This window comes from Pezoporus flaviventris, unplaced genomic scaffold (genome assembly GCF_033815535.1).
Source record: "Pezoporus flaviventris isolate CSIRO_AGI_PZ_B2104156 unplaced genomic scaffold, CSIRO_AGI_Pfla_v1 ptg000015l, whole genome shotgun sequence".
NCBI lineage: Eukaryota > Metazoa > Chordata > Aves > Psittaciformes > Psittacidae > Pezoporus > Pezoporus flaviventris.
This window is the reverse complement of record NW_026892563.1, coordinates 2,721,867-2,866,045: the sequence shown is the minus strand read 5'-3', so window position 1 is coordinate 2,866,045 and position 144,179 is coordinate 2,721,867. Positions and strand designations below refer to the sequence as shown.

Genomic DNA, 144,179 nt, shown 5'->3' with positions numbered 1-144,179 from the left:
ACTCTTTCCAGAAGATGAAACATACTTTTCAAGTGGTTTATTTGTGCAGGAAAGTTGTAATGTGCTTCATGTGAGTAGCTTCTAAAGCAATGCATATTTAAATGCATTCCCTCAGTTAATACTGAGCAAAGGGGTCTGGGAGCCACATGATCTTCTAATAAAATGGCATTTTCAATCAAACTATCACTCTGCTCTTTCAGACCAATAGTATGTATTTGAAAAGACCTGAGCTGTGACCAGGAATCTTTCCTAGTAAGCCCTAGTTTACTTTCCTTTCAGTACTACCTGCAACAGGCATTTTTAAGGATATTTTCAGAAATATTTTTTTCTGTTTGTGTACTGTTTCTGTCAGTGTCAGCTTTTTTATGTTCTTACAAACTGACATGGATTTAAGTTAAGTTTTGTCTTAAGTTAAGAAAAACATTTTCTGGTAATTTTTTGAGCTGTCATCCACTGACTGAGGTAAATTCTCACACAATCATTCTATACTCGCTATCCTCCCAAATACTGACATCACAGTTTAACAACATGTTTATAAGCAAACAACATTATTTCTGCCCTTTTAAAGTAGTAAATTTGTCAGTGACCTTCTCCAAATGAAGGCTTGTCTTCAAGGCAGAAAGAAAAAGACATCAGCGCTGCAGTAAGAAAACACTGGGGCTTCAATTTACAGCCCATGTAGTCACTGAAACTCAGTCACTGTTGCTGAGCAAAAAGCAGTGATTAAGTCCCTCTGGGAACTGGCTACCAGACTCCTGTGCAAAGTTAGTGGCACCACTTAAGTGTCTTCCATGCTCTACTTAATGTTGCCAAACATTAAAGAAAGTATTGAAAGAGGGAGAAATGACCAATACCCTCGTTAATGTCGGGAGCCAGCCTACTCCCCACCATCAGTGCTCCAGCAGAACTTCTGCCTGGGGACAGGTTTCACTCCACACGCAGCACAAAACATTAGTTTACACTTACTGTAGGAAGTTTTCTGTACACCAGATTACAAAAGAAGATTGCAGCAGTATAAACCCTGTGCTAAACATTATAAAAAGACCCCTCAGGAAATCTGGCAGCCCCGGCTCCTGCTTCCTAAAAGGGATGAGTAAGCAAACAGCCGTGGTAGGATGGAAAGCTTTATTCCAGGCAGCAGAGATATAAGTGCCCCATGGGATGGCTGAGCACTGACAACTCCCAGCAGCTGCCTCAGGGCCACAGGAGGGAGCACAGGGGTCCAGGCAGCACGGGGAAAGGCCATGGGCCAGTGCCATGGAGGGTGGCCAAGGACCACCGTCACTGAGGTCATGGGTGGAGGAGCAGACGCCAACATCTGGAGAAGACAAGACTTGAAGCCCCTGGGGGTGTCCCAGAGAAAGGGTGTGAAGGGATGTGCAGGCATCAACAGAATCTCCCTCCAATTTTTTTCTCTGTGCACTCAAATATCAACCTTAATACATAGCAAAGAAACACAATTAGGAGAATCTATTTAACCTACCTCTCACTGCTGTTTTGTTGTCATTGGTTTGGGTTTGTTTTTTTCCAGAAAGATGCTTTCACAACAAGAAAATTGAAACTCCAGAGTGAAAATTGCAAGAAATGTTACTGAAGCCAGATGAAATGTTTGAGTTCAGTTCAATTACCCAGATATCTATAACCTCTACTCATTTTACTGAATGGATTAGGAGGTCCACAGAGTGTGTGCAAGTTTCAGCGAGTCAGAAGATAATTGGAATACTGAAGGGCTTCGGACATCTTCAGTTACCAGCATAGGCATCTCATATCCTCTGTTGTTCTGCTACAAAATATAATATCTTGCATAAAAAAAACAGCAAGCTTTCAACTTTAATCTCCAGGTTGTTCAGATAATCCAGAAAATTACTGAGTGTGACAGAGTGCCTACTCGAATGAAATACTAATTGCATTTATGTTCACTGATGCTTGTTATTGAAAACATTTTCTGAAAAAGCAAGCTGCTGTCTGTTACTGGTTCATGACCAGCTTAAAGAACAGCAGTCTTAAAAAATTTTTCTGTCTGTCTCTTACAGCTATTGTGAGGGAAACTAAGTTTGACAAACAGAAAAGTGGAAGGGGCATGCCACTAAGAGAAAGTGAAGAGATTAAAAAGTGTGATCATTTCTTTCTTAGTATTAATTTTGAGCAAGAAGAAGTACTCTACTGCAGTGGCTGGTAATTACTGTTAATAACAACAGTGGTTTAAAAACAAACAAACAAACCCCCCAAAAAAAGAACTAATCCACAACAACAAAAAAAAGTCCAGAAAATAAATGTTTTGCAATAAACCAAGGGAGGATGGAAATAACCAAGCCAAAATCATATCTTGCTGTAATATTTGCATTGCAATGTCATATTTTCAACATTACAGTGAAGGAACGAGGTTTCACCCTGGCCCAACCAAGTTCTTTTGGGGCTTCCTTCCCCCTCCTCCACCACTATACCCAAGAGTGACACCCTCTGATCCACCCACTTGGAGCTGGAAAAACAGAGCATTACACCTATTTACCAGATGTGTCATCTCCAGCGTGTCCAAATGGACTCAGCCCTGCTGTGAGCAAGGCTTCTGGAGTCTGTGCTCAGTACGATACTGCAGTGACTATAAGGAAGCCTCTTCACAACATATGACGTATGTGTCCCTGGCAACATACTGCAAAAAGATTGAAATAATAAACCCTCTTCACTTAGCTACTCAACTCCAGATTTTCTTTTAATTCTCACTAACTGGGTATTTATAATTACGTTTGAAGATATACATCAGAAGTCTGGAAGAGACAGACTATGCCATTTTCAAGGCAGGCTGAATATCATTTATTCATCTCAGGATTTCTTTGTTCCCACCTGGATATCATCTGTAGTAAGAACCTGAGTTAATGCATGTGATGAAGTTAATTTGTGTTTATCAACACTGTAGGTTACACAGCATATTTTACCACTATTCTTCATGAAACACTGAGCAATTGCATTAGACTTGTTGCCAGATTTCTGGATACCTAGTAAGAGCTCCAGGAAGAGTTAATTCTATAGTTTCACAATAATCCACCAAGACCATGACCTCTTAGATACCCGAGAGGGTATCTAAAAGGTCACACTTGTCAATTAATATCTATCTGTAAAAGTAGTATTAATATAGTATAAGTAGAAATCTCCATTTTTTTAATTTATATGTGATACTGTTCCAGTGAAAACAAAGCAAAACAAAACATAAAAAAAAGAAACCAAGCAGAAAAAAAACCCACACAAAATACCAATCCTTTACCCTAATGTCATGTTTAAAATAACAGAAAATGTCATCATTACTTTTTAGCTCTCTTCTCTTTCCTGGACCCCTCTGCTCGTAGATACTAATATAGAAAAAGATATTCCTTTCTTTAACACTTTCTGTTTGTTTTGTGGATTTTGGAGGTATCTCAGGAGTGTCATGCTGTTTCCTCAAACTTTCCCCCTCATTTTTACATCTTTCATAACAGATAATATGATAGTTCCATAAGGGGAATCTACCTAGTAGATTTTGCATGTACAGGAGACTTTTCATCACAAAGCCCAAATATTTCAAGCAGTTGCAACACCTGCAAGTCAGCCACTGACCTGGATTTAACAGTAGCATGTATTATCACTAAAATGTTTGCCTTAAGATACATCATATGTACAGCCTAAGCAAAACAATTAGTTCCAGATGCGTCATGTTTTGCTCTGATGTCTTCCACACTCAATTTACAGACATGTGACTTCTAACTCCTAAATTGTGCTGAACTCCTCAATGAGCTTTGTTCACTAAGAAAGGGAAGTCTTGCAGTTTCAACAGACTATATGCAGAACTAGTTATTTGGTTCCCTGTGATGATTGCTTATCAGAACTCCTAAACTTTTTTTTTTCTCTCCTCTCTTTTTCTATATTACTTTTTAAAAGTTGCCTGAAGATGTACTCCCGGTGTGTTGAAGGAGTTTCTTTCTGACATAAGAACAAAAGAAGAATTATCCCCCTTACTGTGGAAGAAGGTTCACCAAGTGATTCAATAAATGGAAAGAGGCAGGAAATGAAGGTGCTATCAAGTCAATACGCATGTACCAGAGAATGAGTGGGCATTACTCACATAGGTATGAATAACACGTTTTGATGTCTGTGCCATTTCGCATTAGGCCAGGATGTTTCACATACACTTATGATTATGGAAATAGAAACAGATTGTGAGTCAGAGAAGAAGTTGAGTCAGAATGAATATGTGAAGTGAGTAGAAAGGAATGATCACAGTCGTTAACTTTGCCTGTGAAAGGTGGTAAGGCAAGACCAGTCAAAGAACCAAAGGGGCATCCAAAAGGAAACTGAATAAAATTTCCAGGATGTGTTGACAGCTAAAATGGCAGGTAATTCTATTATCCATAGCAGGTACACCTGCATGTTACAGAAGCTTGAATGACAGTTTATGTAAATCTTTTGGGCACTTTTTTGTTGATATCATTTCCATCTGCCCTTGTGTTCATTAACCTAAGACATGTTGGTACCTTGACTAAACAAGGTAAAACATAAATGCTCCCCAATGACAGTGTAGAAAGTGAATAGGAATGCTCTCACAGACTGTGTATATGAAAGAGACATAGATATTTGACGTCCTGATATCTGATTTATTTCACAGAGCTTGAAAAAGCTAGAATGCTGAAGTTGTAAATGGAGGAGGGGAAATGTGACAGAGAAACTTTCTGTAGGAAAATGAGACCAAGGGAAATCAGATTTTTCAAAGCTAAATACAAACAGGGAACAATACTCCTAGTTTAACTTGACTCTGTTGAACAGAGAAAAAGTTAAAGGAGCAAAGGACTAATGGTAGGTCATGATCATGGAGAGAGGTGGTGATTATCTCCTGTGGGTCAAAAAGTAAAAAAAGGTAATCATAATCATGACTGTTACTACTTTATAGCAGCAGATATTGTGGCTTTTTTGATATTTTCATCATTACAAAGAGGAAAACACCCTAAATCTTGAACAGAAAGCCTACGTTCAGCCAGGCTTTGCTGACCCAGGAAAGATGATGAACTGGATTTTTTATTACTTTTTGAACCTGACTCATCAAAGGAATGTATTTTTCAGTTTACTAGTGAAGTCACTGCCAGCACTTACCTACGCGTTATTCCATAGTTATGACAATACAGAATAAGGTCTTGACCTTACAGACATGTATATCTCTAAGCATAATAGTCCTGTTGCTATCTCTGGACAAATTATATGTTTAGCATGTGGTGTAGTTGTCCTGGGCTCAGCAATAGCAGTCATTTTTCTCCTTCTTAGTAGCTGCTGCAGTGCTGTGGTTTTGACTTTCAGCCTGGGAACAGCGCTGATAACAGCGATGTTTTTAGTTACTGCTCAGTAATGTTTACTCTGACCAAGGACTTTGTGAGTCTCATGCTCTGCCAGGGAGGAGGGGAAGCTGGGAGGAAGCAGAGGTCAGGACACCTGACCCGAACTAGCCAAAGAGTCATTCCATACCACAGCACATCATGCCCAATATATAAACTGGGGGCAGTTACCCAGAAGGGTTACATCACTGCTCGGGTCAGGCTGAGTATCGGTCGGCAGGCGGGTGATGAGCGGTTGTATTCTCTTCCCTTGTTATTTCCCTTATCATTATTATTATTGGTGGTAGCAGTAGTGGTTTGTGTTATACCTTAGTTACTGGACTGTTCTTATCTCAACCTGTGGGAGTTACATTCTTTCGATTCTCCTCCCCATCCCTCAGGGAGCAGGGGGAGAAAGGGGGAGAGTGAATGAGCTGCTGCGTGGTTCTGGATTGCCGGCTGAGCTTAAACCACAACAGCTCTTTTTGGCACCCAGCATGGGGCACGAAGGGTTGAGATAACGACAAATCTGACCAGAACTAATCGTATTTGTGATAAGCATTTATTATTTCAGATTAATAGTCACTCATCACAATGTTGATTTATTGGCTCTCAAAGTTGTTGCTCTTGATCTCACAGTTTCAGCATTTTGTACCTTACTTACAGCCAGTATTTGCTGTGTTAGTGTTTATCAGGTGAGGGGCTTGGGCTAAGGTTCTTGGTTCATTGAATTTTATGGTAATGACTTGTAATACAATAGAATCATTGATCACAAAACTGTTCTGGCTTATGTTCCGAGTGTGGTCACCACCTCTATACTTTGGGAGGTATATAATAGAAGTGTTTATCAATTACACACCTTTTTTCTCCTTCTTGGGTGGTCAGCCTGTGAAGGAGACATATCTCCATACTGACTCATGGATGTTGGCAAATGCCCTGTGGGGGTGGTTGCAGCAATGGAAGCAGAGCAACTGGCAATGCAGAGGTAAACCCATCTGGGCTGCTGCACTGTGGAAAGATATCGCTGCCCGGGTGCAGAACCTGGTGGTGAAGGTACGCCATGTAGATGCCCATGTACCCTAGAGTCGGGCCACTGAGGAGCACCAGAACAACCAACAAGTGGATAAAGTGGCTAAGATTGAAGTGGCTCAGATGGACTTAGATTGGCAATGTAAGGGTGAATTATTTTTGGCCCAGTGGGCCCATGACACTTCAGACCATCAGGGCAGAGATGCAACATATAGATGGGCCTGTGATCGAGGGGTGGACTTAACAATGGACACTATTGCCTAGGTTTTCACGAGTGTGAAACACGTGCTGCAATTAAGCAAGCCAAATGGTTAAAGCCTCTTTGGTATGGAGGACTGGCTGAAGTACAAGCATGGGGAGGCCTGGCAGATTGACTATAACACACTCCCACCAACCCACCAAGGCAAGCACCACGTGCTTACCATGGTGGAATCAACCACCGGGTGGCTGGAAACATACGCTGTGCCCCATGCCGCTGCCCAGAACACTGTCCTGGGCCTTGAGAAACAGATTTTGTGGTGACACGGCACCCCAGGGATAGCTGAGTCAGACAATGGGACTCATTCCAGAACAGTCTTATAGACATTTGGGCCAAAGAGCATGGCATTGAGTGGGTATATCACATCCCCTACCATGCACCAGCCTCTGGGAAAAACGAACGGTACAATGGGCTGTTAAAAACTACACTGAGAGCAATGGGTGGTGGGAACTTTCAAGCATTAGAATACACACTTACCAAAGGCTACATGACTGGTCAACACCAGAGGATCTGCCAACAGGGCTGGCCCAGCCCAGTCAGACCTTTTACATATTGTAAAGGGGGACAAAGTTCCCGTGGTGCATATGAAAAATTTGCTGGGGAAGACAGTCTGGGTTATTCCTGCTTCAGGTAAAGGCAAACCCACTTGTGGGATTGCTTTTGGTCAGAGACCCAGATATAGTTGGTGGGTAATGCGGGAAGATGGGGAAGTCCGACGTATACCTCAAGGGGATTTGATTTTAGGGGAAAACAGCCAATGAACTCAATTGTATGCTGTTGCCTGCTGTGTAGTACTTTTATAGCCCACCAACTAGATGCCTTTAGGTCACCAGTGACTGGCCCTGGCTCCCCTCTGACCATCATCCCAACAGAGAATGAATTTTGAGGAAACCAGATGAGTTCTGCAGCAAAGGAACGATCAGCATCAGCAGGCAACGATCCGACACTGCACACAGCCTCTCCTGCCCCAAAAGACTGTTACAAGAGATGGAGCCCAACATCATGGACTGAATGGACTGAGCACCTTTATAGGGATTGCTCCATGCGCTAATGAATGATTGATCTCTCTCTGTCTGTGTGTGCATGTGGATGTGTGTGTGTATATATATATATGTATATGTAAGAGCGATGGTATATTGAAAATGTGGGACCTGAGCATGATGTGAATAGTATGGAATAAGGGGGGGATACTGTCCTTGGGTTCAGCAGTAGCAGTCATTTTTCTCCTTCTTAGTAGCTGGTGCAGTGCTGTGTTTTTGACTTTCAGCCTGGGAGCAGCGCTGATAACACCAATGTTTTTAGCTGTTGCTCAGTAATATTTACTCTGACCAAGGACTTTCTGAGACTCATGCTCTGCCACGGAGGAGGGGAAGCTGGGAGGAAGCAGAGACAGGACACCTGACCCAAGCTGACCAAAGAGGTATTCCATACCACAGCACGTCATGCCCATTATATAAACTGGGGGCAGTTACCCGGAAGGGTTTGATCACTGCTCAGTCAGGCTGGGTATTGGTTGGCGGGTGATGAGCGGTTGTATTCTCTCCCCTTGTTATTTCCCCTATCTTTATCATTATTGGTGGTAGCAGCAGTGATTTGTGTTATACCTGAGTTACTGGACTGTTCTTATCTCAACCCATGGGAGTTACATTCTTTCAATTCTCCCTGCCATCCCTCAGGGAGCAGAGGGAGGAAGGGGGGGAGTGAGCGAGTGGTTGCTTGGTTTCTGGGTTGCTGGCTGGGCTTAAACCACAACAGTAGTATTGCAAATTTTGAAGACTATGCACAAATCTACAGCATTTTTTTATTTTAGCAACTCAGGAACGTTTAGGAGTTAATTTTAAACAGAATTATACAAAAAGCACACTAGAAGCTAAAAGGCTGTGATTGTCATCAAAATTATAATCAGAAATTATCTTTTGACATCAGAGACCTGTCTACTTCGATTGATGCATATTGAAAGCCTTGCTGACAGCACCAACAGAAAAGCCATGGACCACATCTACAGAAACTCACTGTATGATCTTAGAGCAGCTACTTCAATTGGTTTATTGAAGGTGAGAATGGCAGTGTGTAGACAAATTCAAACACTCTCCAGTCAAGATACAGCAGTTTCAGATTGGGAATCCTGCGATTTCTACCACAGGAAATCCAGTAGCCACCTCAATCCAGGGAGGCTGGCAGAGGTCTGCTCCACAAGTGTTTTGGGTCTAGCGGCTCTGCCCTACCGCACATATACTGCTCTGCACAGTAATCAGCACCAGCTGGCTCCCGCAAGAGGCCCTCCAATGGCTCACCAGCCAAAACCAACAACAATAATCAAACTATATTAGAATTTTTCCAAATGCCAGCCCATGCCTCGGTTTATGGCATTTGCCATAGCATATGAAGCTCCATATGTTGTGTTTTGCAATGTCAACTTTGAATTCGTCACTTCTTCCAGCACCAAGTCTCTTTTCTTCTGTGTTTTGGATTTTGTATTATCAACCACATCTGAGATTTTCTCCGTCTGTTGCCTCACTTTTGATCATTGCTGTGCAACATGAACCTTTGCTCAACTCAATCCAGGGCTTTAAACATCTACTCTGAGATCCTTGGAAATATACAATGACCATCACCAGTAAGTCTTACTCTGGACAGGTACATTTTTTTGGATGGCAATTTCTAACATTTATACCTGTCAGCAGTTCCCTGTCAGGTGCTTTGTCACATGCTGAACAAATTTTTCATTAGAGAAGTTTTCTATCATCTGGTGTAAACACAATTTGGAGCTCCCAACCCAGCTACAAGATTGGCTTATCAGCTGCAAATCAGTCATTCCTGGAATCAATAGAAACACCAAAAATACCATGACCACCTATCATCAGGAACAATGCTACTTATTAATTTCTGATATCCCTTCTGGCCTGTTTCTCCATTCAGATTGCTTTCTTTTCCCTTTTTTTATTCCCAAGTATTCTTCAGAGAATCTAAGCAACCAGAGTTTTACTTCCGCCATTTGTTTTTCTCTTTTTAATAGCACAGCCACCTGTGGTATGACAACTAAGCTAATACCATATGACTTTTCTAAGAGCATCTTCAAGGTAACTCATGCAAAAACTTGCTCTAAAACAGGTGTTTTCAGCTTCATAAATTTGGGGGGGTGGTCTCTCTTGATTTTACAAAATCTACTCACAAAATTATCTTTTCAAACTTATGTGAGTCTTTGTCATATTCTAAAATCCAAGAGGTAAAAAGCCATTGAACAGAAAACGAAGGTTTTCTTTTAAAAAAAAAAAAAAAGGGGGGGGGGGGGCCAAAAAAATGAAGGCTGTTATGTGCATTTTTATAAAGCAAAATGCAAAGTCTAAAATTAAGTTTAACTAAAGAACCTCCAAAAATTATTTACAAGTGGGATGCTCTTTTGTCTTCAGCATCCCTAAGTCTTTGTGAAACTATCAGCTAATTCTGCATACGGGTTGTTGTAAATAAAGTATCACACGAATGCTTTTCTTCCTGTAGCAGAACCAAGTGATTAATGCAATTCTGCTGTGCTCTTCGCCCTTCACTTTAATGAGTCACACAGGCTGGATAATGGTGGCCCCGCATCCTTTTCAGTTAGAGTTCATTTGAATACTTGCTAATTTTTCAGGGCCACTATAATCAGGATGTTATGTATTAAAGGAGGCATGCAAGATTACAGCTTTTGACACTCTCCCATCTTAAAAATAAATTTAGCAATTATGATAAGATTAAATCATCTCCTGTTTTTCTGAGAAACAGGGAAAAGCTTTGCTTTTTTAAAAAAGAAGAAAAATTAACTTATCTCAGAGATACTCTATTAGGAATTTCATGCCTGAGTAACCAACACAAGGATTTCTCATTCAAATGCTACCTTCTCAGCCCATAAGCCAAATGCCTGGATCTTTGTCTTGGGCAAGAAGAGGCATGCACTCTCAAGCTGGCAACCTCTCATTGTATCCTGAGTGCGAAAGCAGCTCCCCCTGTCTTTCCACACTTACAATGAAGAGCTGATGCATACAACAGCATGTGTCACCCTTTCCCTGTGCTCTGCCTGTAGCTATTTGGAAGGGCATTTTTGACTTCTGGGAACAGTGCTGATAACACCGATGTTTTTACTTGCTGCTCAATAATGTTTACTCTGACCAAGGACTTTCTGAGTCTTATGCTCTGCCAGGGAGGAGGAGAAGCTGGGAGGAAGCAGAGACAGGACACCTGACCCAAACTGAGCAGAAAAGTATTCCACAGCACGTCATGCCCAGGGTAGTTACCCAAAAGGGCTAGATCACTGCTCAGGTCAGGCTGGGTATCGGTTGACAGGTGGTGAGCGGTTGTATTCTCTCCCCTTGTTATCTCCCTTTATCATTATTATCATTGGTGGTAGCAGCAGTGGTTTGTGTTATACCTTAGTTACTGGGCTGCTCTTATCTCAACCCGTGGGAGTTAACATTCTTTCAATTCTCCTCCCCATCCCTCCAGGAGAGGGGAGGGAGGAAGATGGGGAGAGGGGAGAAGTGAGAGAGCGGCTGCGTGGTTCTGAGTTACTAGCTGGGCTTAAACCACGACAGGACCAAACAAAGTCTTTCTATGACTTTGGTTTCCGTGGTTGCCAAGGCTGGTACTCATCTCACCAAATGCAGATGTCTACATCTGCACAGCCCTGTGTGCTTCAAGAGCACAATCTCTTTCACTCTGCAATGTGAATCACCTCTATTGCTTCAAAGGGTCCTTGGTAAGATGTATTTGTCTGAACTGCAGATATCTAATGTTTGACTCTTATTCAGATTGTCCTCTCCTTCTTACTTAGGGTTTCCACATGGTCCTCCATCCAGAAGTTAGGCTGCTTAGTTGTCCAGATCAGTTAAAGTCAGTAGTAGCACAGCCATCCACAGAGGAACTTAACAAGTTACCCAAATATACTTCAAGCAGAGCACTGGTAGGAATTTGAAACTGGTTTTCTGATACAAATACTTGAGATTATCAGATGTCAGAGATCTTACTTGTCAGGAAACTTTTCATAGAATAAAACAAGATTTACTTCTTGCAGTACTTTTCCATTGAGAAAGAAACATGTTTGTTTTTTCCCGGCTGCTGAAATGTTTATACCCCTGCAGAATACGCTTCTGAAATCTATTGCTATTGTTTATTGAGAGAAATATAGAATTAATGTTTGTGAAGACACTGTAGAGATTTGTAAAAAGACCATTATCTCGTTTTCTCTGTCATGTGTGTCAGATTTTAGAAACACGCTCAGACCATGAGCTGACTACGCAGTTTTGACTGTGCGTTCAGCTGGTTAGAACAATTCTCAGCAGAGATATTTTTTCAGTACACAGGTGAGGAGATTTTGGCGAACATGTGACCTAGCTGCAAAGGTGGTCAACACAGATACACATTGAGTAACTGGGACTCAGTGGGCTCGTTCAGGGGTTTTGAGCAACAAGCAAGCAAAAACCTGAATATATGCCTATAAAAACTGCAGAAGACTGTATGGGTTGTTTAATAGAAAGTGCCTACCCTGCCTATTTATGGCTTCCTTTTATAGACTCACAGAATCATAGAATCATTTAGGCAGGAAGACCTTTAAGATCAAGTCCGACCATAAACCTAACACTGCCGAAATGGAAAGTTACCCAAAACAATTAAATTTGCAAACAGTTTGAGCTCCTGTAATATTTGCTGAGATACTAAAGTAGTCCTGGAAAAGCTTTTTAGTTTTTTTTCTTTTAAGATTAGGGTTCTAAAATGTGTATGCACGTCTAGCTAAAATGTGAAACTGCTAAAATTCACCAGGAGACAGGCATGGGTGGTTTTAATGAATGCTATCAGAGATACATACACACACACACAAAAAGAGAGGATATGACTACATGCTGTAATAAAGCATAACACATTAATCCAAATTAACATAAGCAGTGCTAGCTCTACCCCCGGTAACACAGAGCTGTGCTTGGGCTAATCAGCCTTATGGAAGGTAGAGACAGAGTATGTATTGGCATGAGCTACCATCTCTACATGACACTGTGCTGCACAATTTGGATGTAGCTGTTTACTTCTGTGTGAGCCAGGTTTCTCACCTTGACCCTCAGCCACGCAGTGAGGACATGGTGCAACCTGCCTGCTTCTCCAGTTCCAGTAGCAGAGACATGTGCGCTGAGCAGAGCCCTCTCAGACCACTGTGGTGTCACTATCGTCCAGGTGCTTCAGCATGTTATTGCTTTAACTCTTGCCTTTGCCACTGGAAACCTTCAGGTGATTAGATAACATGTATCTGGGGCCAGAATTCCCACAAAGAACTGGCCCATTAGAAAAACAGTAGTTGCAAATGCAAGATGCACATCATCTCTCCCCATACACACACATAAATTAGACAAAGTGCTTCTGAAGCTGTTGTACACCGCTTTGCATTTTCGAATAACTTTTTAGGGCTTTTATAATTTGGAAACAGAAATCACATTTCATAAAATAAATCTCCCACAAAGCACATTTTTTACAAGTAGTTCACACTACTCCTAAAACCCCTTTCTCTAGTTTTAGATCATGGCTTTGCCTTCCTGTCCAAGTGTAGCTATTCCAATTATGGAATATATTCCGATTATGCCTACTGGAAGTGGTGGACAAATGTCTACATCTGACAGTCTTAGGAAGAATTCAACCTTGTAATTAACTGCTTTCACAACTAATGGAGAAGAGGTAATATCAGCCTCCACAGATTACATTCAGTGGAGTCATCATAGTCCAGACTGTGTCCAACAATCAAGTTGGGCCTCATGAAAAACTTAATAGAAAGGTAGTGAAATACCAGGCCATGCTGCCCAAAGAGGTGGTGATATCTCTGGCCTTCTGGAATAAGATGGACAAAACCATAACAAAGCTGATCTGGCACTAGCAGCACTCTTGCTCTGAGCAGGAGGCTGGACTAGGTGGCTGCAAGAGCTTCTTTCCATCCAACATTTCTGTGGCTCTACAATTCTTCTCCCCTTGTTTATTTTTCTGTCTGGGAAGCTAAACTGCTAGGTCAAAATCTAGCCTTGAAAGTGCCTGAGAAGTTCTGTCAAAAAGTCATCAGGCCAGATCTATCAGTTCTGCAGACAGCATAACTGACAGCAGACAGTTATGCTGTCATTGACTGCTCTGGCAGAAGAGGGAAAGGTAATTTCTCCACCAAAGTATTCACCTGCCTAGCATTAACTTGCATGTTACACATTTGTACAGACAGCAAGAACTGTGCTTTATTAAGTAGCAAACAGACTGTTCAGCACCTGGCTGACAACCCCAATACGTTCTGGCTTTCTCAGGTCCATTTATTCTCAGGATTCAGCTGTGGGTGAATTGTTGCTGTGTAGTGGAGAGAGGTTTTTTACCAAGGCCTGTAGTGACAGGACAAGGTGTAATGGTTTTAAACTGAAAGAGGGGAGATTTAGATTAGAAATAAGGAAGAAATTTTTTACAATGAGGGTGGTAAAATACTGGCACAGGTTGCCCAAGGAAGCTGTGGATGCCCCATCCCTGGCACTGCTCAAGACCAGGCTGGATGAGGCTTTGGGAAACCTGGTCTAGTGGAAGGTGATCCTGTCCATGGCAGGGGGGCTGGAACTAGATGATCTTTAAGGTCCCTTCTAACCCAAACCATTCCATGATTCTATGATTCTGATTTCACAATTGAGATCACAGCCTGTTAATAAGGAAGCTATGTTTTTCCATTGAACATGTTTACAGCATAGGAATAAATGAAAGTTAAATAAACAAAACAATTACCTTCTTGCTTTGATCAAGAAAAAAAATAATTCCATCTACCATGACAGAAATAAAAATCTTGAGCAATAAAAAGGAAAAGATCATCTTTTTTTCTTTCAAATGACATTGAGCTCTAAAGGCAGCAGTTACCACTAAAGATTCTCTCCTTAAAAAGATCCTTTGTATGACTCCAAACTTTCAGCTCAATAAACACCATTTTGAATATTTTTTTCTAGAAAAACAAAATGTATTTTGAAGTGATAATTTTTTCACTTTGAAAAATATTTTCTCTAAAAATAACTCCAAACAGCAATCCACTGAAATCTGTATCAATTTAAGAAATACATTTCACTAGCACACTCTTCTTTCTAGAGGCAGCTGTTCAGCAAATTATTTTGAACAGCTTTCATGGAATCTAGATGGGGAGTTATGAGGAAATATGTCTCATCTTTATGCTGCAATCAGAACAGTCTAATTGTTAGAAAGCTTTAGCTACAACATGTATGTCACCTCCATCAGGAGACAGAAGTTGAGGTATTCTACTCTTCCTGTTCTGTGTGGTCACTAGAAAACATAAAAGTGGCCAAATTCCAGCAGTGGAGACACATCTTGTGCAACATGCTAATATGCACAGAGCTCTTCTTCAAATGTATCCAGAAGCTACACCCTAATATTCAAAATTAGACAAATATATTGCTATTAAATGCAGTAGTAACCACTTGCAAGAGTAAATCTGCTTCTTTAATGCTCATCTTCCCCTTTTGTGTCAGTACAGGAGAGTAAGAGTGCAGCACACGCCTCCTCAACAAGAGGAATCTTTTAAAATAAGGTCACCAAGACTTTTATAGGGCTATAATTAAAAAAAAATTTAAAAGAATATTTATGTTGCACCTTCTGTTCATGATCTGCACACAAATCAAAATGCAACATAAGCAGGAAGATTTACCACAGTCTTTTCCACCTCAGTAAAAGATGTCTGTCTCTCTTACTTCCTAGTCGTTGCCATTTCAGCAGAGTGCCTTTATGGGATAATCAAAAGAAAACATCCCGGAAATTTCTGACATAACTTCACTTTTTTTTTTTTCCCTCCATCTCAAACAAGGGCCAGATGCACACTGAGACTGAGCCATAGTGAGGAGCTTTTGGGTTATTTAATCACAGTTTTTCATTAATGTGAGAAAGCTTAAGTAATCCTAAATAGTGGTAGCAGTTGACAAATTACAAGAGCACTCCATGCCCACAGAAAAGCTAATGCTGCAAGGAAAGCACACCAATAAACACTAGTCTGTAACCAGCTACATTTCAAAGAAATATTTTTTCCAAGTGCCTTTGCGCATGTGGGATTACTGTCGTCTTTGAAGTTATTTTAAAGAGCTGGCTAGAGGCGAATTAGATAAGAAGGTGACTGTGCAATTAAATTAATACTTTGGAAAGCTCATATGGTTATAAGGTCCAAATACTTCCCCTGATAAAATGGTGCCAATACTTTAAAGGGGTGTACTGACTTATTTTTTACCTAAAAACTTCATTGCTGACAGATCTGGTAGGGGCATGATTCAATGCTTAGCACTGGTAAGATGATTCACCCAGGTTTCTGAACCATGATGAAGGCCCCAGTGAAGACTCTAGCACTGTGAATCAACTTCCACAGGACTCAGCCATGCTCGCAGTACAGCTTGGAAAGCCTTGCTGAGATGAGGCTTAGTGCTCTTTTTGCAGCCCAGCCCACTGAAACAGGGACCCAAAACATCTGCTTGAGGTAGTGCCAGACCTGTCGAGTCCCACACATGATCACAAGACTCATTTCTGTACTCCACACCCACCAGCCAGTGCCTCTGAGCAGCTGTGCCTGATGCCTGGCTTCCCTCTCAGGGGGGCTGCACCAGGGACAGCAGCTGGGGACAAGCACCACTCAGAGACAGATGCTTTACCAACAGCCCACAGCACACGGTTTCTCCATGCCACCCCTTCATCACATTGTCTGGCACGCTCATTGCAAGCCTTCATCACCTGAATAAATGCCTGCCCCATCACTGAGCCCAGTGCAGGATTCCAGCACAGGACCTTGCTAACTCCAGACATCTGTTGTGAGGGACTGCTAGATACTGTCTCTGCATTCCCTTTTAGGTTATGTGGGTTTACTGCCAATCACTCTTGCTGACAAAGAAATCAATTCACTCCACAGAGCCAAGTGGTTTTGTAAAGTATGTTCTGAATCATATCAACCAGATGCCTTCATAAAGTTGCATTTGTGACCAAGACTTGATAAAAGAAAGGGAGTTGCAAACTGAAGTGTATCTTCATCTTTAAACCTCTTGAAAAGTCAGCTAACTATACGGAGCAATGGTAGGCAACTGAAGAGGGGGTGTTATTTCAGCTTGTGCATGGAAGACTTCATTTCAGTGAAAAAAGTCCAGTGAAAGTAGTCTCTTTTCTTAAGGAAAACAAAAAAGTATCATCTGTTTTTGCAAAAAGGAAGTCAAAGCTTCATGCAGACTTCTTTCAAACAACCTTTGGGAGCTAAGCCCCACTTGAGCAGCAAGTGTTCAAAGTGATTCACTGTGATTCACTCCAAGAGAAGTTAGATACCTGTGTTCTTTTGAAAACCCAATTATGAGATAGTTTGCCTCTTCAGATGCCTGAATGTTCTTAGAAATCTTCTCTGGTTTGCCTGTCATGTGCACACAGTTAAGGTGAGGCATTATCCCATTTTCTAGACCTCAAAATGGAGTTGCACAGAAGTTGAATCATTTACCCAAAGAAGCATAAAAGTAACAGTCCCACTGGAACAGAGCAAAGAGCCACTCAAGCCAGGAGTCTGTCCCAAAGAGTTTCAGCAATGGAGACTTAGGACAAGGCTGCAAATAGCATCTTGAGTTGTATTTTCCATTTTACCTTCACAGCTCCAACTGTTAATATAGGGACTTTTTGATACCGAGTCCATCCAGCAGACCATGTTCAACAGCCATCAACAGAGAAGTGAGCTATTGGCTGAGAACAGATAAAATCCAAATTTTTAGCCTACTGAAGGATCCTTGACAGAAGCCTGGAATCAGGTTCACCGTAAGACTGAAATCTGCTGAAGATGAAATCATTAAAAAATTGTTCCCTGAGGATCCAGAGACAGAACTTGGCCTGCTTCAGGGACATGGGGTTTTCACACGGACTCTCTCACCAAATTCGAATTTTCCATCTGGAACCTGGACATACCAAGGTGAACAGAAGCGTTACAAAACCTCACAGAGCCAGCTGTGCAGTCAAGTTCGATATCTATGAGAAAGAGCAGTGTGAATTACTTACCACCATCATTACTTTCAGCACAGTTGATAAGAGGAATCACTGAGAGTTTTCAAGAGCACTTCAAGGTTTGCTTTGCTGCAGTATCTGTTGCAAAGTACCACATTTTCCATTGTAATGTACTGCTTTAGAATGAATCCCAACAAGGCAGAAATTTCTTAAGCTGTTGTGGTATTACAATTTTAATAATGTTTTTTCCTTGTTGGTTACAAATTTTGCTGGTACTCCATGCAATCAAGGCAAAGGAGTCGCCACAAGCAACGTCAGCCAACAACTAACTGAAAGAATCAATAAATGCACCTACCAGGCATCTCTCACTCATCACGTAGGCTTTCATTTACCTAAAACACCCACTAGTGATTAACAGTACTTCACTTGCCAACTAAAAAGAAAAAGCACACTTCTGGGAAATTGTCTTTATTACATCTTATAGGACATTTATGACAAAGGGAGGGGTAGATTTTGCAACTCATTCCAAGAAAACCAGTGCTTCAATCAAAGCAAAAAGTCAGGAAAGTGCAGGATGAGAAACAGAGGATAAGCAGGAATGACACTGCAGCAGCACAGCTTCTTGGAAGTTGAACAAGGTTACAGGAGCATCTTTTGTTTAGCAAGTCAGTGCTGCAAAGTGCTAAGCATCTCCATTCCTGCTGGACTTAATGGACACCCAAAAATTGTGAAGCAGGAGAAATATTTCTAAGCTAAAAACTCTTTTACTCAGCTCTTTCTTTTTGCTGAAGCAAAAAAAATCACAGAGTTCAAAATCAGAGAAAAGCTGATCCAACAGCTTATGCAAGTGAGTTTCTTGCCAAAAGGAGTGCTGGAACAAATGAATAACTTAAGGAAAAACGGGAATATAGTGGTAACATCTAAAATTATTTAATGACATGTCTGAGCCCATTAAAAATATCCTATTTTTCACTAGACTAGAGAACTGACACATGTATTTAGATTTCAAAATAAAAAGCAAAACCTAAATGTTATCTTGGCAACTATTAAGCAGTTACATTTATCCAAAATAAAATAAAATAAAATAAAATATTAAAAGTCAGGTTTATATAGCACAATATGTTATCATGTAAAGATGCCCAGTCTAGCCCTTAACCCTGGATGCTGCAGAAGGGTATTGTCAAGAGAGCAAGGATTCTTCATGCAAATATAACCTGCTGCTTCATAGGAAGGGTAGTGAACCTAGGTAGGGTCATGCTGTGATGGCCAGAACCCTTCTGGGATCAGAATTAGCTTGCAAACGACTGGTGTGAATATTTCTGGATGGCACTGAAGAAGGCTACATTCACCTAGACATTTTGTCTAAGCCTCTTTCTGGTTTATAGAGGTTTTTGAGCAGTCCTCTAGACATTGTGCTTGGGTTTCCCTCATTTCCATTATATTTCCTCTATACACATTATTCATCACTGAAGGGGGACAAGCTCATCAAATGCAACTGATGTCTGCCCAAGCTAAAGAATTTTCCAAAATAAAGCAAATAGAAAAAGTATCAAGTGAATGTATTTAGGCTTTTGTGACAATGGGTGTCTGCAGCCCCTGTGGGAGTAGTAGCCAGGAAGCCAATTCCATTTTGGCTATGCAGACCTTCACCTTAACAGATGTCCTTTCACCTCCATCTTCAATGTAAATGCCCAAGGGCTGATAGCACAAACCTTAAAACAGAGACTCACTAAGTGAACTGGCTCCTTCATAAAAACATAACCATCTGAGGCAGCACAACAGGAGGATATTGATTTGACCAATCACTCTGCAGCTCTCTTTGGCAATGAAGCTACCTGGCTGGAGTCTCCATCCCTTGGGGAGCAAGAGCAGGGTGTCATGTGCCAGTCACATTGCATTAAGATCTTCTGGAAGACACTTGGGAGCAAAAGAAGAGTTTGACAGAGAAAAGACTGTTGAAATGGAGGGACAATCCGAGAGGTAGATGAGGAAGAACAAAAGGTACAAACAAAAAGGTACAAACAAAACGGTTCAAAAGCTTTTGTTGTACCTTTACAACAAAAAGGCAAATTTGACATGCATGTGCACACTTCTTTTAATACAATTTCTATAATTTCTGTGAAAGCCATAATTTTTCAATGCACTCCATAACTGGTCTTTGTATAGAGATTTACCCTTTCTTGCTCTTTCTCCAGTTAGGTGTTGCCTTGGTTATCTTCTGAGATCCTAACAAGAAAAAAAGACTGTTTCTATAATCTCATCTCTTTCTCTATTATGCCTCCTCTTGCCTCAGCCCCAAAACTAAAGACCTGAGATATCTTCATTAGAAGCTGGAAGAGGAGTAAAGATCATGGTAAGACTGAAGGCTAATGCTTCTGATGAGACCAACGTATTTCCCATCCGGATGGTCTTAAGGTCTTCTGAAAGCCACCATGCAGATGCAGAAAACTTCACCAAAAGCCTCCCCATGCAGTAGCCCTTTTCCCAGCTGTAACCACAGGTAAACAGCTGACATCTACCCACAAATTTTTCCTAGATATTCTTCAAGATAGTTGAAAAACAGAGAAAAATTATTTAGATAGATTTGATTTCTATACTAAAGCAAAAAAATTTATTTATCTAGAGGTACAGGACTCACCTTATTCACTCTGACTTAAAGCCACCTTGTTCACTGTCTCCAAAGCATAAGGATATATTATTACCTTTTGGAAGTGTTGTAGCATTGCGTCACAGGCATATCTCCAGCTTTGCCCTTTCCTCAGTTTTCACAATTACCCTCATTCATAACTGGCAATACTGTGAGGGTGGTGAGGCACTGGCACAGGTTGCCCAGAGAAGCTGTGCCCCATGCTTGGCAGTGTTCAAGACCAGGTTGGATGGGGCTTTGAGCAACCCGGTCTAGTGGAAGGTGTCCCTGCCCATGGCAGGGGGTTTGGAACTAAACAGTCTTCAAGGTCCCTTCCAACCCAAACCAGTCTGTGATTCTATGAATACTAGTTAGTTTCCCCTTCGTAAGTGGCAGTAGTATAATTGCTGTGGGCTAGCTGGGGAGGGAAGGAAACAAAAAAAGCCGTTCTGGAAAGAATAGCCCAAGTGGCCAACAACATTGAGAGTCACAGACCACAGACATGACAGAAAGGTAGGCATATCATGCTTTGGCCAAAAAACAGTGGTTTTTCATGAATTGTGGAAAACAGCTGACATATTATATGATAGGGAGTAATAAATACTTATGTGCCAAAAGTGTTTGTGCTTCAAGTCACGCTTCCTTTTGTTCAAGTTGCTTCTGTTTGTAGCAGTGTGCAGACTGCTACAGACTACTTGAATGTTTTCTTCTTGCATCTTTCTATTTCAACAAGATCATTTCAACAAGGCATTTCCACTGTCAGCAAAAGCAAACCGTTCCTGTTTGTATCAGGCAAACCAGATGGAGAAAACAAATCATGAATTTATGATTTAGAAAATGTGGTTTTATGACAGGACTTTGTAACCCCCTACACTTAATTTAATTTTTATGACATTTATGTGCAGATAGGAAAATAAAATTAGAAAAAGGAGATTCCTCACAGCAGTACCATGATGTCCCCAGTCCTCAGGCTGCAATTACAGATCCTCCTCTGCCAGTAGCAGCCCCAGGTAAAGCTATTCCTCCCTTCCCATACTCTCAGCACCCTGATGCTGATGCCTGTAAGGGATTATGGCTGTCTGGTGGGAAAACAGGGACAGGGGTGGTCATTTGGGGACAGCAGCACCATTACTGAGCTGAACCGCAAGAGGTGAGTGCCTGGCCACAGCCTTGGCCAACAGGGACCAGTCTAGTCCAGAAATCCCATCTCTTATTTGGTTCAGGGTGGTATCCAACAGCACATGACCCTTCCTTACCCAGGCTCCTCTGCCAGCCTCGATGGAGGAGAAACACATATTAGCCTGATAAAAACATGCCTGACTTTCCAGCATTTGGGAATGCTTAGGAAGGGAGCCAGGATTTTCTCCCTCCTGTGCACTGGCTGTATTTAGTGCTTCACAAGGATACACCCACAGTGTCCTGCACATGAGCATTGCACCTTCTTGCTAGCAGGGGCCTGGGAGAAAGCATTTGGGGTGACTACCAAGTGGCCTGGGCAGTGGAAGGAGTCCAGTTAGCCTACAACAGCTCCACAGGCATGTGGTCACTGCCTTGAAAATAGCCTCGGAATTTGCCCATCTTAGAGTTGCAAGACTTCCCAACAGGAAGGGGAGGAGAGGCCTGACCAGAAATATTGCTTGTCATGCTTTAACAAGGCTGAGAGCCTCTCCATCTCCGTTGAGTAATTCCTGTAGCAAAAGAAAGCGTGTGCTCCCTCTCTCTCTGCTCCCACAACTCCTCTAATAGCTTCACAGAGCAGATTATTTGTCTGTCTCCAAGTGCTCTGGATAGCCCTTCTGGGTTTTATGGACCCCTGTGCATCACAGATATTAATCACCTGACTCATTGCTAATGCTGACAGAGAGACAAGGTTATGAAAGTATGCATGCTTTGGAAACTGGATCTGATTACTGGTTTTGCTTGTGAAACTGCCCAGATTGTGGCAACAGTGACAAGCTCTAAGAGGGCAATTTATTTTTTTGTAGTCAGATGAAGCGGCTGCTGCTTTTAGTTAATTGCCAACTCTATTTTTCAGTACTAAACAGAAAACAAATTCTATTCTATTCCCCATAATGAGCCAATTCCAATTAGGGTAATTACCATGGGATAATTGTAGACTACCTATGGTTAATTAGGGCTCCACTGTGTGTTTACAACACTCCAGGGGTGTAAATATTTTATGATAACCACAACTTCATACATTGTTACCACTTTATTTAATATATTACATCATTGTTATCGGGAGGGTGGGAGAGAAAAGAGACAAAACCTTGACACATAATCCCAAATCCGCAAGGAGCTCTTTCTCCAGTAGCAAACCACCCTCCCTGATAATGTCATTATGCTGAAAGATTCCCTTTTTTTTAGGTCATCTTAAGTTCACTGACCAGGAGAAACAAGTGCACCATCATCAGTGGCATCAGTGCACAAGGGCACCATGCTGGTGAAACAGGAGACACCCACATCCTCACTCCAATGAAGAACTCTCTTCATGAAACACAATCTTATCAGGATGAAATGGAGAATGAATGATAAATATCTGAAAGAATGAAGGAGGAATGATAAATATGCGTAAGTTTTACTTGCTATGATATGGTGCCAGCTGGTCTCCTTGGAAATGTATTTTTCATTTAGTCATTATTTCATCGAAAATTTGACATCATGAGCAGGAAGCAAAAGGGAGCATTTCATTTCTGGAGAAACACACAGGAAACTCCACCTGCAACTGCAACAGAGAACAGGAATATAAAACCCACAGAAACCCCTTAGCTACTAACTGGCCCCTCAAAAATTTGTCCTATGTGCAGAAATTAGCATTTAATAGAAAATATTCCTTAAAGCATGTCCATGTGTGGAGTGCGAGTAAATGATATGGTTTGCCAGTTGTGCACTGTAACTCTTAATCTGTTAAAGCCTTTCCTTAAACATACAGAAGTTCATAATCCCTATCCCAGATAACAGGGAGAAAATGTACAAATCAGTTCCTCCCTCTTCACTATACAAGAAAATACCTATGCCTAATATGGTTTTGATGTGGGTGTTCATTGTAGTTTCCAGCTTTCTCAGTACCTCATGACAAAACAATCTCATTCATCTTTACAGAAAAAGTTTAGCTAAAATCTTGCTATATAACCTTTCTCACAGAACAGATCTAATCACAGAAGTCCAGTTAATAACTGTCATTGCCAGTCTCCTTCAAGATAACCTCCCATTCAAGAGACAACCATAACAAACGGTGATTTTGTTCTCCATTTAAATTCCTCTGTTCTCTGAATAATGATACAACTAATTTGGAAATACCCTACTCAAATACCTCTGGCATCCTTCAGAAGAGAAAGCTGGGTTTGCAGCACAACTGGTGAAAGCTTCTTAGTACCCCATGCCAATATTAACAGGCATTTTTGCTGCTGATTGTCTCCCATTAACTTCCATCCAGGACGATATATCAGACACGTATTATTATATATTCCTGAGTATAACTCAGCAGTTAGATGAAATGATTAGGATTATAGACATCCATGACAATGGTAATGTTTTATTCACGCCATGCTTCTAACCACCAGACTGTACAAATGGAGGAACTAAGTGCGCTTTATCCGCCCCATTTTCTGCGGAAGCAGGAGAAGAGTGAGAGTGTTGTCAGCAATTTGTATCTCCTCTGGAGACAGCCATAGTACTCTTCTTGACCCATAAGCACATTAGTGACTCCAGACCCCCTATCCAGATATTGTCTCTGGGTGTACCCCAAACATGAATCACTGTTGGTGACAAAAACACAAGTCTTTGTGCAGTCCCTGGCTTGTTACCACCCTCTTATCCCTCGTGAAGAACTATTTCAGATTTATTTCACAATCACTAAATATAGTATAATTATGCTTATAAATTTGACGGTGAAGAAACCTTCAAAAGCACGGAATATTTTAAAGTGATGCTCTACTGGCAGCCTGAGCCTGCATGCAGCCTGAAGCAGCACTATTGCCAGCTTTGTGGTGCCCCATTCATCTTAGAAACACCAAATGATGACAATTTATATGAAAACTTTCTGTTACCTCCTAGTTGTTTACATTAATGAACTTCGAACTGATTTGGGGTTTTGCTCATTTTCAAAAGACCTTCCATATCAAATGTTTTAGATGCTTTCTAGACAGCTTCCAAAAACTTCAATCCACCTTTGGCAACTTTATCGACTGTCTTCAAGAGAATTTAAAAGACACTAAAGATTGGAATTGTGGGACAGCATTAAAAAACCTTAAGTCATGTACTGTGTTCTATTTTGAAATTACTGTATGTATTCAGATTCAAACATGACAAAGTATCTACTGTGCAAGTTATAGCATTCCTCTGTTTTGTATTTAATTACAAAAAAAAATTAGTTTCAGAAAAGCAGTTAATGTTGCTTCCAGATTTCCATTGCTCTCAATCCAGAGATCTCACAGGTAATTACAATCTCATTTGCTTCCAGGACTTGACAGAAGGCCAACTGCAACTCTGGCATTCTTGGCTATTACATATTAGCAAGAGGCAGGGGCAAAGAAATTGCAGTCATTTGAGTAGCTTTACCAAAGGTGGACAGGAGAGGAGTTAACCACGGTGTAAACGGCTGTCCTTTGTGAAAAAAAAACCATACTGCAGGAGAGGTGTGCTGCAGAAAGGCAGAGGTCAGACAGAGGAGATCATGGCTGAAGCATTACAGAGACGGGCTGGTGAGAGGGAGCCCCAGAGACCAGATCCCTGCAATCACTCCTCACCTTCCCTGAGCATCACTAAACCTGTTGTGTTACTGGGAACATGCTGGTCTTCTGCAACATCCAGCAGCTCAGGAAACAGCTGGCCAATTTCTTTTTGTTTCCTTGTAGGCTCATGCCTGCCTTACACAAAATGTGAATCTAAACTTCAGCATCTGAAGGTATTTTAATAGATTGGCATTTCTTGGCTTCAGACCTCAGCAACGGAGTTAAATGTGTTCCCTTTTCAATGCCAAAGAAAATGAACAATTGCATTAAACACAGCCCCATCTGGAATAAGATTAACTAAAGTTACCTGACAGTCATGGTTTCTATATCCTCTCCTCATTAAAACTTCAACATTAGTTGTTTGCCACAAGTAAAAGTCTTATGTAAATACACAAGTGATAAGTGATTTAGTTCAAAGCTAAAACTCACAATTCTTACAAGAAAGCCGAAAGCTCATGAAGATAATATCCACCTGATCTAATCACATTTCCCTTTCTTGAACTCATCCTACTCTTTAGTAGCTTAAATCACCTCTAAAGGAGAAAAATAATCAATGCACACACAGCTTTGAGGAAAGCAGAATTATTTTTAGATTGCCCTTTATGCCTAAAGCTCTGAGAAAAGCACACCATAAATGTGGCATCACACAGATCTGCTTCAGCGAATTTATCAGCTGTTCATTTCTGAAAGAGCAGGAATAATCGTAATCAATTAAATTTCTGAATAATATACTTCCTTTAAAAATTATTTTATGGCTATGCCACAGATAAAGGGCAGTAAATAGTTGAGAAGTTAGTTATAATCTCAAGGGGATAACTGCAGTACGCAGCCAATCCTCTTTAAAAAAGTCAGGAGGAGGTAGATAATGCCATATGGACACATTTTTGAAGGACTTTAAAAAATACAGAAAAAAATCCCAGGAAGGAGGAAGGAAATCTTTATCCATAGCAAAGAAATGCTACACAAGAGATTCGGAAAACAATTCACTATCATTACTAAGAAGCTATCAGATCATAAGCCCAGGCAAATTCTTCTATAAAAGTGGGTCACAGGTGAACAGATCACACTTATATGGGATATATGAAGGAGCAAGGGAGACAAGTAGAGAAAAATATGAGGCTGATACTGTTTTATTTCATTGCTGTGCTCAGAGCAATACTAGAATATAAATGCAGAGGGCAATATGACTTTAAGGTAGCTTCAACTTCTATTTTAAAGGTCACTTTGAAAAGAACAGAAAACGACAGACCCAAAGGAAACAGAAAATCAGCCAAATGCAAGCCCTGTGTTCTGTGCTCTCCCGATCCACATGAGCAAAGCCGGTGTCTGTACCAATCTATAAGCGCTCCCCACCATGCACTGTTTCACAAAACACACCCTGATCAGCCTGCAGTTCCTCTGGATGTGCCCAGGCGCAGGCAGGTCTTAATGAGAAATTTCCATTTCATATCTGACTCTCTCTGGCACCATTTTCAGCCACCTTTGACAGCCATGGTCTGGAGGCATTAAACCTCTTTCAATCTCTTCTCTTAAGGGGAACCAAGTCCATAAAATACACCTTTCTCCCACGTAAAGAGCTGTGAGAGAATAGTACTGAGCATAGCAGGGCAAGGCAATTACAGATAAAGTTGCAAATATGGCCTGTAGTGGACTTCATATACAAGCTGTGCTGACCCATTTTAATGAAAATGGGAGATAGCTAATGGATTACATAATCTCCATACCTCCTACTGCCTGCATGGCTTAACTTGCCAAGTACTCATAGCTGTTGAGCTACTGTTTTCAGAAGGATGGGTGTGGGTGAATTTTATACTCCTTCATGCCGAGTGAAACATTTTCTTTGCTCTCCCCTTCAAGTCATACTGTGCTCTGGCTAAACTGTCAGATGGAGTCAATACTTTTTGCCTTCTGAGGATCTTCCAGTTTCCTTCTCTTTCTAAATTTTGTGAATGCTTTGTTGCATTTCAGAGCAGATGCCAGCATGGACCTCTACAAGCATCACTTCATTATTTCTCAATTACACAAACCATATTTCTGAAATTGCTTGGTTAACTTTATTAGATCCATGATTTTTTTAAAGGGTTTTCAACTATATCCCCTACTGTCTTAGGTATCCAGCCTTTTAATAGAAAGCAAATTTATACAATTAATTTCACGACAGGCTAAAGCAGCAGTTGTATTTATGAAAAGACCGAAAAGAATGGGGTGGGTTTGTCTATACAGTAACATAGCTTCAACAGAGAAATGTGAGACATCAACATGTCAAACTGTGACCACAGTAGGCATTGCAATCATTCTTTTATTCTAAGAAAGAGAAACAACTTTTTAAGAAAGTTGAAAAGAAGATCAGTTTAGTTCCTTGGTATTTTGATGACTGTTCCATGAAGTCCAAAAACAGAAAAAAAAATTGGGCATGTGAACACTAGTATAAGTCAAATCAAAGAAGTATGTTCATGTAGTGTAAACAGCTAGTGGAGAGGAAAGGTTTTTCTAAGGCAGAGACTCAAGGAGATGCAATTTCCATGAACTGGGATCACATAAAGGAGCTGCAGTAAAGCCACAGCAAACTATGTGATGAATCACCTCAGTTAGACAGACCTTATAAAAGGGGAGAACAAAATAAATGCAATGCCTCTCCTATCATACTGATGACTATCGGTGCAGCAGTAAACAATACACCTTAAAAGCTGAAGGTGAAATTATTTCAAATCTGTTACGGATGTAGCAAAATATGAGGTTTGTTTATTATTTGCCACTGATGTACTTTCTTGAGCTAAAGCTCTCATTTTGCTAGTCATGATGGAATATGTCACCATGAACTAAAACCTGCAGAAAAAAGACCTAAATAACAACCAGGCAGATTATAAAGAGAGTGCATGATCCACTTGTACAAAGCAAAATAGCAAAAGGAGTGATTTGTACTTGATCCTTGCCGATGATACATCCTATGGAAAACAATTATTATAGTTTAATATAACTATAGGTCATACAGATGTGTTTATGAAGCCATTTAATTCCAAAAGTGGAGAATATCATATAGCTACAGATGCTAATCTGCATCATGACAAATGTGTGAACTATTTTCATTCTATTATACAGCATGATGCAGTCAGGAAACATCATACCCTGAGCTGTGCTTCAAGATGATGGAGTCATGTAAAGCTATCTGATAAAAACGTGATGCTCGGCACTTAGCTAGATGCACTGCACCTTCAGAGAAGAATCTTTCCAGACATTTAAGAATCTTTGACCTAGAATATGACAACTGGGTCTTTTCTCCGTACATATCATGTGTATTTTCACTTGTGCATCATGTCAGCTTCATAGTCTTGTGCCATTTTCCTTTCTTTGAGAAATTCTGCCCTGAAGTTCCTTTCATATGTCATCAATATCAGCTTTCATTACACAATAACAACATCTCAGTCAATCCCTTGACCATTTTTTATTACTCGCTACTAACAATGCAGTGCTGGAAACCATAAACTATACGGGCAGTGATTTGGGAAATCTACCTATGTCCAGATAAAATTATACTATTGTTAGCTTTAAAGCTGAAGTATTGTGGACAATAGCTGGCTGAATATATATCTATTTTTTTAGGTCTGTGGATTTTAGTGCATTTTGTGGGGTGTGGAAACATCCTGTGAGAGGGTTTAAGTGAAGCCACCAAAACCAATTTTCTCCTTCAGACAAAAAAAAAAAAAAATCTAAAAAAGAGGAAGAAAATCAGTACCCAAAGAAAAAATAACAAGCATTGGAAAGGGAGATTCATAAAACTGCATTAAAATCTTGTACTATCTATATATTCTACAGCATTGGGGACTGTCTACTCTAAAGAATTTATTAGCATATTGAGAATCCTCTTACCAAATTTACAGCTTCTAATGAAATCAGACAATATTTTCTTTGTAAAAGTGATTACTTTCTACTGTCTATGCACAGGTATGTAGCTATCACATTTTTATAGACCATTCAGTACTATATATGGCCAACTCAATTCATATAATTTCCAATAACTTGTCCATAAATAAGGCAAATGATAAAAGTAAGAGGGAAATCCTGTTTCCATTGAAGTCAATGAATACTTTGCTATTGCTTCCAGCACAGGTGGTATTTCCCCATAAAAGAGAACTCAGTTTGACTACTTGGCAGAGTCACACAATAGTATCAGTATCTTTGCCTGTAGTTTTAAGGGGAAGAGAGATCTTCTTCCAGTTATTTTAAAATTTGAACTCAATATGATGACATTATGAAAGTTCTAGGTATTTTCCAAGTAGCTGGGATATTTTAAAGAGGAAAGAGAACAGTGAAGAAGCCAACTAAGATATATTACACAATCTTGTTCCACTGAATTTTGTCTTTGATAATCCAATGATATACATCTACTGTCAATGCCATAAAAAGATTTCAACACTACCAATTTGTGACAAATCCCCTATTGGGGTGTTATTTTTATTGCCAACACACCCAGCTGACCCATCAGCTGACAGCTAACAGCTGACAAATTCAGGTTTCATCAAATGAAGTGATAGAAGGCAAATCATGGGATTAGTTTTAAACGATTCCCCTGGTGTTCCTATATATCTCAGTATTTGTCAAGTGTATATTTGTGCTGCTGAGGATGAGCCACTTAAATCAAATTCACCTTCCTCTGTTTTTTTCTGTATTCCTTCAAGGACAAGTGCAGACCTTGCTTTGATATGAAATATGTAAGAAAAACTCTCTGGTCTCAGTAGTGGGGAGCATGAGATTGATAGAAAGGAGTGAGCTCAACCACCTGAGCTCTAGTGCAATGCCCAAGAAGGTCAGTAATGAACTGGACAGTCTAGCTGCAGGTAATGTGATATGGTCTTCAATTACGCTCTGTTTCACCTTTTCTGTAGCTTCTAACTCCTTTGCCAAGCAGCAAGCTGAACTGGAAGACACAATTAGATTAGATGCAAGCTGATTTTGTCAATAGTCATACAGGTGAAATTGCTGTAGCAACAGTGCAGTTTAAGATGTCCCACTGAGCCCTGCCAGCAAAAGCCAGAATAAAAATTGAGACTCTTATCTCCCAGCACTGAAAGGCATCAGTCATGTAAGTGCCTGATGTGTGTTAGCTAAAGGGGTAAAATGTCTGAGAGTGCAAAACCTGGAAGTAGTAAAACAGAAAAACATACGCTGTGTTACTCTCCAGGTAGCAACAGCAACTCTAGAGGTCTCGTCAAACTATCCTGTAAAATGGCATTGAATTTTTGGTACCTTGTTGCACAGATTAGCAAAAGTAATATGGTGAAAGACAGACATGTAGACAGTCTGACAAAGACAGGAAAAATAGGCAATAAGGATAAACTTGTGGAGAGCATGGAGAGGAAAAGATTTGCACTCCAGAGACAGAGCATAGGTATGCTGAATGGTAGAGCAATGAGCTTAAAATGCTAGTTCTGTAACATGGAAAAGAATATTCAGGTTTAAAATAAGTCTGGCTTCCAACATTTTTCAAAACTTATTAAACAAGACATATTATGGCAACCCTGAAAAAATACTTTCATTAACATGCAGGTAAAAATGATGACCCAACAGGATCAGTCATTGATAATTCATCCAGTTTTGTTACATATCCCTGAAGTAGCATTTAACATCCCTTACATGTTCCAGAACTCTGACATCATGTGATAAATACTACTAGAAACAAAATGAATGGATCAATTAGCCATCCATAGCTCCTTATTATCTGTGTGCATTTTCAGCTTTTTATAACAACATGAAAGCCATAAAACTGACAAAGCCCATTCCGTAGATATTTATGGGTAGATGGCCCATCAAGAGAAAGAACTGTTCCCTGCCTTCTAGGATAATACGGCTTATGTTTAGCAAATCCTACATTTTACACTTTTCAATATTCATAAAAATACTATGCATCATCAACAGCAGGGACTTTTTTAAAAACTGTAATGGCTTTATAAATAGAGGATATATTTTTCTATATCTTAAATACATGAATGTGTGTGTATATATATATACCCCTGTATAAATCTTATTCTGTTTCTTCATAAGAAAGGAACCATTTACATTGTCTGAGGCAGAATTCAGCCATGTTAGACTATTTCTGTGCTTCCTGTAAATTTTTTTTCTTAATGGTTAAATAAAGAAATTATACTTTAATCTGACTGAGTCAGTATTTAAACAACACTTCACTGTGAACAGTTGATTTGTTCTCTTTTCTTTACTGTTGTTAATTTGATTTATTAGAGACTGGGGAAATGTGCCAGAGGGAGAGTTAGGCAAGAGTAATTGTGTGTTGATCCCAACCAGGCTGCACTAATTCTGGGTTCTTCACTCAAAGTTGCTGATGCCTGATAACCAGCAAGCAAAAGGTAAGATCTTTCATCTGTATTCTACAATTTGACTGACTTTCATAAAAATTAATAGAGGATTCAAGTAAGGAAAATTAGCTGTTAAAACACAGAAGGAAAGGGGCTGAGTAGGCAAGTCTCTTTCAGATAGACATTGGTACAATCCTCAGTGGTTACTAACTCAGTCTACAGCAAGAAAAGTAGTTTCTTGGCTAGGAAGAATACTCCTTTTGACATTTTTCTTGCATTTATAGGATCAAAACACAGCCCAAGCATTCAGCCAAACAGTTTTAGTTTGGTCTATTATGTCTCTCAATTCAATCAAGAATCTATGATTAGTATAACTCCTCAGTTAGATTCTCCTGTATATTATTCACAAGGCACTGGGGAGAAGAGTTGAAGAGCCAAGAGGAAAAATGACTGAAAGCCCTGAATTAATATTAATAAAATGTAAAACTATAGCAGCATCTGCCTCCTCTGTCTCTCATTTTTCTGTTAGAGATGTACCTGAGCAGTCCCAAGGGCTTAAATAGGTGGAGTTGGCTCCTGTGGCTTCCCTGACAGCTGATTATTTTGCAGTCATTGCAGCATCTGATGTTTTTAAAACTGGCAGGTTGTGTTAAGAAACAGATGGGTATTTTATGCCTCCAGTTTGCTTTCACTAGAGTGCAACTCACTCTATTATTTTCCAAACTGGAAATGATGATTGACTATGGCCAAGGAAAGAGAGGATTTGGGAGAATCTCAGAAGTGCAATGGGTTCAGCAGCAAAAAGCAATGAGCAACTTTAAAAGCTAATAGGCAGAAATGACCATGGAATATCAGTTGCACGATTGTTATCTATTAGAGGAACCCCGATAAGGAAAACTGCTTAGAAAGCACTTTGAAATCTTCCACTGGTAGCACAAACTGTTATTACTACTATAATTTCCCTCCCTCCTGCAAGTTGGATGGCTTAGTCACCAAAAGTCAAAATGACTCACTGAATGGGCATGTGTTTGTGCCTGATCATAGCAGGCACAAAGAAACCTGCACAGAGAAACCTCAGAAGATCCCTGGTTTTAGCAGGGAAACTGAGGAAGGAATTCATCTGCTGGTGCTGCTGTGCTTGCAGCCCCCCTCACAGACCCCTGGAGCAAAGTGCGGAGGCTCAAAAACTGCTCTGGCAAAGCTTTGTGGTTTTGTTTCCATCATTGCATGTCCCTGAGGGCTGAACCAAAGTACCCAAAAGAGAGGAAACCCAGAGTGGGGCCTCTCGCAGGACAAGCCCTCAGCACTCATGCCAAGCTGAGCCACTCAGACCCAGATGGTCTCATTTTGATTACAGGCATTGGACTCAGCGTGGAGAACCCTCAGAGGATGGCTCAGCCAGCCTGTGACAAATGCTAGAAATAGGCTTAAATAATTCTTTCCCTGTCTCTCCCAGCCCTCTCATTGTCATTTTTTCCCTGTGTAACAGGCACCCTGCACTGGTGTCCATGTACAGCCATCCCTATGCCACCTTGGGTGCAATCCTTATTCAAGGGCAGCACTGTTCCCACTGGGAAAAGCAGGTTGGGATATGCTAGCTTAAGGCCAGGTACAGGTGACCTGAAGGAATTAATTGGCTAGGAGATATCTTGGGAAAAAATGAGGGACCTCGTGCTGAGAGGTAACTCAGGTCCAACATCTGTACTCAGGAGGGCAAACAAATGAGACTTTCTTTGGCACTGGCAAGTGTACCCCTTGGCAGTTGTTAGAGCTGGCCAAACACTCTGTGTGAATGCAGTAATAAAATATGCTCTGGTATTCCTAGCAAGATGTCAGCAAGTTATTGTTCTTTAAATGCTGCAATAACATTCATGTATGAGGAGCCCCACACTGAATGGAGGTTTCACCCTTGGCCTAACTTATCCTTGCTCTGAGTTCCCTGATAAAAGAGGATATACAGCAGGCATTAATTGATCCTGGTATTTCCAAGTGCTTTGGACACGAACGCAATTGCTTTCTTTGACAGGAGGAGGAGTGTGACTTACGTAAGAAGAAGGAAAGGACATACCCTCTTGCAAACTAATAAGTACATTGTGTGCCAAGACAAAGGCTGCAGGAAGAGGAGGCAGCAGTCATAGTTGGGATGTCCAAACAATGTCCTTGGCCATGCTTCTAACGTGCCCTTGACCATGCTTTCAAATGCACATGTAAACTGAACACAGCTGAATAAATCTGCGGCTGCAAGGCTGAGTGAAGCACGATGCTGGAGGAGCAGAGTGCAGCCCTGACAGGGCTGTGCAGAGGGCACCCTGGTAGGGTAGATTGGAGGAGTCTGTGCCCTGGCTGTGGACTGTCTGGGTGTCTGGGTGTGTGGAACACATGGGAGTTCAAGCCCACCTTCAGCAGTGCATAGGGTGTGCTTGCTCACAAGTGAGCTCTGCTTCCATCCCCACAAGCAGATAGAGACTGGGAGGGAAAGGGAATATTGAAGATCCTCTGCAGGAGAAGGAAGGGAGGATGCACAGTCCCTTTGGGTGAAAATGGGCTTTTCTGCGGGATTCTCACATCTTCTTGTAGATTCCTAAAAGTGACCATCATCTGCACTTTTTTGCATGACAGCATTAATCTCAACAACAGAATAAGCAGAAGACACCTTACTTTGCATTTTTCAAAGTAGGAATGACATGCCAAGAATATGCACGTGAATAACTATTCGAGAAAATACAGGAAGCTTTGCCAAATGCTGCACATCAGGAAGCACTTTAATCCACATGAACATAAAGCATTGCATTCATCAGTGCTTTCATGATAACAGGCTTTCCTATGCTTGAACAGCTAAAATATATTGTTACATCTACAAAAGGTTTGGTGACAGCTCTTTTGCACTGTATTTCCTACACTCCATCTGACAGATCATTTCCCACAAAGGTGCTTCAGCTGATCCAGGCATTTATACATACATATGAGATGATAATAATTCAGTATTGCAAACTGAAATTTTGCCTTCCATGATTACCTGTATCATTTGAAAATTTAAAGAGTTTGTAAATTGCACTGCGTTGTGGTTCTTCAGACCCAAAGCTGATGTAAATCTTCATTAACTTCCCTTTAAATAACAGAATATAAAACTGCCACCTAGAAGCAATACCTGTCTTTTTCCTCACTTGACCATCTAGCTTTTGAAAGAAAATACAATTAACTAGCAATTGAAATATTAAAGCATTAAAAAACAAGAAATGAAAGAAGGATATGAAAAAAAATCCTTGCAGATACTTCTCAAAAGCAGATGCATATTTAGCATCCTGTGTGGGGCAATGTGTTTTGAATAAAGTTTGCAACGTAATTTACTTCTAGGTCACATCTGTACCGACCAAAATGGTTAACCAAAAAGTCTTCCTAATCTAAAAAGCCATGTGTGCAGGACATCGATGTTCTCATGAAGAAGAGAGGACATCCTGAGTAAGAGCTCATAAAGATGACTACCAGACAGAAACCTTTCCCAGGTTTGGTTGTTCCGAGGCTTCACAAGCAGAGAAGTAGGGAACAACAGCAGCTGTGAACACTGTCCTGTTTCCACCAAGCCCAGGAAATGGTTGCAGCACGGTGGGTTCACATGTGGTGTCACTGGCCGTGCAGGGCATCTGATATCCAGATGGGATGAGCACATTTTGATTACCAGAGGCAGGGAGGGACAGTATGTCACTGTGGGGACCCCATAAAGTATGTTTAAAGTACGTTTCTGGCAAATGCCATCACCACCATTGCCAGCGTGGTGATACCTCCAGAAGAGGCTTGGGAGACCTTCCTTGGTGAAGAGGAGCCTTTCAAGAGACCTGTGGTGGGTCTGATGAGACCCAAGAGAAGCAGTTCTCCATTTGTCACCCTTCCAAAACTTCCCTACCATAGGAATTAGGGGAAAACAGTTTAAAAATGTTCATTACACACCATCAGAAGGTTGCATAGGCATTTCTACACTGGTACAGGAAGGGTGAATATAAACAACAGTGATTTTATTTTTTTCCACTTTCAGCCTTTACCATCATAATGAAACTACAAAAAGTACCTCTTCTATTGAACAGCTTCTTACGTAGGATGATTTAGTGTTATTGCATGAGGCACCTGGAGATAGTAATTAGAGCCCAAAGGCAGATATACTCTTGTATACCCTGTTCAAGGTCATAATTAACTAAATTAACCAAATCCTGATTTGGCAGAAAGGGGGGGGAAGCTTTTCATGACACTTTTGTGACTTTATAGTGAGGGTGGCACCATCCCCAGCTGTGGTTTATTGGCTCCACTGTCAGACATGGTGGGGGGCGAGGAAGGACTGCCAGCAGTGAATGATGGGAAGCTTGATTCCTGTCACTTGCCAAATTTCCCAAGTCTGAATGCAGGGCTGTCTGCACAGGGGCACCCATCCAGGGCTACAAAGGCATGCAGAGGAAGAAAGGCAGAGTGGGATAGCAGCAGCACTTAGTACAATGAGAAGCAAAGTGTCCCATCTCCCTAGGGTGCCGGCAGGGGGGATAGTTCTGCTGAAGGCAAGGGGCTGGGATATGCTTCCCCCCTGGCTTGGGGAGGGGGGCACAACTGTCCCTCGTGGGCAGCTCCACGCTGCCCCTTCTCCCCCTGCTCTGGGGAGGGCTTCACTGGGTAGTAGCACTTCACTAGAAAATGACACTTTTCTACTGGGTTTGTTCTGCTGAAGAGGAAGAGAGTGTGTGTGGTCTCCTGGCTTACGAAACGCTCAGCGTTTTATTGCTCCTTAGCTTTAGCGTAACTGAATTGCAGCAGTTTGTCTGCTGGCTGGGCCAAGCGTGCCTCAACTTGCAAAAAGGAAATTAATACTGAGGGTCTTGAGCTAAGACCATTTCTTAGAGTAAAACTGAAGCATTTTGACACATTTAGCTAATTTTTGCTATAATCTGCAGTGGAAAAGAACTCCCTCATGTTAACCCATGAGCAGCTAATATCCACTACCACTGCTATTTCTTCCTCCTCAGAAAGGACTGAATCCTCTCTCACTGAAATTTTGCCACTGGCACCAGGAGAGCCACATAAGAGGCCAGGAATCCCTGAGGATTTCAGCACACGTTTATTCACACGCATCATACGCAGTTGAGACATCGACTTTCCCTAATGGGGACAAGCCCTCAGCTAAGCTGAAGCATTCATGTGCAGTAGGTCTGCAGGGAACACAAACAGCTTTGCTTCTATAAGCCACTGCAGCTGGACTGCCTGAGCTGTGCTGAGCATTAATCGGCTTTATTTAATTTACTTCTTTATTTTAGGAAGGGCTAATAAAATTCACATAAAAACTATAGCAGCAAGCTATCTTCACCAGGCAAATCCATTAAGCATTCAGAGGGGTTTAAAGGTATGAAACTAACATCACTGACAGAATATAACCCAAAGAGCAGGATGCATTTTCATCTTTAATGTATTGATTGTGGCTGTTACTGTTCTTAGAGAAACAATCAGATGCCAGTAAAAAGCCACACTACATTACAGTTTTACAAGTGAACTATCAAAATGATCCTAAAAAAAAAGAACTTATCATTTACCAATAAAACACCAATACTTCAAAGTAATAAAAGAAATAATAAGCAACTTACAAATCTAAACCTACCCATTTCAGGGAACCACATTTGAACAGCAAGGGAAAGGTCATGCAGTTATACGCAATCTGTTCCTTGTGGAAATTTATACTAGCTGGAGAAGAAACTACAATCATACCTCACTACGTGGGATGCGGAAAGACTCTTCAGCTGCTCCATGAAGGGTGAATAAGCTTGTGTTTTCCGTAAACCTTTGAGGTCCACCTTAAGTACAGTGCTATCATGAATGTATATTCTCTGTGAAGTATGTCTTTGTCTATCTTATGGCTCCTGAGGGTTTCTGATGCAAGTCAGAAGCTCATGCTGCCAGTGCTTTTCTGAGAAAGTTAGAGCTTGGATCCTGAGGCCAGCCCACTGAGACAGTGAGCTCCTGCACGCAGAGGGGCCTATCTCCTGACAAGTAGTTTAATGCCACCATTACAGGTTGGAGTTTCCTAAAGGAAAGGAAAGGAAGCTTTATCCAACAAATTACAATCTGCTAACCAATCAGAGAGGTCTTTCAGCCAGACAAGTGTCACACAAACTCTTTGCAGTGGGGTTAATAGGTTAATGGTAAGATCCCTGCAGCATTCAGGCTACAATTGACTACTAGGAAGAAATATTGAATACTTGGAGGGAAGTAATTATTTCAGTTAATCGACAGAGATGTCATCATGGTAGGTTATGGTCTGCCTGAAGCTGCAAAATGTCTTCCAAATATCTGCTCCTTGCCACTTTGAAATTCCTTCTGAGTCAATCCATGCTAGTGTTTTGACATCTGGCTCCACTAAACAGATCTCTGGGTGCAAGCATGTGCTGGCTGATTTGGCTTTACTGCCTCCAGAAAGAGAGAACAAACCAAATTGACTGGCTTTACTCTGGACTTGCCTCTTTGCAGGTGTCAATAGAAAGGGCTGCTCTGGAAGAGCCAAAGGTTGATGTCTTTATTGCAAACCTGCAGACAACATTCCTGGAGGCAGAGTGCTGCAATGAGACCTGTTTCTAGCCTGCCTCAGTCTGCTCACCAACAGATTTTCCTATTGCATCTACAGTCCCCTAAGTCAGGTCTTGGCCAGTAACAGTGAGTGCATCATTCAACTACTCCAACAACACCCCAAGAGCTGAATACCAAACTCTCATAGCTTTATCAATACAGCTCTTTCAGTTTTCCTTTCCTCCATGACAATGAGGTATTCAGGCTTTACCTGGAAATAGTTGCCTTTAACGCTCAAGGTTGCCTTTGATACCAATCTTTGTGCTAATGGCTCTTTCTACCACTTCCTTAATTCAGATGGGAAATTACTCATGCATATCATGATCAGCTCCTAGAGACCTATTCAGATACAGGTGAAGTATTCATGGCTTATCTTGGGTTGAGGGGTTATCTCAACTTAAGTTGAGACGTAAGTCTGATTCTGCATGCTACTAATTACATTTTAGTTGTACATACTCTTACTATGTATCATTAAACAACCTCTTATCATTACTTTGGCTTTTCATAGAGATTACACATGACACAGACATTACAGGTGATAGACATTGTCAAACAGCTTTTAGTCCAAGCAGCTTCCACTCCACCCTACCAAAGCACAGGACACTAGGTTGTCATGCTGACTGCTTCAGAGATGAGATGATACCTGTGAGAGCCACAAGTCTGACGTCTCCAAACACTGATCTTCTGCTTCGATGACTGCTCTGCAGTTGCCGAGACTGGTGATGCCTGACCAAATTCAAAACAGAGAGGAATTAAGTTTTCTCCTTTGCTTAAAAGTTACAAGAAAACTTAGCTTGTAACAGATTTTCTGCATAATCAAATGCTAATCATAAATAGAAGCCTGCGTACATAAGCCTAATTATTCTACAGGGATATTTCTCCAAGATTATGAAGTGCAAAAAGCAGTCATGCTGCCTGGCTCCAATTCTAAGCTAAACTACTCCAGCAAATACTGCTTCATGATCCTGAATCTGCTAACATATTTATATTGTTTACTGTGCTATTTCCTGTGTCTTTTCCTGCGTCTTTTCTAATCAAGCTGAGAAAACTGACACACACAGACCTGGAAAAAGACTTTTAGATTTTACCTTTAAAATGTCAGGATACTGAGACAATAAAGAAGAGTTGAAGTGTGTGAGACATTTTGTCTCACAAAGTTTATCTCTGAAAGTTTGGGTTCCTGAAATTAAACTGTTTGGGGCTGCTGGGAAGACACGAGGGTTTGTGAAACCTGATGGTGACCATATATTTTGTTATCTCAATCCAAAACTAAACTTTTGCTTTACTTGGCATTTATTTTTATCATTCTCATTTCCTTTTCTATGTATAAGGTGTAGCTTGTCCCTAGGGGTTCATACTTTCAAAAAGCTGTCATATATAGCCTAGGAGCTCTGACAAGGGAAGCTACATTGATTTGATGTGTATTCAGGAGGCAAATACATAAGAAGAAGAAGTATTTGGCTCCTGAATACCCCAGCTTTTCAAGTATTGCATGATGTGGTCTTCCCACTTGGCAGGCCCTACTGGCAGGCAGAGTGGATGGGTCACTTGCATGACATAGTCATAAGCCAGAACTGTTAGGCAGAAGTGCAGTACTTTGAGCAGCAAAGCCACAAAAAAAAAGATAAACTCCCCAAAGAAAAAGGAACAAACACAATTTATTTGTCTGCAACTTCACCTACTAGTAACTATGCAGTGCTATCACATAAGACTGCTTCCCATTTTAAAACTTATTACATAACTTTCACAGTCTGCAAACTTTTCAGCACTTCAGACAGAACCTGGGCTGTGTCATCTTCATTTTGAACATCTTCAGAAGCTGGCTGAGTCACTGAGATGGCAATCTAAAAGGAAACTGCTGTTAAAAGATGTGCAGATACGACGCTAAGGGACACGGTTTAGTGGTTGAGACTTAGCTGTGCTACATTTATGGTTATCTTAAAGGTCTTTTCCAACCTAAAAAATACTATGATTCTTTGAGCCACTGCATCCTGTACAAGTGTTTATGTAACTTCTTGAGGGATCTCAGACAGAAAGATGATATTGCAGATATAAAAAAAGAACAAACAGGGAGCCTCTCTACAGTACTTCAAGCACATGCAAAGAATGGAAGGATTGTTAAAGCCCACATCAAGAAAATTCTGGCATTATGGTGAAAAATAAAATAAACAGAGATAAAATCTAGAAGACAGAGCAAGAAAGGAAAAAAAAACAAAAAAGAAAAAAAAAACCAAACCCACAAACCTGCTTGCACACATTAAAAAAAGAAAAAGGAGAAAAAAAAGCAGGCACTTGAGATCAACATTCTAATCAAACCTGTCTGAAGATCATGACATTTGCTGCCTGCTGGCACTGGCCCTTTTATGAACAATCAATTGCGAAAGTTGAGATTTATTTTAAAAATCAGCTGCAAACTTTATTTTTTTTTTTCCCCCATTCTGCTTTCCTCATGGAAACGTTTGTTTTCCAACATGATACTGACACAGGTAAACTGAAAGACTCCCTTACACAGTGACTCATTTTGATATGTATTAATTACTCTAAAACTATTCTCTTGTCAGCTCAAGAGTAGTGTGTGCAGGTTAAAAAATTAAATTCATTCATGAAATGTCCCTGTCACTCACTGACTGTGAGTCTCTCAAAGACATTACCTGTGAAAACAAAATAATGTAGAGCTGTGCCAAGTTACTGTTTATTTCCATGGCAGCTATGTGCCAAAAAAAACAAAAAAGGTATGTATTGTCAACGTGAAACACTTCTCTTCTGAAAAAGTTAGAGTCATCATAAAGGGACAATGGAAGCAACAACACTGCTTGATAACATAGCCAAAGTCTCCTAATGCGACAACTCTGACTTCATAGAATCCCTGTATTGATCATAAAATTAGTCATTCAGAACTGGACCAAAGCCATCCGGAAAAGCACCTGATTGTGAACAACAGCAAATATAAGAAAGGTTACAAAAGCAGGACAAGATACTCTCCCAGAATACTCTTCCACCCCAGGAGCTGCACTAGACAATCATTTCCTCAGCCGGAGGTGCATCTGTAATCTCAGCATTAAATAGGCTTTGGTGTTTTGTTGGTTGTAGGATGTTTAGGATTTATTTATTTATTTAATTAATTATTTCCATTAATTTGTCTAATCACTTTTTCAATCAATGTAAATTTTTAGTACCTAGAATATCCCCAGGCCTGGGTCCTACAACTGAGCAGCTGCCTGGTGATTTCCTTGGATGCACCCTCTTGTTTTAGAACAAAATCCTTCATTATTGATCTCCATTCCTTACATTATTTTATAGCTCTCTTTCATATCTCTGAGTCAATTTTTTTCATCACTAAAGTCCTTGTATGTTTTATTTTTTTTGTACTGAGCCTATTTCATACATATGATTGTCCTTGTCACTCTACTATATTCCTTTTTTTGGTCTTATTTTATATGTATGTGTAGTGATATGAGGGCTAAAAATGTTCACAGTATTCAAGATATTGTAGCCTAATATTACTCTATGGATTGTTTTCCTTTATTTCCCTATTAATTTGCTTCATGTTGACTGCCATTCAGCACCATGCTGACATTTCTACAGAACTTGCTTTTACAACTTCAGAATCTTTGTAGTAGATAATAGCTTTTTCAGAGTCTGCAATTGCATATATTAATTAGGATTTCTCTTATGAACTCTTCATATTTTCATATATTCTCTTCCCCCACCCTGTCATGTTACTCAGTATCACAAGACATTATAGCAACTCTTCATACTTTGCTAGCTTCTGCTTTTTACACCAGGAAGAGTTCACAACAGGAACTGGACTTTCACTTCATTTTCCATCCCTTTTCCATTCATTTGTGAATGTAATGAAGAGCAGGGCTCCTCAGATAAGTCCCTGTGGGACTGCAGTGGTAAGTTCCCTCTGCTGAGAAAAGTTACCTACTTATTCTTTTAATCGGTTGCATATCCAAGTCAGCACTGTCCATCTTATCTCAATGTTAATTTCTTTAAGAACTTTTGGTGAATGATCTTGTCAAGTGCCTTTCAGGAATCCAGGGAGACCATATCAACTATATCTCCCGTATCAAAGTGCTCGTTTACTCCTTCAGAGAAATCTGATTAATTTATGAGGAATTAATTCCCTTCACAAAATCATGAATAATCTTGCCCAATGTATCATTTCTGCCTACATATCCGGTACTTCTGCTATTTTATGAATGACCAAAACCAGTCTGTAATCTTCTAAAATCCCTGCAACTCCTTTCAACAAAGGGCATCATCATTTGCTGTATTTCCATTCCTCTGGTATCCAGGTTATTGGTTGTAGGTGAGAGATAAGTGGCTGAGTACTACAATTAGCAGGTTTTTTTCACATTTGCGTCTCTTTAGAGCTCTCAGGTGAAAAACATGGTCGTGCTGGTAACAATATGTTAACTCTCCATGCAGTGGCCGCTTAGGGCAATCTGTCTTTTCATGCGCTTGCTATTGCCAAGGCTTAGACCTCCAAAACAGCTTAGGTTTAGGACATTCTGAAGACATTCTTCATTCCTATGAAAGTAATTGAAATGAGAGTTGTGAAAAGGTCAGGGGAGTAAAAAAAAAAAAAATTACAACATGTCACTGGAAGACCACATCAGAATGCTCCTCTCAAAGGCTGGACATTTTAAACCTCCTTATTTAGCTTCCCATGACATTCCTTGAAAAGCTTTGTGGAACAGCAGAAGAGAAAAACATGAACAACAGCTTCTTTTCCCGTTCAGTTGTGTTTCTTTTTCTGTCTACACTCTCTTGGTTCAAAAGGAATGAACAAACAAATGTTCATGGTGCATAGGCATGTGTTTTCCTAAGTAGGATGAGCCCTCATGAAATAAATTTTCTGTAACAAAGGCTTTTAGATACTGGGACATTTTATATATTGCTCACATAGAATTTACTAATGAGTAGTTACTGATGTAGTTAGGCAGTTGTGGACCCAATTATCCAATTACTGCAACTGCCTGCACAAACAGTGTAATTGTACAGTGAACATGCTCACGTACTTGGCATTCATGCTTTTGTAATCCTGACATTACCCTTTCAGTGCTATGCCAGAGTAGAGATGGTTCAACTTGTTTATTATCATCTCTGTCCTTAGGGAAGTTTCAGCACATGTTTTGGGGAGAACACATTCTGTTTTTTCACAGAAGGCAGTCAACGGTGGAGCTATCACAAGATATCTGGCAAGCAAGAACACTAATTCTCTCAAATTCAGATAACGCTGAAGTTAAATTTGTTGGCTTCTCTGAGCTTCCTATTCTCAAAGTTCTCTTTTGTGATAAGATAATTCTACTCCTTGTAGATGGTAAGTCATAGCAGCCTCATTATCCAGAAATTTGCATACAACAGAAATAAATCCACAGTGAAAACTGAGTTTTCTCCATGGCCTAAGAGGAATAATAAAGCTTAGTGCATTCCACAAAATACAAACCCAACTCTAACTCAACAAATTTCAGTATTCTTCATGTTATTCCTCTTGACCCTTGGGTTTAGTGTGAGAAGACAGAGGTACATCTGTGAAGTCTGTGCCCATGCAACAGCAGTATAAAGAATTAAGCAAACTTTTCTCTAAGACCCAAGTTCATGTGCAAAACTAAATAATAAGAGCAAATTGTATGGGCAGTTGCAAATAAATTGGATCAAAATTCCATGCCAAGAGGACTGGGATACATATTCTTCCACAAACTGAAGCAATGCATTTCCCTTCACACTTATATTTCTGACTGTGAATTGCTGTGTAGGAAGTCTAATGGCTTGGGACAATTACTGAATAAAATGACACTGCAGGAAAAGAGAGATTCTTCGTGGGTTGTAGCAAAGGTAAAATCACAGATTGTTCTAAATTGCTTGCATAGAACATATCTTGTAAGTATAAAATCTCTGAGGGTTTTTTGCCTTGATACAGCTATATTCTTACAGTGTTAATCTTTTTTTCCTGTAAATCTCCTGGATTCTCACAGTGCATAGCTCTCTTCCATTTGTCCCTTATCCTAAAAAGTAGTTGATCAGACTCCAGGACCATGTTTATCTTGCTGGAGGCTCTTAGAACCAGCTGCCAAAGCCACAGTCAGTTCCTAGCACACATGTGTGTAGCTTGTCAGCATGCACATGTAACAGCATATGTCTTCCAGAAGACAATGATACTAATCTTAACTTAGAATCAGGTTTTGGTTGGTAGAATAACACATGGAGAACCAGATTACACCATAACCAAATACTACGATATTCCAATAAATGGTTGAACTTCAGGCCTTTTTTGGGTTTTGTAGACTATTAGCACAGCAGCTGCTTGTAATATAAGCTCCAGTTTATCTACACCCTCCCAATACTTAGAGGTTTGGATACTCCTTTTAAATTTAGTCCCATCTCTATTTTTAAAATCTCATTTATTGAATAAGTGCAGCTCTAGGTTTTGAATGGATGGATTAGATTAAAGTGTTGGGCATAAGACACAAAAATCTCATTCAATTATACAACTTCCCCTGCACATCAGTGTTTTCAACACTGTCATATTTAGAATCTGTTTAGCTGCAATATTATTAGAAACAGTAGTTAAGCATTACTTATGAAAGAAAAGCAAAATAATGTTACCAATTTGTGAGCCAGAAATGTCTACCTCCTACTGAATGAGAACTGTCAAATAATTAAGAGCCCTTTGAAATCTATAAAAAGACTCATGTAGCTAAGTATGTTCAACAAACCTTTGTAATTCCCAACAAATTCAAAAAGCAAACTCAATAAACAACAAATTGCTAAGTACAGGTCAGAGATGGGAATATTTAATTCCAGGAACAATTACCAGGGTTGAGAAACTTTGCATTTGGGTCAAGACACATTGTTAAGGATAAGCTTTATTCCCTTGAACTCCCAAACACGCTGCCTCCCCCTGAGAGGCTGCAAGAGCCCCAGAAGGGAACCGCAAAGGCTTTTCTCACAAGTGTCTTTAGGAAGAGAAAGTGTTATCAGGTCTGACAAGGCTGAACTAGGTTATTGGGAAACTGAGACAACCATCTGCTGGAAGGGAAGTTCAAACCCAATGCAGTGAGGTCTTCTGAAACTGGGAAGTGGAAAAGGAGCAACAACGAACTGTTGAAGCTTGAGCCACGGGTAATAGCACTGCCTCACAATAAACAGGGAGCTTATTAGAAGTTAATGTCTTGGAAAGAAACAAGACAAGAGAAGCTTTCTCCTTCCTGAAGCATAGGTGTCTCTAGCTGGATTTGGACATATGGATGTGCTCTCTGCCTGTGCATAATTTTTACTGTTAATTTTGAAATTTAAGTCAATGCACAACTCTTGAGCAGCAGAAGAGGTCAGATTTTTTTTACTTGCTTTTGAATTACAAAGTTCTAGACTATGGAAGTGTTAGCCTCTTTAATACTGGGTATCCCTTTCTTTAGAGAAAGGAAATGGAGTTGGAAGCTCACAAGAGAGGTAATTTTGAAACTCACTGTCTCCACACTAAATCTATTAAACTATTGCAGGAAGAGAGACAAGACTGTAGCGACCTCTCTCCTTTTTGGATAGCACTCTGTGATGTGCAAGCCAGAGAATATGGGCAAGAGAAGAAATGGGAGATGGGAAGAAAATGTTGAACAGATTTTGAAAATAATCCAAGTATTGTCTTAAATGACGGTAATCCTTGACGATGAAAGCAGAAGCTGCAAGTGATGGGACTTTCGGGTAGAGAATTCTTTTTACTAATCGGAAAGAGAAATTCTGTGCAAGCAAGCTAAAGGCGAATAATAGTATTAGTCATTCATCATGCTCTGAGATTAACTCTTTTCAAAACACTGATTACAGCTCTAAGTACAGCCCAAAACTGGAATTTATAAATCAGACGAGAAAGTGGCATTTTAACAGTTCACTTTCAGATCTTAGCCATTGTCTTTCTACATAACAAAAAGCTTCTTTTACAAGCTCATGAAATTCCATTCTATATGGTTATTCATGTTATATAGTGAATTTTTGTCATAAAACATACTAGGCTTCAGACAGTTTGAGAGCTTACTGCCTAGGACTGAAAGCTCTGCAGTGTATGGCAGCCCAGCATTCAGCCCTGACTACTGCACACCTCTGTGAAATTTCTCTGGCTTTTAAATCTCATCAGGCACATAGAGGTCAGGCTGAAAACGTCATTTGGAGTGGGGGTCTCTTTTTGCCTTCTCTGCTGTGTTTGGCCTCCCGGTTGACACAGAACCCATGGGAGAAGAAAAGGCCAGTTCTTGCATGGAGCACGGAGTGAACAGGAACAACAAAGCCACTTTCATGTGTCACTCTTGGACACCCTTGGCTCTTATCCAGGGCAAACCAGTTTAGCTCTGAATACCCAAGGTCACTGATAAGCATGTGGTAAATTAAGTCATGAGAAGATGCTGAGCTTCTGGCAAAGACACCTCAAGAGAATAACATGGAAGACCCATTTGGGGAAGAAGACAGGAGGAAGAAAGAAGCAGGAGCAAAGGTTGTCAGGCAGTAGACACCCTTCTGTCAGAGGATACCTAGTCTAATTTTTTTTTTAAATTATGGCCTGCAAGTTTAAGCACAATAACCCTGAAGTTGAAAACTTCTATGGATTCTAATTTAGCAAGCCTCCATGTTCTCTGGCTCTCAAGGAATTAAGTTGCAGAGACAGTTCTGGACTGGTTCACCTCCAAACATCTGGAGGTTGTACATCGCAGGTGCCTGGAGCTATTCACAGGCCCCCCGAAAGATTAGTATGTCTCAGAAAAGCTTCTCCCCTTCTCTCTTTGCCTCTTCTCCCTTGTGCCTGAGTCTGTGTGGTGAATCATGGCATCCCTGATCACAACTCAGAGAAAGGACATATTTGTCCAGCAGGATTCCAATAACTATAGGCATACACTTAAGCTCTTGCCCAAATGAAAGCTTTAACTGCTGCTTAGCTCATACCCTGCCAAATGAAGCCCATAATGAGTAATAACACCAGTGCTCAATGATTATGAAACTGTGGTCAGGCTAACAAAGCAAGTGCTCATCCTGTGCTGAATATGAAGGAAGCAGGTTGAAAGCTCGTTAACATGGGTGATGTTGCTAGAAAAGATCCTAATGTAATTTTAGGGTTAAAAGATTAAAAAATTCATTATAGGCATTCAGAATGTACAGCTGGTAGCCCAGGTGAAACTCAATTGATCTCTGTATGTAAATTGACACTGTATCATCTGTACGTACCTTAAAAACATACATTTAAAGAACATGTAAATTGCCTACACACAGCAAGACAGAAAATAGTAATGTTGAGGTTACACATTCATTCTTACATGAGTCTCTTTCCCTTCCTTAACTTGTAATATAACATTTCTATTTCTCTATTTGTTCTAGTGTATCAAGACATTTATTTTATATCCTCACCTAGACCCAAAGCCAGACATTCTTCCTTTTTTTTGTTCCTCAAAGCAGTTATTATTATGTCAATAGATGTCCAAGTATTAATATCAAACAGAAATTTTAAAAAGGGAACAAGCATCATTGCTTCTTTTTTAATGTCTCCTTTTTCCTCTTTTGAAATTATCCTTCACTACTCACCTCCTAAATTAAATTTCTTTGAAACATGCGCAGCTGAATTAGGGTCCAGTTCAATTCCTCTTCAAACAAATTAGCAGAATTCCCAGTGACGCAAATGAAAAGGAAAATGAGATTGAGCTGCATACCTCCCAACCTTAGCTTCCTTTTTTCTGTTCCTTCTTAGACTCACTATGCATTTAACTTGGTTTTTGAACGTGATGGGGCTTTTCTGACCACAGCGTCAGCCTGTGCACCTTCGGCTCTGGCTAAATCTACCTGAAATTGAGAAAGCTACTGATCTCCAAGAGATTATATTTCTACACAATCTGGGGAAATAGCAGAGAAGAGACAGCCAAATCAGTAATCCTTCTAGGAGAAAGGTGACAGTGTGAGGTGGGTGGTTATTCCCTCTATTTTGCCAGTCTGTGCTCCCTCTTGCTAAGGCAATACATGAGAAGCATAGTTAGTAGCTAGGTCATAAAGAACACAGAGAAAGATGAGCCAGGATGAATGTGATAGGATTCTCACATCGCACATCAGATGCCCAACTGTGGAAATCAAGATTCACAACTGACAACTCAAACTGAATGGTCTGTTAATTTTTTTATTTTTTCTTTTTTGGAGGGGTGGGCGTCATTTTGATCTTGACTTGCAGTCCTTGTGCAGATCTCAGTTCTGAAGAGAGATCCAAATGTGTCAGATGTGCAATGGCTGAGCTAACTAAGCAGAAACTTTAGGACTTAGCCCACTGGCAGTAAAAGCTCACTTCCTCACAGCATTTCCTCCCCAGATGTCAAATAAGTATTTCACCAGAGTACCAGCTTATGTCACCCAGGGCAGCTGTGAAATCTCAGATCAAGTTCAGCTTCAAAAAGTACCATTTCACGTGGTGCCGGATTTTTACCTCTTCCCTCAATGATAAATTCACCAAAACGTTAATATTTCTTCTGGAATACGATACATCAAATCCCAGGTCTTAAAAAAGAAGGTTTCTCTATGTGAAGTCGTATAAAAGTAGGACAAGATATATGAAAAACAAATCCTACAGCCCCCTCAGTTGTGGGAATTTCTTTCATTATAATAGCCATTGCAGCTAACAAAGCTTGGCTACAGCTAAAACCATTTGCATGCATGTTCCATTTTATTCTTCACAGCAGCTCTGATATTTAAAAAAGCTTATTTTAAAAATGTTTTCCCCATACACTGCATCCACAGTTACATTGTCCAGCTTCTTCAGCATCTTCAGGTAAATCCTACCTGACCCCATGGTTTGGAGTACATCCAGCTTCTATCAAGTCTCTAACTTGTTCGAAGCTTCCCCAGTGAGGAGGGCTGCCCCTCTCCATCCCAAATGATGCTAGTGCCAGGCCAAGAGCCTTTGCTTGTGAAGAATGAGGGAAAAAAGTCACTGAATACTTAAACCTTTTTCTCTATTGTAACTAGGGTTCCATCTCCACTCGTCAATGGGTCTGTGCTTTTCCTGAACTTACTTTGAAATTAGCATTTCACGGAGTCTATCCAGCTCCCATCAGGGCCCTTCAGCAATCTGAGCTCGAGCTTGGCTTTGCTTTCCTGACTTTGACACTAAGTACCTAACACTGCATTATACTGCCTGTCCTTTCTACTTTCTCTCCACTCTTTTTCTTCACCAGTTCAATGAGAAGCTTATCATCTATCCATCCAGATCTCCTGAAATTCAGTCTTTCCACATGATGTAATGGTTCATTCCTGAGCTCTCAGTAAGTTGTCTTTAGAAACAGGCCAGCCTTTCTGGGCACCATTCTCCCTTAGAGAAACTCCCCAGAAAATCCTTGAACAAGCCCTGTTTGCTCCCACAAAGTCCAGGATGCTCTTCTCAACCTCCAGCCTTCCTCTGGAGCCCAATCTCCAGCTCCTTGTGGTTGCTCCAGCCAGGGCTGCCCCGTGGGACCAAAGCTGCCAACAGTTCTTCCCTGCTTGTGAAAAGCAGGTTGAGTCAATCATTGGCCCTGTTCACCTAATACGGCGTTTCCATGAGGACCCCGGAGCCCCGTGGGTTTCCTGCCAGATGCTGTGCTGCTCTCCCAGCAGGCATCTGGGTGTTTGAACCCAGAACGCAAGGATGACAGCCTGTAATCAGGAGCCTACTGCTAGTTGGGAGCTTGTGCTAGTTCCCAAGGGGCAAGAACCTTTCTGCCATGGGTAAGCATGGACTGTTAGTACCATCAGGCATTGCAGCCACCGCTGCTATTAAACTTCGTGAGACTGTTCTATAATAGCTTGCCATAGAAAAGGCTAGGTGGTCCTCTATTTTTAGATCAGCAAGAGCCTTTCTATCAATTACAGTGACACTTAGTATAATGAAAATGATACTCTTAAAAAATTTGGACTTTCAAACTTCTTTCTGAAAAAGAAAAAACAAAACCAACCAGGAACATCAACCTAAATTACTGCTTATCAGTTGCTGATGTAATTGGAATAAGTTTTATATGCAATACAGCTTTCCAGGTTTGCTTTCATTTTTAACTATTTTCTCACACAACACCCATATGTCTTGCCCTGCTCCATTCAAAAACTTCTTTTTTTAAATTTTGATACAGCATCTGGGTCTTGGGAGGGGATGCTGGTAGTTACTAAAAACAGACAAGTATTGTATAGATGTTTGATGGTTTTTTAAGTTAAATAAGAAAATTACCATGTCTGTACTATGGCACTTTTATTAAACATAACTACACTTTGTTCAACCTCTGATTACAAAACCCCTGTCCAGTAAAGGCTAAGATCCATATGAATGCAGTGGGGGCAGGGAGGAGTTTTCAGCATAGTGGTAATGGAGTCTTCTGCCCCTGACAACAATAGTATGTCTGAGAAATCTCACTCAGGGATAAAAATGGTATAACTGGGGGGGGGGGGGGAGATATATTGGCTTGGCACTGGCAGCACTTTGTCAGGCTGGGTGGCTACAAAGTGCTGTAAACCAGTACAGTCTGCATCAGTGAGACATGACCTTGATATTATGTTGCACCGCACTAATGTTTTTAAAGCATCTGGAATCTTCAGCACTGAAGATCAGACCTAAAAATGTGCAACATGATGAAAAAGTGGTTATCTTTGAGACTTTTCTCATCTGAAAGACTTTAATACTCCTTTTTCTACAGGAGAAAAAGACATCCCTGTCAGAGCTGCTGAATGTGGTATACATGTGTTTTCACCAATTTCAGTCTGTGAGGTCAAAAATTAAAGGTGGAGAGTGTTGATCCATGAGGTTCACTCTCTGCAGATATTCACTATCACAAATTCTAATTTTTGCATCAGAGATCCTAAAATGAGATCCTTATTCCTTAGGATGAAGAATATACTGAAGATAGTATAGAAATGGCAATAATTCTCAGGAATAAATATCATAGAAATTTAGAAATAGCTTCAGCCCATCTTGTCCAACAGATCTTATTCCAGTGTCCTAGTTTCATCTGGGTTAGAGTTTATTTCCTTCCCAGTAGCTGGTGCAGTACTGTGTTTTGGTTTTAGTCTGAGAACAGCTCTGATAACATGCCAATGTTTTAGTTGTTGCTCAGAAGCGCTTAACCCTGATCAAGGACTTTTCAGTCCCACGCTCTGCCAGTGAGGAGGGGCACAGGAAACCAAGAGGGAGCACAGTCAGGACACCTGACCCAAACCAGCCAAAGGGGTATTCCATACCACAGCATGTCATGCCCAGTATATGAACTGGGGGGAGTTACCCAGAAGGGATCGATCGCTGCTTGGGTCAGGCTGAGTAACAGTCAGTGGGGAGTGAGGGAGCAGCTGTGTGGTACTTAGTTGCCAGCTGGGGTTAAACCGTGACATCTAGTCACAGGTATCAGCCAACAGCAAGTTCTTCATTCAAAGCTCAGTCGTGTGGTGCTTTGTTGCCTTGATTGCAGTAAAGTCTGCAGTCCTTAGTGTTTTGAGGACTGGGTAGAAATGAGAAGATTTTTTTGCCTTTCTTACTCCTTTGCTTTCACAGTTCTAGGTTAATGGTGTTTGCCAGGGCACCTTCGTTTACACGGAATTTTTTATTCCATATCTTACCCTAGCTGTCTTTACCTAATCAGGCTTGTATGTTGGCACTTATGACTAAATACCTGAACTGGAACTTTATTCTAGTATCTACAGGGGCGTATTATCATCTACATGATTACCCACCCTCTCACAGCAAGCCACTAACGTTTCATTTTAGTTTAGCTTTAGTTTCATCTGTTATTGACACTGGCTGTGTCTGCCTAAGTTGAAAGGCTAAGGACTGACCCAGTAACAGTGGACTGGATGGAATTTCCCAGTATATCAAGTTCTACCTATCTGGTATTACCAACAAACAACCGGCACCTTCTTTTTTATAAACTAAGTTCTGGTTTAAAATTACATAGATTCTGTTCTTCATTATTTCTATTGCTTTAAACCAACCAAAACTTTATTGCTCCCACAGTTACAATCCATCCTATCCTTCAATCTATATTTATTCATGGCTAATTTGTATCCATTCATTCCTGTGCCAGTATTGTTCTTTAGCATAAGTGGCTCCCTTCCTTCCAGGTGTTTTACCTGTTTTGCATTCACAGAGAGTAACCATGACCTCTTTCAGCCTTTGTTTTTCTAAGCTGAGCAAGCTGTCTTCTCTGAAGCACTTTTTGTTACCATCATCACTTATCTGGACCTGTTCTAGTCTAAATTCCCTCTCCCTCAATCACTGATGCTCAGAAGTGCATACAATACTCCAAATAAGGCTTTGGCAGAGTCACACACCTCCATGAATATGTCCCTTTTTTTTTCCTACAATTACCTTAATTGACACATCTAAGCACTGTGCTTTGAGGAAGCTTCTCATTAGTGGCTCATAGTCAGATTCTGATCAGTTAGTACATCCCAAAGCCCTTTATCCCCTCCATTATTCCCACCTGGCACTCCCACAGTACTTTCCCCAGGATATTTTTGCAGGGAATGGTTTCATGCATACAATTTTAACCATCTAAATGTTAGCATCCAGGCTCATCAACTTTAAAGTAGCTATCCAAGGCAGTTTACATAGATAAATCCCACTCTGTGATTCATCCCATCTATCTCAAATAAATCTCTAGTACTAACTTGACATCTCAAACAAGAGGTCATGCATACTCTGGGATATGTGGGCCATATTAGAAATATGCAAATATCCAGCCCTTGCCTTGGACCCTGGGGCCATTTCTTAGTCTCACACTAGCCCCAGAAGTCCCATTTGTGTCCACTATCTCCCCAGTTCTCTCTGACCTTACAACATCCCCAGCCAAACAAGTGAAAACCAAAGCTCCCACACTGTTGATCAGGTTCATCCACTGTATAAATACTGACCCCCTTACCCAACAGTGAAGAGACACACGTATCTTCACAGACACATTCAGACTAAGTTACTCCAGATGTTAAGCTGGGAAAGGATTAACTGGAACAGCAACAGGGCTTGGAAGGAATATTATAAAGAAGATACGGACTAGACTGCTGCTCACTTTCCTGATCCTGGAACAAATGGATGGAAACACCCAGATGCGAGACAACTTTTAAGTTTGGTGAACCACCCTGGGAAATGCCTGAGACTATGGGACAGCTCAAACCATGGCTGCAGGAGGGTTAAGGGGAGATGCTGAGGAAAAGACTTTCTCCTAGATACCTATCCTGGGTTCAGCAGTAGCAGTCATTTTTCTCCTTCTTAGTAGCTGGTGCAGTGCTGTGTTTTTGACTTTCAGCCTGGGAACAGCGCTGATAACACCGGTGTTTTTAGTTGTTCCTCAGTAATGTTTACTCTGACCAAGGACTTTCTGAGTCTCATGCTCTGCCAGGGAGGAGGGGAAGCCGGGAGGAAGCAGAGACAGGACACCTGACCCAAACTAGCCAAAGAGGTATTCCATACCACAGCACGTCATGCCCAGTATATAAACTGGGGGCAGTTACCCGGAAGGGCTAGATCACTGCTCGGTCGGGCTGGGTATCAGTCAGCTGGTGGTGAGCGGTTGTATTCGCTCCCCTTGTTATTTCCTTTATCATTATTATTATTGGTGGTAGCAGCAGTGATTTGTGTTATACCTTAGTTACTGGACTGCTCTTATCTCAACCTGTGGGAGTTACATTCTTTCAATTCTCCTCCCCATTCCTCTGGGAGCAGGGGGAGGAGGGGGGGGAGGGAGTGAGCGAGCAGCTGCATGGTTCTGAGTTATGGCTGGGCTTAAACCACGACAATACCAAAGAAACAATAAATACTCACTACCATGGCTTTTCTCACTCAGAAACTTAAAAGAGGAAAAGTTTATTAGGCATTTCTTTGTGATCTGAGCACAGGCCTTTTCTTCCAAGATCATTTCTCAGATGGTTCACGGGTGGAGGCATGGAAAGGCCAAGCAGGTCTAGACCAATGGTGGGGAAACAGCCTTTGACTACACCCTCTGCTCTTTCTCACTGTTTGAAATGAGCAAAGCCAGGGTAGATGTGGGACAAGCCCACATTATCTATGGAAAAGCTGTTGTCACTGTCTTAAAGGAAATCATGGTTAGAAGTTAATTGATTGTTTTTCTGCATGAAAATCCCAGGCTTAGGAGCCCAGCAGACATACCTGATTTGACAAGCCTGGCAAACAAGGTAGGTGTAGGTCCACGCATCCATTCCAGGACCAGGAATGCAGATACTATGACTCTCTCTGAGCCTGCTTATTTGAGCAACTTCCTGGTGGCTGTAGTTTGCCCAGCTGGCCCTCTTCAGAGTTTTGTTCTCAGCCCTACTCCCAGCCTTTGCCCTTACCATGACCCTCCTGCTCTTATCACTGCAGGTATTTTGGTACCTTGAAGCACTAGGAGTCACTTTCTTAGTCTGTTTGGTTTTGTTGCTTGAAGGGGATATTTTTAACGTTTCAGTTCAAGGATTGAAGGTTCACCAGCACCCTGCTAACTGCCCGGCACTTTCAGCCAGAATACAGAGGCTTCCCATGCAATACTCTTGAAAGATGTATCCTATTTAGGCACAGCCACCAGTCTCCTTCTTATGAGGGTCAGCTTTCACCTGGCTTGGTTGGTCCCCTCTTGTGTCTCACAGCTTTGAGGTTGCTGTGAAGTCTGTCCAGATACCCAAGGCTGTCCGAGTTGCAGTTTGAGATAGAGACCCTGCAAGTGGCTGCCCAGGAAGGTTGAGAGACTTGGTAGGGACTTACTTACCTGCAAGAAAAAAAGATAATTTGTCTCAAGTGAGAAAGTACTGTCTGAGTGCAGAAAGTCTCCTCCAGATAGAACACTAAGCTTGACTTCAAATGACTAACATTTTTCCTCACATTTTTAAGTTTATCTTCAGGCAGTGACCCAATATACAACCACACATAAGCTACATGTGTATCCACCTTTCTACAATTTGCACGTTTTAAACAACGTTAAAAGGTAACAGCGATTATCTCAATATAATAAAATTATCAATGACAATTGTCACATTCTACTTTATAATTTTCAGAAAGTGAAGTTTTGCTGCATTACCCAAAATGTTCCACAGACTTCCTAGCAGAACCAACACTTCTCAACCTTAAACCCTGCCTCTCAGTCCTACAGAAAGTTTTACGAAAAGAAGGCACTAGATACGTTTTACAAAACAATAAAAACTCATAAAGCTGCTATAACTCTGTATTTTTTATTCTGCCATAGTCTATGCATCCACCTGGCACTTATTACATCATAATTGCTATAATAAGCATGGCGATGCCCGCATCTATTTAATTTTGGCAAGTCCTTGATTACAGCCTTTTGTATAGAGGCAGTTCCTGGTGCTCCAGAATTGCAACTAGGAATTGCGATAGACAGTAAATCTAACTGATTTTGAATTGGGAACAATAGCTGTAATGAAGATCTGCATTTTTAAAAGCATGAAATTAACACCAGTATCTGCTTCTTCCTCCAGCTAAAAAGTCAAGCTGAACTTGTGTAGGGTTTTGTGTTTCTTTTGCTTTGCTGACAAGTATAAAGCATGCAGGTCAGCTGCTGCCCAGGTACTATGCTACTATTTTGAATATTGTTTAAACAAATGGTTAACCTATGAGAGAGAAGCAGCAGGACAAATCAGTAGATATGCCAGGGACCAATGGATGAAACAAATACATAGCTGATTCCAGGGTCTGATCTGAGACATTACCATTAGAAAACTTGGGGTTTACTCTGTTTTGCAAGGCAAAATTACACAGTTGATAAGGCAAGAAGAATCTTCCTTCTACAGTTTCTTCACTTTTTTTTGTATTTTGTATATGCATGTTTAGTAATACACATGACATCAAACACAGCTATGGCTTAGGTGTCCTTTATTCTCCTCCAGCCTTTAGATGTAGAGTTTGAACATACCCTAATGAAGACATGACACTCAATCCAGTCATTACAATTTTTTAAACATAGAATCATAGAGCCAACTAGGTTGGAAAAGACCTTTAAGATCATCAAGTCCAACTGTTACCCCAGGAAATCACCAAATACAAAATAGAATAATATTATGGTAGACAAAGTATTAATGCTTATGGTTTTGAACAGCTTAAAAACCATCTATTCATCAAGAAGGCTGAATTCATAGTTACTGTAATGCTGTTTACTTATTATTTTTATCATTTTTTATTTTCTAGATATTGTTCCTTTAGCTGAAATATCCTTCAGCTTGCTTACCAACTTACTTGCTCAGTAACTGCCAGTAGTAACAGCGAAGAATGATTTACTTCAGCTTTCTCTGGGCCAGATCATGAAGTTTCTATTTAAATTTTGTTTGGTAACTTCCATGAGCTTTCAATGGTTTGTGCCTTTCAAAATCCACAAGTATAAGCTGTTTTATAGGATGCAGAGCAGTTTATGTGAAGAGTTCACCAAACTGTATGCAGAGTTAAAAGGCAAGGCTAAGCATGAATCTTTTAGATGCCATTGTGCGATGGCAGAAGAAGCCCCTCCTCGTCTTGTTTATGACACAGAGCCCTTGAAACATGGAAATTTCAATTCCCTAATTTAAAGTCCTTTACCAGTCCATGAGCAAAAGCAGCTATTCATTAATCTTCATTGTTACAGGATGAAAAATACTTGGATGTTTTCACAGAAACTGTGTGTATTGGTATAGTCCATTTAAGCCAGAGATATAAATATCTATGCTAATACTGCAAACTTTCCTCATCCTGCAATAAACCTATCTTGAATCTAGGAGGATTCCTACTGCAGCATTAAATTGGTCTGCAGCATTAGGATGGCAGTCTTCTCCACACCATCCTAAAAATTACTACAGAGCCAATATCTGATTCTGAATACAGAGACAATGTATTTTAAATGCATGATGTTACACCAGAAAGGTTTTGACATGTCCTAAAGTTGGAGGATGCTATGCATCAATCCTCTATGTCTAGATGAACTTTGCCATTTTGAAATAAAAGTTAAAAAGTTAGATTGAGTTTTGCTCCAGTAGGCATTTATTTGAATTATGCCCCTGGTTTCAATGGAAAAAGAATTGTATTTATTATTCTAATGTGCTAGTAAATTGCTTTCCCATGTATCTTTGTATTTAAATGAAATGTTGCCATTAGTTTTCACAGTCTGTTTACAAGAAGATACACCCTACAACTCAAATTAATCCCTGGGGAAGAGTTATAAAAGAGTATTGTTACTGTTGCTGTGACATCCAGAATTCTAGAATTCCTTGGGTTTTCCTACAGTAGCATGGAGTTCCATCATTAAAATGCACACGTGATTAAAAGTGTGACATATTAAAAAACAATTGATGGAGTCCATGAGAATTTAGAAATACACCAGCATGTTTTTTTCTGCATCCTAACAAATGGGTAAAAAAACAGCAAAGAGTAGCTCCCAACCTAAACTCTAAAAGGAGGAACTAAAACCAAACAAGCTAAAGGCAGAAAATACATCTAGATCTGATATTAAATAACCTTTAGGTTATTTAAAAATAAATTGAAACTAAGGCAGTGCTCCTTAAAACTTCCTGAGGAAAACCACACAACTGAAACAATCTGCATCATTTTTTTCTTATTTCTTGGATGCATTCTTCCTTGCCCTAAATATTTAGAGACGTTCATTGCATTCAAGTATGCTCTATATTTTGATTATGGACACAACTCCACTTTGCTTCAGTGAGTCAGAAGCAGTCAAAGCTTTAAATCCCCAGAAAATGCAAAGTGGTTAAAAAAGCTAAAGCCCTTGTCATCTTCTGCCAGCAGAGGATCTGGCCCCCAGGTACTTAAATACAGAAGGTAAGCAAAAAAAAAAAAAAAAAAAAAAAGAAAAGAACAACACAAAAAAACGCTATCTGAAAAAGTCTTCATTTGCTGCTGCTTTGCCAGTCCAAAGTGAACTGCAACTTTTTCTTCTTTTTTCCTCACCCAAAATGTGTGTAAAATATGTCATGTAGTCATTAAAGATATTCTCTGTGGGCAAGAAAAAATCTTCCCAACCTCACAGGCACATAGAAAACAAAGGATAGTGAAATGGAGAAATGGTGGACCCACAGGAGGGTCCACTTGCACACAGTCTTCTTCACTTCAGCTTGCAGAGACATTAGGGGGCAGGCCAAGAAAGAAAAATAAAAGCATCTGAACAGTGGATCTGTAGCCAAACCATCGCTGCTAAGAGCACTGATACTGCACCAGCTGCTGAGGCTGAGGCTAAGGTAACACTCAACCATCCCAGACACCCAACAAGCAGGCCACCGTGGCCTGTATGAAAGAAGAAAATTATGCAGTAGGGCAACTCTTTAACAATCTTACATATTCCTGCTTTAGACAACACCTTCTTTATAATAACGAAGTGAAGAATTATTTCAGACTCATTTCCTTTTTCCTTCATGAATACAAGTACCTGCTGCAAAGGGGGTGGATATTTAAAACCCCAAACTCGTGGCCAAATAGGTGAAGTAAGTGTAACTACTTTACTTCAGACCTAACAAGTGAGTCAGCAGTCAGATTCTATTTCTCCTGCTGAAGTCAGGAAACAAATTAAGCTGACAGCATGCCTCTAATGGTGATGACATCACTCAGAGTGAAGTTATTTTCAGTCTCCACAGCACTGGTAAAGGAGAAGCATGAAAGAGAGTATGGGAAGCTTAACTTTTTCTCATGCCTACTAATACATTTTCTTTCCACCCACTCCCTCAAATTAGTTATTTTTTTGCAATTTTCATTCCATGCTAAAAAGTATATATGCATTTTTCAAAGGCTTGTAACTGAATAATTTTTTTTCTTATTTTCCCTTTCTTTATGGAGCACCAACACATGAGGCTTATGGCAATTTCAGCCTTGTATTAAGTGGGAACAAGTCCTCCAAATACTTTAGAATTGCACCTAATTAAACCAGGGAAGAGTTTAAACCATTTGTCAAAACATTCAAAAGTGACCTTATATGGAGTCTGTCAGATGCCCAACCTGTAAGCCCCAGAGGACAGTACAGAATAGGGCTCTACATCTGCAAAAATATCTCTCTTTCAAGCCCACTCCTAACTTTTAAAGTGGAGATTGAAGAGCTGCTTTTGCTTTTTGACAGTACAAAAGCTGTGCTTCGAAGAGCTTTCTAACTTGGAAAAAATACACTTTCTGGGACAGCAGCTGAGAGACACTATTAAGATGGATACAAGAAGACTCAAGGGGATTTGGGGAAGAGCAGGGATTTCTATGTGAAAAGCCTGAAGCACAGAGTGAAATAAAAAATGCATGAGGCTAAGAAGCACTAGGAAAGAAGATGCAGAAGAATACAGAACCATGAACAAGGTAAAGGATAAAATGAGAAAAGTGAAATTAAGTCAGGACAGAGTTCTGAGCCATGAAGCTGAACCTAAGTAAGAAGCAGAAAGAACTGAAGGTGAGGAAATGTCAAGAGAGATGAGAGCAGTTTGGTTTTGCTGATGAGTGATGAGAGGAAAGGTGATGAAAACATTGCAGCAATGGGACTGCAGCTCCTGGCAGTGGTGACAGACAGGAAATGCTGAATTGCAAATACACAGCTCCTGAAGGTACACGATTTAATGAGAAGCTGATGACTTGACAAGGACGATTAGAGAGGTTTCTTGTACAGCAAATGGGAAGATATGAACAGAAAGGGTTTAAGTATGAAAAGGGGAAGCAACGCAGAGATAGGTAAAAATTAAGATGACTAGGCAGGAAAGAGGAGATGTGGTAAGTGAGGAAATAGATGTACATGAGGTGGGTGAGCATCTCGTACTCACTCAATGTATTGCAGGGAGAGCAGAAGACATGCTGCTTCTGCCAAGTGCCAGAATTGAGCTGTGCAAGAAGGATGAAGAACACCTTGAAAGAAACACAAGAATGAAGTTAAGAGAACCAGGTCTGTCTTCAGAAAATAAAATGAAGAATAAATGTACACAGGATTAAGAGGACTGAGAAAAGGCAGTCAGAGCTGACTAGAAGAAAATGAGTGACAGATTTCCTACTTGTCTCCAAGGAAAAATAAACCCAGTGTGGAATGTAATCCTTTAAACATGAGCATTGATATGTCACTAATGTTAAAGGGTTTTCTGTGGACTGAAGTAGACAAATTTTGTCATATGGATGAGTGGTGCTTTAAGGAGCTCATCAAGGATCTCTTTGTCCTGAGAAACTATTAAACAAAACAAAACAAAACAAAAAAAATCTGTAGCAATGAAATTAATAATTAAAGAATCCTTGCAACAGACTGATTCAGCACCCTCTGGAGATGGCCATCTTATTGCAATTTACACTCTTTTAACCAATGTCATTAGTAGTGGTTCTAGAAAGCACAAAGGAATGAGACACTGAAATACTGCAGGAACACTGTCAACACTGATCAAAGCCCTCATCATAGCCTTTGTTCAACTAGGGCAAGCAACCCATTTGTGCTCAGCAGAGGAACATTCATTCTGGTGAGACAGGCAAAATAATGTCATTTCTTCCTGAAAACTGTGATTTTTAAAACAGCTTCTTTGAAGTCAGACAGTTTCAGTTTTGCTGAAAGTGAATCAGTAGAGGAGGAATATAAACCTGAGAACTCTTTTAATCCTTTCTACTGTCTGTGGTGATTTATTTGTAGGCCCACTCATGAGCTGAAAATTTGCTTCTTACTGCAAACTTTTAGTTGAAGCCATTCGAAGTGTTATCTGGCTGTAATGGATTTAATGAGACACTGAATGCTTGTTTGTTTCATTACTCTTGTATCAAGTTACTTTAAAAAAGAAAATATTTGCAGATTTCCGCAATTGCTTAGAGTATCTCTATGGCTTATCACTGTTATCACATCAGCCTATCCAATTTCCTGGGATTCATGAAATCTTGACACAAAAATTCTTATATAGGATTAACCAGTTATTCATTTTCAAGACACAGAAATGCTCCTTATATGCTCTTTAGAATTGTCTTTTCTCTTCCTTACCCTTCTAAAACAATTTAGAAAACTTTTCCCTCTTCCCTGTTTAAAACATCATCTCTTATTCTCAGACTCACATTCCAATTTCCCCCTCCATCTTACATTACCTTCCTCTCCTCCACTGAATGACCAACAAGCCAAAAATCTTCTACAAGTTCCCCTCCTCCACCTACAGTATCTCACCTGATCTAGCAGTAGGTCAAGTCCTACTACTTCTTAGCTTAAGCATACCGTAGCCCAGAACATTTTACAGCTCAGACAGCACAGATTTTAGTTCTGGACTCACCTGTCAAATACACACCTTTTTGAAACACCAAAGCTCCAAATAAAGGACCATTTCTTAATACAGCCTTCAGCTGCTCTGCAACACTGGATAAATGTTATTGCCTCATCATTTTGCTACTCCTTATGGCAGGGCCTTGAGGATGTCAGCTCCATTAAATAGGACAAAGTGGGTCAGCACAGCAGGGGCAGAGCACAGTATCCGTGAGGGGGACAGGGTTGTTCTATCTAACACATTTCTCTCCACTCCCTTCAGATAATGACATAGGTTCCATCATGTTTATTCCTCCCTTCAGTAATCACTGATTTTGAATGATGGAAATGAGCACTCACTGTGGAACTGTGTCATCGCATGGTCCTGGAATGATTGCTGGGGATCTGAAATATTCATATTCAGAGTAGGCTCAGAGTAGGCACAGAGTAGGTCCCGTGAGTGATTTTTCACCTGTAAATCACTCACATGAGTGACCTACACAGAGTAGGTCCCGTGTGTGATTTTTCACCTGTAATCACTCAAGGGACAAAAGGAAGGGTACCAGTATACTCTGGAGTTTGCCAACACCCAGCTCATAGTAAGTGGTGAAGAAATACTTCAGGGTAAGCCAACCATCAGTGAACTTCTTTTTTCACAGAAGTCGTGCATCAACAGTACATGTGAATGTGAATCCATTACATACCTGAATTACAAGGGGGCCAGGGCTCATTGCAGAAATCTCCCAGCTGCACTGAACAGCAGACATCATGCAGGCAGGTGGGGAAAATACTACATACATACAGCCTGTTGCACAACATGCACAATTACTATACTTTGTGATTTACATTTATGATGCAACAAGTTTTATTGATCACTGGAAAACACTTACAGGCACGGTCACAAACCTTCCCTCCCATCCCCCAAATGGCACTGCTTGGTTCTCTGCAGGGGAAAAGGCAAGGCACAAATGTGAGATACTGGTGGAAGAGTGAGTGAACTGTCTTGACAGAACACACAGGTCTTTCAAATCAGTGGAGGCAGCATACCACATTTTTAGGTCTGATCATTTCAGCAACTATTTCAGAAAAGATCAGCAGACTGCCGAGAATGAAGCTCAGTTGTTATCAAGCAGAAAAAACTACAGCTGCTAGTTCAGTCAGGAGAATCCTGTTGAGTGTAATTAGGGGTCAGGAAGGAGAAAGTAAAGCTTTCTATATTTAAAGGGGATTCTTGGCTAAGAGTCACTGGATAATCTATAAAAGGAAATGAAGACTAAGATTGTTAGAGTAGATGATTTGGTAGGTAGCTTTTAAAGAGATCAAGGAATGGGGAGGACATTAAAACTATTTAATTGGGAGAGCATAAAACCAGGAAATTGAGGTGGTAAGGTTAAATCCCCCAAAAGCTAGACAAACTGCTTTGCATGTCAGTAGACTTTAAATCAGACCTAATTTGATAGCAATAATAAAAAGCAATAATAAAAATTATGTGACCCTTAAACTCCTAGATCTTGGAGAAGAGACAGATAGGGTATATTTAGTGCTGTGGCCTCTTCTTGTGGAAGCTGACAAGTTTGTTATTACTATAATATCTTGTATAATATTATATTCTACCTCTATGACCTTTGTATTTTTTTTGTGAGCAGCTTTCTTGTGTCACTTTTAACCCAGAAGAACCCCAGCCCTTGGCAACTCATCCTTACCCATTCTCTACAGTTTCCTTTTTGTCTCAAAATACCACAGTCTGAAATTCTGATCTGCCTATGAATGTTCCACTGTAATGGGGTGACAACCTGTAGTCAGTATTGGATAGCAGGTTTCCATGTAAGATTTCAAAGCTCAGCAAAAGGTTTCTCATACTCTGTGGTGAACAGGGTAATCTTTGTCACTCAGAAGATAAATCTGAGCTATCTGTAACGTACAGAAACACTAAAACGAGAACATACGTTGGAGACAGGTATGGTGTAATGAGACCGTATTTTACTTAATTCCAGATTTCCACTCAGGATGTAGAAACCACAGGCACAGTATTTCCTGCTAGTACAGTGACCACAGATAAAAGTCAGAGCAGTAATACCATGGAACCTAGCCCATTATGCTTTACTTTTTCAGTGTAAACATACATACATTCAAAAAAGTTAGAGTTTTAAGCAATGAGTCAGACACCATATCTCTAATATACATAGGATTTAAAGGTATTTTTATTGTCATTATCACATCTTCTACTACACTCGCAGGACCAGAACTTCAAAGAACAGCCTGCCAGAGGAAAATGTAGGAAATGTTCGCATTCCTGAATGATTCCATCATCCAGGGGCCTGTAATGGTGAAAGCACTCTTCAGCAGATGTTGCTTAAAAGGTCAGGTTAAGTCTTAATACACAATAGACATTCATTTCAGTTCTTCCCATTTTAATTATTGATTGTAACTCCAACCCTGATTCATATAGCCAATCCTTCTGGTGTCGCTGCTGTAACAACTCATACCAGCTGGAAACTTCTTGCAACACTTTGTCTCTCTCCCCTTGGTCTTTTGTCAGCTTTCCAAACATCAATGTAACATCTTTTCAATATCCCAATGAGGTTAAGGAGATGTTCTTTATATTCACAACTAAAGCACAGAGCAACCAGTTCTAATTAGCACTAAGGCTTCCTTAGTCTGTTTTGGCAGGATGTATTTACACTTCTCCAATCAAAGCCTCTTCACACTTTTGAAAACATCATGAAGAAAGAAGTTCCCTTAGTTGAATCTCATCTATATTGAGTGACTTACTAAATTACACAGTTGTCCTTTGTGATCTGCTAGGAATTGAATCCAGGTGTCTTAAGAGACTCTCTGCATCTACTGGCTATACAAATAAATGGTACTGATTTATTATTTTTTTTTAACTCCCTGGGGGCTTTTCCCAGGGAAATTTGGACAGTAACTTTTGTATATTTTCTCGTGCATTAAATTCAAATTATACACCTCAGTACTATGGTTATAACACTTTAAACTGAATTTCACATTTTTGGAAAGCATTTATTTTTTCATATTCTATTAATTTTAATCCAGAAGAGACTGCATTATAATTCACACCTAGTACAATACTGCAGCTTCTAGATGAGCATCAGATTGTGAGTTTTGTTGCTATAAATACTTTGCTTTGTTTCCCTCCTCCCCCTTTCACTTGTATTTTAAAAAGACAAGTTCAAGCTCCAAAGTATTTTTCTGATAGTAACATTAGAAAACTAATCCCATTTTACACTTATTATTTTTGGGTTAGGATCCAAAATATTCATTCTCTGCTATGAATTCTGCATTAATTGCAAAGAGTAGTAGCTACTACTTCAAAGCTAGCAAAGCATTAGCTACCACCAACCATAAGCAAGCTTCCCAAATTTCTGCTACTCACACACCAAGATGCCTTTTGTGGGGAAAGACAGCTAAGTCCTACTAAGCTGATGTCTCCCTTTCAATAGGGTGACATTTTAGTGAGATTTGTTAGAAGCGAGATCAACAAATGGTGGGGTTTGTGACACCCACCTAATTCATATAACAGGTTAAGAGGATTTTATACAGTATTGTCATTTTGGTGTTATATGCTACCCTTCTCCTAATGAACAGGATCAAATTTTCCAGTGCAATGCATGCAAAACATTTGTCTGGATGGAATACAATTGCAACCACTTATGCAAAGGTGAAATCAACCCACACAACCGAGTCTAGTGACAGACAGTTATTAGTGGTGACTACAGTTGAGTAGTGATGGCTGTGCCTAGAGGGAAAGAAGGTAAAAGGAAAGGTCTGCTGCCACAGCTGAAAGCATGATCTTGCTTTGGCCTAAGACAAAAGAAATGAAAAATACAAGCTGCTGTCTCGAGGCAAAATATCTTCAGCATCTTACCTCTCACTGGGATGGCAATCCAAGTCTGAGCTTACCAGGATCTGAAAGTCAGAATCCCCCGCATCTCCCAGAGATTTACTGATAGATTTCTCTTCCCCGTGGAGACAATTTCCAAACAATTTTCCTGCCCTGAAGTCTGTTCTTGCACTTCAGCTCCTATTAAAATCCTGATGCAGCTTTCTCCTTTATAAAATTTAAATGTGTGGTGTGATAATACTCAACCCCCTGAACAGTGAAATGGCATACTTCTGCCTACCCTCTGTACTTCAGTGCCTGAGAACAGGTCAGGTTTCTATTGTTTGCAAGCCTCTTACATGTGCATCCATAAAACCTCTGCCCTTGTTTTTTCTGGATTCATAGGACACATAAAGGCAAGAACAAAAGATGACCAACATACAACATTTAGAGATGCTAACTGAAATGTGACGCCCACTCTCCTTCTAAAAAGTTTTTAATTCAAACAAGGAATTTGGAACAGGTATCTATGGCAGGAAAGGATTAGACAACTATGAAAGGAAAAGAGATCACTGAAATTTTTATTTAAAGGAAGGAAGTCTTACATAAAGATGGACTGCTTGAACTGTGCTAAATGCAAGCTTAGGTTTATGTTTTTCTTCCTGTTACCACCTTTCAGCTGCTCAGGCTCTTCTCCCTAATGGCACGTCTCAGGTGTACGTACCTGTGTAGTTGATGCAGGCACAACTGCACGAGCTTTGATACTGTGAGTTATCCCCATGAAGGAATAGGAACTGATGTTTCCAGAGGGATGGAAAGAAACACTTTTTTTCATTATGGAATTTTACATGAACTCAAGTTTTTTTAAAAAAGTCCTGATTTGCATGTCAAACACATTATGTACAACCGCTGTGAACATGAGTTTTCTGTTCAACATTCCAGCAGTCAGTTTGAGATGGAAATGACCTGTTGCTGACCAGACTACAAAAAAATTATTCCTCACTATTAGTATTATGCTATTAAGCATAAAGACGGCCAAGCGCTACTGAAATACCTATTTTCTGTTCTAAATTTCATACCAATGACTGGCCAGAGTTTTGCAAAGTGCCTCCATTTTCGAAGGAAGCAGTTCTGACCTCTCTTCAACCTTTGATGGGGTTGGTTGAGAGGGAGGGGAGGAGGGATTTGAGGACAACAGAAGGTGAAAAGGATAGGGTTAGTTTTGAGGTATATCTGTTCCTCAGTCTAACTCACCATGTGGCAGCCCAAGCAACTTCACCACTTCAAAAGAGAGACTGATGCAAGGGCCAGAGTGAACTGCAGCGAGCAAAGATAGGGCACAGCTGCTTCTCCCAGCTGGCAGTGGAGATGGCAAGTGATCATTCAATCACGACATTTTACTCCAGATATGGAAGCCCCCATAGTACCAGCTGAAGTCTGATTCATTCTGACCAACTGCCTATCCACTCCTTTGTACCTCTTCATAGATAGGTATTTATGTTTACATGACTAGGAAGTGAGATGAAAAAAGTTACCAAACAGAAACAGGAGTAGGCTGTGTGCATACACACACACATTTTTAATTACTAGCACTCTTGCCATTCCTCCCACCTCCAAAAAAACTCCAAATATTTAAAGAATGTTAACTTTTACCAAAAATGGAACAATGCTTTGGGGGAGTGAAAATGAAGTAGCCTTCTCAAACTGTTCTGAAAAATTTGGCTGCAATAGCAAGACATCCAGGACATCTGTCCAGCAAGACACCAGGACCTACCTTCAGTTGCTGGTATAATGTTTCAAGGATTCTTCTGCATCAACCAAGCCCTCTGACACTGCAAAACGATGACTGTTTATTACAGTGCTTCATATTTTAAGAGAGCCATGTAACAACACACAGGTTCACAGATCTCAGTATATGTAAGTCAGCTGTTTGCATACTAGCTAACAGCTGATGATACAAAGTAAAACAAGAGCTGTTTTCAGAACCTGTGGGTTGGTTTGGTTTTCTGTTGTTTGCCTTTTTTTTTTCCTGGCAGCTTTTTCTTCATGTCTCTCAGGCTGCAGAAGTATGACTTCCTCACTTCGAGGCAACTCTTACTCATGCAGCCGAACCACTATTTAAATGGCACTGCTATAAAAACAAATTCCTGCATCTTAATTCCTTTCCTTCTTTACCTAATGATATTCCACACAACGCTGTGTCTGCCTCCCTGTCCACACTCCCTCCCAACTTACCCATCTGTTCTTCTGTTTATACAAGCAAACTCTTCAGTTTCTCCCATTTCCCTCTACTCCCCGGGCCCTGGCCATGCTTCCCAAGGCGCCTCCAACAACCTTTCCGCAGGGGCTGCCCTGACCGAACCCCACAGCGGCGGCTCCGACAGCGAAACCCCACACGGGCGCCTCGGATAAAGAACCGCGCCTCAGCCCAGCCAGCCAGCCAGCCGGCCGGCCCACCGCCACCCTGCGCAGCGTCGGCCAAAAACGACCGAGGCTAGAGAACAACTAAATATGGACAGGCCTTGCCTCAGGAGCCCGCACCAGCCCGGCCGTCCGCGGTCACCGAGCTCTCCCCCCGCCATCCGGCCACGGGGTGCGGCTGCCTAGCCATGGCCGCGCCCGCGACTGACTTGGTCCTGGCTGGGCCTTCAAGCAGCGCCACGCTCCAACCTCTCGCCCGTGGCTTCGCTCCTCCGAACGCTCTCCGCAGCGGCCAGGCCGCTGAGGGGAACTGAGGTCCGGGGCGGTGGCAGCAAACCCGCCTGGCGGTGGCGCGCGCAGGCGCCCTAGTCCGGGCAGGTACGAGCCCAGCGCCATGTTGTGAGCGGAAGCTGGACCCGAGCGGCGGGTCGGGGGGAGGGCGGAAGCGCGGCTCCGCCTGGCAGAGGGGAGGTAGGCGGGAGGAGGGACAGGCGGACGGACGGCCGGCGGCAGCGGGTAGTAGTTCGCCGCAGGAGCTAACGCTAGAGTCAGCCGGGGTGTCCCGCGCCCTTCCGAGGGCTTGCTGTCTGCCTTGCTGCCTCCGCCTCGTCCGCCGCCGCCGGGGTGCGGGAAAGCGGAACGCGGAGGCTGCGGGAGCCGTGTAGGGAAGATGCCCCTGGCGCAGCTGGCGGACCCTTGGCAGAAGATGGCTGTGGAGAATACGGCCGAGACCAGCACCGAGGTACGAGGGGGTGGTGAGTTGTAGGGAAAGTTGTGAGGAGGGAACGGGACTAGGGCCCCCGCCGCTCAAGGGACGGGCAGAGTTTCCCCTCGCTGGTGCTGGGGACAAGCAGAGCCGCCCGAGCGGGCGGGGGGCCGGGAGGGGGCCGGTGGAACGGCCGCCTGACGGGGGATCAGAGCGCTGCGGGGCCACTCGGGTGGGCAGCGGGGGGAGCGCTGGTGCTGCCGTCCGCCGGCCCCTGCGCGCCGCTTCCTCTTCGGGCAGTGACTCACGGCCGACACCGGCCGGGGCTCCCCCTTGCCGGTGCTCGGGGTGTGTTTCATGGGACCGGGCTGCTCCCTGCGCGTTCCCTCCCCTTCCGCCCCTTTTCCCGGGAGGGAGTAACCTGCTTCTGCGGCGGCGGGCGACTGGGGCGCTTTTGTTCGAGCGCGGTGTCTGGTTACTGTCACGGAGAGTTTCCTTTCCCCGGGCGGCCCCACCGCCTCCGCAAGGGCGGCCCGGGGTGGTGGGGGGGCAAGAGGGTAGGGGCCTGTCCTCCCCTTCCCCTGTGCCCTCGTCTTGCCGCTGCTTTTCGTGATGCGGCCGAGGACCGTCCCCGCCCGTGTGCCGCTGCCCTCTTATCTGAGCAGGATGGTGTTGTCGCTGCAGTTTCGCAAGCGTTTGGGAAACCGCAGGGACGTTTCGCATGGGTGAAGCTTTGTGCTTGGCGGCGTTTATGGGAACATCCCCGAGATGCAGCGCAGTGTGGTTTCCTGCTGTTGGTAGCAGGGAGTTGGCGATGAGCTCCTGCCCTTGCTAGGCAGGACGCGTGTCAGCTTTCCTAGGCTGAGGTAATGAGAGCGGCTGGAAATTAGATTCACGTGCATCCGAGACCATGGATGCCTTCATTTTCACTTTTTTTCCTACAGCGTGCTACTGTGCTGGTTTGGATCTATGTAAACACTGCACCTACACAGTCAGTTGTGCTTGCTCCGTAATTCCCTAGTAGCCCACAATGCAAGTGCTAGTTTGCGATCAGACTCCCATCTGAAAAGAAATAGCGTCCTCTGACAGTGCAGCTTCTACCTGAATCTGCTCCAGCTGATATGCAGCCAAACTGTTAAAAGTGATGCTGATCTTGAACAGTTTGGGCTCAGGCCAGCTCATGACAATTAGTCGCAAGGTTAGGACTTGGAGAGAGGAGCAAAGAGAGGGACCAGTGCAAAGTTACTGCAGTATCAGAAGTATTTGTCCTGCTGATGTTTGTCTTGTCTTCCTTGTGCTTAAAGTGACTGCATCTCTGGGGGTCAGAAGAATCTGACAGGCAGATCAGTCTTTTAAAATCTTGCTAGTTACTGTAGCGTACTTTTAAATTCTTGCCAGTTGTTCACTGACTTCTGAAGTGGTGATCTTAAATGTTTTGTTTTCTTTTAATGGGGAGTAACTACAATAGTAGTATGATGCTTGAGGGCGGGGGAGAAGATGGTAGGGGAGGCGTTTCTGCAAGACTGCTTAGACTAATGATTCAGAGAAAAGATCTTAACTGTTGCTTTAGTCTTCCATGCTCACTGTATGTAGTCTGTGTAACTTCAATAATGGCATATATACTCTGGAAAGGTAGCAAAATAAGTTACATTGTTTGAAAAGTGTGTATATGCATGATTAATTATACTTTGTTACTTGTTTTAGAATATTTCAGTGGTCTAGGACCACTAACAAAACATAAAACGACAGTGAGCTGACATGTTTGCACTCTAAGGCCCTAGTCTAGAGTCAACACTCTTCTCTTGAAAAGACCAGACTGCACCTGTAAACACTCTTCATATAGCCTTCAAAAGAAGAAAGGTTTAGAAAGGTTGCCTACCTGAAATGAGTCTTTAAGAAAAGATATTTTAGTGAAAATAGATAAGTTTAAGTCAAATACCTAAACAAATGATCTAAATACATAACTTGCATTTTCAATTTGCACGAGTTGTGTTTCTCTGTATCATAGCAATATCCTTATTGCAGACCCTATCCTGCAAGAGTATCCTTGGGCAAAAATATTTTTTACATCCACCTGGAAACTCTTTATGATTTCAGTCATAGTTTGGTAGTGATAATACTTTTAGCTGTAATACTGAGTGAGTTAAAGAGTTTCCGCTAATCTCTCAGATTTGCTGACACAGTTCTTGTAATTCCGTGTGGATGACAGTGTTACAAATTATTGAGCTTTAAAAATTGGCTCAGACACTTTCCTGGTCTCAACCTTGCAGAGTTTTTAACCGGAATATTTTTTTATTTGTTTCCCGCTACAGTCTTGTATTTGATTTTACAGTGGTACCACTGAGGAGGTGATTTGCTGTGTTCTGTGAGCAAATTTAGTAGGAGGACTATACCTTTAACTAGAATGACTTTGGAAGACAGTATAGTTAACTGTAACCAACTGCTGTAACTTAGGTGTGCAGGAAAGCAGATCTGTAAAACATGGTCCTTAAGAAATAATGCAAAGAATTCTTTTAGGTAAAATATGGATTTCTAGTCTTGAGAGATCAGTTGCAGGACTTCTCTTTCTACAGGTGCAAATAGGTCAGGGATCAGCTTTACCTCTCCTACAGCTTTTTTCAATGTATAAAGTTGTTACACTATTTTAAAAATAATTTGTCTATATAGTATAATGCATAGATTTGTTTTTAAAGTTTTATGGTTTAGATCACACCACCCTTAAAAGCCTGTGAAATGATGCTGTCCTTTATTGACTAAGGGTCTATTCCCCACTTCTAACAAGCATAGATGTGTTTTTCATGGTGAGAATGTGCCCATTATTTCCAGTCATCTGCTTTCAAGCAGATTAAGTATTGATGATTTGAGTTTGTATTGGGATGCCTGAATAATTAGCTTCATCCTTTGATCTGTACTCCAGGCTGTGCGTAATAATGTCAAGTGGAGGAGAATGAATACAGTTATGGCAGTTGAATTGTGGACACTAGTACACTGAAAGAACTGGCCACCATAAGAAGATGCTGTTTACTGAGACTTTCTGGGAAATGTTTTTGCCATCTATCTTTAGGAGTTTTAATTTAGGTGCTCTAAATTGGCAGTGGAGAAAGTTCAGGCTTTTTCTGCTGCTCTTGACAGTAGATTTATGGTCACCTATTTAGGTGTCTAAATAGATGGTATGAATCCCCTTTTGCAGAATTCCTTGTTTTATCTTTTAGAAATAATTAAACCTTGCACAGGACAAGGGTGCTAACATTTAACACACTGATGCTTTAAAGACTCAAAGATTCTGGTATAATGTCATTTTGCTATGTGATTCCATTCTGATGTCCATGTGACATTCTCTATGTCAATAAATACTTCTGGCATGGAATCTGAAATTTACGAGATGTCTTGCCCTGAGTCTGTGGTTGCGATTGTCTCTTTATGTGTCTGTGTAATCAGCGTTGTACTTACATTCCACGGGACCAAAGACTATATTTACAGTCATTTCTAGTATAAGCAACACAGACAATTCAAAGCCAAGGTGAAAACACCTAAATGGGCAGGTCTTTGTGGATTTTGAAGACTAGCCTTTGTCTCTCCATTATAGGCAGAATTCTCTGCAGTACTTGGCTGTTGCATCTCATACATGCTCTCAGTACAATGTATTCTCAAGTCTGGGTTTTTCATGGATTTGTGGAGAGACATTTTCTTACAGTGGGTTAAAAGTGGCAATTGGCAATTTAATTCTCATCTAAATAAATAATATACCCTGTATTCCACAAACTATACTGTGATAGGGAGACAGATAACAGATGTTATATATATGTAAATACTGTCTTGAGAAACACATCATCAGCATGAAAGGTGTTTAGGTGTGTGGGGTTTTTTTCATTCAGATTTTTCAAATCCTTAATGGTACAATTTTACCTGCTCTGTTTTTGAAGTTAGCAGAATTCTACTATGTGACATAGTGCTGATGTCGTGCTGCCACCTCAGTGGGTTAAGAGGAGGAAGGTGCTTTACCCTGCAGTATTCAGTACCTTCATGCAGTACTTTGTGTGCTCCATGGCTCTTGGTTTCTTCCTGGAAGATGTTGAGTTTGACTTCTTGAATCATTCTGTTAGTTCTCTTATGACATCCACAATTCTTAGCTTGTTATATTACTGTTCTTTATAGAGAAGGTAATATTTCTCACCACAGCTGGGACATTTAACACAAAGTAGGTGTAAGCACATCTGTTGTTTTTGAATTGATTGTGATCTGTCACACTAGCTAGTTGTTTTTCATCTGAAATGCTCAACGTAGATTTGTGACGATATGCAGACTAATATTTCTTTTACAATAATTATTTCTACACATCAAAAATAATAGCTTTTTAAGTTGATTGATCTTAAGAGTTGGCAGACTTTCCAATTTAAGAACTCTTTCCAGATACTGGTTTTGGGTTGTGGGGCTTTGTTTGGTTTTGGGGGTTTGTGGTTTAGTTTGTTTCCAAATATAATTCATAGCCATATTCCAATTATTAAACTTTTAAGCAGTTTTTCAGGCAAGACTAAAAACTTGTAATTGCCTTTTCAATCTTGGTGACATTTAAAAGGGAATCATTTAATGATTCCTGGATAAGTTAGAATGTCTTCAAGGAATTTTTAAGTTGAGACAAACTAAAGTGTTTGATTACTGTCAGTATTGTGCCATATGCTTGCATACATGATGCTTTACTGCTTATTCTCTCCTTATCTGAAATATGATTAAATGTGTTATCCGTTGAAAACCAGGGGGCAGGGAGGAGGGGGGCAGAACAGGGAGGACTGAAGGGGAGGAATCTTGTGTAACAGATGGGAAAATGAAGCTCAACAGTATAGTCACCCCATCTAGCCTCATTCATGGAGTGTGTTCTTGCTAGGAGATGAGCTCCAATTTCCAGGGACCTAGGACAGTGGCTCAACCACAAAGTTACTGCTAGCTCATTCTTATCAGTAACAGTTACCATATGTTCACTTTGATGCCTGTGGTATTCTTAGGGCTCTATTTAACTCTTTGTTGTTCTTGTTGTTGTTTCTTTGAATGAAGCAATTGTGTAAGAAGTAGCACATGTCTTCTAAGTACATTATTATGGTTTAGGTCTGTTTTCTGACAGTTTCTAAGGTTCCATTTAATTAAATTAACTCAATTTCCATTTATCATTTAATTCCAAGCATTAATTTATTGGAACATGCTTCAGTATATACAGGAGGTGTGAAGAAATGGTATTTTACTGTGATTTTAAAATCACAGCAAAACATAGCATTGAGAAATAAAATCTTCTTCATCCTGCAGGCTTAAAAGGTGGAGGTTTCAGGATGTAATCAGACCATGATAAATGTTATTTTTGTTATTCCTTACATAGCATTAACTAATTTTGGCAATCATGTTAGAACTCAGACTTGCATGTTAAACAATTCTTTTCACTTAATGGGGAGTCTTTCTCCTCCTGTCTTTTAGAGGTTGACAGTTGTTGTATAGTCACCTTGGGAAACCTGAATTTTAGGAAATGGTGAAGTTGCTCCATAGCTTAGTCTCCTTAGTTGAATTTAGTAAAATAGCTAAATGACAAAGCAAGCATAAACGAGTAATGATTTAGTTGACTTCGGTATCAAATTCCAGGCTCTGTCGTTTATCATGCAAAGAGATTCTGAGAAACTGGCTCATGTCTGTGAACCTCTCTGCATTGTAAGAAGCTGCAGGCACACAGCCTAGCTGTGTCCATCGACTGCCCCTGACTCACAGGGAAAGGAGGTGGTACATATCCCTTGTCTGTGAAAGAGCCTAGTCAGGTGAAGGGCGTTCTGGTGGGCCTGGGACAAATTGTATTGTGCAAATACAGCCTTGGTAGTAAAACTGGTATACAATCAGGTGCTGGAGTCACTCTTAGGATAATGTGTGCTAACAGAGAAGGAATTTCTTTTTTGTGACTACAGCAGTGGTTGGATTTATTGAAATGATTTCTACATGTGTAATTCTTGTTCCTCTTTGGAGCAGATGAAAAGAGAATATATGGTGCGTGTTTTGTTTGGGATTTTATTTGTTTGGTTAGTTGGTTAACACTCGTACAAGTAGGGAACTTTTTTTTTTTCTTGTTGGCCTGGACAAAGATTTCATGACGCTCTATGTCCAGCATCTTGGATAATGCCATGGCACTTGTCTGCCTTCAAGCTTGACTAATTCAGGGAATTAAACTCACTGGGAGCTGCAAACTTTTCTTCTATAGAAGTGATACTAGCAGTAATTTTATTTCTTAAAAATACTCATATTTGTAGTTTTTTGAGTTTTCAAAAAATTCAAGTTTTTAATATTTGGGTGTACTGTTTTTAACATAGTATGCAAAATGGATGAATGCAACCAGAACAGCTAAGGAAGAAGATGATGGCTCACTTCTGCTACTTACATATACCAAGTTTTAATTGGGTCAGGATTTAGTTAAGTGCTGTGGATTGCTGTGGCTTCACAGCTCAGGAGTTAGGGCACAAGTTATTAACTCGAATCATATTAAATCTGTATATTTTAGTTAAGCAATAGAATAGATTATGAAAACTCCATTACTGAAGATTTAAAAAGGGGATAGACATCAATGTCTTTATGAGCAGTATTGCAGGAATGCCTTGGTGCACTGAGATAGATTGGATGATCCCTCAAGGTTTTCTCAGTCTATTTTCAACTGTTTTTCTGTGGACCTACAGAATTTTTCTCAGGGTAGCTTGCCGTGGCTTAGAATAGCATGTACAGTTTGAAAGACTTTTATTGAATGTAGTTCCATGCAGCACCTTGTGTTGCTAACAGCAGATTTGTTACTAATGTTTTGGTAGGAATACTGTATTCTTTGCTGGTATGAAATAAGTTAGAAGCATTGTTACAGCTTTACTGAGTTCAAAGATCGCATGGTTCTTGAGCTTTGTCAGTTGAGAGTCCCTTGAAAACAACAGTGTTAAGTGCTCAGATGTATATGTGGCCAGAGTTTTAGTGACTAAATAATAATACTGAGAGTTCATGTGTGTTTTGAAATATTTTTTTAGCAGAGAGGCTACTTAAATATCCCAAAATAGTCTAGCAGTAGTCTAAACACAAAGCAGAGATGTTTTGGGGTGCAAGAAGACATTAGGTGGTGTCTAACATTGAAGAAGCTTTGGGGATAAACTTAAGTCCTTCAGAAAAAAAATCCATTAAACTGTAGGAAAGAATGTAACATTCAGCAAGATCAAGTCCAAGTTAGCAGAACTTTGATTTGCAAACAGAATGTGAGAGTGGGGATGCTAAACTAAATCTAAAAACTTCAGTTGTATACTATTTGTAATATTATTGATGAAACTAACAGGAGAAATAGGGGGAAAATAGTACTACAGGAAACATGATTTGTCAATTTAATACTTCAATTAATATGGTCTAGATATCTGTAATAAACCTGTGTGATGGGAATGATGGATACCTGGCATTACTATTAAAATAAGATATTCTGCACCAAATTGGTAAGTTCAAATTGGTCTTAAGGATGATTGTGTTTTTCATACAGTATTACCCAGGTGAGTCCAGTGTTAATCAAAAGGATAGGCAGAAATAGCATTTGTTTTGTTGTGCAGGTGCCCAGGATAGTACAATTTTACCAGACTGCTGAGATGAATTGGATCTCTTGCAGTAAATGTTGGAACCATAATTTAAAAAAAAAAATTTATAAGTGACATGAAGACTCTCAATCAATATACAGTGTAGAGTACAGGATATTCCCTGCTTCACAAAAAGTGGTTAATTGATTGTGAGTGGGATGTGGGCTACATTTCTGATGTACTTCTTTCTTACAAAGGATTGATTTACTGTGGTTATATTTTCTTAATACCAATACCTTAACATACAGCACTACTTGCTACCTTTTGGTCCCTTTCAGTGCAGTAATTAATGACCATGCATTACTGGTTAAAAAGTGAAATAATCTGAAATATTAAAAAAAAAGTAAAAAAAAAAAAAAACCAAACAAAAAAACACAACAGAAAACCCACAAAAAAAAATCCTCGCACACACAAAAAAAACCCCACCAACCCGCAAAAAATCCCCACAAAAACACGCTCAAACCCCATCACCATCTTCTTTAAACTGTCTTTTTGCCAGGAAAATCGAGTACTTGATTATATCTTGAGAGTTCAGTGGGCTTAAACCTGTAATTTTTGATTGCTAGAAATACTGATGGTTTATTCCTTGTTTTGTAGTTGATTTTCTTTTGTGTCAGAAGTTCTGAGAGTTCATACAGGGAACACTCGTGTACCACTTGCCTGATGCAGATTCCCTGATACTTGTCTGTTTTATACATACTTAGGAAACCTGTCGGATCAGTTTGTGTTCCTGTCCATGTGTCTTCAAGAAAACTGCCAGAACACAGCTGTATTTAAGTATTCATTTCTACCAATTTAGTGAAATGTGGCAACAGGTTTAAAAGCTTTTCAGAGTCAAACCTGTAACTAACTTAACTATTTCCACTGGAAAACAGAATAGGAAGTAGAACTTAAATGGCCTAGACAAACATTTTGTTAGATTACCTTTGTAAAGCATATGCGTCATCTTTTCAGGATGTAAATTGATTGCTGATGTGCTTAGGTGCAAGCAGAAATGTTCTGTGGGCCTTTTCTGTTATTTTTCTTATAGTTCTCTCATGCTGTCTTCTGAAATATGTTCTACTCTTGGAGCCAGAGTGCTGCAAATACCAGCTCTTTGGTCCATTTGCTTGCTTAGTGTCCCACTATGGGAGGAGTGCAGCTGAAGAATAATCAGGGTCTAGAGTCTGTCTTTTGAATTAGACCATGAGAAAAATATACTTAACCTTCTGTTATTCTCTATTCATCAGACTATTTATTTCCAGTCTGTTATGTCATTGAGACATGCCCTTGGATCTAGTTAAATACTAGTGGGAGCCTACACCTAGCAAAATGAAGCTTATTTCATTTGCTTGCCTCTTAAGCATGCTGCTGACTTCTTTGCTCCACAGTGGTTTTAATATTGCCACTACCAATATAGGAACCTTTTGGCTTTACATTTTAATTCATAAGAAAAACAGTACACTTTGTAATCTTTCTGATTACACAGCTGCATCTAATGGTATCATATACCATCAAACCATAAATCATACATGCATATTCTTCTTTACCTTACATGGCTTAGACTGTTCTGAGAAAAACTGGTTCTGCCATCCAGTGATTCCTTTAGCATAATCTTTGCTTGGGTAGACTTATTTAAAAAGATCTTGCTAATCCAGTGATCTGCCTCAGACATGACTGCATGGAGTACATGCTGATTGCTTGTTTGTTCCTAGCTCCAATAATTGTTTGGAATTCGTTGCTTGAATTCAACTGAAAATTACCTGAAAGCAATGCAAGAAAACGAGATTGTACAAACCAGTTCATTTGTGTTGCAAGAGGTTTTTATGTTTGTTCTTAGGTTTGTTTTTGTTTTCTTTCCCCTGGTTAACTGGTGGAATGTGGAAAAAGTCAATGAGGTAGAAGATTAAGAACCTTTTTAAAAACAGAGGTTGGTCTCACGTTGTTTCAGAGAGGCTTGTTTCAAGTTTCTGATAGTGTGTTCCACTTTCAACTATGTTTCAATTGCCTTAAAATAGTAAATGTGGAATCTTAAAGCTTATTGTGTAGTAAATTCTTATTTAACCTGCAGTTAATGTATGTTATTATTCAGCAGAATGTCTGCTGTAGCAGGAATCGCTGTTTCTGAAAATCTGCATGTGGAGTCAGTTTAGAGCACATGGCTTTGATACACAAATTGCCCTATTTTAGGCCCCAGAGTTTAGCCATCATTAGTAGTTAGGACATTATAGACTCCTCCTTTCCAGCTAAAGTTAATTGTCTTGTTCTGCTGTTTTTCTTCTCATATTTTCCTATTGACGAGATACTTTGGAAGCTGTCTTGTAGCATGAGCAGAATATTGAGATGTGTAGCTAAAATACAAACGTTAACATTATTTAAATATATGCCATAGATTAAAGGGAAAGTATGTGACTTGTGGCCTTGATGGTACCGGTACATGTATACACAATATGCTTTCTTGTAAACAGGCTTTATTAAAGCCACTCATTTCTGTTACTTAGCTAAGCTGGTATTTTTATGGTCTTCTATTTGGTATTTTCAACTTTCTATGTATTTTAAGGAAGGATAGTACAATATTCGTTGACAATATACTACAAGTAAAAGATGCTACAGTGAGGGGAATTTAGGCTTTTTGGAGTATCATCATATTAAATTACTCTTAGAAGGTTGTACTGACTGCCCTTAACAGAGACCACTTATAAAGATTATATTCATCTCTGTAGTTAACTATAAGATGCGCGGCTGATTCTTTACTAGTTGTCTGCCATGGAAAGATGACTGCTAGGGTAGGCTAGGGTTACACTAAATGTCTCTAGTATCTTCCTGAAGCCAGTTAAGATGAGAAAATGGCAGTGCTGCCATATGCCAGAACTTTGCACTGGATAATTTAGCTTTATCCAGCTGCATCTTTTAGCAAGAAAATTGCTTAGGAGAAAACTTGGTAGAGAGCTGGTAATCATCTGAGATGAAACATTCACTGTGCTTGCAATATTTGAAAATTAGGATTCATAGTGATTAGGATTTAATCTGTCACTTCATATAAAAGATTGACCTTCATCCATGTGCAAGCTGGGAGACTGTATTACTCAGAAGTTGTTACAGAAAGATGCTAGGAAAGTTCCACACAAGAAGTCTGCTGAAAAGCTGAACTGTGGGAAGGGAGGTATAGAATGAAGCTAAAGTCTCTGAGCAGCTTTTATTCACTTTCTAATATCTAGAAAATATCTATCCATACATGCATGCAACTTTGTTTTAAGTAAATTAAGCTCTGAAAAATAGATAAATTAGGCTTTGTGTTCAGTAGGGGAAAAAATGCACAAATGAATTTAAGTTCTGCTACCAGTGTTAATGGAAAATATTAGGATTTTTAATAGTTTCTTATTTGTTTTTAAAATCATATTGAATTCATGTCAAGCTTTAGGAGATGACTAAGGTGATACCCTGTACTATAACTTAGGAAATAGATATTTTTCCTTACAACTTGGTAATATTCATGCTTGTTGTGTAAGCAAGGTTGTTCTCTAAGTCTTTCTGGGAAAACTGTCACTTAAAGGTTGTTGAAGTATAATATCACTGACAAAGAAAAGAAAGCATTTGTTGACCAACAGGATATTTAAGATTTTTTTTAAATCTTTATGGCAAATTTCAGATTTAAAAGGCTACTCTGCATGGCTTGTTAGAATGCGTCTTAGAAAGATACAGAAAGTAGTAAACGATGGTTAGTAAAATTAGTATTGCATTCAAAGTTTTTATAAGGCTATACCATAGTTATTAATTTTCTTGAAGTAGTCATGGTAGAGTAAGGGCTGACTTGCTACATAAGCTCTTGCTCATAGAAAGAACTTGTTTATTTGTTCTTTGTTGTGGCTTTTTGCTGTTCAGCCTTCATCAGGTTTAACTCTTTTGCAGAAGTTATAGTAGTGGAAAATAATGTCTAGCTGTGTAGTAGCATCTCAAATGCCGGATTGTTTTGTATATTCTTACTATGACTTTATGTAGTTTGATAATACGTGAGGATCAAAGCAAGACTGGCACTGCATGCCAGCAGTATGTGTTTACATTCAATTACTTTTTTATAGAACATGGCAAAGAGAACACTTGATCATGTGCAGTAGCACGCTGTGAAAGCACATATCTGATACATTTATTTCTGTACTTGGATTCATTTCTAGTAACTTGCTGTGTCTGGTTTTTACAGAACGGACAGCAAATTGTGGATGAGCCAATGGGAGAAGATGATATCAACCCACAAACTGTGAGTAAAAGGTGGTTGTTAGTAAGATACATAGCACAGTGTTGTAGCACACTGGTATTAATTTACAGGCCTTTTGCCACTAATATTTGTTGTTTAGGTTTACTAGATGTGAGGTGCAATTTAGGATTCTGTTAGTTTTGAGGGAGATTCTTTCTCACTCTCTTGCCTGGTTCAATATCCTACTGTTTGTTCTGATGAATTTTTTATGCTTTCCCTAGTATTTTTGTATGACATAAGCTCTCCGTAATATTTTTATTACAATATTTTGTAATATTATTTCTGATGGAAAGCACAAAGCTGAATGTGGTGGAACTTGTAATGGAGTTGGTGAGTGAGATTATTTCATAGTAAGATGTGGCTAGTTAAAGCATTTCTGAATACAAAGGAAGGTTGAGCTCCTTTTAGCAAACCTTTTTTTACTGTCCACTTTTCCTAGTGACAGTGAGCAAAGCACTTCCACTGGCTTCTGGTAGTTTTATTACTGCATAGGTGAAAATATTTTACATCTATGAGTTCCAGAGTATGCTTTATTAATAGTTAAGGTTTCCGTTGTGGTCGTGTCACAACAAATGATTCTCTCGTGGTTAAATTCCACACAGATTCCATTGCAGATGCATGTGTACTTATTGTTTGAAATATGATTCTTGCAGCATGTCAGCGTACACCTTAGCTTTTCTGTTTCTGTTTTGATGTGCAAGATGTAACAGTAGCTATCACCTTTGTTTTTCCATACTGTTGTAAGATTTCTTGGCAGTATCTGTCTGTGCCCTTTAATTGTTAGCATTAGTCATTTCATATTTTCCTTATTGATCTATGTAAAACTAGATTATTTGCATAATAAATCTTCATTATCCTGGAAGGTTCTTTCTATTCCCTTTCTCTATAGAACTAAAAATGCTAAGGTAGAGGTTTAAGTCCTCTTCCTGGGCTTCTGGTTGAAAAGTTTAGATATGTCACTTCAGAGTGCATTCAAGAATAGCAAAGCTAGTCCATGGAGGCCCAGGGGTTTCTTAAGTCCTGTTGATGTGCACTCCAGCTTTCTCTTGTGATGATAATTTAGCTAAATCAGAGTGGAAGAGACCTTCTGTTCATTGGTTCAGACCTGAAGCAGCCGAGGACTTCAGAAGTGTTTGCATGGGGATAACTCAAGGTGATAGCTCTAAGTATCAACTTTAATGGTGACCTCAGACCTGTCCCAAGCCTGAGATAAGATGCTAAATGCTGAAACATGCTTTGTGAAATTTTCATAGTGATGCAGTAGCCAAAAGGAGAGGCTGAACTACTAATATAGATCTGTGTTTGCTGTAAATCAGACCTGGACAGTGAGCATTGGAGACCTCTCAACTAATGCACTGTGAAGCACACATAGGAGTACAGTGGTCATTTTGACCTTGACCTAGCAAATAAACACAAAAAAATGAGTATCCCTTTTTTCTTTCTTCACGTAACATTTCCACTCTAAAAGCTTATACTTCATATTCCTTCTGCTTTCAGCTTTCAGTAGTCTTTCAGGGGTAAGTCAAAGGTGAGGAAGGACTCTGAAACTGTAGTTTCCATTGCTGCTGTTATTGAGAGGCATTAATCAAGGGAATTCTTAACCTAGGCTTCTTGAAAATAGTGGTTGCTGCTAAAGAGAAGATCACAGGAAAGTCCATCGATAATTTCTTCAAGTTCCTTATCTTCATGTCAAACTTGCAGTTTACAAATTTCATAATGTGAAGATACCAGGGAGTTCAGGATTCTTACTGCTATGCCAGTGACTTTTTCTCAGATGTGGAGGCAGCTTCAGTGTTTACCTGTAGTTTTGCGTCAGAATGCTAGTTGACTGGTAAGACTAGTGATAAATGGCCTTACCAATAAAATAGAATTTTTGGAATTCCATATTTGGTTGGAATTCCAGATTCTATGCTGGTATTGCATATTGTGCAAACTTCAGCTTGTGATTAGATGGTCAAAGCTGTTTACATATATGTAACATGGATATAACTGAAACACAATTGCAGTTTCTGCTGAAGTTGGGGACAGAGCCAGTTTAGAAAAACATTGAATCAACCAGGTTGGAAAATACCTTTAAGATTATCAAGTCCACCTGTTCCCCCAGGACTGGCAAGACCACCAGTAAACCATGTCAATAAAGGCCTAATCTACACAGTTTTTAAACACAGGGACAGTTATTTCACCACTTCCCTGGGCAGCTTGTTCCAATACTTGATCACCCTCTATGTGAAGATTTTCCTAATATCCAGTCTAAACCTCCCCTGGCACAGCTTGAGGCCATTACCTCTTGTCCTGTCACTTGGAAGAAGCAATCAATGACCTCCTTGGCGGAGTTACCTTTTCTGTGCTTGTCTTCAAAAATACCAATAACAGATGTAGCACTTGAGCTGATAGGAAAATTAGGAGATGAAAAGCCTGCACTACATAACTACTTTTGGTTCCTCCTGGTGCTCTGGTACCTTAACACAGTATGAATAAACAAAGCAAGTGCTGACAAATGACTCTAAAGTAGTGCAGTGTTAAAGAGTAAGAAAAGAAAAATACTTGTGTGGAGCTGTGGCCCGTGGATGTTCATGCTGGAGTACTCTGCTCCTGAAGAACTGAATTCTGTGGAAGGGCCTATGCTGGAGCAGTTCTTGAAGAACTGTAGCTTGCGAGGCAGACCCACGCTGGAGCAGGGGAAGCTGTGAGGAAGAAACAGCAGTGTTACAAACTGACTTCACTGCCCATTCCCCAGCCTATCTGTAATGCTGGGGTGGGAGGAGGTAGAAGAATAGCATATGAAGGAGAAGGGGAGGGTGGAGAGAAAGTTTGGTTTAGTTTGTTGTTGTTTCTCACTATCATATTCTATTTTTAATTGACAATAAATTAAATGAATTTTTCCCCAAGTTAAGACTGTTTTGCCCGTGACAATAACTGGTGAGTGATTTCCCTGTTACGAGCTTTTCTTCACCTTATTTTCTTCTACTTGGTTAAGATTGTTTTAGCTTTTTAATGCCTTAGACCAGTATTTTGGGAACGGAACTTACTTTGCATTTATTTCTAGGTTGTACTGAGTAAAAGGTTGCTAATAGTGATAAATTTTTTTTTAAACAAAGTTACTATAGCTCCTCAGTCAGTTACACCTGAAAGCTTGCCTTTGATGTCTGTTGCCTAATAAAATACTACTTCATAGAATCATAGAATAGTTAAGTTTGGAAAGGACCTTAATATCATCTAGTTCCAACCCCCCCCCAACCTCCCCCCCCGCTATGGGTAGGGGTGCCTCACACTAAACCATGTCACCTGAGGCTCTGTCCAACCTGGCCTGGAACACTTCCAGGGATAGAGCATTCACAACTTCCTTGGGCAACCCATTCCAATGCCTCACCACCCTTACAATAAAGAACTTCCTCCTTATCTGCATGAACTTCATCTGGGATGTGATATTCTTTCAGTGTTTTATATCTATCTTGGTGCAAGATAAAGACGAATTTTAAATTACCACTGAAACTCACTTAAGTTCTTCTGTTTGACTTTGAACTTAAGGGGAATTAGAGCACTACGTGGTCACTGATTTAGGAAATTTCTCAGCTGTAACTGAGGACAGCAGAGTGAACAGGCCTAGCATGTGGTATCACATTGGGTAAGAAGACAAAATATTTTGGTAGGCGTGTAAGGTATGCAAGTGTAGGGTAGAGAGTTGCCATTGTTCTGTGGAGGTAGAAAAAGGTGAAAACTTTAAATACTACATCCTTCTGTAGTATTGTATATGTGGATAATGCAAATCAGTTAAGAAATTTGAAATAAATATTGAAGCTTGACATAGTCCTGTCTACATAGGAACTCACTATAGTAGTCTGTGTATCAAAAGATATATTTCATTTTATTACATCCCTGTTCTTTTGGTCAAAAATAAAGTTAATTGACAGGAGAGTCTGAGTTGTATACCTTTGGTTCAAATTCAGTAGTTTTTATTAAGTAAAGCAGGAGCTATTATGGTACATACCCCTTTCTGATGTGTCCAAGATCCTGTATGCTTCAAAGTTTTGCTCCTCTTAAAAAAAGGTAGCATTCAGTATTCTAGTTTTATTGCTATCTGACTTTATGTTTTTTTATGACTTCATGTATCTCGTAAATGATCTGAGTATAGCATGAAATAAATGTAATAACAAGTAAACAACTGGCTGAAGGTAGACGTAATGTGAAAGTTTAAGTGAACATTACTGAAAGAGGGGAAGCTATTTAAAGCCTTTGCTACCTTTCTCAGTCTTGTGCTGTCTGCCATTGCTTTCTATATCTCTATGTCCATAGAAATTGAGTAAATCAACTGAGAAAATTGTTTTAAGCTCTCACAATCATGGTGCATGCTTTACTACTACATAAAGTTAACCGGAAACTACAGCTAGTCCAGAAATAACTTCCCATTTTGTATGTATGTGAAGAGCACAGTGTGTGCTGTGTTCTTGTTACACTCTGTTATCTGGATTCAGTTTAGCTGTTAAGACGCTTACTACATCAGGTGTATTACCATTGCACTTTACTAGCTTAAGCATAAGTATTAAACAAAAGTATTAGGTTCCAGGAGTTTGTGAAAAGTTGTTTTCAGTAATACTTTGTCAGTTGCAGAAAAAACTTGGGCATATTTATTTTTGGTAACCTGCAAGACTGAAGATTACTTTTTTTAGTACAGGCAGGAGTGTTTCAAGCTCAAACAACTGTGATGTAAAAGTAAACCCTCTCTCCAGTGGAGGTAGTTGCATGATATTGTTGCACTTCTTGTGTGCTTTGGTAAAACTTTAAACAAAACCCTACTTTTAAATAAGCAGAATTAAAGCATACGTAGAATTAAATAGAACTAAAGCAAAAAGCAGTATATTAAAATATGATCTGGATGATGAAAAACTGTCATTCTCTTACTAAAATTATGTAAGATCACCCAAGATTGTAGTCAGAGGCTAGTCAAAAGGTGTAGTGTAAGAAATGCTTGCAAAGAAAAGTTAGTAGTTAAAAATATATTATTGCATTTATTTTTCTCTAGTAGAATTCAAATAAAGCAACTGTTTGCAGTCAGGAGAGATGAAAATTATGATCTTTGTCCCGCCAATCAGTGTTTTAATAGAAGAGCTTATAAGAAAAGTGTGATCTTGGAGAAGTCTTTAAGATACATTAAAAACCAATTTGAAGCATGTGGGCAATATAGTCTCTTTGTGGAAGCACTGAACTTGATCAGTCAGTAGTAATAATGTTGAGAGTCTATATTATATTATGCATGTATACTGTACAATTTATCATGAATCCCTAAAACATTGGTCAGCCTGGAGATTGGGCACAGAGGTGTCAAGATAAGGGCAGGGAGAGCATCCTCCCATTACTCAGGCAATAATACTAAACTCAGAATAATCTGGGGTAATCTCGTTTGTTTTGTCACCATCCATGAAAATAACAGGTAAGAATGTTAAAATGAAGTAATTCAGAAAAAGAGATATTAAACTGACAAATACTTAAAATTTGAGAGACTCATTTTCAGTTTCATCTCAATTTTAGTATTATATCATTGTACTGGTGTGAACTCTTAGTTTCAAAAACTTTGTTTGCGTTTTGGCAGGTTGAAGCACTGTTTCAGGACTGCTCCAAACTCTTGTTGGATATTGCTGTTGGGGTGCTCAGTAATAGTTTCCAGTTACAGGAATAATCATGCATATTAACATGACAATCAACATTCCTGATGATTCTTTTGATATGTCTTCCTTTTGCTGGTATAGCCTTTATATACATTTGTATACATTTCAATTCTCTGTTTGCATATTTCTGTCAGTTTTTGGATTTAAATTCTTAGCTCCTGTGGTAGAGCATAGCTAGAATTTCTTTAATATTACAGAAATGTTTGGGTTCACAAATATCCATAGACTGGGATTTCACATTTTTTACAGACTGATCCTTAATTTTACCTGAGACAGCTGTATGTATAGCTTATCAGAAGTAAAATGGTGACGATTTAATGTCATGATGTATGCAGCCAACTTATTCTTTCGCATGACTTACACATTCTTGAATGTGTAATTAGTGTCTGTTTATATGCAAATCAGACTGAGAAGGATTTCTTTAAAGCCATAGCAATGCAATTGTTTGAAACCAAAATACTACGTAATTGGGTATACCACTATGTTCCTTGCTGTATAGTAAGTTGTAGTTTCTGTTAAAGCTAGGTGATAACCTGGCCATATGATGAGTCGGTGTCCACTGTGTAGTGGAGTGAAGGAAACAATACAAATACTAAACTCAGATTTGAAGGTCCATAATTCTTACATTCTTTTTAATGTATCCTATTAAATATACTTAAATATACATATGCATGTATTTCATTGTATTTTACATTCCAATAACTTGATTCTTGAACAAGTAAATTTCTCATTTACATCTGTAGAACTTGAATCTGCTTATTCCCTTCTCAGTGCCTGGATTTTCTGTTATTAAAGGCAGTATACCTTTTTCCCCCTCTAATATAATGAAATTGAAAGTTCATTGTCTTCCAAAGGACTGTGCTGTGCTGCGCTGTGGGTGAATTTTGCTAGAAACAGTGAAGTGCATGCATCTTACTGTGTAAGAACAGACTTAGTGGTCTTCTCATAAGAAGTTACAGAGTCATTGTGACCAGTGCAAAGTTTTTAGTCTGATAAATTATCTGTTAGATACCAAACCCATATAAAGAAGGCAACCTCTGGAATATTTTTTATTTTTTTTCCCCCAGGATGTGATCAGGTGTTTAGGAAGGGTTATAGCAAAACTCCTTTTACTGATGTCTTCTAATGGATTTTGAGTGGCTTATTTTGTACTTAGTGTTTTAGGTGCAGTGTTCCTCCTGGATCTTGGTCAGAAAATTGAGTAATTTGAGAGTATAAGCAACATTTGAAGTCAAGCTGCTTTCTTGTTACATGAAAACAGATGGGAGCCCTGAAAAGCCTGTAAACTAACAGATGGAAGCTGCCACACCCCCTCATTAATAGAGTATTGCTGCTTTGGCTATACAAACATTTATTATGAAGAGAAGTTTATTATGCAGCTTCTGAAAACTCAAAAAAGTAGCCCTCTTCCTCAGCTGTTGAACTTCATCAAATGAGTGCTTTTCAGTCCTTCTGTGTACTCCATTTTTGTGTTTTCCAGATAATTGAAGGCAATCTGTACTATAGAGCCTTGCTTGCCTAGCAGCCAACAGGCTTAATTTGCATTATTACACTTCTTGGCCTGAGGGTATTGGAAAATTATGGAATCAGATGAAATGCTTCAACTTTTTTTAAGCATGTGTAAAAGTGTGCAACCCACTGTGGCGTGCACAGTTTATTCAATAAAACCTATGGATTCCCACATATCCTGTACTGCCTTGAGAGTTCCTCCAGCATCTTTCAGTTCTCACGGTGGAGGCTGTAAGCTCCATTCTCTTCGAATGTCTGCACAGCAAATCTGATGACACTTTCTCTTCATTTTTGTAACTTCAGAGCATTGATATATGTATTTTTTGTACTAGAGGGGAAGTGGATTGTGCAAGTGGAGTTCTGCAACTAAGAACTGTCACTGGCAGGCATATCAAATTCCTTTTGTTACAGAGACAGTTGTGGTGTGTGATAAACATGTACAATACAAATCCTTTTCAAAGACTTCAAGGTAAGGGGAACAATTTGCTGGAGCAATTTGTTCTTGTTATCACAGATTTCCCTGTTGGGGACTGCTGCCCTCTAACCTGTCTCTTCCTCATACGAAGGAATATTTAAAAGGGCAAGCTCTCTTCTCAGAGATTCTCAAAATGAATTATGTAGCATATATCTTAATGTTTCTGATTGGCTGGTAGTGCTCTTTGGGAACCATGCCACCTCTATTCTCCCAGAACATAAGAAATTTCTTCCACCTGCTGCGGACCCATGCTAGTCATAGGAGAACTATTGTTGTGCAATAACCCCACTGACCCCTGAGCACTGTGCTTTGTATTTTGCTAGGAGGTCACATAAAAGGTTTTGGAGAGCAGTAGTCAGTAACTGTATGAATGTTGCAGTTGAAATGTTTTATTCCTGTCACCCTTACCAGATAGAGCGTATCTGCAGCAGAATACGCTCATATAACCTTACAGCCACAGGGGAAGAAAACGGTTATTTACCCACAGCATCTTTTCACCTTTAAACAACATTGTAGTTAGTGTAGGTCTTACCACTTAGCCTCTACTTCTGCTTTTAGCTGTCCTTGCTACCATAGAGTTTAATTTAGTGACTCGGAGATTGCTGCTCACTCTGTTTTTAGTGCACTCATATATGCTGTTGACAAAGTAAGCAAGAGAGCTTAAATGGTCTATCATTTATTTATTTAAATTTGGGTTAAGTCTTCAAAGTGTAAACAACTGTATTGCTGTTAAACTGCAATTCTTGAGATGTTTCAGGGGGATGTATCTGGAGGTTTATTTTTTCTCTGCATTTATAGAATCATAGAATCACAGAATAATTACGGTTGGAAAGGACCTTAAGATCATCTAGTTCCAACCCCCCTGCTGTGGGCAGGGACACCTCCCACAAAACCATGCCACCCAAGGCTCTGTCCAACCTAGCCTTGAACTCTGCCAGGGATAGAGCATTCACAACTTCCCTGGGCAACCCATTTCAGTGCCTCACCACCCTAACAAGAAATAATTTCTTCCTTATATCCAGTCTAAACTCCCCTGTTTAAGTTTGAACTGATTACCGTTGTCCTATCACTACAGTCCCTAGTGAAGAGTCCCTCTCCAGCATCCGTGTAGACCCCCTTCAGATACTGGAAGGCCGCTATGAGGTCTGCACGCAGCCTTCTCTTCTCCAGGCTGAACAGCCCCAGCTTCCTCAGCCTGTCTTCATATGGCAGGTGCTCCAGTCCCCTGATCATCCTCGTGGCCCTTCTCTGGACTTGTTCCAACAGTTCCATGTTCTTTTTATGTTGAGGACACCAGAACTGCACACAGTACTCCAGGTGAGGTCTCACAAGAGCAGAGTAGAGGGGCAGGATCACCTCCTTGGACCTGCTGGTCACACTCCTCTTGATGCAGCCCAGGATGCGGTTGGCTTTCTGGGCTGCAAGCGCACACTGAAGCCGGCTCGTTTTTATTTTCTCATCGACCAACACCCCCAAGTCCTTCTCCACAGGGCTGCTCTGAATCTCTTCTCTGCCCAGCCTGTAGCTGTGCCTGGGATTGCTCTGACACAGGTGTAGGACCTTGCACTTGGCATGGTTAAATTTCATGAGGTTGGCACCAGCCCACCTCACAAGTGTGTCAAGGTTCCTCTGGATGGCATTCCTTCCTTCCAGTGTATCAACCGAACCACACAGCTTGTTGTCATCGGCATACTGGCTGGGGGCGCCCTCAATCCCACTGTCCATGTCAGCGACAAAGATTTTGAACAAGACCGGTCCCAACACTGATCCCTGAGGGACACCACTCGTTACTGGTCTCCAGCTGGACACTGAGCCATTGACCACAACTCTTTGCATGCAGCCCTCCAGCCAGTTCTTTATCCACCGAGTGGTCCACCTATCAAATTGATGTCTCTCCAATTTAGAGACAAAGATATCATGTGGGACAGTGTCAAACGCTTTGCACAAGTCCAGGTAGATGGCTTCAACTGCTCTACCCTTGTCCATCAGTTCCATAGCCCCATCATAGAAGGCCACCAAATTGGTCAGGCAGGATTTCCCCTTAGTGAAGCCATGCTGGCTGTCACCAAGCACCTTGTTGTTTTTCGTTTGCCTTAGCATGCCTTCCAGGAGAATCTGCTCCAAGTTTTTGCCAGGCGCAGAGGTGAGACTGACTGGTCAGTAGTTTCCTGGGTCTTTGCTCACACTGGGAAGACATGTAATCCAGGTTTTAAAAGCAAAGTTAGAAACTGATACTGTATGCAGCCAGGATGTGGCAGAGATAGAAGCAACATGTTTTGTCACTTTAATAAATTACTGTCTTTGTCTTCTGAAGAGGAATTAAAATCTAAAAACACCCATAGTATTCCAGGTATGTGTTGGAACCCAATCAAGTGATGTAGTTTGGAGGGTTATCTCTTTTAGCTTCTTATGCAGGAAGAAGCACTGTATTTTCCTGCACTTTGGTACAGAGTCACTAAATGGAATCACCTGGATCTGTTTGTAGCTGAGTACTTCTATATACCTTAGACTAAATATTGTTACTTGCCTTTATTTATTCTTTGAAGAGAAACCTTTTTGCTCCATATTCTAATAGTGCATGCACTGTGTAATTCAGTGGTTTTAGTCAATATCAAAAAAGCTAGAGACACTGTTAATATTCAGAAAAATACCCTATGTACTAAATCTAAAGAGAGATCAAATAAACTTCATCTCTAGCTGTTTGAAGTAATGAGACTGAATTCTCATTCTTATAAACATTTGAAGTTGGTTTGTTTTCATTTTTAAACATTGAATGAAAGCTTATGTATATTTATTACTTTAAGACATTTTTTGCTCTGTACAAGCAATATAATATTGATGTCTAAGTCAGATATTGGAGCTGGATGATCCAATTCAAATAGTTTCTACAGTCTGTCTTGGCCTAAGCCCTCTAACATCTGTATAGCATTTTCTATGTGCTGTATTTCAAAGGGCTGTGAACAGGGTCAGTTGGTCCTCCAACAACATTAGTAAATAAAAATAGTTATTAAGCATACACATACTGCATTCTCTGCATTGAAGTCTAAAAAATTGTGATATTTTATTTTGTGAAATAAAAATTAATAAAAATACAGTTATCATGTTTAGGACTTAAAATAGTTGCTATTCTGCTTAAGTAGTGAGATGATGCATAGTAGCATGATTTCTGAAATAGATGTTCATGGTTTTTGTTCTTTTCTGGGAACCAAGAATAACTTACTCTCTGCAGCAGCACGTTGCTATCAGTCAAGCTGCTCTGAGTTTCCTGTGATGATCTGTACAGCATCAGCAACATGAATACCACTGCTGCCCAGTTTAAATTTACCACAGGCAGGGGGAAGAATCAATCTGTTTTCTTTCTTTTTTTTTTTTTTTTATTTCCCTTCTCTCTCCCCACCCCCCAACTGTGTCTGACTTGCCTGACAGGAAATTTTCTAATTGCCGGAACAGCTGGTCACAGCAAAAACGTCAGGATTGGTCTTCCCTCTTAGACTTATGATCGCTCAGTCAGAAAATCTAGACATCATGGTTTCTTAGTCATGTTTAAGTTTCTGGCTCTACGTGCTCGTTCTGTTCGGGTGAGCATAGTTTCTTATTTAAAAGAATAAGGGGGAAAAGGGGACATTTTATTTTAATTAAGCTTCTAATTTCAAGGCAGTTGTAGTCTTTTGCTGCTTTGGGATCAGTACTGTTTGAATACAAATCCTTTTGTATTTTCTTAAAAAAAGGCTTGTATTGTGCTCATGTTTTGTACTTGTTTTTGGGGTACCTGTTGATAATTTTGCCTGGTTGGGAAATGTTTGCCTGTATGTAAATACTTGTTAAACTTTGTTTTTTCCTCCAGAAGTATATGATCTTAGCTGTATGTTTTCTCACTGAGTCTATTGTCATTAAAAATGTTTACATTTTTTAAAGTAATACTTAGTGGTTATTTTAATAGTTACATTTTCATGTAGTGCTTTAAAGTGTGAAGTATGGTTATATGTGAAGTGACAGTTAAAATAACTCAAGCTTATTAATATTTTAAATATACTTCTGAAAATGGTGCTAGGAATTGCGACACCCTTGCTTGCTAATGTTATTGTTGTTTCAGCTTTTAAATAATAATTTAGTCATAGCAGACATTTAATTTGTATAATTTGTCTTGTTGTTGAGCATAAATTTAAACATAAAAGGGTTTTCTGAAGTTGAGAAAAAACTCTATTTGAGAAATGTGTTATCCTGAGCACTGTTTGTGAACTGTTCAGCAATACATGTAAACATGCAGCAATATGTGATAAAGCATTTGATTGTTAAAACTTAGGTCACTTTTCATGTTTCCCCTCTTGTAAGTCTGCAAGTACTTTTCAGTGAGGGGAATTGAAAAAAAAAAAACAAAACAAAAGGCACACCTAACCCCCCAAACCCCTTTCTGTTGTATTGTCTTAACATCTTAAGTAAAGCAGGTCAGGTAATTTATAAAGAAAAGGGGTAGTAATTTAACACCTACTAGCCTATGCACTGGTTTAAACTTTGCAATATATGTTAGAAAATGAAATTTAATTTGCTTGCCGTAACTGAAACACTGAAACAAGACATACATGTAAAACATAGAATGTAATGTTCATTGTATACAGTGTTTTTTTAATGTAAACCTTGTTAAATAAACATTTATCAGCTCATAGTCCTGAATTAGAGTTCTTTTCCACAGGCAATATGAAAGGAATATCTTAGAATTTTCTGATTTTAAAAAAAAAAAAAAAGATATATTGTTTTATCTACCTGTGGCAGCTTGATTATGTTAACATTCCGTTGATTTTAAAATGCTACACAGTGCAGACTGAACTAAGGGATTTCACCCATATAAAGGTTAGAGTATATTTAGGCTATTATCTCAGTCAAACAGGAATCATGTCTTCCATAGATAAGTGCTGATTATGTTCATGGATTCTTTAAAAAATGTGATTTTTTTTATTATTTTTTTTTTAAACTGCAATGGTCTGAGATGTTAGTGCTTACAAGGTAGGAACAAAACTTACATTGAAGTTACTGGGAAATGAAGGTTCCATCAAATGAGTATTTTTTTTCCAAGGCTGACATGCAGTTTAGTTCATAAGATAATTCTCTTGTGTTTGATCAAGAGAGAGCTGCGATACAAATCTGCTTTTGGTGACCAACACTGAGGTTTTACATGGTAACAGAAATTCCTCAGCTTTACCTGCTAAACAGCCTACTGCTCACAGTTCTTTATAGAGTCCTACTTATGGCTGGGCCTTTGTGTTTTCATTCTGAGGAGGGAAAGCATCTTCAGAATTATCCTCCCAGTTTGGCCAGCTATGTTTATCCAAAAGGCCTCATCCATCGTTTGAGTTGTTGCTCTGGGACAGGACTTGCTCTTCAAACTACTCTCTTGCTTCATCCGTAACACCAAATGAATGGGAGGAGTTTGGCAGTGGTAACCAGGTCTGCAGTTTTCGTTATGTGAGTTGGCTACCTGGAATAAATGTGGACATCCTTCTAGTTGTAGTAGAAAGCCAGGAATGGGAAAGTGTAGAAAGTCTAGAAACTAAGGAACAAATACATAAATACAGTGATTTTTCTTTATTATCTCCACACATTAGTTTTCTCTTAGAGACTTAACAATTTAAGAATAAAAAAGAAAACCTGAAACTAAACATTTGAAAATGGTTTGCTTTTAGGAAATCTTGTATTCTGTCAGGTGAAACAATAGATTCTGTCAACAAGTAATTTGATGTCAGTTGAAAGTGCTTCTTTTAAAAAGATGGAAAAACTTACAAACACATAAATTATGGAAGTCTGTATTTCTGACTTCAAATGTCCACGTTAATTACAGCTTACTTCTGCTGTAGTCTTGTTTTTCTTTGGTACTAGTATAAAAGAGACAACATAAACAGAATATCCTTAAGTCAGCTTGACTTAATTTTATGCATGGCAGTGCTTGTATTAGAATAATTGCTACTTCAAAAGCAGCGTTTTTAATCAGCTTTATAGAACAATTGTTTGTGTATGAACATTTAAGTAATCATTAGTTCTATTAAGTGACTCAAATTGAATATTACTCAAAGATATGGGGAATGTTGTGGGGCTTTTTCATTCCGTGGTTTAGCTCACTAACATTGCTTACTGAAGTAATTGGGGGTTGTGAAATATTTGTTGGACATAAAATTGTTTATTTTTAAAGGCAGCTTTGAATTTAAAGGTAGGAGTATAATGAGTATAGAACATAAGAATACATGTAGAATGTCCAAGACTTTAAAAAATACCTACACTGGTGCACTGTTCACGTTTTTAATTCCCATTTTTACCTTAATAAAGATTTCCATAAGCCCTAATGCAGAAGGTAAAAGTAATCAGTTTTCATTTTGCTAGCTCTTTTTTTACTTTAAAAAGCATAGCTCATAGGGTTTTTATTTCTTCAGGTAACACTGAAAATTCATCCTATACTCATAACAAGCTGGGAAAGTAAAAATGTATCTAAGAGACTTCCTGACTCAAGGGAGGGGAGGAAAAGGAAATTATGTATATGAGTTGGGGAACTGTGCCAACATTGAGTCATCCTTTTAAAATCACTTCATATCCAGTAAGTTTACTGTCTTTACAGGACATAACTGCTTTATGTAACTTCAGCACCAACGTTTAATATCATAGTCAGTTTTTCAAAAATGGTTTCTGTTTGATTACAGGAATCAACGTTATTCTGCCTGTGACTGAAAAATATTTTGCCTAATACTTGCAAATATTTTGCAGTGTCTAGCAGAGCCCTGATCAGTACAATGAAGGCTAACAAAGTAGTAAAAGGAAACCTGCAGCTGTGGCTGGAGCAGTGTTAAGTAACTTGCCTGGGAATCCATTTTTCTAGTTTCAGCCTTATCTTGTACGTGTGTCTCAAGAGCAAACATTTGTCTAGAGGAAGCAAAATGTTCCTGAAAGATATTGAGAGGGGTGAAAACAAAGCTGCTACTTCCGTAATGAAAATGGAAAAATCTAGGTAGCTATGTACCTAATATTAACAAATGAAAACTGATAAAAACAGTATTCTTACTGCTGCTCAACTTTCATGTGGAAAATAAGATTGCAATTGATCTTTACTAATTGGATTTATTTTTTTTTTTGAAAGTTGTGTGGTCAGTAGCATAAACTGATACCACAGTGAGTTTGTCAGAAAAATTAAAATTGATTAATTGAAGTTGAACAGTATTACAGGGAAGTACTCTACAAACTGTCCTGTACACTGATAAAAATGACTATTACCTGTATTAGAGGAAAAGGTTTGCACTTTAATACTGTTGGGATATCTGTATATTTATTTCAGTAACTCAGTACTAAAATTTATTTTAGGGCTGTCATCTTATCTTGAAAAATGGCTAATGTGTAAGGGGGTATTCACCAGCACTGGCAAGATAGATCTGACTTAGTTGTTGTGATTAAAACTAGCAGAAAGATCTATTTTTTATCCCTCTCTCTCTTTCTGGTTCCTGACTGTATAGAAGTTGAAAATCCAGAATTGTGAACTTACTTAGTGGTGATTGTGGCTGTTTCTCATATTTAAATTATCACTATACAAAATAAATATAAAACAGATTTTAATCCTGGTTAAAAATCTTTAAACAGAAAATTGTCATGAAACAGTTCCTGGAAGAGTTTCTAGTGGGATCCAACCAACATTTTTTTATGTATTAATTGTGTCCTTCCACAAGGAGTGTTAAAAATACCAATATGGGCACAGTTAAATGCCGAACTGTATATTAGGAACAAAGTATCTTGGACAATATGGGGAAGTGACTTTACTTGGGTAGGGCAGCAACTCTGAAAGGACTAGCAGTATGACTGAACGCTCACAGTCAGTGCCTTGGCAACTGCAGTCACTGCAGGTCGAGGGAGGAAGATTGTGGATAGTAGTATGGGGCTATTGCTCTATCAGTCCATTAATGCTTTGTCTAGCAGGGACTTGGACTTCCAAAATAACATTAAAAATCAAGTATTAAAAATAAAAAAACTATTCTGAGAAGACCTTACAAGAATAGGAGCTTGAAGGTCACTTTACACCAAAAAACCTGAACAAACTCTTACTTATTGTAACGGACAAATTAACTCATAATTTATGTCTGTAAGTAACTATATGTAGAAGATGCTTCTGATTGTACCTTCTTAACTCTGTAAAGAGCAGAACAAAATTAATGGATGAAAGTGAAACCTGGGTAATGTTGGAACCAGGAATATCAGTAATAAAATTAATTCCTTCAGTAGTTACTTAACCTGGCTAAGATATTAGATTTTAATTATCCATGAGATTAAAATTTGTTAATCTGTTTGTCTAACATTTACCTTAAGTCAAAGTCTTAAATCATAGAATCATAGAATAGTAAGGGTTGAAAAGGGCCTTAAGATCCAGGGGGGTTCTAACCACCCTGCCATGGACAGGGACACGTCCCATTAAAATCAGTTTATGGTCAGCATGTCAGCTGTGTTTGCTGTCCAGGAAGGACTTTTTGGAGCATAGGACCAGCCTAACGATTTGTTGGAAATCCCACGTTTCTCCACGAGTTTTGATGAATTCAATTTGTGTATAGACATGTCTGTCCTAGTCATCTGTGCCTCTTAATAGAAAAATGCGGTTTATTTAAAATCCCTACTGAGAGGCAACAAGTTGTTTCTCAAGTCCAAAAGCAAGCATACTATGGTATTTTCTTGTCCAGAAATCATGTTGCACAATTAAGAGGGTTTATTTAAAATGAATGTGGAGGATAGTGTTCTTGCTCCTTTTTTATGTCAGTTATTTCATCACTTCCATGAGATTTTCACCTACATTTAGGTACTACTTCATTTTGTGGCAAAGTGACCCATGCAAGTTGTTTTGCAGTCAGTTCTGTCCCTTTTATTAACAGAATACGGATGTTGTGTGTTATCTTTAATATCCCCTTCCTGATGCAAAGGTTTCAAGATAGGTTATAGTTATTTATCATGTATTTCACTTAAGAACTTCTGGGACTTTCTAAATCCATACATGAACTTTTTTAGAAAGAGAATTTTCTCATCTGTTTCTGAAATTGTTAAAGCTTCCTGGTGAAATGTGGTTATAATGGAGCCATTTATTCTGTCATCAAACAAGAACATCCATTTTCCACAACAGCAGGCATTAGTGTAATCAAAAATGTAATGCCAATCCTTTTGAAGTATTTTAGCATGTTAAAAATAGAATGTTCTTTCAGAAAGCCTTAATCTATAGGTACTAATAGCAGATACTGCACATACAAATTTGCTTTTGATATTATTGAAAATAAGCTGCCAGTTGTTATTCTGTGCATAGTTGAGCACAAATATTTATTTTTTTTTTTAAACCCACACTGTTGTTATCAAATAAAACCTTCCTGGCATGTTGTGCGTGCGTATCTCTGTTAGAGATCTTACCTTTGGATATCTTGGTTTTGGTTAACTTTGTGTTTCATCTGATTTTAGTTTAATTTCAGTGAGGCTGACAGCAGAGATGATGCAGTCAGTATTTCTTTTCAGGGTGGGTCTAGTTTACTTTCAGAGTCAACATGCTATTTGACCTGAATGCTTTGGATATCTGAAGTTATAAATGTTTTGTTGTGTTTTTTCTTACCTTTCCAATTCTAAGTCACTTCATGACTATGCCCGTTAAATGTCACTCATGTATAGGAACAATTTAAATATACATTCCATTATTACTATTGCTGTAAAACTTTATTTTTTAGATAACTGCTCTTTTCCCCTTTGGTATAATCTATACATACCGTAATTCTAACTTACACATACAGTATATTGAAGAGTGTGTACTCAGATCTTTGTCACTCATTGTGAAGCTGATGAACTAGTTGCTCTTTTGTTAACAGTTATCTAAAATATGTTATCATAAAGACTTAAGTGTTTAAAATATTTTTACTCATATTCACATTATTAGAGTACCCAGAAAAGGAGGAATCTGTCTTCCAGGGCTACCTTTCATAAGTAAACATTCCATACATGACTTAACCAACTTACTCTTTGATGTTCTGCTTAAGTCAATTCACATCTAATTCTTACACATCTTTGAAAGTAAGGTAACATTCTTCCCAAATTTCCCCTTTCTGTCCCAGTGTTTTGGAATTTCTTTGTCTAGCACTTCTCATTGTGATGTTCACGCTTTGCTTATGTGTTTATTCAAATACCTGAATTTGAGAATTTTAGATGTGGCAGGACCGCTGTGGTGTTTGGATGTGTTAATTTTCCTTGTTCTGGATGGCCTTCCTCTTTCTGATATTAGTAAGCACATAAATATGATCTTGTGCCATCTATTTAGATGATCCTGAACATTTTTCCTTGTGGATTATTTTGTCGGTGTCAGAGCACAGAGTTAAACTTTTTTTAGTATTATTATTCTAGTCTTTGGTTGGTTGTTTCTCTGTCCTCTGTATATAAAATTTGTAGACTAAGAATAATTATATGTTTTTTTGAGGTGCTACTTAAATTCTGGCAATTCTCCTAGTATATGGGAGATATACTAGGATATATCAGAGATACATCAGTTTACTAGCCCCAGACTGGCTTTGTGGTTGTCCCTAGTACATACCGCTTAAAAAAAAAAAAACGTTCTGAGGTAAAAACATTTCTGTAAAGCAAGCAAAGTGCTATGCCATCAAGCTCTGCGTGCGCCATTTCTTTATGCGTAGAATCATTTTCAGATCTCCTACTGAAAATTCAGAAATCTGAAGGCTAAATGAATGGATTCTATATATATATAAACTCACATTTTTCTCTTGCTTTTCTGAGCTTTTTCCTTACTACAGAGAAATGCTTACCTGGTGAGGCTCTTCTACTTCTGCTTCCTTAAGTGTTTGAAGTCCAGTTTCCTTTTAATACATTATCTAGTTGTTCCTGTAATAAGATCTCAGAAACAAATACAAGTATTTTATGTTACAGCAGAGTTTGTCTTGAATTAAAAAGTAAACATAAAAGAAATTCACATAAATTCAGTTACTAGAAAAAAATGAGCATTTAAGTTTTCATAAAGTACCTAAAAATACAATTTTTTTTGTTATTCTTTATAGCCTAATAATGCTCAAATAGTTTTTCACTGCTTGCCTAGAAGGTATGCGTCCTAATTTTTTTTTTTTTTTTAATCTCCCTACAGGTATGTTTTCTATTCTAATTTGCAGCTGATTCTTAAAGAGAAAAATGATTCACACTTGGTGCTCATGCTGCCCCCCCCCCCCCCTTTTTTAAGCTTTTCTGTTCTACGTTTGATTTGTCTGTGTCCATCCAGTGTTCTTTCCTATGTAGGTATGAATTCCTGTGCACAGACATATATTGTGACTGTACCTTGTTAAAAGCTTTATTCTGAAATACCGGTACTTGTTTGTCACTTCCTTTCTAGGCCAGTGTTGATTTAACACTATTATACTGTTAAGGAAATGTTAAGGAAACTCAAAAGTAATGTTACCTTCTGTTTGTTTCCTTGTATTATATATTTAGCTTCATGGTAACAGAAGCCAGTAGCAACCACTTTTAAGTTGACAAACATGGGTGTTGAGTTTGTTTTTATTTGTTTTTATTTGTTTTTTTTTTTTAAATGTGGCTTTCTGTGACAGTTTTACTTTGCAGTGTGAAGAAGGATGTAATGCAGCTATGTGGCTAGAAATTTATGTCTTGGCACTTTTATTTAGACACTGCTGCAAGAGAAGGCTTGAGAGAGGGGAGCTTTACAAGTTTATAAATAACAAATAAAATATAGACAGTATTGTTGTTATAACTGTAAAGAAGATCACACCACTGCAGCAGCCAGATCACTGGTGTGAGTGTCTGTAGTGGTGTGAAAGTTGTCAAGGAATGGAATAAAGGAGAGGAGGATCAGAGTCTTTTAGCACCCTATATGTAATCTCATTTAATTTGAATTCATCATATAGGGCAATGTTGGTGTTTTTCCAAGTATCAGGGAATGATTAGAGGTGGAGTTTAAGACAAATTCAGTACCAAACTGAACAGCTGGCTTCTCTTCCAGTTTGCTGTAAGACAACATCTATCAACTACTGTAATTAGTACAGTTGGCTAAGAAAGACATTGCTTTCTACAGTGTGAAAGGCTTGTATTTTAATTGAGGTAGATAGTGGGTGCAGTGAGGGTTGATTACTTCTGCATATAATTTTCATTTCTATAAAAGGTTTAGCTTTTATATTTTTAACTGCATTTGGGAAATAGTTTAGGTTAAAATAACAAACGTTCTGCAATTATGTCAAAAAAGGAAACTGCAAATTTGTGGTAATTATAATAAATCTTGCTCCTAGATGTATGTAATGGACAAGCTACTAAAGTTATCCGAGTTCCATTTTGTTTAAAAGACTTGTGTAAGGTCTGCCTATAAAGACTGAAGTGTATCTGAACCCTGAGAAACTGTGAAGACTGGGAATATTCTGTTAGTATCAGGAATGCGAAGTGGTGGTTTGGTTTTGGGTTTGTTTTGTTGTTTGGGGATTTTTTTAGAGGGTGCCCAAAATAACCACTGGAAAGTTGGTTGCATAATAATTACATTGCATTCAAAAATTATTTTTGTTTGTGTATAGAGAACAAGTTAATATCTGTCTTCTTCATTTCTTGTTTTTGTTACATTCTGTGATGCTTTTAAAGCAAATGTGTCTGCCTGATCATTCTGTGTCCCTGAGTCTAAGTAGATAAGAGAAGGATTTGAGGAAGTTCTGTTTCACACATTTTTCACTTCGCCAGGATATCTAGAGAGCTAATAGATGAAACAGTTCAGCAGAAATGGAACAAAGTATTTGAAGTAAAAATACTTGGCAATCTGTTCCACTGTGCTGTTCTTCCGCTGGGATTCTTTAAAATTGCAGTGGGTGGTTTAAGTAGTATGTAATGCAGCTGATCATATACTAATGTAAAAGATGAAAATACAAATGTCCACCAGCAAACAGTTCCCTTGACAAATAGAATGAATCAGGATTTCTTTCAAATTCTGTAAGGATTCAGCCTTGAGTTAATGAGCGTAGCATTTTCACCTGAAAGAAGAAAGGAATTTTAAGCTTATTAGGAGTAGTACACAGCATGCATACATGTACACGCATGCAAAATTTTGTCTGTATTACAATGGAAACTAGCATCTATCCTTACTGGTCATCTTAGATTTAGAACACCCAAGACAAGTGCAAGTTCTTTACAATGTTTACGTTCTTTACAATGTCTTAAAATATGTTTTTTCACCTTCCAATTTTTAAAGTTGCTGGGATGATGCATTCATTCTTTCAAAATTTACATCTGATTTTTTTGTATAAATACACACTCTGGCATACATACATGCTCAGGATTTATAACATGTGGTTTGTTTCCAACTTTGGAATCTATTGAAAAAAATATTTTGAAAGAGAAATGTTGATCTAAGAGAAGTATGTGTTTGAGCGTGCTGATGTGCATGCACTTGCTGTGCACGTACACATGGTACTGAAATGATCAGATACAAAAGGATATTTTCAGCAATAATTCATGCACATAGATTTTGCTAAATACTTGAAAATATATATAAATTAGTGCTTCAGAAGCACAGCTTTAGAATGCTGCCTCTGCTACCTCATCACCAGAACCAGTTAGTGCACATTTTGGCACATAGAGATAAAGGGAAAGTCTGGAGAAAGGAAGACATACACTTGATGGAAAAGGGTCAGGTCAGAGAATACTTAAGCAAACTGAGCATACAGAAGTCATAGAATCATAGAATAGTTAGGGTTGGAAAGGACCTTAAGATCATCTAGTACCAACCCCCCTGCCATGGGCAGGGACACCTCCCACTGAACCATGCCACCCAAGGCTCTGTCCAACCTGGCCTTGAACACCACCAGGGATGGAGCATTCACAGCCTCCCTGGGCAACCTATTCCAGTGCCTCACCATCCTTACAGTAAAGAACTTCTTCCTTGTATCCAGTCTAAACTTCCCCTGTTTAAGTTTGAACACATTACCCCTTGTCCTATCACTACAGTCCCTAGTGAAGAGTCCCTCTCCAGCATCCGTGTAGACCCCCTTCAGATACTGGAAGGCTGCTAGGAGGTCTCCATGCAGCCTTCTCTTCTCCAGGCTGAACAGCCCCAACTTTCTCAGCCTGTCTTCACAGGGGAGGTGCTCCAGTCCCCTGATCATCCTCGTGGCCCTCTCCTGGACTTGTTCCAACAGTTCCATGTTCTTTTTATGTTGAGGACACCAGAACTGTACACAATACTCCAAGTGAGGTCTCATGAGAGCAGAGTAAAGGGGCAGGATCACCTCCTTGGACCTGCTGGTCACGCTCCTCTTGATGCAGCCCAGGATGCGGTAGGCTTTCTGGGCTGTGAGCTCACACTGAAGCCAGCTGATGTTCATTTTCTCTTCAGAGTCCATGGGTCCCAGTAGGATGCACACATGAGTGCTGAGGGACCTGGCAGATGTCACTGCGAGGACACTCTTGATTATATTCCAGTGTTCACAGTGGCTGGGAGAGGTGCCTGAGGACTGAAGGAAGGCAAATATCACTCCTATCTTTAAAAAAGAGGAGGAGGACCCAGGGAGCTCCAGAATGGTCAGGCATACCTTCATCCCTGGAATGGTGATAGGACAACTAATCTTGGAAACCATTTCCATGGACAAAAGGACAAAAAGGTAACTGGAGTTAGTCAGTATGGATTCACAAAGGTGAAATCATAATTGACCAACCTGAAGGGAGGGTGCAATGAGGACAGAGCCAGGCTCTTTTCATCAATGCTTAGTGACGGGATCAGAGACAGTGGGCACAAACTGAAAGGTAGGAGGTTCCCCCTGAACATCAGGAAACATTTTTTCACTGTGAAGGTGACTGAGCCCTAGCACAGGTTGCCCAGGGGGGTTGTGGAGTCACCATCCTTGGAGATACTCAGAAGCTGCTTGGACAAGGTCCTGGTCTAGGTGGGTGTGCTTGAGTGGTGGGATTAGGCCAGATGATTTCCAGAGGTCCCTTTCAACCTCAGCTAGTCAATTCTGCGAAACAGATCTGAGACTTCATCATTAAATAGGGGAAAAGTGTTCTCAGATTTATTTTATCTGCTATCGCCATAGAAGGAATAGAAAGAGAATGCACAAAAAGTTGAAGTTAGTATGTTTGCATTATCAAAGTTGACTTAGTGTTCCTTAGGTCAGATTGCATGTAATACCTTGATAGTTCTTCATATGGCATTGATAAAAATACAGGTTTTTACTTCTGAACAGTTGCCTATAAGTTCTGAAATTCTTTCCTTGTGTGACAGGAAGCATTGCTTTTCAGGGGATTTTTTAAGTTCTGTGCAGACAATGCCGACTTAAGTGCAGAACACAAAAAGACTGGAAGATTCACTGTGTGTTAAAGCTTTCTGGTGACCAGTTTCTTACAGAAGGGGAAATGCTGAAGACGGGAAGCTTTTATAGAATAGTCTCTCTTCAGTAAGAGAGCAAATGTGATTCCTTTTATCACAAGAATTTTCTCAGTGGCATGTGAAGAGTTTAGTGCGGCTGAAATGGGGGTAGAGGGTGTGCTGCATTGCATGGAAATGTCTTGAGTCTTACACTGTCATGTAAAAGTGAGAATTGGCATCACTGCAGCATAGTGGTGCTCATTCAAGTGTAAAAAAGGAGGGCTTTGCCAACCTAGGTCCATTTCGTGCATTTTATATGTGATTTAAGAGGACTAAATTCTTAAGAAGATTGTTTTCCATTAACGGGTTGTGAATCTGGAATGGAGATTATAAACTAAACAGTATGGGCCTAAGCACAAAAGCTTTGGCATTGTCAACTTGTATTGTCCACTCTGTTACGTCTGGATTCTAATGCATCCCTAAAAGTTTAATCCACATTGTTACTGAACTAATATTGCCTTTTGTGACAGATATAATTGTTTTGTGTGTGTGTTAATTATGCAAATAGCATTGCTCAGTGTTTTACATCTACATTTAGGATCATGTAGTTGGTTGGATTCAGAGTTACTGTTTTTTTCCACATACTGGGAATTTATAAACATTTTAGGAAGATACACCACTAGTATCATTCATTCCGTTCTTTTCCTCTGTCAGGAAGAAGGAAATATCAAAGAAATTGCAATAACTCACCATGTAAAGGAAGGACATGAGAAAGCAGACCCTTCACAATTTGAACTTCTGAAAGTACTAGGACAAGGATCCTTTGGAAAGGTTGGTAACAGCTTTTGTGGAGCCAATTTTCAGGAATACAGCATTGAATAATGTTAGGAGGGAAATATTTAGAACAGCCACAATTTTGCATTAAGGCAGTTTTGAAAGTTAGTGCTAACTAACCCCTGTACTTGTGTCAGATCTTTTTATAAAGCAGTAATTTTTTTTTCTAGTTTGTGTAATATGTAGATCTTGAAGTTCCATAGAAAAATCAGCTTGATATGAAATAATTGGGTATTCACTGTTAAAATGGAATGTCATTTTTCTATAACTACTCTTTTATGTTTGAGAGGGAGGTGAGGGTTGAAAGGTTTTTTTAATAACTATTCCAATTTGTTAGCTTGCTAATGGTAGGTCATCACCAGTACAGAAGCTATAGGCAGAATTTATTTTTGTGGCAGTTTGGAATTATAAAGAGCATATTTTAGGCAATAATGGCTAATGAATTAAACATGATATGCCCTAGTCATGTTCATGGTAGGCATTATCTGCATAATTTGGTTAAGGCACAGTGTACTTTGATATTTAGTTCAAGATCAGTTAAAGACTCGGTGTTTCTAGCCTGTAATGAGTACTGTCCAAATGTCCACACTGATATCTCAATAGCTGTATGTCATATTTTCACTTGTCCAAATCCAACTCTGAAGCGAACATGTGGCAAGATAGATCATTGAGACAGAATGCAATATGCAGTGTAAGACAACAGAGCCTTTATATCCATTTTCAGCCTTAAATGTAATTCTGAATGTGATGTGTAAGCTCTGGCATATGATGCCAGATCCATTTTGGATATGGGAGAAAATGAGAATAATCAGTCCAATTCTCATCTGGTAGTAGAAACTTGCTGTTAGTCATGTTATTGCAGTAGCAGTTCAAGTTCAGCCTGGAAATCTGCAAGTCTAGAAACTGTACCACTTGAACTGGTAAGAATTCACTGAGAAACCTGATCCCAGAGTGGTTTCTTACGTTGTTTGATTTCATCCAGAATCATAACCAAGTTTTTACTTGGAAATCTTCAGATCAGGAAAAGTAAATCATTCGGGGAAAGGAAATGTAAGCTAATACATAATTTCAGCAATTCCTTTTATTTTGTTGATATTACTAAATTCAGTGCTATAAGGGGGGATGTGCAAAAGAGAAAAATAATTAACTGTTTAGCTGACTCAAAGTATTGCAAAAGATGCCAGTTTTGTCCTCGATTCTTTAAACCTTTATGCAAAAAGGAATAATATTGTAAAACACATAATCCCTTTTTTCTAACAATTTGCGAAGATGTCACTGCTTTCCATTCAGTCTAAAAAGACTAATTCTGCATGCTTTTCAAGGTCTCTTGATGTTTTTGTAATCCCTTGATAATGCAAAGGGATATTAACATTAAGTGAGAACTATATACAAAACCAGACATAAATCTAATTTCATATAACTTGTTTAATATTTTCATATACCACAACATATCTCTATGCTTTTACATAAATAACCAGAAAACCTGTGGCAGGTTTATTTGTTTTTATTCTTCACTTTAAATCTAAAAACTGGCTCTACTAGAATTAATTTTCTATTAAGGATATTAAAAAGAACCCCCCTCAAGAAATCGCATTGCACTGAAGAAGGAAATGAGACACACTTAAATTGGGGCTGGTTGCTCTTTATTGGTATGTGCAAACTCGTCCTAAGTATGTCATAAAAAAATGTTTTTGCAATGCAAGAGGTTGATTCTTATAATTTTGTATGTTTGGAGGTTTTTTTAATTATTTTGTTATGCATTGATTCATACAGTTTTCTGGATCAACTTTTGTACACACATTTATCTTCATATCTGACAATTATTTTAGTAGCACATTTGCTATGCTGTCTTATGAATTTTAATAAGACAAAACTATTTAGATATTAATATTTAAGGGCTGAATTTCTTTTCAAATTTCTTTCAACTTCTTAGAGAATCTCAATTCATTCTTTCTTTTACTCACTGAAATCAATTAAGTTAACCTGAAGTTAATTTGGCAGACTGTCTTTAAAGAACCTTTTATATTATGAAATGAAGGAATAATATGAAAAATTGCAAGGAAATTTTTGTTTGGCTTTGCAGAATCTAAAGCTGTTGGGTTGAGTTTCCCTGAAGTAATACTGACTACTTGAATTTCACAGCAAAGTATATTGATCTGACTTGCCTTTATTTTCTTTTAAGAATTCTTTTTAATTTTCAATACAGGTCTTTCTAGTCAAAAAAATCTCAGGATCAGATGCTAGACAGCTTTATGCAATGAAGGTGTTGAAAAAGGCCACCTTGAAAGGTAAGCACTGTTAGAAAGAGAGAAAAACAAAAATCTGTGACATTATACAAAAGCATCTTTACACATGTGCTGTTCTACAGATTTTGTCTCAGAACTTTCTTTTATCAAAGGGCAAATAGCAGAATACACTGCTTTGTTTACTTAATCCTTCAGGGTTTACAATACAGCAGTACTGTATTGATAGTTACAGGGGAAAGTAGGTTCCTTTCCATGCTAAATTCATTAGGTGGTGGTGGTTTAATAGAGTAGTTGTGTTACATCTGCCAGCTGACTTGCTCCTGAGCTGTTATTTGAAACTTAATATCCTTCCTTTTTTTATTTGCTGTGTATCACCAAGGATACAGTTAATGCCTTTTGCTCAGTTTATATTTAGGTCATGATATTTAAAAGTGCATTATATCATCTGTTTTATTCTAAAAGTTCTAAGCGCGGGAGTTTAAGTGTTTCTGTAAAATAGGAATATCCAGTACATTTTCCCAAAACTTTTGGCACTATTTCTGGATGTAGGCTGTATTTGATAAAATCTAAAGTTGATCGTCTAAGTTACTTGATCAAAAATGAGTTGCAAATTGTTTTGTTTCTTGTGTGGTTTAGTCTTGAATGGTATGAGTAACAGGTTTAAACCTGAACAATCTCAATTCTGTCCTGGAGAATTCTATCAGGGGAAGAAAAAAAAACAATCTCTCTTTTACTGTAGATTGAATGAAAGTGATCATTCACAGTAATCCCTTAACCAGGATGTGTATTCGTTGCTTTATAACATTTTTTAATACTTCTATCTATTTGTAGTTCTTCAACTCTTGCCTGCACTGAAATTGCAATAATAATTAGGGGATAGTTCCAACAATTTACAGTACTTCATCTATGTTGTTGATTATGATATTGATTTGCAATTTTAATACATGCTTTCATCTGAAAGTATTCATGGAATAATGGAGGGAACAAAATTCACATGGAACTGTGAACTTCTGCTAAAATGGTTACTTGAAGTTTTTCTGCTTAAGAGCTAGTGCAGAATGTCTCACAAATTTCATTATGTATGGCTTTCACTTAAAACTATTACAGAGGGTAAAAGTGTTTTTTGAACAGTTTCCTATATCTTGATTCCTCTGTGTTTTGTGGCACGTGTTATTCTCATTATTTACTTCCTATTTTTCTGAAATTGATTTCCACTCATTTAAGGTACTTTGATAACCTCAGCAGCTTTTCATTCTCCAGCCAGTTAATAGCTTGAGACTGGAGTCAAAGGTCACTCAGCAGTTGCTTTTTCAAGACGTTTGAGGGCTTCTCTACATCACCTTTTGATTGCGTTTTAACGTTACATGCAAAAATTAGTCCAAGCTGTGGATCTAGTTTTGCCTACAGATGGCAGAGACTGATAAATATTGAGATCTAAATCTTGACTTTTAGTTAGAAAGTGAGGCTCTTTGAGGCACTTAGAGTTCAAGGATGCAAAAGGCTTGGGTGGAAAGGTGATGGTAGCGGCAAGATGCCACACTTTTCAACACTTTGGATTTTCAGATGCTTTTGAGTATTTTCTGGTTGCAATTCATGTTTTGGGAAGAGTGAAGTTGCAAACAAATAAAGGTTGCTGTTGAAATCTTAATATGAAATTAATTTAAATGAATTCTTTTTCCATAATTGCAGCATATTTTGAGATCTAATGTTGTAGTTGTAAATAATATACTGTATAACTTCATTTGCCTGAGGTTCTTTAGCTCTTCCATATCTATTTCATAAAGTTATTGTGTTCTAAAATTAAAGATTAAAATGCCCTTTAAGCCTGCTTCTTAATTGAAGGCGGTGTGGATGATTCACAAATCAAATTTAGAGAGAATATTTTCATAGGAATGCAACTATATTAGCCAGAACACTGCTGTAACTACACAGTCCAACCTTTTGATTTTTAGAGCAAATCCAAGTATATACACATACAGCATACAACTTTTAGTGCAGAGACTAGTTTATTAATACACTCTGATTGAAGGTGTCATCTTTCAGTGCCCCTTTATGATGGGGAGAGAGAGAAACAGGGCCAAAATCATTGCTAGAGAGTCTGTCGTCAGATCTAATAAGAAAAGTCAGTAATTCCAGCAGTACACATATGGAAACTATAGTGAGCAAAAGTCAGATTTTAAGTCAAATAATGGCTAATACCCATATCTGAAGTGAGTTCAGTTCCTTATCCTTTTTTTTCTTTTGGTTGAGATTTTATAAATCTAGACTTTCTCTCTTTTCAGGGTCAAGTTTGTTTTCCATGTAACTGTTGCATAGCTATACTTAAAAGTATTTTGACTGGTTTTTCTAAACTGAATCTGCCTAAAAAAAGAATATTCTGAAATTACAATTTTGTAATTGAGATGAACCCTTGGAACAGTGGAATTGCACAACTGTCTTGTGACATTTTCATGACTTTAGATTTAAAGGTCAAAATCCAAATGTGATGCTTGCTCTGTGTTTGGTGAGCACTTATTTTTGTGCTTCCGTTTTTAGGAATCTCTTTTGCAGGGAGATGGGAATTTGATAGGTTCATTCGTGAAAATATACCTATATAATTTTTCACAAATACCTGTAGTTTTGTAAGTGCCTGCTTCTAGGAAAAGATAACCAAGCTTCTCATGGCTTGTTAACTTCACAAGGAATGCCAGCAACTCTAACTTTTGACTGTTTAATTCTCTGTGGTGCTTCCCTCAGGAAGTTGTAACATTTGCGAAAGGGGCAGTAACAAAATGTAGATTTTTTTTTTTTTTTCTTATATCTTGCTCATGTTGTAGTTCGAGATCGGGTTCGGACAAAAATGGAACGTGATATCCTAGTAGAAGTTAACCATCCTTTTATCGTCAAGTTACACTATGGTGAGTTGCAAAAAAATCATTTTTATATTGTACAAATGGGTGCTTGTCAAGATAGTACCTGATACTTGCTTTGTGGTTCAGAGAATCATAGAAAATTAGTGTGCTATCTAAATGCTGATTGTACAAAGATTCCCTACGTAATAATTCTCATGTAAAGTAAGTCCATGGATGACTTGATGCACAGTGCTAAATATTCATAGGACTGTCTGTAGTCCTTACTGTTATTAAAAAGCAGTCATCTGTTTGTGCCTAGCCATTCTTTTCCAAAACCTCTTAATCTTTTGTATATGTCACTCACTTTAAGTGTTTCTTATCCTTATTTTATTTACTGTATAAGAAAAACACAATGGCATGATTTTCAGTTGCATCAAAATTGGTGGGAATATGCCTTTTAGTAGCATGGTCAGCGGTAAAATTTTTCAGGGGGCTGGGGGGGAGGGAGGAGGTGGGGGGTGGAAGGGTGATGTGGGTTGTTGGGGAGGGGATCAGTACTCTTAACGTGTCACGCAGAAAGTAAACTGAAAAAAGAGAACAGTTCCGTTGGGTTTTGGTTGTGGGGAGCAGCTTCAGTTTGTATTTTTCTTCTCGGATCCGGTTTTTCCTGCAGTTCAAACCTCAGATCTCCATCACTCTCACGGGGCTTAAATAATGTGACTTTTACTATTTTACTTGCCACTCTTTTGTGCACTAGACTAGACCTCCCTGTTAAGCTGAGTTTCTAGAGGCTGTTGTATATGTGCATCAGTTACTATTTTGCCCTTTTAAATCTAGGAATTTTACTTCCAAAATCTGGAATGAAATGCTGACTAACTTAAGTATAGCTTATTTTTTTTTACAAATTCCACTGGTGACTTGCTTTGCTTTCACTAGGTATGGGAGTTATTTGGTCTATGATAGAAGAACAGTTATTAAATTAATTTAAACATTTTTTTCCACAAAGGAGGAAGAAGAATAATTAATTTTTACAATGAAAATAAGCGTGAATTATTTGTTAGGTTATTCTTCCACTCATGGGTAAAATTAGAATATGTTTAATTTTTTTTAATTGATTTTTTCAGCTTTTCAAACAGAAGGGAAGCTATATCTTATTTTGGATTTTCTCAGGGGAGGAGACTTGTTTACACGTTTATCCAAAGAGGTAATTTTTAATTTGAAAATTGTCTATGGATAAAATTTGACTGTAAATTACCTATGTTAGGAGAGTTCACTTTTCAAATTCAGTTTTCATTGAATGAAATTTGTAATACCTTCTTTTACCCAGCTAGGATTTCTTTGCATGAAGTAGTCACTCCATGGAAATGCTATTGGTAATTTACACTGTTTCTGAAAAAAGGCTTAGACAAGCTGTCTTTCTGTGCTGCTTTTTGCACCTTGCAAAATTTTCTTCTCCTACTGCCACCATGTCTAAAGATGAGTCTCATAAAGAGCATGGATTTATACAAAGTACTTGTATTCAAATTAACAGATTTATGACTGGTTTTAATATCCAGAATGTAGTGCTGGATATTTTTCCATGATTTGCATATGAACATGAAATTGTATTATTTATAAATATTAAAAAAGCAAGAATAAAACTTCCAGCAAATACATGGTAGAATGGAGATATATCTATCTGGAAGCCAGAATTTGTAATTGTAGCTGCCTTCCGTTTTCCCTTGCTACAGAGTATCTAGGACAGTTGGGTCACCACTACAAAGCTGTATGGTTATTAAGATGAGAGTAGAATGCAGTGCATTTTGTGTATAGATATATCACCATATTTCTGCTGACCACATAAATTACTACATTTAACTCAGTGTAGCCATCTGTTTCAAGCTGATTTTTCTAGTTTGTTTTGCCACGGATAAAGTAGAAATTTATTGGTACTCTAAAACTAAGATACTTTTTTTTTTTATCTCCTTAAAATCCATAATTCTTTCTTATTTCCCAAGAATGAATGTATATCACTATCCTGATGGTGACTTTTTTCATCTTGAGCCACTCAAATTTGGTAGATTTCTTATATGGCTAGATAAGAAATATTCACTATAAGTACCTGAAACTAAGCAAATTGTTTATAACTGAGGGAGTGAAATGCGAGTTGGATGCCATTGATGTCATCCTCATATCAATTTGTGTGATTTTTAAAATAGGTTCGATGAACTGCAGCCTAAAGTTCCTGCTTTTTCCCTATTGACTGCAAAGGGAAAAGTGGTTAATTCAGAGCTAGATGTATACAATGCAGATGTTTGAGGTTAGGAGAGATGAATTCCATGCAGTGTTTATAAAGAACACCCACACATAGTGTGGGTGTATTATCATCCTCATGGGATCTTTCATTATTTGAGCTTTTAAATGTTTCTCATAGAGATTTTGCTTCTTGAATGTGTCTGTACTTAAATACTGGCTATTTTGAAAAAGTAACATCAGCAGCAACCTTTTATACAAGCTTTGATACTGCTTTCTGCCTTTAAACTACTAAGGGGAAAATTATTCTAGTGTCTTAATTATTGCTTAATATAATGTTCATCTGTGCGCCCCATTGCCATCCTTTTTTTCCAGGTCCATATGCTGTATCTAAAGATATTAGTCCTAAATTCCAAGTAAAAAAAAAAAGGGGGGGGGGGGGGGGGGGGGGGGCTGAGTAGTAAGTAGTGCAGTAGAATCGTATCGTGAAGGTTTTTTTTTCTTCTTTTTCTAGATTCTCAGAAATATTTAATTATCATGTTTCCTGTCAGTGCGTAATAACAGTTGTTGGTAGAATTGGCACAACATTTTCATTGAATGTAAACAGGGATTAGTTTGTCTTCCCAATAGAAAAAATGGCATTGCTACTTCGGATCTTAATTGTGCTCTTACGTAGGTTATTTCTTTATTTTATGCTTTTATTTCCCTTGTCTGTAGTTACATCTCAGGCTGCATCTTAGGGGCTTTGCCATTGCTGTAACTTATTTTTCATAGTACTTAGAGACAGACTCCTCAAACCCAAGATGAATATGGTCCTCTTGTGCCTTTGACTTTGTAGATGAAATTAAGGCATTTGGACTTCTTTGGTCTATTTGTTGTCTGGAAATGAAATGGTCACATCCAGTAAAGACATTACTCGCTTTCTTTAAACACTTCCCAAAATTTTTCAGCCCCGCTACAACGTGTCTGTCTGCTCTCTTGAGCAATCAGAAGCAAATAACCTCAGTTTTGCAGAAAAAAAATACTATATTGGCTTCAAAAGTTCTTTTTCAGGAATGTACTGTGAAATAATATTTATTATAAAGTCCAATTTTTTTCTAACCAAGAAATTGGAATTTCATGGTATTTGTATAGAAATTAGTTAAAAGTATTATGAAGAGCTATTCTACAAAACCAGTGTTACTATTGCTTGGTTGATGCTAGTGTAAGCTTTACAGATTTTACATGTAAAATACATTGGTTTACTTTTTCAGGTGATGTTCACAGAAGATGATGTTAAATTTTACCTGGCAGAATTGGCACTTGCTTTAGACCATCTACATAGTCTTGGAATAATATACCGGGACCTAAAACCAGAAAAGTAAGACTGCTCTGCAGCAACTGCAGTATATTAATTTGATTTCTATTGTACTTCTACCTATGCATTTCTCTTTGCAGCTGTTAAAATTCAGTAATTTATTATGTAAACTGAAGAGGGAGGGAGGTGGGGGAAGCTAGCAGGCTGTTTTAATTAAAAAGGTTGAATTTTGTCCCTTACCACCCAAACCATTCTGATTTCATTTCCACTAGAACTTGAGCATTTAGTTTGAGTGATATGCCAATTACGTCCATGGTACTTTAAGTAATGAGTATACTGAAATATTCCTAGCTTTCTTTTTCCAGGTTGATTAGAGCATACAGTGGGGAAGAGGTGATCTTGGTTTTTTTTGGTTTTGTCATTATTGTAGAATTTCTGGACTAGAAATAAACTTAGAACAAATGCATGATACAAAGTTAGACTCGAATGTTCTTTTTGTTCTCTTAGGCATTTGAAAGCCTAACAACAAACATTGGGTTTGGTTTTTTTTTCCAACACTGATTTTTACAATGCACTGTAGTAATAGCAGAATGAGGTTTAAATTTTAAAATAAAATATGAAAATAATAAATCACAGGCTTTTAGTGTATTGATGATCACATAATTACATTGAAGATTTAAAATAAGCTTGAAGCTGCAGTTCTGGTATGGTGTTGTGTCTCAATATATTAGTCATGTATGCTTCATTCAGATGACTGAATTCTGTCTCCTGTTTATGTCTTTCCTCCAGAGATTTATTTATTTTATTTTTTAATGTAGTTCTAGAAGTTTTGAAGTAGAAAATGTCACTGCTATCATGTGGAACATTTGAGCCGTTCAGATATAAATGTATGCTGTGGTGTTACCCTCTGCCTGGAGGGGTGTCTAGGTGACAATATAATGTGTGCATTTCTGTTATGCTTAATCAGATAGTTAACATACTCTGCCTCATTGCCAGGAAATCTGTAATAACTCTGAAGTCTTAATGGTGAACATTATTCTCTATTATGGCTGTATGGAGAACCTGAAAAGTCTGTGAGATAACTGTCTCATGCAAAATATTGGTGGAAAAGAGCAAATACAAGTATCATAGAACCTGGCTGTTCTGTGGAGCTTCCATTAAGATAGCTTGTTCTTTTGTGCATCTTGTGGAAAAAAAGACACAAATTTCAAAATGTTTAGCCCTGACTAAAAAGAAGGGAAATATTCGAACTCGGATCAGAAAGCTGGGGACTTTTAGCAGGAGTTGGCACTTACAAATGAACAAAGAATGGTGTTTAAGCTTTGGGAGTGTTCTGTTAAGTAACTCTGAAGCGAGGAAAAATAAGCTTACCAAGTGGAAAAAGGTCATTAAATTGCAAAGCAAGAGAACTTTAGTTATTTTGCTAACATTTACTTCCAAGAGGAGAAGAATGAAATAGTGATTGTCAGAAGACTAAATAGCTACAGCCTTACATATAGGGGCTTTTGTGTTTGTTTCTGGGTCGAGGTTGTTTTTTTTTCTGTTCGGATTTTTTTGGTCTTTTGGTTTTGGTATTGGGGGGGGGGGGGGAGGTGGTGGTGTGTGTTTGTTTTTTAATTATTTGGTTTTAAGCCTTGGATGTATCTGGTTTAAAGAAAAAACAACAAACTATCAAAGGTTAAAATACTGACAAGTTATGAATGAGACTGTAGTAACTTTCATTGTAGCCTATATCTATACTGTGGAGCTGTTTCCCACCATGGCAACTGCAAGCAGGAAATGGACAAGCAGTGTGTGCCGGGGTCGTGTCTCATTCTCAGAATGAAATGCAGCTCCCCACAGAAGAAGCTGGAGGAACTAAGTCTGCTGTGTAGGTGGTGTTATAGAGTCCAGTTCTTGAATACTGTACATGCTTTGACTTGCAATTATATGCAGTGGTGATTAAGGATAGTTGGCATCTTGGTGAAGTGTGACCTTTTTTGTGACTGAAATAGGCAGAAGCACACGACCTGCTCTTGAGTATAGGGCCTGTGTGTCCTGTCCTTTGGTACAGCACGAGAATATTTATTACTTGATGTTATTTGAAATGGTCAACACCCTTTGAAATGATTGTATGCTGTTCTGTTTATTCCTAAATGTTGTCAGCACATTGTCTGAAACAACAGTCAGAAAATATTCTAACTATTTTATTTTATTCTTTTTATTGTTTTTTAGCATCCTGCTTGATGAGGAAGGACATATCAAATTGACAGGTGAATAAAGGGAAATTGCAACATCTGGAGCTTTTCTGTTCATCATAAAATCTTTTAATTTTCTTTTCTTTTTTTTTCAGTAAACCAATATGGTAAAATAAGTGATTTTAACTGGTAGGTAATTTTTCTGTGGAGCAAATAGTGCAAATATGTTGAAATAAATCACATACATAAATATTTAAATATCTGCTTTATAATTATATCTGATGTTATAGACCTATGGTAATATGGGGAGGGAAGGAGGATTCTCTAAGCCCGTTATGTGTAAATAGTTGTATATACAAATGATACAAGCATTGCATTTCACATTATGGCAGAAATATTAACAGTGTGTGATTTAAAAAAAATTACATTTAGAACTATTTTTCTTTTTCATTCCAGATTTTGGTTTAAGTAAGGAGTCAATTGATCATGAAAAAAAAGCCTACTCTTTCTGTGGAACTGTGGAATATATGGCACCAGAAGTCGTTAATAGACGAGGCCATACACAGAGTGCAGACTGGTGGTCTTTTGGTGTTTTAATGGTAGGTTTCTGGTAAATGTAGATGGTAGCAAAACTGTGCTTTGCAAGGTTTCGTGAAACAAATCAAACATTGAACTCTTAAGGTGAGCTTTCAATGAATTCTCATTACAAAAGAAGTCTAAATTATATGAAATTAATAACAATACAGCAGAGTTCGGATCAAGAACATGGGCTAGGTCTCATATCAACACCAACAATATGCCATATTTTTGTTATCATTGAAATACTGTGCAACTATTGTAGCTTGAATGTTAGATACTAAAGTACACAGGAAAAATACTGCCTCTTCCAAGGCAGGGAAGAAATTTAGATCCAAATTTTAAATCTAAATTTATTCTCAAGTGGAAAAAATGAGTGGTAACTTTCTAATTAGTCTCGAGTGTAATTGCAGCTCAATGAAATAATGACTGCTGTTGCTCTCCAACATAAAATAATCTAAACGGCTCTGAGCTGATATGGGATGTAATTGTTCAGTTGCTTACAGTGTTTCTGCAAGGAGTTAATTTCTGTAAAGTTGCAGGATAGGGGGAAATAATGTGTCTATCAGAAATGGCTTTGGACAATAAAAATAGATCGTGTTTGGTATTTTAGGAGTGCTGAATGGCTTTTAATATTCATAATCTTTGTGTGCCTTTTTGACATAAAGATTAAATAATTGTGTTTGTAAAGGAAATGTTTGTTTCTTACTGCTTCTGCTACATATGACTGTAACAGTACAACTAACATGCACATTTTGTTGTGAGGACTCTTGTGTCTGAAAATAAGTCATCCTGTCGCCTTTTAATCATCCAGAATGCTGTTGTGATCTGAAAACTGACTATGTAAAAGCAGCACCTGATAAGTAAACTCGCTTAAGACAAACACATGCACACCCTCTCACAGGTTCACATTTTGTCAGTCAGAACACAATTAAAATGTAACTGCTGTAGCTGCAGAAAATCTGTTGTTAACACAAGCATAGTTAAAAGTTCACCTTTATAAAGTTGGAAAACATAACTTTGTGCTTATATATTGGGAATGTCAAAACTGAAAATTGCTGAAGGATGTTAGGTGTGACTGGTATAGCTGTCACAGTCTAAGAGTATTGCATTATAAGCACTTTGGCTTCTACTTTGAATACAAAAATATAACTATAAAAAGCAAATACTCAAATTAGTATATGGAATACAACACAGTTTTCTCTGACACATTTTTGTTGCTTGCATTTCTTGTTTACATCGTAATTTTTATAGACAATCTATGTATCCACTCTTAAATCATTCTTAATTAGAATCTGTGTTGATTGGGAATTCAAGTGGTTGTTGGTGTGGTATGAGTACAAAGTATCTAGAATGAACAGAAGTAACAGCACAGAAACAAAAATTAGCAAAACATCTCAACAAATCATTTGTCCTCTTTTCTTCTGCTGCTAGACACTAAGTATGTTTAAACCATCATTGAGAAGTCTATTCCAAATTGTCCTTTAAAACTATGACTGTTTAAGGAATGCCAGATATCAGAAAACATTAAAAGTTTTCAGAAGTATTATGTATTTGTTGAGGTACTCTCCTGTTGAAATAAAAGATGGTAACTTGGGAAGGCCAATGTTAGCTTATTCTTAAAGTACTATTGTCTTATTGATGTTGGAATATATTCTTTGTCGGGGCTGGGGAGAGGTGTCCCTGCACACAGAGAACAGGTATGCTGAGTTATTAACACAAGTGACAAATAGGAGCTTGCTAAAGAAACTTTGTTTCAAACAAGTGTAAGTGAAACATACAGCGCTACAAATGTACCTTTAGAAAAGTTTCTTTATAAGTGAAATTTGTGAGATTCGTTCTAATTAAAACAAAAGGGGAAATTTTTTTATGGTTTTGGCTGTCTTTCTTCTTCCTGACAACTCTTTTAAGAATTGTTAAAGTAGGGTTTTTTCACATTGGCATTATATTAAATTTTTAATTTTAAATATAAGTATATATATATAAAATTAAAAAGTGTCTGGCAGTAGTGAAGAGTTGGCATCTGTTACTCTCTGAATATCTCATCAGGTAGTAAGAAATTTAAAATTTTATTTTAATAAGGAGTTTTAAAGAATGCTGTTAGTGCAACTTAATGCTCTTAATGTAGATGTAACAACACTACAGTCACATGTTGTTCACTCAAGGTATCCGTGTATATTTTTAATGCTTATAAGGCTGAATGCTTTGAGTGGTACCAGAAAAGAGGGGAATAGAGGATACCTTACGGTCAGGATGATTTAAGTTTTCATGAGCTATTCATATGGTTTCTTTATCATTATTTTAATGACTTTAAAGGTATGCCATGAAAATTCATTAAACTGAATTGTTTTGTAATTCTTAAACCAAAAATTGGGATTGCTGCCTCAGATTGTTGGCTGCTGTGACTGCTGCCAGACTGCTTTCACTTCCTCATTTAGATCTGAGAACCCTGCAGTACACTGCAGCCCAGAGGAAGTTTCTTTATATTTATCTATTTTTACTCAGTCACGTTCAGAACAAATCGGTATTTTAACAGTGTCTGTTGCCTACTACCAGGCACTGTAGGATGTGCATGCACGTACTGTGTAGCTCTTACATGTTCTTTCAGGCTTTATTTCCTCTGTATGCGTACAGTAACCACTTTTCATCATGCATGTCTTTGTCAATCAACTAACCTTTTTCCCCTTTCCAATGAAGGCTATTACATGCCAATTTTAAAACCTTTGACTTTTTAAAGTATCTCTGCATGAGGAGAAATCGTCACTAACTTTTGACTGGGGAGTCTTTTTCCCCTACCCCCCACTCTTGAAAACTAAAATACAGTTATGTAGATCAAGTCTTCCAAGAATTAACATTTTGGGAAGGAATAAAACACAGACCATTGGAGTCTAAATTGTTCAAATAAAAGCATGTAAAGCAAGGTATCAATATAGGAAAATATTTTGCAGCTTTATAAATGGCAAAGGCTGCTTTAACATTCATAGTAATTTAAACTGTACAATGAGAAGTTGTTTTGCACAGACTTGGTTGTTAACATGCATGAATTTTGGAAGGTTAAGATGCTAAGTAGTTTTGACAAAAATTAGGTTTTGTCCAGGTAATGTAATTGATGAAAGTTTTACTCTATACAGTTTGAAATGCTCACTGGTACTCTACCTTTCCAAGGGAAAGACAGAAAAGAAACCATGACTATGATTCTCAAGTGAGTACACTCTTATTTATATATCTCATCAGGTATTCTACAGGAATGCCCTCCGGGCTGCAATATCTAATTTCTGCTCTTCCCTCATTTCCAAAGGTACTTGTAAATCCTCACTCCCTATTCCATACTGTTAATTCCTTTTGCTGCCTATCTAATTTGCTTTTCTATTCCTCCCCCATACCAGGTACAGAGAATCTGATAGCAGCTCTTTAATAGTTTCTTTCACCATGTTATCTTTCCCATCTTATTTACATAATGTTTTTTAACCTTCTTACCCTTTTTGTTACCCTGTGTATTTTTTAACTTGTTGGTTTTTGGTTTAGGGTTTTGGTTTGTGGGTGGGTTTTGAGGTTTTTTTGGGGTTTGGGTGTGGTTTTTTTCTTTTGGGTTTTTTGGGGGTTCTGGGGGTATTTTTGGAAGTATTTTCTCTTTTTATCCTTCTCTACCTTACCAGCTCCTCACCCTACTTTTTTGTATTACTGGTGCTGCCAACAACTTGCTTCCCTGATACTTCCCCTATTTGCTAAAGTGCATCCTCTGTTATGTACTCCTCTATGACTCACCCAAGTTCCAATTCTCCCCTTTGCTATTTCCAGTATAGATTTTGTATTAGCTATATTGTGAAAATTGTTTTCCTTTACGCAGTTAGTGTTCCTGGTTTTGCTAATGAAGGCCTCCTTTTTTTCCTTGCTGATCCCCTACATATTCTCTGAACTAATACAACCTATGACATAATTGTCCTGCTTTTGGGACTGTAGCCTAACACTGTGCAAACAACTGTTTCCTCATATCATAGTTTCACTTCTCTTTTTCCATCAATTTTTTACTAATACCATTTTTCCCTCATCCCGTGGAAGCTCATAAGACTATTTTAGTTTTCTGCTTTGTAGTTCATCATTGTTCTTAGTCCTGTTATCACTTGTCTACCTATATACTGAAGACAGCATTTCTTTTGTATCAACAGCCTGTTTTGAAAAGTAAATATATGTAATTCTTCCATATTTTTACTAAGTAATTAGAATGTGAAAACTACTAGAAAACAAACTTGTTCTTTTCCTCGCTTTTGCTTTCATAATGCATATACATTGTTATTCTTTGCACTTGTTTTTCTTCCTCATATTTGCAAATGTAATTAGTTTCTTCTGCTGCCTCAACACCATACTAATTCAAATCATGTTGTGATTATAGAATGTTCCTTAAGAGTGTTTCCACTGCTGATAGAAAAGTCTTTTGTTCAGCTGTGTAGAATATCCTCCTTGCATCTCTGCAGATAATTGACATTCATAGTCATCATAGTTCAAAGAGTGGTGGTGAGTGGAGTTAAATCCACTTGGTGGATTTTTTTTAACTTGGTGGTCCACTGGTCACAAGTGGTATCTCCAGGGCTGACTGTTGGGGCCAGATCTGCTTAATATCTTTATGCATGATCTGGATGAGGGGATTGAGTGCACCCTTAGAAAGTTTGCAGGTGACACAAAGTTGGGTGGGAGTGTTGATCTGCTGGAGGATAAGAAAGCTCTATGTAGGGATCTGGACAGACTGGATCATTAGGCTGAGGCAAATGATACAAGGTTCAACAAGGCTCAGTGCTGGGTCCTCCACTTGGGTCGCAACAACCCCATGCAGTGCTACAGGCTTGGGAAGAGTGGCTGGAAAGCTGCCCAACAGAAAAGGACCTGGGGTGTTGGTCAACAGCTGGATGAGCATGAGCTGGCTTCTGCCCAGGTGGCCAAGAAAGCCAACACCGTCCTGGTTTGTATTAGAACTAGTGTTGCCATCAGGAGTAGGGAAAAGATCATCCCCCCCTGTACTCAGCATGGTGAGGCTGCTCCTGGTTCTTCTGGTGAGGAACACCTCAAATACTGTGTTCAGTTTTTGGCCCCTCATGAAAAGAAAGATATTGAGGTGCTGGTGCAGGTCCAAAGAAAGACAGCAAAGCTGGTGAAGGGTCTGGAGCGCAAGTCTTTCAGGGAGCAGCTGAGGGAACTGAGGTTGTTTAGCCTGGAGGAAAGGAGCTCAAGGGAAACCTTATCACTGTCTACAACTACCTGAAAAGAAGTTGTCGTGAGGGGAGTGTTTGGTCTCTTCTCCCAAGTAACAAGGGAAAGGACAAGAGAAAATGGCCTCAAGCTGCACCAGACGAGGTTTAGAGTGGACACTGGGAACAAATTCTTCACTGAAAAGGTTGTCAAGCATTGGAACAGGCTTCCCAGGGAAGTGGTTGAGTCGCGATCCCTGGAGGTATTTAAAAGATGTGTAGATGTGGCACTTAGGGACATGGTTTAGTGGTGGACTTGGTAGTGTTGGGTTAATCATTGGACTCAATGATCTTAAAGTTTTTGTCCAACCTAAACTATTCTGTAATTTCAGATTTTATCTGAGCATGTATCCCTAAATACCTTTCCAATGTCTTTCTTTTCTCATCTTCTAGTCTTCGTAATTGCTATTAGTTTCAGGGAGTTGCTAAAAAAATGTAGTATGAAGTTAAGAATTTTTACCCCTGTTTTAATGTTCTGTACACTTAGAATTATTCCATACATATAAATCTATTTTGCTGTTGGTAATACAAACAGCTGAAAAACAGAAGGTATTTTAAAGTCTTCTGATAAGTTTGCATTTTTGTCTAGCCCTAGAAGAGTGGCAATATGTTTTTATTTTCTGTGTTCCAGTAAAGTACTATATTTCTCCTTAAATTTTTCATAAAACTGTTTAAAATGGAAAGGTGTACATATAAATTCATATTGTCGTAGTGCATCATTTACAGTATCTTGATTTCTTACCTCCCTTTCCTGAAAATCCACAGGAAATATATTTGTCTTGCAGCACATGTTTTTCTGGGACCTTTATTGCTCACATCATTACCAGGACAAGTTTCTGCTTATTCTTGTGTGTTTTACCTAAAACTAGAAACTCTGCAATTTGAAGAAATTGTAGTTTGCAGCAATAACATTAACTTATTAAAGTATCTTTTCCTCTTTACTGAAGAGGTATACCTTAATATAAAATTTTGTCTTCGTCCATCAGGAATGTCAGAAAAAAATTGCTGTCATTCATGTAGTTGTATAAACTAAGAACTGAGGATCTGGCATCGCCTTTTCTTCTGCTGTGTCACATGGCCAGTAAAGGATTTTGTGAAATGTGCTCCTTCATGATAGAAAAGGAGCAGTGACTGTCTTAATTGTGATTTGCACAAGGGCCTCCAATTCACTCCACTGTAGACTGCAGTACATTTCATTCCTCCAGAATTTCTTCTGCATATTCTGTTCCTGTTCACTTAGTCATTTCTCTGTAAGATTAATTGCATCTATGTTTTTGGCCTGGTTTTAGATTTTTCTAAGCTGTTGACCTTTCCTGCTGAACCTCCAGGGCTGTATCCTACTGTTGGAGCTGTTTGGGATTATAATAGAGATTTCCACCCTCTCCAGCACAGTCCTGTCATATTCAGATGTGTCTTCTCTATCCTTCAGTAACATTGTAAATGGTGTTTCTGCAGACAGTGCATTCCTTGCTTCCTTCTTACAGCTCTGTGATACTTTGCTGTGAGCAGAAATGACATCAAGTGAACACACAATGAAATCACTGCATATAAAGTGCATAGCGTTCAGCTGCTAGTGGCACATTGCAATTGCGGAAGCATTGAATGGCCCGCTCACTGCCAATTCCTCCACTCCATTGGTGGTCTTGATCTGCCTGTAGAGTGTTATTGAAGAGCCCAAAGAAGGCAAAGTATTTAAAGACTTCCCCACACACACACAGCCCTGGCTTCTTTAATGATGAAAGAAGTAGAAAATTTAGTAAATTCTAGTTTTAAAGTAATCAGTAGTGAATCAATGGCAATTTGTATGCACTTGCTGAAGTGACACGAAAGTAGACATCCACAAGTAGCTGGAGCACAAGCCACATCATGTCTTCAGGTTGAAACACTGAGAAAGCTTGTGTCACAAATTCTTACAGAAAAATACAAGCTACAGATTAAGTAAGAGATGGAAAGGATGTACCCATCCTTACCATTACCATGTTTGTAAGAAAAAGTCGGAGAATGGAGGCTCAACATTGAATGGAGAGGAGAAAAATATGGTGAGGATTACAAAACAAAATTAAATGACCGAACTACAAAAACTTTAATTTAAAAATTTAAAACTGTCAAGTTTCAAAGTAGTATTTAAAGGGGGGAAGAGAGGAGAAAGGAGTGATCTTTTTCTCTTTAACCTGCTAATCTTGCAAAATCTGTCCTATCTTAATGCAAATTCTACATTCTAGCTTAGGTTTCCTGTTGTTTTGCTTAAGTGTTAATTGCTGTATGTCATACTATTCTAGTGTTCTTACCCCTTCTGAAATGTCTTTTTTACTTACTGTTAGAATGGATTTGCTTGTTTGGTGCCATTTGGTAATAACTGGACTTAAAAGTGGATCAAAGCGTATTACTGAAATTTACAAATTGGTAAACTCTTATCCTATCCTAGCCTAACTACTCTTCTCCGCATTTTCTACCACCTCTTTCTCTACTCAAGTTCCTGAGTTGTTACTGAAAATATTATATTACTCAAAATGAGGAAAAAAAAACAAAAATTACAGGTTTACATGACTGACAGCACTTTTGCTCTACTTCTGATATCCGAAGGCAATTGCTCAATGGTGCTTTGTTTTGTTTGATATGGATTTGTTGAATGACAAAGGACAGGGGGAATGCAGAGTTAATTCTTACCTAAATATGTTTGTATGCTATTAATTATTTTTGTTCTATAGGGCCAAACTTGGAATGCCTCAGTTCTTGAGTCCTGAAGCACAGAGTCTTCTGCGAATGCTTTTCAAAAGAAACCCAGCAAACAGATTAGGTAGAGTGTTTAGGAGAATATTTTAAGTTGAATTAAAATATTGGTAATGCCAGTAATCATTAAACTGTACAGTTTATTGTGTAAAATGGATTTTGAAGTAAGAACATAGTTTGCCTCTTTGCTTTTCTAATGGTCAGCAAAATATTATCGCTTCTGCTAGCCATACATCTAAAATTAATACAGAACAAATAACAAATAACAAATATAATTTTGCTTGTTATTCTGTAGACCAACAAGAATATAATTGATGGACATTTTTCTTCCTTTATAAAAGGAGCGGGTCCAGATGGAGTTGAAGAAATTAAGAGGCATGCTTTTTTTTCCAAAATAGATTGGAATGTGAGTATCTAGTTAACAATCAACTCAGTAAATTTCTTTAAGTATTTGGTGATGTTGTATAACTGTTTAATTCACTCTGGCTTATGCTTTCTCTTCAGAAATTGTACAGGAGAGAAATTCATCCCCCTTTTAAGCCTGCAACTGGCAGACCTGAAGATACGTTTTATTTTGACCCTGAGTTTACAGCAAAAACTCCAAAAGGTAAAAAGAGAAGAATTAAACAATTTACATATCAAAAAACTAGAAATATTATTCCTGTTCAGCATATGTCAAGTGTCTTGTTGTTCTGGGTGTTACTGGGCTAAGTGAATGCTCACAAACAAGTATTCCATAGTTCATAAAAGTTTTTGCTGTCTTTGGTGTAAATGTATTGTAAGGGAAAACTGAGTTGTCCTATGGTAAAAATGAAGTAATCTTCAGCAACAAAACATACACCTAAATTCAATTTTCTTAGCTAAGTAATCTCTTTTTTAATGAAATTAAAAAAAAAGGTTATCCGCATCTGTATCTGTTTAAAGGCTATATTCTGTGCCTTCGTTTAATTCATGATGGTGACTCCATGCTATGTATATATAGAAGCTGAGTCTTCATTTCAGACTTCAGGGGGCAAATTTGCTGTTTCAGTGTAATCTGTCTCTGCATAGTTTTACATTGATCTATTCAAAATATGATAGAAATTTTTGTCTTTACAAATTCAGGGTGTTACCAAAATTTGAGTACTACTACTCCATAGATACAAATATGCTTCTGTATGTAAATATTTTCTGCAAAGTAACGTGTTTTGTATAATAAAATATTGTCTGACAGCAATAGCTTTGCAGTCATAAATCATGAGTTGTGTTTCTAGATGCTGTCTGCAAAGCAATTCAATAATTATTTATATTTTGGTCCTCAGAAACACTTTCTGCAAATTCCAGTTTCTGTGTACTTTATAGCATAAAGCTGTAGTTTGCTTTTCAGAGTAGTCATAATCTCATCTCTACGTTTTAAAAACTCTGCTCATAAGTAGGTGATGTGTTTTTCAGATTCACCAGGTATCCCACCTAGTGCTAATGCACATCAGCTGTTTCGGGGATTTAGTTTTGTAGCTATTGCATCAGATGATGAAAGCCAAGCAATGCAGACAGTTGGAGTGCATTCAATTGTCCAGGTGAGTACATGTGCTTAAAAAAAGGTCAGTAGAGCAGTATTTCTGTCTCTTGGTGGAGGGATTGTTTCCTTTATCACAGAATGAAGTAACATGACAAAAGTCATAGTTATCAGCTTTATACAAGAGAAGTAAAGATCAGATTGTAATATCTAATTATCCAAACCTCTGAAGGTGCAGGACCTGTTTAATTACTGAATAGTCACAGGTGTGATTAGGATGTATACTCTCAAATGAAAACATTCTACCACCTGTACTGTATTAACTCTATCAAGCCACAACTGTAAGGTGAAGGGGAATAACGGGCATCTCAGTCTTTCTTCCCCCATGCATGAAAATATCGGTTGATTCCTGCAGTGCAGTAGGAGGCATAGGAGTACAATTGTGAATTTTACCTGGCTGTTTTGTACTGCTTTGCCTTTTGGAACCCATGACCCAGAACACATTTTGCTCCTCCCAAGCCACTTGATGTGCCAATCTGTGATATTTTGTGACTAATTCCAGTGTAACATACAACTCAAAGTTAGGGTAGGCACACAAGCTTTGTCTTCCTAGCAATATCATAATGACTCTCATATTATCTCCTGTAGTAATAATTGTGAGATTGTCACTTTTAATAGCCTTATGCAGTCACTATTCTTACAGATTGCCTATTACTGCCAGTACCACTTATTTTTGGACAATAAGCCTCTGGTTAGGTACAATTTTTTGTGAAACAAGAAAGGTGGACCCCGTCCTAGAATGGGGGAGAGGCATGTCTTGCCTCCTTATGAAGCTGAGGTCATTTTAGACTAGAGAGTATACAATCAGCATGGAAAAAACAGATGAACATACAGGAAAGAAAACTGGAAGACCTTTACAAAACCTGTATTTCTACCTCCTCTTTCTGCTTTTAATAATTCTAATTACCAAGGAAGACTGAGTTGTGAAAAGCAACTGGTGATATAAATTGTATTGAAAACTTATTGGTGTATAGGTAGGAATAAAAATACCACATGAATGGGTTTATTTCTATCCTTTACTGCAAGGATATTTTGAAAATGCCTGAGAAAATTAAAAAATATTATTATTTGGACCATAACTATCCTATTTTTTTAATCCTCTCATTATGTCTAGAGTATTTGTAGCATGCTTGTTTGTACATATTACCTGTTCCGTGTGTAGTAAACCATTACATTTCAAGGGGTTTTAGATCCTTTCTTATTCTAAAGAAGCTGCCTGATTTGGTATCCACATCAGAAGGACATTTGGACCTGAAGTCTTGCTAAAGTTTCTGCAAGCTTTTTTTTATTCCTTCTTTCCCACATAGTTTTGTGGATCAAATTCAATTTCTATATGGTTTCCTTCTCTTGTAAAGGTCTCTTTCTCTGCTGGCTTTCCTCTGTGCCCTTCTACTGCTTCCTCACTCCTGTTTCCTCTTTTCTGTGCTGCAGGATATCCAGATAGTTTCCTGTAAATGCTTTGCATCCTTTGCACAAACTCGTTATACTAGAACACCATTTACTTCCCTTACAAGAGTGAACACTTGTCCTTCTTTCAGCTTTTTATTTCTGTGAAAGGATTTCTGACTGCCATTCCGTTCAATTTCCAGTTAATCTGATTCTATTCAGTATGTCTGAATTTTCCAGCTGGCATTCATCTATTCAGATAATAGAAATAGTGATGCTTTTTTACCATTACTTTATCATGTAGTCTTCTGATCTCCTTTGTTTTGGAGATTCATTCAAGGCCAGATTGGACAGAGCCTTGAGCATGGTTTAGTGTGAAGCATCCTTTTCCGTGGCAGGGTGGTTGGAACTAGATGATCTTAAGGTCCTTTCCAGCACTAAACATTCTATGATTCTATACATGTCTAATATATCATTTCTCATACTAATATCAAATAGAAGGTAGTGGTTGTTTAGACCATTTTGACCTAGTATAGCCATCAGTTTAAAATTCAGTGCAATTCAGTAGGAATTCAGAAACTTATTTTTAATATAAAGTTCAGTTATATATTTAGAATATTCATCATTTGATAATGTTATTTTGGTAGCAGCTGCACAGGAACAGCATTCAGTTTACTGATGGATATGAAGTAAAGGAAGATATTGGAGTTGGGTCTTACTCTATCTGCAAGAGATGTATTCATAAAGCTTCAAACATGGAATATGCTGTAAAGGTAATTACTTTGTAATAAAATACACTGTGGGGTATCATTAATTTATTTGCCATTAAGAACATAGCAAATAAGATTTTTTTAATGATAAAAAATTCAGATGCAAATGTGAATTATACTAATCAATCAGATAGAATATTCACTGAATATACTATCAACCAGATATGAAAATTTATATATTTTATAGAATTGCTGTGTGTTTTGTTATCTATATGCTGATTTAGGTGGTGGAAAGCAATCTTCAGTCTTCGAAATACCTGTGTAAGTGCGGTAAAACTGGTGGGAGTTACATGACTGCTTTTAGAAGGAAACATGAAAAATCTGTATGACTTCATAATTCTTTAAATGTGTAATTGATTACTTTTATTTAAATATAGCTACGTGTGGTTTTATTGCTTCCAAAGTACATTCAGGTAGCTAGGAGTTCATAACAGTGCTAAAGTCTGGTATACCTTTGAGAATAAGCTTTAACATTTTGTCTTTGGTAGTTTTTAATGTTGCTTTAATGTTATACTGTCAGGCTTTTTAGGACTACTTTGAAGGCATTCAATTCTTAATTGAAATTGGTGGAGGTCCACGAAGTGGAATTCCAAGGTTTTTGTCTTTATGTGTAACACTGTAGAGTTGAATGGTTACTTAGGAAAGCAGGTGTATAGATTAGTAGACTTGGGGTGGGGGGGTGGCGGCGAGAAAAAAAAGGAAAAATATTTAAATCCCATGCCCTGAGGTAGTTCTCTTTGAGGTGTAAACTGTTTACTATTTAAATATGTAAAATGGGATGAAAACTTAAGTATGTATTGCTATATCCCTGTATGGATTGTCTACTGGAAACGCTCCAGTTTCAGTTTGGTAGTTACATACTTGCCTTTGGTTCTGACCAGGAACACATTTTACTTTTTTGCTGCAATTCAAAGTAATTTCTTGAAACTGGAAGAAAGCACTTGCATAGCTATTAATTCCTTAACATTCCATAACATTTATTATGAACATTGTCTCGCTTTTCTGTTGTCTTTATGGCTTTTTTCCCCTCAAGGAATCGTGAAAGAAGAATAAGGTGATCAGTGGCCAATGTGTTGGGATAGTACGGTAGCAGTAAGGGCTTAAGGATATCGAGAGGAAGAAGGAGGTTAGACGGAGATGGAGAATATGTTAGAGAAAATTCTACAGTTCAGAAGGAGAGGAAAGAGTCAAGAATGCTTTTTAAGTAGGACAAAATAGTATTTTGCTTGTTTGCACAGGGAGAACTTCAGAGCCCAACAGCTAGCATCCAGAGGTTCAAATGAACTTATAATTTAATGCTAATCTGAATTAACCCTCAGGATTTTTTCCTTTTTATTGTTGGTTCCATTACTCTCCTGCTTTGTCTTTCCTGCACTAAACATTACTTTGAGATTAACTTTTTTTAAAAATCAGTTCATTAGCATCATCAAACCAGTAACTCATGTCACGTTAGGAACTTAAGTCTTACCTACTGAACAGCCTCGCATTATTTATCACAGTGTGAGGGATTAGATCACTTATCCTCCAAAACTGTCTTCAGATGAGAGATTTTTCCATGTTTTTCCAACATCTTTTGCTTTGCCTTGCTGTTACAATTTAACAAACTTTGTTTTGGTTATAATCCATGCCCTTTACCAACAATAAATACTGTTTATCTGTTTATGCTAATAAGCACACCAAAGTGTTACAATATGTAATATTCACAAAAATAATTATGCCTATGTATCTATTTGCTCCTACAGATTATTGACAAGAGTAAAAGAGATCCAACAGAAGAAATTGAAATCCTGCTGCGCTATGGACAGCATCCAAATATTATAACCCTGAAAGATGTAAGTTGTGTGATAAAAGACATCCTTTAGTATATTATAATTGCATATCACTTTCTAATTTGAGAAATTACTAACTACATTTTAGATTTATTGCATGGGTTTCAGTATTTAAAAATAAAACAAGTCCTAATGCAATTTATTCAGCAAAATCCAATTTTTTCACTGAGGTGTCTCGTTGTCATCTTTTAAAGATGCTCATATTTTGATACAGTGTAATCCTAAACAGTCAAGTAATTTATCCTTTGTAAATCCCAGGACAGAAATAATTCATGTAATGTTGGCTATATTTTTAAAGGAACAACAAAGTTAGTTTTGTTTGCTTAGTTAACTGTGTATCTATTTCTATTTAATTAGTCAAAAGCAATTTTAAACTTATATAAAGTTATATAACTGAGGACTCACTTATTAGCACAATACCCAAAGTAGTTTTCATGGACAGTAACTAGTATTACTCTGTAGTGGACAAAGTCTTTTCATGGTCAACACTTTTCTGTACCTTTATCTGATCTTTCTACGAAGATTATTTATATGATTTTTTTTTTTTCTTTTGGTATTGCTTGACCATGAGAACACTTTGATCATAAAAAGCAAAGAATAATCTAAATTGGAAGAGGTTTTTCATAGTGAACAGTAGATTCTGATGATCAAACAGAAAAAAGAAAATTGTCTTTCTTTTGTTGATTATGAATTAAATAGGATTAAAAATTAAACAGGCATGTGCTTAATGACTGCACACAAAGTGTTCTGGTCCCCAAAATCTAACTTCAGGCAAAACAGCTAACAATTTCCAGGAAGCTGAGCTCAGCTGAGGTAAGATTCTCAGATATCTTGAAGTCATAAATACTGTGGAGATGAGTACTCAAGAACTATGCCTAAAGTTCTTCTCCTGCCTTCACCTTACCAGTATCATGTGGTTTGTCCCTTTCTTGAGAGAGTAAGTCAGATATACAAGGGATCCCACCATGGAGCATGGGTTATTGCAAGCTAGATACCATAATTATAATCCCACTTCCTGTTTGTTCTGCTTCACATGGTTGGACAGTAAAGCTGCCTGATAGCAACTGTGCTAACAGGGAACTTGCCTCAGCATTTACTTTGCTTTTAGTGCTGCTTGCTAGGTTTATGTGTTACTTCAATTCATAATAGAGTTTACGTCATTTAAGCAGGAAGACAAACATAACGAATGTGAGTACTTACTTGAACTTCAGCATTATGAATATTTTACACTCAGAGAAACCCAGGCAGCCTTGAAAAGTTGTCACACATGCTGAATTATTTTAATCTGTAATTAATTCTTCATCATCAGTTATCTTCCAGCAGCAGCTATCTTGCATTCATGCCAACAGTAATAAATAAATAGCAAAAGGAAACTACAAAATAAAAAAGCCTTAAGTCTGCAGTTTCCCAAGCAGGGTTTATGGAAGTACGCCCAGTGTAAGGAAAGAGATATAGGATTCATATGCAATAGAAAGTTGTGTAATATTCACTAGTGTAAGAATTTGACATTGTTTGTTTGAAGTTTTCATTGTTCTAATGTAGATGCATGGGGCAGATTGCTTGTATATCCCACAATACAGTGATGTGCTATTACAATTTCATAGGAAAGAATATAAAGCACTTGGCTTTCAGGCCTCAAACCCATCAAGATCACTGTGTATTATTACACAAATAATGTAGCCTGTATTTCCCAGTCGATTTGACTCAATTTTTCATTCAATTCCATAACAAATTTTCAGTCTTTCTATTTTGAAATACAAAATGAAAACGTTTCAGCATTTAAGTGGATGTCTTTGGAAATTACAATTCTGCAAGAAATATCTTCTTTTCTTGTATTCAAAAAATAAATGCAGTAATATTTTAATTTAGGATGGAAATTTTCGTTCTTGCTTCCTCTTTTTATGTAACTTAATTCTGAAGGTGTTTGGATAGAAACAATGGATATTCAAAAGCCCAAATTCTTCCTGCAGTCCTCTGGGGTTTTTCCTTCTGATTGTTACCGGTGGTCTTTTTCAGTTACACGCTACATAAACAAAAAAAGGACCTATATTGTGCTAAATCAGATGTCCTTCTTATCCAATATCCTGCTCCTGACAGTGGCCATTAGTGGATGCCTTGGAAACGGTGTAAGAACGGAAGAATCACACAGCTTCCAACAAACCATTACCTAGAAATTTCCTGTGCCAGACCATTATATGTATTTCACGCTTTTATACCTATTAGTTACTGTTCTGTAGAAGAACTTTTGTCCTTTTTTAAAGTTATTTAAAGTACTGGCTGAAGTAAATTTCCAGAAACATTTTAGAAACCTGAATACAATATCTTATCTCCTTGCCTGCGTACTTTATGAGTTCAAAATGCCTAATATCTATGGGAAATCTTACTTCATTTTGCAAAAAACATGTTTTCTTTCTCCATTACATTATGTTTTGTTTATATGCCTACATCTGTTCCTCACCATAGTTTCTTCCAGTTTGCCTGGTAGAGAACACATACTGACTGATCTTTGGCATGTGCCAGGAATTACTTTTAAAAGCTAGCATCACATTTATGATCTCAGCATAATACTGTGCACCTAACTGTGAAGCAAACTTCAAAAGTATCTATAAACTGCAAATAACTAAATTGATAATGCCATTAGAGAAATCAGAGCAAAGGGAGTGGTTTGTTTGGGGTGCGTTTGGTTTTTGTTTGGAGTTTGTAGGGTTTTGGGGATGGTTTGTTGGTTGGTGTTTGGTTTTTGGCAGGCAGGTAGGACCAGCAAGGAGTAGCAGATAAAATAGCAACCAAATGCATCATAAACCTATAGAATTGTAAAGCGTACGGAATTTATTTCTTTAGTGTTCTTCTTTTTTATTTGGTAAGAAAATAAATCCTTCTAAGCTTAGAACTTTAGAAGCCTGTATTTCCCAGGTAGCTTAAGACATAGAAATTGGGATGAAACTCTCTTTGGGTTTTTTCCTTTTTTATTTTTTTGTAATTTAGCTGATATCCCTAGTTTTACTTACTACAACTCGGATAATTGTTTCTACTTAAACTAACTAGTTTTTATTTCACATGTATTATTGAAGAGAACAATTGCAACATCATCATAAAAAATAGGCTGAAATAATAATAGGGAACACTGTCTGTAAAAGTTTTCACTAAAGCAGGAACTACTTTCTGGATTAAGTTAAAACTCCAAGAAAGTCCAACTGAAATGAAGTGCTTTGGTATATCTTAAAACATGTTTTGGTTGGTATAGTTCAGTCTGTAGTGCCCCCTGGTGACAATATATATAATTCTCAATTACTGTTTCCCTGAAAGATAAAAGCCAAGCAATTTAAGCCATTTTCCATAACTAAAGGGGCTAAAATATACATATTTTATTAATTTTAGACCTTGCTATATGCTTTATGTGTAGAGTAATGTATAAATTGTAGGGTTTTTTCAGAGCAACTTTGTATACATTAACTTCAGTGTCCATAGAGGCTGTTTGAGGTGAACTTAGTATTTTGGGGTTTGGGTTCTTGGGTTTGGTTTTTGGTTGTTTTTTTTCTTGTCTGACTTTTCAGTTGAAATGATCTCTGTTCATATTTGTAAATTTGTGCAATAATTGCTCCTAGAATTAGCTATGGTTTTTCCTTAATTAAACTAGTTTTCATTTATTACTACTTTTTAGTTTCTTCCATATCTAGTTCAGTATGTCTCAGTAAAACTGTAGGGAAATCTACATGTTATTAATCTGGGGGTTTTATTTCTTTTAATATTTACAAGCCAGTATTTTTGTTGTTTCCTTACTGTGCTACCTTTTTGTAGAAGGTTGTGTGTTCATTTCTGAAGATGAGCAATGTTTGGAAAGCATGGGGAGTGAGAAATATAATTAAAGAAAACAGCTTGTGGATGCACCTGCACTATCTCTGTGCATTCCATAAGAAGACAGCAGAGAATAAATATTTTGAAGTTTAACCGTTATGTACTTTTTGCAGGTGTATGATGATGGAAAATATGTATATGTAGTAACAGAACTTATGAAAGGAGGAGAACTGCTGGATAAAATTCTTAGGCAAAAATTTTTCTCAGAACGAGAAGCTAGTGCTGTTCTGTTCACAATAACAAAAACAGTTGAATATCTCCATGCACAAGGGGTAAGTTCTCATCTTGGACACAATGCTTAGAGGTGTTAATACTCTTTCAGACGAATAAGCTCATCCCTTGATATGTTCTTCTGTGTGGTAACTAAGTAATTTTTTGTAAGTAATTACACTGCAGCAGGAATTTGTGTTGAAATCAAAACATCCCTCATCATGTGAAGATTTCCAGGTAATGGAGATGATGCAGCTATTTCTGTTGTCCTTCATGCAGTCTGTCAGCAGTTCTGTGGAATATGCATATAATTAATAATAGAGAGGATATGAGAGGAAGTTAGCCAGGAAGAAGTGCTAGGACCAGTTCTGTTGCTTAGCCATGGGACCTGATGTAATTCCAACCCCATCCTGCAATATACCTTGAAAATTTATTTTTCATCTATCACATCTTGGAGCAGAATATTTCTGCATGCTGGTAGATGATTGAGTCTGCTAATCAAAAACATTATGATAAAAAATAACTGAAATATCCTGCATATTGGTTTGCTCTCCTCTTTGATCTAAAATAAAATGTTATTTCAAAATGTCAGATTGTTTCGATTATACTGATATCTTTTCAAAATTTACCTGTGGGAAAATAGTACAGGAACGTATTTTCTTTATTCCTTGCCATGAACATTCTGGTTGCTTAGGAGTTAGTGTCTGAATTTGATCAAGACTCTGCAACTCAACAACTCAAGCAGACTGGTTCTAGAAACAGTCTGCCAGATCCCCAGCGCTGCTATTTCTGTTGCCTACCATACCTCTTCCTTTGTACCCTTTTTAGGATCTATTAAAAAATAAATAAATTAAAACTGCCAACAAGAATAAAACTGGGTTTTTTCTTCTGCCTCTTAGAGCAGTAAAGGATTTAATTTGTTTTCATTTATTTCATTTATTACTTGGAGAAAAAGAATTCTAATCTATCTAAATGCAAAAAAAAAGAGGGCTATCAGGAGCCAGTTCTGTCATACACTGACATCTCAAGTCAGGATGTTTCCCTTAACATCTACCCAACTCAAATTCTTTAATATCATTTTTATGTTTCAGTTTATAAGATGCTTATTTCCATTCGTTTAAGTATTTGTTTGTTAAATCTGAGAATTGCAAAGTATCTGCATGCTGAAAAAGCCTTTACTAAAGACGCTTAGTGTATTAAATGGCCTTACAGTCTGCAGACCCTCTGCAGTCTTTTACTTCTTGGTCTTGGACTTACTTTTTTCAAACCCTGCTAGCTTTCTGGAAGTGTGCATAGAGCTTCTGATTCTGCACATCATTCGCAGGAGGTTTGGGTTATCTTCTTGTTCTAATGTGATTACCTTCTTGAAATATTTCACCACTATCTTTTGCATTCAAATGTAAGCCTGCAAAAGCTGTAGTTTAATATTAATCAAATACATAGGACAGTCAGGAAGATAAAGGCTTTCACAGCAGGTCTGTTTAAATATTTTAAGTAAGACGTTTAGATCGACTCTACTGTCTACACTATATACCCCTTTCTTTCCAGATAGCAAAGACTACAGAGGCTTTAGGCTAATTTGTCTTGTGAAGAAAATGTAACAGGTCATCTGATTTCAGAGACTGTCCTTGTGAATTCCAGGTTTTATGAAGGCTTGCTATAACACTGTTTCAAATAACATCCGATTAATCCTGCCAGAACTTTGGCAACTTCTACAGTTTTTGTCAAGCATTTTACATCTTAATCCTCTACAAAATAGCCATTTGGAAACCGCTATGGTTTGGGGTTTTTTTGACATGCCAGTTCCTTAGGAGAATACCTTTTTGCTATTTTGGTTTTTTTTTTGGCAGAACTGCATTAAAATTCATCCTTAATTAGGTCTTAAGTGTTTGCACTGAGATTACTTCAGATTATCTCAATGAAGAGAACGGAATACAGAGGGTTACTCCAACAGCAACTAGCATGTGGTTATGCAGCACAGTGGCACATGAGCAGCTCCAGACGTCCATGACTCCAAAAGTTCCTACTAGTCAAAGGTTCTGATTTAAAGAACCTTGTAGGTATGCACGTTAAAGTAAGAAATATATATATTCACCCACTAGAACTAGACATTTGGAATCATATGTACAAATAAATTAGGGAAAAGTGGGATGTCTGCATGGGGCTTTATAATTAGTTTCCAAGTTAGAACTGTAGTACTCTAGACACCAAAGAGCATCAGAATACTGTAGCTGATATTAGAAGCTGAAAATCGGAAAGTGATTGCTGATTTGAAATGAGGTAGCAAAATTGAGAATTACAAAACCTTTCATCTTTTTAGTTGATTGTATTTAGTGGTTTCTTTTATTTTTTTTTAGGTTGTTCATAGAGACCTCAAGCCTAGTAATATTCTTTATGTCGATGAATCTGGTAATCCAGAATCAATTAGAATTTGTGATTTTGGCTTTGCAAAACAACTGCGAGCAGAAAATGGTCTTCTGATGACTCCATGTTACACAGCAAATTTTGTCGCACCAGAGGTAAATACCAGGATAGCTTACATGCCTTGGTTTATTTTGATAGTGTTTTTTTGCTAGTTAGATGTTTGCGTCATTCTTGTGTAACAAGTAAAGTCACTTTGTAAATATTAACAATTTGAAATCTCACTATTTGTGGCATAATCTAAGCATTTTTAAGCATTTTTCACTTCAGAAAAAAGATATTTGTCTCCCTCAGGTTTTAAAGAGGCAAGGTTATGATGCTGCATGTGACATATGGAGCCTCGGAGTTCTACTTTATACCATGCTGACTGGGTAAGGGTAATTTTAGTTTACTTTGCTGTAGAATAGCAAATCAATATAAACAAAAAGAATAATAAATGTAGGCACACTGTTGAAGATGTTTCTATCAAGCTACTGATTAATCTGGGCTTTGGCTTCAGTAGGGGTAGCATATGCTTTGTCTCTAGTAGAAGCCAAATTTGCAGAGGCTGATGTGAAAAATTCCTGGCTTCTCATGTCTCATCTATTTTAGGGGTTTAATTTCTGTTTTGTGGTGATTTAGGAGTAAGAACTGATTTTTTCATATGAAATTTAGCTGATTAAGCAGCATATATGTTGAAATACATGTTGCAAATATAATTGCAATGCATGGAAGCATGATTGTGTGCAAAATCCAGCCACTGGATAGTTTGAACTGAGGCAGTTAGGATATAATAAACGCAATAAATGCATTTATATATGCAACAGAAATTAATATTATAAGATGAAGAATAAATTCAAGTATAGTTCCACAAGTTCAAAAGATATTGCACCAGCCAAATAGATTATCTTTTTATGATGGATTATTCAGATTGCCACTTTGGTTGAGAGTTAATTTCATCATTTTTTAGTTATTGGTATTCTGGCAGTGGCAGCAGCAGCAAGAATGCTTATAGTAGAGCAAAGAAAATTGCTGCACCTTCCTCTATTATCAAAGCAGTATTTATTCTTTTTCAGCCTCCTCATATAGTGTCTTCATATTTAATTTTATAACAGCTTGTTTTATTACTTCCCTAAAATGTGAAGGCTTAAAGAATACTTTCTGTAATTCAGGAACTACCAGTACTTGGACTGCTATAAGAGAAAAAATCTGTTTTTCATACCAGATATAGAGGGAATGCATGCAGTAAGAACAGATCTGTTGTCAGTGCTATGCATTTTCATATGTTAAGAATAACTTTTTTACAGCTATTTGACTATCTTTGGAATGTATTTATGTTGAACTCACTCAATATTATGATCATTGATACCAACTATACAGGTCCAGGTTATGGAAGTTGTTAACACTGAAATTGTTTGTTTAAATAGCTACACTCCTTTTGCAAATGGTCCTGATGATACCCCAGAGGAGATTTTGGCCCGAATAGGTAGTGGAAAGTTCTCTCTCAGTGGCGGTTATTGGAATACCGTTTCAGAAACAGCTAAGGCAAGTATATTTGCTTTGTCCTTTGTCGGGTGAGAAATGGGTTGCAGTGTAACATGTTGCTTATAATGTATATGTTGTATCACTCATGATTGGGTAAAAATACTGATAATAGAAGTTTGTTTGCTGTTTATGATCCTTTCACATTTCAACAGTCCCTCCTTGCATGTAGGAATTAAAACAGGTGTGCCTTATACTATAGCAGTTAACAGCTCTTCCTTGAAATACAGTGTATTTTATCAGCATTTGCACAATCACCCATGATGAGAAATGCTGTAATTAAAACACAAGTGGAAGCATGACATTCAAAAATTTTATAGATAATCTAAATCAGGATAATGAAAAAATTATTATAATTACCATGTGCTCCACTGATTCAGGTTAGAAAAATAAATAGTTTTTCACATTTTTCTGTTGGGTCAGTTCTTCAGAGTTATCCAGAACAGTTTATCTCATACTCTTTCGTTAGGATTTGAGCAGCTTATCCTTTTAAGTAGGAACTTTTAGTCCTTAAGGATGTCATAAGGATGTTTGTTTGTAACAAAACAAAACAAAAAAAAACACACCACCCAAAAAAGAGGAAGAAAAACCATCCAATGAAGTATTATATTTTCTTTCTATTGCATTTGTGTGAAGTAAAAATTTAAAACAATTTTTTTGAGGGGGAGGAGTACGTTTTTTACATCAAATTGACTCTAAACTGAAGTGTGCAATATCCTTTATTCCCCTTTTGTGAAGGGGCAGTAAAGTCCTAAAGATCCTACAAAATTGTTTACATATGTTGTGCTCTTTCTTGCTACTTGATTTGTGATGTGATTTCTAATGTTCTGTTCACACAATTCAATCATTTTCCCACAAATCATGTAATTCGTTTGATTGGACAAGTCAACCTGTTAGAATAACATGTCTACACTAACCTGTTAGCATCACCTTTTTCTTCCTTCAGGGCCATTCTATTCAGTTGTACTTGGGAGTCTAGAATGAACCAAAAACTTACCAGCTATGAAAAGAAAGAAACCTTAGATTCCTTTTTAATAATATTTTTTGTGTTCAGATTCTTATTTGAATTACAAGAGCATTTTATATGAAAGTGTCCAGTATTGCTAATGTAACTGAAATTAACTTAGATCCAGATTTAGTCAACTGTGTTTCGGTACAGCTAATTACTTAATATAGAAATATTATTTATGCTTTACCCTTACTGACTGACATCTAAAGACAGCTATAAAATATTATGCTGCTGTATAAATTTGTTTTCAACTTCTTACTAATCTAAGTTCAAAAGGATAAAATATAAGTTCAAAAGGTGGTAGAAAATGATGTACCAAAACAAAAGGGTGTATCTCCTCAGATGTTGAGAGCCACTTGCATGTAAAGAGAGTAAATAGAATATAGTGTTTCATCTCAGCAGAACTGAGTGATGTGACAGACAAACAAGACCTTACATATATGGCCAGCAGGAATACTAAAATTCAACTGTCAGCTTTCACAGGATGAAAGCTTACTACACACTGGGAAGTCATGGAAAGGAAAGGATCATCATTATTTTCTTCACCGTTCTTTTTCCCATATTGATTTCCCACATATCTGTTGTTTGTTATTGTTAAAAATGAAATACTGATATAGTGGGGCCTCTATTCTAGCCCAGTGTGCATATTTTGATGTTTATGTATTTTGCCTTACTTAACTGGATACTTTTCTGTGTGTTACCACATTAAGTCATGTAATTAAAAGAGAAAATGTTAACATTGCCAGGCAGCTTTTCAGCATTTCAAGCTGACATTATGAATGTTTTTTTTTTATACCAATGAAATCTTCTGTTTTGAACTATGATCTGGTTTAGAGATTAAGTTTTACTATTGTTTGCGTTGACTCTTTGTATATCATTTAACAGGACCTTGTTTCAAAAATGCTTCATGTTGACCCACATCAAAGGTTGACTGCAGCCCAAGTTGTTAGTCACCCCTGGATAGTTCACTGTGACCAGTTGCCTCAATACCAGCTGAACAGGCAGGATGCTCCCCATTTAGTGAAGGTAAGTACGTATTTGTTCAGCTTGCTGTCTAGCCACAGTAAGTGTAAACAAAAGGATTAAAAAAAAAAAAAGGTTATGGTAGCGTGTGTTTTTTCTAAATACTATTTAAAAGTTATGACTCAGAGTTGCAATAAGCCATAAAGTGAACTTGTAATATCTAATAGGATTTCATAAGAATCCACTCGGGGGGGCCAGAATCCAAGCAAAAAACAAGTAATACATTTGAAAGACTTTAATTTTCTTAGGTTTGAAATTTATTGGACTTATACTGGGAGGCTTAATTGCCTTAACAACCAGCACAGAAGAAACTGTTTTTCTGGTAGTGAAAATGTTGTCAGATGACAATAGGGGGGCTGAAATACAGTTTGATTAATTTTACAGCTTCAGAGGAGGTTAATTGTCAGTGGCTAAAAGAAAATACTTCGTGATCACAGTATAAGCTCAAAAGTCAAAAAAGGCAGAGTTAATTAATATGGTATTGTACTGCTCTGCACTCTGAAACACAATCTGGTTTTTATCCTGATAAACTTTTTTCACTTTAAACAAGCAGAAAAATAAAAAATGACTGAATTCTATTTCTCTATATTCCACCCTGCCTTCAGTCCTACATCCAAGAATCTGTCGTGCAACATAAAAGGGATCTGAAGAATATAATTAACACTCTGAGTCAGCTATTAGAAATTTCTAGCATCCAGAAACACAAGTGGAAAGAGGGAAGTTCTGATCCCACAGCTTACAACTTCCTAGCTTTTTCTTTTTTTTTTTATCTTCATGTGCTGAATGATGTGGTTGAATTTTTTAAATATTGTGTTGAAAATGGAAATGATTATGTAAGTGATAAGCAGAGATAGCATCTACTGATGGGATTTCATTCCCCAACTATCTCACAAAGCATAGGAGCAGAATTTAATTTAGCAATTTATACCTTCTGGGTTTGACTTTTTAAGCAAGGTAAAATTGCTTTAAATTGATGTGAAAACTATTTACTACCCTAACAAACACTCACTCCTAACACTGCTGGTATTTGAGTATTGCAGTGGTATGTTTATGTTGTAGATGAAGGTAGACTGGAATTTAAAACTCATTCAGAAACTCTGGCTGTTAGCACTGTGTGATCTCGAGTGTGTGCATCAGTCACAACATACTCTTCTTGGTTTTTTTCCCCCTCTGCCCCACAGGGTGCAATGGCTGCAACTTACTCTGCTTTGAATCGCAATCAGTCACCAGTTTTGGAGCCAGTTGGCCGTTCTACTCTTGCTCAGAGGAGAGGTATAAAAAAAATTACCTCAACAGCCCTGTGAAGTGACCTCAAACAGATACTTGGTACCATGGCATAAGATGATAGCACAAATCATGGCGACAGGTAGCATATATCTGACAGATACCTGCAAGCACACTCTGTCCCAGCTGGTACCTATAATGCTGCTGCTCCTGCTGCTGCTATTGCTTTCATCTACTCTCGCTTTAAACTGTTGACAGCAAGTTACTGATCTTACTGGAGCTTCAAATGGAGTGACAAGTGGAAACACAATGAAAATGATCAAGTTCACGATTGAATAAACCAGAAGAATCATGAATGCCACCTCTGTAAAAAATACACTGAATAAAGCACTCTGCACCACATAGCATTATTTTTATAAGGAATATTTTTTGCCCCCTAAAATATTCTTTGTTACAGGTAGAGATGGACAGTTTATGTTAAGCACTTAGCTTAAACAATCTCTTTATATTAGCACTATATACTTTGTGCCATCCAACATTTTGTATGTTTTTGTAAACAGTTCACAAGCAGTATGTTTCTGTGCTGTTTTCTTTAATGTATACATGCCTTGTTTTACTTAGATATTATTAATCATTTTGACAATTAAGTCTGATTAAACAGTTCAGCTGGATTAATCAGTATTGTAGGACAGCTCTAAAAGAAGCCTGACTGTTAAACAGCTATTGAATGTAATACTATGAATACGTATTTCTCCATGTCTGTCTTCTCTACATTTCCATGTTTTTGACACTGCATGTCATGTTATAAAAATCAGGATGCTGTTTATAGTATTCAAAACTTAAAACAGTGAATCTTTCACCATAGTATATATACAATAGGTAATATAACCCAGAGAAAAGATAATTCTTGTCTTTTGTTCCCCATACTCTCCCTTTTATTCTCTTTGATCTAATCTCTGGACTCAGGAATCATAGCTAAATCCTTTCTGATAGAGGACATTTCTATATTGTTTATTCTTATAATCCATTGTTAATATTTTATCTCTATTCTGTGACTTTTGTTTAAGATGCAAAGGATTTGTTCAGTGACTGTTGGCATTATAGAAGAAAGGCTACATTGAAGATAAAGCAAAACATATTGTCTGTTAATAAGCAGAAGCCTGCAAAAAGCAGGTTTAAACTGCATTCACTGCAGTTGCAAAACTGATGGATCTGATGTTCTGTCAGTTATTTTCCGATAATTGTTATTGACATCCAAAGCAAAATGAGAGGAGAGTCATCCAGATCAGTCAGGGGCTAGAAAAGGGTCATTGTAATTTATCATGAAAATAGTATTGTCCCAGTAAGATAAGACAAAACTCTTCAGAGTGAGTGCTTCCCTTTTCCCCAGGTGGAAGCAAGTTTGTAACGATTGTGAAAGACTAATTTTCAGTACTAATATAAACTTCTAATACTCTTGGCCTCTCGGTGTCTTAAGTAATTAAAGGTGTTTTTTGACAGCTAGTCTTGAAAAATCAAATTGCCCACATGAGAACATGCACTGGAATGTGTTTGGATTCAGTCAGTGTCCCACTCCCCCAAAATGATCCACTGCATCAACTCATTCCAGATATGAAAATGGCTGTTGGGAATTCCAGCTTTAATAAATAATGGATCTGGATGAACAGCTCAGTGAATAATACAATTTAAAAACTAAAAGGTGCAATTTTGTGTTCTGCCTAAGAAGGCATTTTCTTGATTTAGGGATATTAAATTTTTTTGTGGTGATTAATTTGCTAGTTTCCCTGAAATCATCAGAGGTTTACTGAAAGGGAGAATCACCCTTATGATATCACAGATTTGATCTATATGAATGCAAGAGTGTTCCTTCTGCTACAGGTTTTTCCGAGTTCCTTGGGGAAGGGATCCCGCTTCTGTTGCCCTTAAGAATTTGTTAAATATTTAATCAATTGTGTAAAGAATTGGTTTTATGAACAAGAATTCTTAAATTTCCATACATCTTAGAAATCTGAACACAGAGCTCTTGCAAGCAATTAGCATTTTTCCCTTACTTAGTGCTCTGACACTGAAGTTCCCTTGAGTTGTAGAGATGCATCTACCCCTCTTTCAAGAAGCATCTTTCACTAAAGGCAGAAAAAGGCCATTTGTTGTTTCTTTTTTTGTTTGATGCTGGCTGCAGCTCCAGAGGAATTCAGTAAATCCTTTTCTTTCAGAAAATGTATTTTCAGCTCTGCAAGCAATCAGTAAGTCAGGCTTCTCAAAACCTAGAAACCATACCTTCTGGAGTGGCTTTTAAATGTGTTAGTCTAAAGATTGTGGTATCTAGTCAACAAAGGAGATTTAAAACTGATGCTGTTGAAATGAAGGGATAGCAGTAATCGCTAGTGTCAATAATAGCATTTTCGTTCAGGAAGGAATTTCTCCTGTGTTCTCGGTGTGTATATATAGCTGCCTGGCAAAGAACAGACCAAAAGGAGGAAGTGTTAAGCTGCTTTACTATTGGCAATATCCGTGTTAGAGTAATATGAAAGTACTTTCAGGAGTTTTATTTTAGCCATATTTTGTGGCCCTTGAGCTCACTGGTCATTAGCCAGATAGTGAAGCAAAGTTAACTCCTACATTTTACATATCTGCATTCTCAAGTGAGCTGTTAATTTAGACTTTACAGATGTTGCTACTGTGTTGTGTGTAAAGCAATATAGAGTGATCATTTAAAATGCTAATAAAACAGGGCAGTTTAGCACATGCTAAATCAGTATGTTGAAGTCTAGATCCACTACAGTTTGAAGTTACTTTCTAAACCAAGATCTAAATGGCCCATGTATGCAGGAGGTATGTTTTACAGGCTAGAATTACATGGTAATTTTGTGTACCTTACCACCTGCTTTGGATCCATGCTTACAACTTCACGTTTATTTTTCTCATTTTGTAGCCACAGTTGGTAGATACAAAGAAATCCACATAGTGCTGCCTCAGATCCCAGCACCTTTCTATTAGAATGTGAGTACATATGACACACTGCATAACTTCATTGCTGGGCTGCTGCTTGGTCTGCAAAGCATAACAAGTAACTCTAGGCTACAAAGTCATGGAGAATAAAAGAGGAGAACTGCAGATACAGGTGAATTTTCTGTATACAGGCCATGGTTTGCATAATGTGAAATTACCACTTAACTGTGCTTGGGAGCATGAGAGAACAGAGGGAGGAGTATAGTTGCAATACTCAATAAATGCCATCTATATCCAGTAAGGGCAAAGTTCTTTATTCATAGTCACTATAATGGTGAATGAAACTTCTAAGGAGTTTTTCAAGAGAATATTTAAAACTTTTTTCTAAAGAGGCAAGGGCGTAAGAAAATAGATTTACGTGTCTGGGACTTTTTTGTGTGTGTGTTGCTTTTGTAAATGTGATGTACCAACTAAAGTTGTGTTTTTCTATTATTGGAAGGAAAGGACTCAAAGTATGCTGGCCCTTAGTAAGTGGCAATGGTTAATAGATGAATTTTCACTTATGAAAATGATGTAAATGATTAGCTTTATCTTGATACTCTTGACCTAATCAAAGGGAAGGTGTACTTATGGGGGATGTAATTATTTTGCAACCTAGTTGGGGGGGGTCTACTTAAAACATTTTTAAAAAATGACAAATTCACAGATAAAATATTTTTCTACAATTCTATACAATCATTCTTTATACTAGTTTTCTCAGCATGGCATGTACGTGAGTCTGAGGTACTGTTCCAGGACCTTGTTGAAGACTATTACAACAGCATCTCTTAGATGCTTGGCACTGCTGTCATAGAACTGAAATGCTAGTGAAAGAAAAAAAAATGTACTGAATACTTTAAATGATTGTTTTATTCAGAGTCTGATCTAGGAAATGTTCCAATCATGCTATTAATGTGTAATTAGAACTGTTCCAGATGTAACTATGAACAGTTCTGGAAAGGTATCATTGCTTGTATTCCTGTCTAATGGCAGGTTTTGTAGTCTTCAAAAGAAATTGAAATTTCTACTATGAATAAACTTTCAAACATCTTAAAGTGCTTTTCTGGTTAATCATTTGTTCTGCTCAGTTACGTAAGTTGTTTGTTCTTCATTAACACTGAAATACATTTGCAGTGTACCAAGTGTGCAGTTCTAACCAGAAAGAGCTTTTTAATAAGCAACTATTTGTCGGTTAAAATGTCACTGTATTACATAAAGTTACAGCAGCTGTGATGGAGCATGTGTGAGGATTGTAACCAGAGGTCTTGCTGAGGATGCCAAAAGGTGACTCTGAGAGGGCATGAAGACAATAACAAGCAGAAGCAAGCACAATCCCAGGGCAAGGGGCGCAGGTACCGCTACCTTCCAGCTGGAGTTCACACCTGGGATCCCAGGTGTG

At 38.5% G+C, this 144,179-nt stretch overlaps 1 protein-coding gene across 3 annotated transcripts; it reads left to right on the top strand.

Moving 5' to 3' along the window:
- The first annotated feature begins 67,627 nt into the window (after window positions 1-67,627).
- Window positions 67,628-143,835, top strand: RPS6KA3 (ribosomal protein S6 kinase A3). 3 transcript variants are annotated; one of them, XM_061453243.1, is made up of 22 exons: window positions 67,628-67,673; window positions 79,792-79,848; window positions 103,541-103,657; window positions 105,867-105,948; window positions 108,723-108,803; window positions 109,862-109,941; window positions 112,223-112,329; window positions 114,481-114,518; window positions 114,900-115,042; window positions 118,151-118,221; window positions 122,968-123,056; window positions 123,331-123,395; window positions 123,494-123,596; window positions 124,421-124,545; window positions 126,578-126,703; window positions 128,443-128,532; window positions 132,498-132,656; window positions 134,952-135,113; window positions 135,310-135,386; window positions 136,422-136,539; window positions 138,431-138,571; window positions 139,750-143,835. In XM_061453243.1, the coding sequence occupies exons 2-22, from the start codon at window positions 79,819-79,821 to the stop codon at window positions 139,870-139,872; spliced, it is 2,127 nt and encodes a 708-aa protein (XP_061309227.1). In that variant the 5' UTR covers window positions 67,628-67,673; window positions 79,792-79,818; the 3' UTR covers window positions 139,873-143,835. The 3 variants fall into 3 exon arrangements, with proteins under 3 accessions (XP_061309227.1, XP_061309229.1, XP_061309226.1); XM_061453245.1 differs by lacking the exon at window positions 67,628-67,673 and adding an exon at window positions 67,825-68,037; XM_061453242.1 differs by lacking the exon at window positions 67,628-67,673 and adding an exon at window positions 90,919-91,070 and having other exon boundaries at window positions 79,798-79,848.
- Window positions 143,836-144,179: the final 344 nt, after the last annotated feature.

What these genes read in the sequence shown, in the direction of transcription:
- RPS6KA3 (XM_061453245.1), top strand. Translation starts at nt 67,966, where the DNA reads ATGCCCCTGGCGCAGCTGGCGGACCCTTGGCAGAAGATGGCTGTGGAG. An exon ending in ATGATATCAACCCACAAACT is followed by an intron (nt 79,849 to 103,540) that starts GTGAGTAAAAGG and finishes TTCCTCTGTCAG; the next exon opens with GAAGAAGGAAATATCAAAGA. An exon ending in GACAAGGATCCTTTGGAAAG is followed by an intron (nt 103,658 to 105,866) that starts GTTGGTAACAGC and finishes TTTTCAATACAG; the next exon opens with GTCTTTCTAGTCAAAAAAAT.